This window comes from Nesoenas mayeri, assembly GCF_963082525.1.
Source record: "Nesoenas mayeri genome assembly, chromosome: 4".
In the NCBI taxonomy this organism is placed as follows: Eukaryota; Metazoa; Chordata; class Aves; order Columbiformes; family Columbidae; genus Nesoenas; species Nesoenas mayeri.
The window spans coordinates 19,215,989-19,333,802 of NC_137540.1; the positions used below are offsets into that span (position 1 = coordinate 19,215,989).

The 117,814-nt window shown below is 39.4% G+C and overlaps 3 protein-coding genes across 3 annotated transcripts; 1 reads left to right on the forward strand and 2 right to left on the reverse strand.

The window, feature by feature from the left end:
- Positions 1 to 8,483: 8,483 nt before the first annotated feature.
- On the reverse strand, positions 8,484 to 42,521 carry MGAT4D (MGAT4 family member D). The gene is made up of 15 exons (XM_080344159.1): positions 42,354 to 42,521; positions 31,031 to 31,192; positions 28,788 to 28,928; positions 27,343 to 27,476; positions 25,261 to 25,307; positions 23,245 to 23,358; positions 21,892 to 21,967; positions 17,944 to 18,055; positions 17,288 to 17,418; positions 13,452 to 13,559; positions 12,370 to 12,563; positions 10,238 to 10,316; positions 10,039 to 10,117; positions 9,154 to 9,266; positions 8,484 to 8,616 (listed from the first exon to the last, which is right to left on the reverse strand). Exons 1-15 carry the CDS (start codon positions 42,439 to 42,441, stop codon positions 8,590 to 8,592), a joined length of 1,605 nt encoding a protein of 534 aa, XP_080200285.1. The 5' UTR covers positions 42,442 to 42,521; the 3' UTR covers positions 8,484 to 8,589.
- A 7,505-nt stretch (positions 42,522 to 50,026) lies between these two features.
- ELMOD2 (ELMO domain containing 2) lies at positions 50,027 to 57,713 on the forward strand (the record flags this gene model as incomplete). The annotated part of the gene is made up of 8 exons (XM_080344360.1): positions 50,027 to 50,171; positions 51,100 to 51,128; positions 52,419 to 52,513; positions 53,254 to 53,383; positions 54,279 to 54,412; positions 55,010 to 55,078; positions 56,254 to 56,387; positions 56,821 to 57,713. 8 exons carry the CDS (start codon positions 50,027 to 50,029, stop codon positions 56,976 to 56,978), a joined length of 894 nt encoding a protein of 297 aa, XP_080200486.1. The 3' UTR covers positions 56,979 to 57,713.
- Positions 57,714 to 65,137: 7,424 nt separating this feature from the next.
- TBC1D9 (TBC1 domain family member 9) lies at positions 65,138 to 116,315 on the reverse strand (the record flags this gene model as incomplete). Its single annotated transcript, XM_080343104.1, has 21 exons — positions 65,138 to 66,589; positions 67,528 to 67,628; positions 67,780 to 67,854; positions 68,750 to 68,836; positions 70,077 to 70,142; positions 74,877 to 75,117; positions 76,238 to 76,306; positions 76,424 to 76,522; positions 79,591 to 79,720; positions 80,486 to 80,771; positions 81,724 to 81,841; positions 82,571 to 82,785; positions 84,287 to 84,437; positions 84,893 to 85,063; positions 86,761 to 86,967; positions 89,706 to 89,913; positions 91,074 to 91,335; positions 92,248 to 92,476; positions 94,123 to 94,241; positions 100,976 to 101,086; positions 116,189 to 116,315. The coding sequence occupies 21 exons, from the start codon at positions 116,313 to 116,315 to the stop codon at positions 65,864 to 65,866; spliced, it is 3,798 nt and encodes a 1,265-aa protein (XP_080199230.1). The 3' UTR covers positions 65,138 to 65,863.
- Between the last annotated feature and the right edge of the window lie 1,499 nt (positions 116,316 to 117,814).

Genomic DNA, 117,814 nt, shown 5'->3' on the forward strand with positions numbered 1-117,814 from the left:
TTGTATTTGGCTTTTCTTCCAGTGTCTATGTTTAGATGAGTGCAGAGTTTATATCAACTCCAGGTATAAGTGTCAAAAGAAACTATAAGATTGTTTCAGAAAACATTTTCTTTTTCAAAATTATCCAATAGTGCAAAAGTTTAATCTTAAATGCAAGTATCTTTCTAATTTCAGGGAAAACTGAAATTCTGTAATGTGTGTAAGTATGAATGTCAATCACAGGTAACTACCTCAGCCTCTCAATCTAATTAATCTTCTGCAAAAAATAAGAGCTTGTTGCCCAAGCAGTTTTCGCTTTGTATCTGTAACACATACAAATCCAGTTTTATGTTAGAGTATCCAGTAGTTCGGAGCAGTGTAGTATCAAGCATGTGCTTGTGCAGGTTTCCTCAATAGCCTCACCAAAAGTGTTTCTTTCTGAATTTATTTTTGTCTGCATTTGGAAATAAAAGGAAGACAGATTCTAGACACCACTGTGTATGTGTTTATCCTTTGGTTCTTATGAATTTCTATCCGCAGGAAGTTTTAAAAGAAAGACAAATACTGATACTTAGTTTGCTATTGTAAGACATTTTCAAACCTTGCATTACTTTTAGACACTACTAGTTATATTAAATATTCTGCTACTGTTGCGCTTTCTGTGCCTTAGAAGGGGGTCACCATCTTAGTTGTATCATTGCTCTTTAGAGATTAAATTGTTTGTCTACCACTTAATCCTAAATATTCCAGCAATTCAAGATACCACTGGAAGTGAGAGACTCTTTCTTTCCTCCTGGCTTTATCAGATTTGCTAAGCAATTAAAACATTAGAATCATACCAATAATTATTTTTTATTTAGTTTATAACATCTGCAAGTTCTGTCAAGCAATACATATAGAGATCAAACAGAATAAGGACAAAAAAAAAACCAACCCATGTCCCAGTATGACTGTACTACAGATGTCCAAAAAGGAAACTAATTATTTTTTCCTTATTCCTCTTAAGATCTGCTAATTTAATATTGGCTGTACCGATTATATTTAGAGCCAAAACCCAGAAGTACCATAAAGCAGTGTTTCACACACTTGTACTATGCCAAGTAGGAAATCATCAAAAGCCTCTCTTCTTGAGACAAACACCTACTTCACACAAAACTACATTATGTTACGATTCCTTTTCTCTCACCCACTATTATACACAATCCATATCATTCTTTGTGGGACTTTTCACACTGCCATGTATTTTGCTTATGGATGCCAAGTCTATGGTTTCCTCTTTTTTCAGTTATTAACACAGTGATACATCTCAAAAGTTATCTGCAATTTTTTGCTAATTTTTTTCTATATATATATTTTTTTTTAATAGTTAAAAACTACAGATACTGTTCATTCATGGACCTCCTTGGCCAGTTCTAGAACTTAAAATAATTCTGTCTTGAACATGCAAAGTCATTCAGTTTATCATACGTGACCATTCAATCTTACGGTGTGCTTTTGAACACCTTTGGTCTGGAAGCTATCACACTTGGTTTTATCACACCCATTTTCTTGTTCTTAATCATCACATTAAGACAAATAGTTGAAGAATTTCACATCAATATCTTATGTGACACCTTAGCTCAAGTGGCATATATTAATCAAGTATTAGACTTACTTTTTCAGCATAAAGTTTGCCAATCTGACTCTAGCAAGTTTGTAATGCAGGTGGTCTCCTCCTACAGCAGACGAAGAGACACATCTTTGTCAATAGATTTCAGATGTATTTTGTGTACAATACAAAATGCCTTCCACTTACATAGATATAGTTTACTGTAATTAGCCACATCCACTTTTGTTCCATACACAATTAGGGGCATCCAAGCAATCAGACTAGTAGAAACTCCAAAGAGTTTCCTTTTAAAACCCCTGATGCTTTCAACACGTTAAGCTTTTTTCTTAATTCATGCTGAGTCTTATCTCTATTCCCTGATCCTAGCCTTGGTTATTCCTAATGTAATTTAATCTTCAATTACAACTCTTACTTTTCCCTTCAAGAAGAGAAGGCATACTCTTTTGACCAATCTCAATTTAAAATAGTCCCAGAAACACTGAACTATGTTATGAAGAACAATTACAATTCTCAATTGCTAGGCAAAAATGGTTTCAAACAAGACCATCACATCTTTTACTTTTGTGAACTCCGAGCACACTACAGTCTTAAAATGTAAAATAAACCTTTCAACTAAGCCGAAGAGTTTCTGGTCTCAAAATACAACTACACACTACACATTTAATTATCTTTAAAACCTAATGAACCTTCCTAATTAACACATGAAGATCTATGAAAAAAAAAAATTCTTATTCTTTCCCCAAGGTGACCATAAAAACAAGCTAGGAGGATTCCCACTGTTAAAAGTCCCTCAGCAGAACAAAGCAAGTTATCAGAGTCTATAGCAGACTCACACAAACAGACTGCTAGCAGTCTTACCCTAAATACCAAAGACCAGTGACTTCCAAATAATCTTTTAGGAAGCTAGAGCAAATAAGTAGCTGTAAAACCATATATCTGGACAGTAGTTTAAATTAGGAATGTGACATAGCTATACTATGACCCATGAGAGAACTGCACAGCCGTTCTTCAGTGTGAAAAGCTGTAATCATAGAAGCTGAGTCATAGAAATTTATCCAGTAATAATTATACCTCCAAAACAGGATTCCAAATTATTCCTTTTGGGATCATCAGCTTATATTCAGCTTTCTATAGATAAACATATTGACAAATCCATCTATATGTATAACTAGATTCTATGAACTTCAGACCTGTAATTTTAAACTAATTATTTTGCACAGCTTGGTTACTCTTTACCATAGGAACATGGGTAACAGCACATCTACAAATCAGAAGAGACATTTGAGCCAGCAGTACTATTATACAGCAAGCTCTTGGGACCAGCAACAGTACTGCAACGTTAACATAATACTGCAACTAAAGTAACAAGCCACTGTTTCTGAGACAAATACTATTATTTAGGAAAGACAACAGACAGAAATTGAAATAATATTCTGACTGGATATTACACTTTCTCTCCCTGCCACGAGGGCAGGCAAGCCGTGATATAGACTGCCTAGTCTTAGTCCTCAGGGTTTTCCAAGACTGCCTGGCCAAAGCTTTGAGTGAACTGAACTGCCCTCAGAGCTGACCCTCCTGTGAGCAGCAGGTTGGAGTTGAGACCTCCTGGGGTCCCTTCCTACCTGAATGATTTCATTTCTACAGACGGTTGTACAGAGCAAGTATGTCAATCTTCAGACCTCTGCACCATGGTCTTTTTGTGTATTCTGCACATGCCATTAGATTATTAGCATTGTTAGGCCATCTCACACAGAACTAAATTGAGGTCTGGACCTTTCAGATTATTATTATTACTCTTTCCCTTGGACTTTTAAGAGGGTCATGCCTTTTTCATGAAATTCTCCAGTCTCAAGCAGAGAGGGAGTAAGACTGCCATTAACAGCCTTGCACACTCAGATGTCTAAAGCTCCTGCATCCAGTACCAGCATATGGGCCCCTCCTAAGGCCAAATACCAGCTCCACCCAGGGCAATGGTTTCCCCTCTATTCCTTCTTCCATCCACAACCATGTGCTGCCTTATTCCTCCCCCATACAGCTGCAATGACATCAATCTGAACCAAGACAGCATCCAGCTGAAACCGTTCCGTGAAAAGAACCCAGGAGCCCTTATACAACTTTTTATTTTTCCTTTATTTTGCCTGAAAATTGTACTTGCCTATCTTTTGCCCAAGCGCTAAAAACAACACTGTAGCCTTTTCAAGCTGTTTTATAGCTACAGTTAGCTGAAGTACAACCTCCATGAAGGCGTTATTTGCCAGTTAAAAGAGAGTCAGTCGAGCAGCCACTCGCTACTCGGGCAGTGCCCAAAACGAACCCGCATTTTATAAGGAAAAGCGCGAAAGGCGGGCGACCGCCGCAGCACCGACCCCGCGCTCCTCCTGAGGCGGCTCTCCCCGTGTGCGGGGCCGGGCCCCAAAACCCACAGGTCACCCACAGGGCCCCCGCCGCCGGCCGGCAGAACCGGGGCCGCCACAGCCTAACGGCCGGTAACGGCCGGCGCGCGAGGAAGCCCCGCGCGAGCGGAGGAGCGAGCTGGGGAGCCGCTGACTGCCTCCCCCACGCCACACACGCAGCGCCAGCCGAGCCGCCACCCACCCCCCCACAGCCACCGCGGGGCCAGGCGGCCGCCACTTTCCCCCTGCCCTAGTTATCAAACACCGCAGCACAGACAGCAGTCGCTCCGCGCCGACGGCCAGCCCCCGCGCTGGGGGGTAGGGGTGAGAAGCGGGCCCAGCGGCAGGCCCAGCAGACCTCCCGCCCGCAGCGACACGATTTACCGGCGGTGAAATCCGCTCCGCGCCCCGCTGGCAGAACCCGGCCGCGCTTCCCAAGGCATCACCGGCTGCGCATGCGCAGCATATCCTCCTGCGCTCCCGGGGATGCGGGCGCCGAGGAGCAGGTGCTGCCGCTCGCGCCCCTGCGCCCGAGCCAATCAAGGCGCGGCAGATGCGGCTCTGCCCAATCCGCACACACCCCGCGACCTCACCGAGCCGCCTCGGAGTACGTGCGGGAGGGAGCGGACAGGTAGCCCCCGCCAATCGAAGGCGCCCCTCCGTGCCGCGCCCGCCAATCGCGGCTCAGTCCGCGGCTGCCTGCCTCCCCGCACGTGGTGCCCGAGCCAATCGCCCGGCAGCCCCTTCCCAAGCTGCCCCTCGGCTTCGCAGCGGCGACGCCATTCGAGTCCGCGCCGTCCCGGCAGCGGCTGCGCCGTGCCCTGCCCAGCGTGCACTGCAGGAATCACAACCAGAGCGGCCCGACGGATTCTCTCAAAAGCCTCACCCAGGCCTGCTGAATGCCGCACGTTACCACCCTCAGGAGCTTTCTGGCTCGGGCCAAGTTGTATTAATTCTTTATGTGTGTCCAATTTATGAGCTTTTAAAGCATTACCCGTGGCACTGATACGTGAAACGCGCAGGAGGGGCCCCAGACAAAAGCGATTCCTCGAGGGATCACGAACAGGCCACTCTGAAGGGAGATGCAGAGGGTAGCACTGGATGTGAAGGGATCGCAGAATTTAATATTTCTGCTTACTGCAGAGTTAATTGTTAATATTCTTAGCCGTTCATTGTAAGGCATCTATGAGAGATGTACCTGGAATCTTAATGTTTATGCAAATAACAAAAGAAAACACCTCACAACCCAAAATTGGCTCAGGGAAGACAGTTTGTGTGACCAGTAATACAACTGACAAATGTGCAACTTATGAGTAATAAAAGTAAATGTTGGGGAAAATTGGGATCTGTGTGTATGGGACACTATTGCCTTCACACTTACTCAAACATAGGAGAGAGAAGATTTTCAGTTCAATAAGCTAATACCTCTTCAACATTGGATTAAATAGCTCCTAATTAATTTTAATAGATATTTCTGTTAAGAGTTTAGACTCAGTGTACATTTAGCACCCATTACCACTTACAAACTCAGTAGATGTGTGCTTGTATTAAGCTGTGCAAAAAGTCATAGTAACACTGAGATTACGGGCCCAGTTAATTAAGGAAAATAAAACATTTTAAAAAACAGTAAAGCCAAGTCCGTAACTGCCTTTTGTATTGGAGACAAACGTTAGCATTCCTATTTCAAAGGTCCTGCAGAGTATTTAAGACAAGAATTGAGACACATCATACAGATAAATGAATAATTATGCTCCAGTGAAAATCAAGATGGGTTGAATAAACTGTCATTAATATTGAATTAGCTTGAAAAATGCGCTTTCTTCCCGCACAGGCATTTAACCTCATTACGTACACATACAATGAGCCTGAGGTAGTCAATATTCTCAAGACTATGTTTTAAACCACATGAAAGTACCGAAGTAAAATTGCATAATGAAGGAGCTTGGTGACCTGGTACAGAACCTCAAACTCCTTTCATAGTTGTTTTCTGCCTTATGCTTACTGCCTTTGCTCTGTAAGTTACACTTGCAACACCTACACTGCAACCACCAGTGACCTGTGAGGCTGGAGGGTGCTCCTCATCCCCTGCATCCTATACCTGAACTGAAGCTTTCCCTCTTCACCACCTTTCAAATGGCCTCCAAAACGTGGTGTGCGGAGGTGCCTGCGGGTTCTGTGCACGGGATTATTAAATAAATGGAAAACCACAGACAAGCAGAGTGGGAAGGAAGCCACACGCATTCTGCAACCACTCCTTGCCTTATAGAGCCTGTTACAAACAAACCCAGGTATTTAAATTGCCAGTGGTGGTTATTGCTATTCACAGGCAGAAGTATTGAAGTATACTTCCCTTACACTCCATGACACTTCCCAGGGCAGTAACGCTTACTATCCGGCTATCGCTTTTCATTGAAAATCCTTTCACAACACTCCTCTAGTCTCACAGTGGAGCTGTGGTTCTGTGCACTGTGCAGGGAACCCTGCACTCCACACAGCACAGGGAAGGATGGGCACTAAGCAAAATGTTACTTAACAGTGCACATGCAACCATTCATTATCTACAATTTCAACAACCAAAACCTCGTTTACATCAAAGTGATGGAAAGTGTATTCTCTGATTGCAATGGCTATGTAAAATACATAAAAATAGAAACAGAGTGAATGAATCACAAAGCTGGCAGTGCAGAATGAAAAAAAAAAATTTACAAAAGTCTAGTTACTTCGCAATATAATCTCAGGTATCCCAACGAGCTTTTTTGAAATCACATTTCAACAGTTAGAGTATAATCTCATTTCACTGTTAAAATAAGAGGTTTTGGTAACAAGAACTATTATCTTAGTATTTTATGTGTTTTCACTGAAATAATCAACCTGAAATTTCCCCCTATACAGTGACACTTCCCCATAATAAGTCAGTGTAAGGCAGCCTGAATGTAGACACTGCTCCTAGCTTGTGACTCTGTTGCAGGGAAAGCAATGGCAAAAGAACTTTAACTTTAACTTTTTACTACATCACACACTTAATTAGTAAAACATTCTATAATAAATACTCTTTCTACTGTGATTTCTACTTCTTTTGTCTTTTGATGGCAGGCAGAACAGGCCTTACAAGAGTGCAGTTTGGACTACGGAGTTATAGTACACTTAAAAAACTTGCCATTCTGAAGCATATGACAAGATCCTGAAGATGCAGATATATGTGACACAATGTGGTTTCAGTGGGAGTACTGAAAGTTATGACATGCCAAGAACTGAACTAAGGCATCAGGACCTACACTTTAATCTGTTTCATAGCCATACAAGTTTCTAAAGCTTTGCAGGGGAAAACAAAACCAAAAATAACAGAAGTGTTCTGTAGGTTATCCGTTGCTTTGCCTTTTTGGGAAGAGACCACTCTACTCCAAAAAAACTCACCACAATTCTTTTTCCCAAAGATGCTAAAGCGCTTCATGTTAAGAGAGGATGTCTTCAGAGAATTCAGTTTTTTCTTCCCCAATGCAATCTAAGTTGTATTTTACTCCCTAGTACAAGTTTTCGTGACTAAATGTTATTCGGACTCCTGTACCAGCAGAGAAAAAGCTGATCTGAAGGGTGGTTCTGAGCAGGGGCAGAGGGAGGCGGCTCTGCCCTTCACACGACAGGTGGTTCGATGCGGAGCCACTGGATTTCCCTTCTGTCCTGAGCTGGACTTTCAGCCACAGCTTTTAAACGATCCATTGGTTTCACTTTAACTCAGCCCTTCCTTTTACTGTAAGTGCTGATGGATAAAGGTGTCCCTCTGTGGATCTCTAAGCACTCTGCATTACTGCATTAATTCTTAATCTGCATTAAACTCTTAACCTAGTGCAATATTTGGTCCAAGAAATACATACATACATATATCTAAACACACATATACAGAGATGTACATGTATCTACACACACATATATATAGCACCACAGTATATAAAGTATACTGCAAATTATCAAATATTATTAGAGTTGGTCTTAAAAAAATACCCTTCCGAACTGTTTTAATGTAAAAAAATGAATTTCATCTCATTCTAATTAAAAATACTCTTGCATTAAGGATACAGTTCAACACACTTAATACAAATCCCTGCAAAAGTGTACAGTGAAGCTGATTTCTCACTGTCTGCTCTTAAGGATGCAAGGCACGTGCAGGAGAATGATGGTGCAGGTGTGCTTCAAGTCCTAAAGAAGTGATACAGGAGATGAAAACTGTGTCCTTTATATTTTTCAAAATGTCCATATTTTTAGTTCTGGTGAAACTTACCATATTTTTATGCTTCAGTCCCTGAGACAGCCTGTATCGCCTTTTCAATTGTTTATAATAATATATATTGAATGTTGCCAAACTAAGGTGAGATTTTTACATATGACACCTTAATCAAGAACATTTTATAGAAATTACTAACATAAATTAGGTTCTTTATAGCTTTAATCTTATATAAATAATGATTTAATAGTTATCTCAACTCTTTCCTAATACATATTATTAATAATTAAACGGGTTTTGATTTGTCCTTTTTACCCAGCCAGTGTTTTGTTGTTGTAAGCTGGATTTTCAAACAATCTAGCAAGCCGCACTTCAAAAATGTATTTTTTTCACTTTTCAGATGTCTTGATAAGTACCTGAAAAAAAAAGCGTACATTGTTTTCTAAAGTCTACTGAAGCATTATCTAAGACATGAGCTTTTCCCTCCTTCCACCCATGGCTGTCGTTTAAGGCTGTAGTAATTATCTTCAGTGACTTCTGCTGAGTGTTTTCTGCTTAGGGGTTCACACACACTCAGACACTGGGGAGAAACTTGAAGAATAAAATAATCACATGTTCATCTGAAAATGTTTGCATATTATAATTAGTATCCAGGTTGGTGACTGAAAAAGTTAGAAAAGCGTCCCTATCTCCTTTGGTTGGTTGGACTATTCTTACAGCACTGCAAAAACTGGAGAATCATCCCATTGAAGCATTTCCAGCACTTTTTCTATGAAGTAAATGTAACTTTTCCTCTGAACAATTAATACCATTCTTTTCTTGAGTGAGTTTATCCACACAAAACCCCATTCAATATTAAATTAAAATATAACTATTATCAATACTATATGGTAGGAGGAACTGAAACTCATTTAATAAATCTTTAATTAAAATGTTTTCATTAACATGCTTACCTCACTAAGTAATGCCCATACAGGAGAATCAGAATTGACTGATAAACGAATAGCCTGTATTTTTCCTATTGACTGATCGATACTGCCTTCTGCAATTCCATTTTCAAAAGCCCCTAAATAAAAAATAAAACAAGACCCGTACAAACATATATTAGAATGAAATACACTTCCACATGAACTTATGCAAAAGTTCTAAATTATGAATCATAAACCAACTACAGGGATACAACATTAGGGAAAAACAAATCTTTTGGACAAGGTCAAATAATAACAACTGAAATATAAAGTTATAAACAAGAATAAGGATTCATTCTTTCAGTTAAAGCAACTAGGAGCTGGAAAAGAATACAAGAAAATAAAGAACCTACAGCTACAAATGTTAAAAAATAAATTTAAATATGTTAGTATTGACAAGAAACATACAGCCCACGTGGTCACATTAAAGAATCTAAAAGAGCTTTTCTGATAAGCATGCTTATTTTTAAAAAAATATATTAGGAATCATGGACCAATTCTGATATATTTCCTCATTAGTTCAATGCTTTTTAATTAACATTGTTAAACTGGCATAAAATCGCTGCAGACAAATGAAAAACAAGCATCCCATGTCTGATTCATTTCCTGTCAACCTGCACGTGCAACTGTGAGTTGATGGCATTTTGGTTTTATCTCTAATTAGAGCAAAACAGCCACAAGGAGGCGGGAGAGAGATGCACATTAAAGCAGACAAGACGTGTGGGTGAGGTGAAAGGGGTTCACGGGGGAGAAAAGAGCAATTATGTGGTAGAAGAGACAGAAAAAAGTGGCAAGTAATGCAGATCTCCCAATAGTCCATTTCTTGTTCAAATAGTGGCATTTTAGTTTAGGTGATAGTAAATAATTTACCTATTTTTAAATATCCATCTTTGGTTGCTGAGTAGTTAAATTTACTTCCATTGTCAATCAGTTCTTTTCTTGGAATTTCCTGTAAAAAATAAAATAATATAATCTCCAGAAGTATTTTCTAGGGCATGATATTTTATGCTGAACATCCTACTTAAAACGAAATAGCACTGTGTATTACAGTTGAAAATGAGAGACTTACATCAGCCGGTAACACTTCCACGGTAGTGTTAAACAGTTTATCACCAGGGTGCTCAATGTTTCCACTTCTGAAGAAGTACCTGATGATAAAGGTATATTATTTCCAGGTATTTAATACTTTTTAAAAGTTCTGTGGAAGTCATTATTTTGAGTTTTGAAGGAAGGTTTCAAATAACTTGTATTTAATTAGAATAGAACTTTCCAATGTGTGAGCAAACCATACTAGAGGCTTTTTATTTTAAACAGAACAGCATTTAAACAATCTTTCTCTGGAACCACAAATGCAAGTGTTCTGCCTTTGCAGTGCTCAAGTTCCAAATAAGTAAACTTTGCAGGCTTAAATGGCTAAGGCAGATCTGCTCTCTGATCTGTTCTTATCATCCGAAGGCCAAGGTGAGATAGACTTCTGGAATTCAATGGCAGCAAAAATCCCTGTTTCTACTAGACAATATACTACATGTCAAGAGAATCCCCCTTTTTATCAATACTGATCTAAATAATCTGCCTTATAGCCAATGAGCAACAGCACCGTCAAAGCAAGAATCAAACTATCATCATTAAGCAAAAACACCTATGACATTTAAAAAAAAAAATCCCTCTTTGATTTTAAAATTCTGGCATTAAAGTTCTTCAGTTTTTAGATTCAAAAAGAGCTAAGGAAATATAAAGCATCAACATCCCTCCTCTGGTATCAATCAAACAATCAAGACCTAAGAAGACCCCCAAATATTATAGGATTAACTATATCTTTTTATATGTTAGCAATGGGATGGGGCTGGGACCAGCCATTAGACAATATCATATGTAAGTTACCTTCATCCAGTAGAGCTTCCCAGTAATAGAAAAATGCAAAAATATAGGCTACCCAAGTTTCCCAAAGTATAAAACAGTTAATTAACAGCATTGATCACAGAACACTGGTGTTTTTTAGAACAACTGTCATTTAGTGCTGGTTGCTAGATGGAGATACAGACTTTTTTTTTTTTTTTTAATAAATGACAAATTACAATCTTTGCAGAAATGGGAGTTTCTCAGTTTTATGACTAGTTTTAGGAAGAAGTGTAACAACATTGAAGGAGTTTTCTCTCTGAATATACCATTACAGAGATATGGTAACTATGGGAATTTGTGCCAGAGACACTCCTGGAACTGTATTTCTTGCTAGGTTAGTTTTAACTCAGATCTGGCCTCCAATCCGACACAGATTGAAGAAACTTTGCTGAACCAGGCAGGACTGCTTCTTTTGGTGCCAATCTTCAATTTGTATTGTTCATAAAGTAAGTTCTTCTGAACAACACTGTCTTAAGCTACAGATGCATCTTCATTTCCAAGAAGCCCAAGTTAAATGATGTGAGAACAGTTTCATCTTTTAGAGTGAGACAGAAGAAACATTTAAGGTGGAACTTGGCTGTAGATCCAAACACCTGAAGTTCGATGTCTGGCTGTGACCCAGGTGTTCAGGCACCCACTTCAGGCAGTGGAGATCCACTCAATCCAGTCAACGAAATGTAGCTACCAACTAGAGAATGAGATGAACAGCTGTCTAGCTTCCACTGACTGCATCAAGTGGATCTCTGTCATGTATAGTAGGAGCTCAGACATAAGCCTTTTGTAGACATCTCTACTGTAAACACCTATGTTCAAGTCTATGAGTCTTCAACTGATTCTCACCTTTATTCATTCACTCTTCATTATTTTCCCACAATAGTGATATTCTCTCTTTGCTTTCACCTACACTGTAAGTGTCTGGTCTGGGACACGACCTTTGAGCTGACATCACACAAACAGCCTTTCCATTGACAACTATAGAAACAAAGCTTTCACTGCCCCTATTGATGAAATTAATTCATTAAAACCAAACTCCTTTGAGAATTATCATAAGAGGATGTAAAATATTTAACTAAAGAAATAAAAGGAAAAACATTTAAGAAGCTCTCTAATTACTAAGGAAGAAATGTATTTCAGGAGGGGAATTCAAGAAGGAGAGCAGATAAAGAGCAGATCACGGCTTTCTTATCAGTAACCAGGCTATGGTTTATAAAAACAGTTGAACACTGGTGATTTTGAACCAACTGAATAATTTCCAAACTGCATATATGTAAGCTTCCATATTCCACAACATGTAATACTTACTTTTCTACTTTTAGTGGCTTTAAAAATGTGAAGCTGAGGTAGTCTCCAGCCACTGGAGCTGAAGCCCAGAAACAGTCTTTTCCTTCATAAACTTTTTCCAAGGTGTATTGCTGGTATATTCTTAGGCTTGTATTCACTTTTGCAGGTGGATTATTATGACTTTTATGTAGCAGATTTTTGCCAAAATCTTTATCCTGTTAAAGAAACATAATTTAAATCATGCAATGGAAAAAAAAAAAGTGCTTCAATATCTTGAATTACTACAGGAAATTTCCAGAAAATAATTACATCACTGTCAAAAAACATACAATCTATTTCTAATTGAAATAGAATATTCATTTCAGTGCAATCACTGAAACTCATTGTTACAGTTTGCAGACAGAGCTGTACTGATTGTTTCTCAGTTGCCTAGATTTATAAATGAACTTTTCCACAGTAGGCTATTTCATTGTTATTTACTGTGCCCTCTGCCAGATAATCTGATCTTGGTCTCTGCTAAAGGCTACACAAACCTCTAGTCTGATCTAATGCAGCCATTTGAATGATCTCATGACCATTCTAAGTGGTGCCATCAGGACATCCCTGAAGCCTGGAGCTTCATTGCTCTTATCCTTATCAGATACGTGGCAGATCCACTGTTTGCCCTCCAAAATCTCCCCAAAAATGTATGGCCATCATTATAGGCATGTCCTTGTCCTACCATTATGCCTTCTTCTTAATAGTCCCTCGTATTGGGATTGTGGACTATTTGGCCCAAACAAATGATCATAACTGTTTGTGTTTGTAGGGTGCAGAGCACACGAAACCTTGTGTTGTGAAGAGGGTTCCTACATGCCATGAAATGCTACCATGACTGGTACAAGTGTTCAGATTAAACATTCAAAGACATTTGTGCAGAACCAATGTGCTCCACCTGCAGTTTAGATGCCAGATTAATATTCTCCCCCAAATTTGAGAGCCAACATTATTGGATGTGGAAATGCTGTCTAATTCCAAAGATGCAATTCTTGAAACTAATTTGCGAAACAAGTCAGGACATAAGCACATAATTCAGAGATATGGTGCTAATTTCTTATCTTTACTTTCAAATTCTGTATCTTCCCAGCCAATGATGAATACGTTCCCACATGCTGAAAGAGAGATGGTTTAGCACGGATACGCAACTTTGCCTTTTCCTTTTCACAGTGTATCTGGAAAGAAAGTAAATGAGAGTGAAGTTTTATTTCAATAAAGAAGAGACAAACAAAGTTCCATAAAGAAATTTAATTACATAGTTGAGGGAATGGGTCTGGGTTTTTTATCCATATTTAAATGCGTAATCTTTAGATTAACGGTTACCTTATTTCAAATACACTGTTTCCAGTGTAGCTCCACTCATGCTGCTATGTAGATATGAAGGTTGAACCACCAGTAATTCAGGGATTTCTGCACTGTAAACCATCGATCACACCTCAGAGTAACAAAAATAGACCTCAAATCTGAAACTGACTGATTTGTTTAACTGCTTCTGGCTAATTAAACTATTTTGACCAAAACTGACCTTCCTGAGATAGATTCTGCTAACATTTCCATCTTTGTCATTTTGGCTCTTTCTCCTGTGTTTGAGGGGCTTATAATGTACTATACTATATGTTATGTATATTTTATCTTATAATTACATAAGCCCTTAGATACTGTATTGCAATCCTGGTTTTCCAGTGTAGTACACTTTGTGACATGACATATACAAGAGAATTAAATAACTGTAGTTGATGTGAATTTCTGAGTTTCTTGATTTTTTAATGATAGCAAATTACTTCTTGAAATGTAATTTTTGCTCTGTATAGAGCATCATAGTTTGATACAGTGACACAAACACACTGCAATAATTCGTGAGACATAATGAAACATAATGGTGTAGAACAGAGCAAAGAGCTAAAATGAGACTCCTTGGGTTGCACTTTTGGTTGGGCCACAAAATCATGGTGTATTTGGAAGACCACTTAACTTCTCTGTATCCCAGGTCTCATGTCTTTAGATTTGGGAGGATAATGTGTTTACCTCTTCAATCAAGTGCTTTCAGTTCTAGAAAAGAAAAATGTTACCTAAACTGTATCAGTGCCTTCTAAAGCTGGAAGTGATGAAGTCTTCACTCAGCTGGCTTAAGCACCAAAATTCATGGGACATTTATGGTTTCTACAGAACTACTAACTGAAAGTTCAAAACCATCTGGAAGACTAGAAAAAGAACTAGGTATTTTCATGTTTGTCCACAGCAGACATTCAGCAAAACAATGTAAAAGCACAATACATGCAAAGTGATTTATTGGCAGCTGTTTCTTTGAAAAACGCACTGTACTTTTAGTAGAAAAAAAAAAATATTAAAAAAAATTGTGATCTTTCTACTGGCAGGGTTTGCAGTTCATGCCCTACAATAATGTAGTCTCTAGCATGTCTCCTTTTATGCTATGGCAGCACTACCAAAAGAGCTACTTGTTGTAGAAGCTGAGAATAATCAGTAGCACAGGACTGGTGTGGGTGGTTCTGCAGAAACTGAGATAAAGCTCCTCATGAAGTTAAGGTTCCCATCTTTGCAGCCTGCTAGTCCCACTACACTTGCTAGATACACACCACTGCATATGATCACAGAACCATGGAATATTTTGGGTTGGAAGGGAACTTTAAAGATCACCTAGTTCTACCCACCCTGCTGCAGGCAGAGACACCTTCCACTGGACCAGGTTGCTCAAAGCCCCATCCAGCCTGGCCTTGAACACTCCCAGCGATGGGGCATCCACTGGGCAACAGGTTTCAGTATCTTACCATCCTCACCGTAAAAAGTGTCTTCCTTACGTCCAATCTAAATCTACCCTGTTTCAATTTAAGACTGTTGCCCCTTGTTCTTTATCTTACTTATAAGCCCTGTTTATATATAGAAGGGCTGCAATATGGTCCTCCCAGAGCCTTGTCTTCTCCATTTAGCAACCCCAACTCTCCCAGCCTGTCCTCACAGGAGAGCTGCTCCAGCTCTCTGATAATTTTCATGGTCTTCCTTGGCACCCACTCTAACAGATCCGTGTATTTTTGTACTGCGGATGCCAGAACTGGATCATGATCAGGAGGTAAGTTCACAGGAGGTAAACAATGATGAAGTTTCTGATCCATGCAGAGATCTGATGACTCTGAATGTCACAAGCTATCTTTTTCCAGTGCAGTGAGCAGATGGAGTAGAATCTTGGTATGTTAATACTCAGCCCAGGCTGAAGACATTCGCCAAACACCCATCACCACAGGGCGGTACATAAAAGCCACAAACAGGTGCACTGTTGACCCTCCTGTGAGGCACAGTGTGTGACCGCTTGGTGACATTCCTAGTAGCTTGGACAGGGGAAAGAACAAGGATTTTTGTCAGCCAGCTGCCTTCTCTGGTGCCTGCAGGCAAGTCCACTGCTTTAATTTGCAGAGCAAAGGAGGAACAGCAGATGGGATCACCATCCTTCTTCCAGCCTCTATTTTCTGCATTCTTATGAGTAGTCCCCATAGGTCATGCCACTGGTCATTCCCACCCAAGGGCAGCACAAGACTGACTTGTCTCAATAGGTTTTTGCTACCCACAGCAATTGAAAGTGCAGTTGCAGAAGTGAAACTCCCTAGAAACTGGCTAATACCACCCTGCTTGGGCTTGGCCAGAGCAGACTCCCAGCAGCTGCCTGCCTGCCTTCCAGGAACACAGCTTCAGTTTAGGCAAGAACCTAAATTAGAGGTACCTAAGGCTCCCTCTGACGTCTACGAGCCAGCCTAACCCATGGAGTAGGATTTCAAAGCTTACTCTTACCTGTATGAAGTGGAAATGGAGACTCCTCTGTCATTACAAATGTAAAACCAGGGACATTTTGCTGTCCCCAGGAGTCACTTCTGCTACACAGTAAAACATGAAGCCTCTTTGTTTCACTCCCCTCAGTCTCCTGCTCTGCACAACTCTTATCTGTCTCTTCCTCCTTCTTCAGCAGCACTAAACTAACATGTGCAAACACTTGGATTAGGGACTGGCTACACTAATCAAATAAGAACTCTTGAACCTTGAAAACCAAGAAGGAGTAGAAACTCTGGTCAGTTTGCTGCAGCACAGTGTGTTATACCAGGAGAGCATGAGTAGTGACCAAGACCAAAGTCTGGTAGGAGAAAAATGCAAAAGGGCCTGAAGAAATACTTATCATTGGGTTCACGGGTAGTGCTAGGAATGGCACCTTTTGCAGTTCAACTGTTTCTTTCCTTTTCACTAAAAAGTACCATTTATTTCTTTCAATCTACACATTTTTCCCACACTTTTTTTTTCCAGGTAAACAGCCAAGTTTTTCCCCAGGTAGTATAAGATTTAAAGCAAGACACTTAAGTTCTGCTTCCTAACAGAAAGGAACTGATAAGCAAAATTCAGAACGACTGTGATTGTAAAACTGTATGCTTTACTGACTTTCATCTTAAAAGGTCAGCAGAAGGTTACGAATTGTGACAGTCCACTTAGGTTTCACAGGAACACAGAATGGTTGGGGTTGAAAGGGACCTCTGGAGATCACCTAGTTCACCTAGAGCAGATTGCACAGGAATGCAGGTTTACATATTCAGAGTTTTCTTTGGTGCTGTGGGATTGCCTGTGTGACCAGCTGCAGGCAGATGTGAGCTTGCACTGTCCCTATTCAGAGCTGATGGAGGCAAGACAGCTCTGTGCAGAAATCTGAATTTCTGTGAGTCAGGCCTCTCCATCTGCACTAATGGGCTCAAACACAGTGCCACACTATGCAGATCTCCACCAGATCTTTCCCCACAAATTCCAAAGTAAGTCAGGTTTGAGAGATTTCTATTCTGCTTTTTGAAAAGAAATCATTTTGTCACTGAGACTGTTTGAATATTACTTGTGTTCACAAATTCACAGACATACTTACTGCATCCCTTTCTGGATTGCACACTTTAACACAGAGCAGGTGGTCTAGAAGCCAGTCTATGGGTTTATCTTTATAGAACATGAGAAAAAATTCCACTATGAGTGGCAAGTCTTCTGATTTAAACAATTTTCCTGAAAGCAAGAAATCACATATTCAGATATTGTTATTGCTGTGGAAAGATGACTAGCTTTATGTTTACTCCAGCCTTAAACGCATGGATATTTAGTGGAAATTTCACACAGACTCCAGCCTTGGAGAGCTGCTTATCCTCCAGCTTTCTGGGATTTTAAAAACATTTCCATCCCTTTGACCCAGGATGCATGTTCTGCTCTACAGAAGGAAAGGATGCAGAGTTTTAAATAGATTGTTCAAATTTCATTCTTGACAACTACATGATACAGGGGCACATAGTGCCCTGAGGTAGAACAATTTGCTTCTAATGGGAACCCAGCTATTAGATTCTGTGCTATGGAGAATGCATTAAAAAGACACTTTTAAAGAGCACAAAAAGTACAAGACGTGTGATCTTTCCTGAAGAACCGAGGAAGTTTTAATATGCGAATCCTTCTGTACATTGAAATGTTATTCCAAGTGAGACCTACTCGACCCACACAGCTCCAAATCCAATTCACCCTGCTGATGTCTTAATAACTTACCAATAAATCCAAGCTGGGAGAACTCAAGAATCATCCACTCTTTGGACTGTTGAGCAGCAAAGTTTTTTATACCTTGAATATAATCAGGTTTGGCTATAATATCATCTTCCAGCTGGGGAAAGGAAGAAGAAAAAAAAAAAGGCAGTGAAAAATCAGAAGGCAAGTGGTGGTTTTACTGCTTGCAGAGAGGGTGGTGATGTTGCCACCTGTGACAACTGCCTTGTGTTTGACTGCTGTATGGTGTGTACTGAAGTTGTGCCACACTACAGGGGATCAGTATTCAGCTTTTACACATATCTCTGTTTCAGTATCATTCATTAAATACTTATTTACAAGAGTGACAATAAAACTTCGAGTGCTTCTCACTTTTCCAAGAAGGAAGGACTTTCTACCCTAAAGAGATCTCACTTAGAAGAAAACTTTAAGCAGGAAGACGGAGGTTAAGGAAGAAGACAGTAGACAGTTTGTACTGAAGTTGTATAAGCCTTGATGAGCAGTGGGAACAAACTGTTTGAAAAGAGAGGCATCTAAAGCAGATGGTTAGAAGCCCTGCAGATTAGCCTGGGCTGGCTTTGTCATACCTAAAAGGTGACCAAGGAGAACTGTGGATGGTTACCAAGACACTAGTAGAAGGCAAGTTGTTTCAGGCAATACAAGTCATATGAAAGAAGGAAGATGCTGTGAAGCACACTGAAAGACAGGAAGGCTGATGCTGAATATATTGGTAGAGCCAGCTAAAGGATACTCAGAAAAGGAGACTGATGTCTGTCAAGGAAATGGGAAAGGCCTTGGCTGAATTTTTGCACAGCCTTTGGAGAAGAATGGGTGATCTGAAAAGGCAGAGGCTGCTCCAGCTGCTAAAGCCAAGGACAATGAGTTCAAACAAGGAGTTCAGAGGTAATGACACAACAAAAATAAAGAAATTGCAGAAATAATTAAGGAGCAAGTAATTCAGGGTTTGAACTTGGTACGGGTGTGAAAAACACAGAAAGAGGAGGAGGAAAATGTTGTTGGAGTGCAGTGTAATGATACAGTTAATTGGATCTGGCGCTTGTCTGGTGGCACTGGCATCTGGTTCAGAAAGCTAAATAGGTAGAAAATGAATGCCATGAAAAATAAAATTCACAGTTTCCTGCTGCTTTTGCATCCTTAACTGACTCAGCAGCAAGAGCTTGAGCGAGCAGACCCACAGTTTTTAGCTGAATTTGGCCACTAGTACAAGTGTATGGCTGGTGGGCGAGAAATATGTTGTCAACGGTGAAATAAGGAGGAAGCAGAACAAAGTTTGAAATAAAAGATTGAGAGATTTGTTTTGACTCAGCTTTTGCTGATGGTAAGATATCAAGAACACATAAATGGAGATGAACTGATCGAGATGAGTGCTTGAGTGCTTATTGCAGATTCTGAGATCTGGGGACTGAGTTGAAATGACAGTTATAAAAAACAAAATTTAAACAAATAATCAAACAAACAAACAAAACAAAAAACAAAACCCAAACAGAAACCCCAAACCAAAACAAAAACCCCAAAAAACGAAAACAAAACAAAACATTAACTTACAAGGAATCTTGCATAAAATTAAATGAACTAAGAGGAATATTCAGTGGCTAGATGTAAAGGGAGATGAGCAGAGTTTCAGACAATCCTTGAAAAGAAATTGAGGGGCACCCAGAAAAGGAGAAAAGGCAGAGAGAGGAGTATCTCAAAAACTAGGGAGACCATCACATCAAGAAACACTAAAAGAAGGCACACAAAAGTAGAAAACATGAAAAATACAGAGGCTGCAATGCAAAGTGGGTGTGAATGTGGTTATGAACTGAAAGTCGTTTTGCATAGGGAGAAGTCTGTAACAGTCTTTTCTGAAGCCGACAGTTAAAAGTGAGTTTTAGAGAATGTAGTTTGATATCCTATATAGCCCAGGCCACTAAAAGTTATTTAATTAACCCTGTACTGAGCCCCGTAATTTGCATTCAACTCTGGGAAGTATAGTGAAAGCAGAAACAAGTATTTTAAAGTTCTCTTAGTTTTTTATTAAGAAAACTTCACCAAAAAAAGCCTGAAAGGAGCAGTAGCTGGCTCAGAGGAAAAAAAAAAGAAAGGCAAAGTAGAAGACATGCTTCAAGTTCAAGCAGAAGAGATGAGATGACTGATGCGATTTACCAGAGATGAGATGACTGATGTGCTTTATTGCCTTTTTTCAAAGATTGTATTTGATCAGCAGGTAAGGTTCATCCACAGTGTAACCCTGTTAGCTTCAATGGACTTCACAAAGTTATTTGCTTAAATCCTGTTTCATCTGTGTCCTACAATGAGCTTTTACATTATTCAGCAAAGATCTTGCCTGACTCGTGACATCAAGACTAATTAACATACACTTCTTTCAAAATTCAGAAGTTAGTATCAGTTTCTGACAAAACAGTAAATAAATTCTAATCTATTTCAAGTTTTCCCTAAGATTACTGCAGTAAATCTTTGTATCAGGCCAAGGAAAGGGATTTCTGGGTTATTTGCTTTCTATTCGTATAAGGCTTCTAAACAGAGGTAGATTTTAAGCATCTTTATAGCAGAATGTCTTCCTTCTTTTCAGCTGTACTCTAAGGGGAATTTTCACAGCAGACCAGCATCTATGCTAGAGAAGAAGCTACAGGCTGGACACACAAATGAAGAAGTGGATATACTAGATAAGAATACGAGGAAAGTATAGTTTCGTTCTAAGAAAATTCTGAGTGCAGCCGTAACTGTCATCAGACCATCACAAGCCAGACTTTGCTCCAAATGACACAGTTCAGTCCTTACATCCTGTCCCAGACAAGAAAACACCTTCTCACATTTCTTTAAAAACACAAATACATAAGTAAGTCATTTCCACGCAAACATGAATGCTTGGAGAACTTTATAATATTATAGAAAGGGACACTGGCGGCACACTTAACATTTGCCTTCACCGTGTTTCCCATGGCCCGGTGCTCTACTGCACTTAGTCAACTTGGCTAGCGTTCTTAAAAATATACTAAAGTCACAGGAAAGTTCTTCATTTTCCAGTAAATCTAAGTGGTCAGTTGACAGCATTTCTCCTCGTCCACCCATCTTCCGAGTGCCTATGCCAAATTTAAGAACAGACTCTGGGATAGCCCAGCTCAAATACGTTTGTGTTAAATGCTGACAAGAACTGCATGAGCTGCCTGCTCTTGTGGTCTTCGGCTTTTGGGAATCTTGTGATGTACTACTTATGTGATGCGGAGTCCGAGGCCTGTTCAAGCAGGGGAAGATCCAGACAAACCTCAAGAACTCAGCAAAATGATGTTCTGAAATTTTTTAAAACTGCTGACTTTCATGAGCTACATGACATTTTATGGATCTGTTCCACTACTGAACAGTCATGATACATTTTGGAATCTCTGGTGGTGATTGTTGCCTTTACAGAGTGCAAATTAGCACAAATCTGGAATGATGGCTAAACTTATCTAACACACTAAATCTTCTAGAGAGTTTAAGATCTGTACCAACTTGCAGTATAACCTTTCCTCCAATGTGATTATACTGGTGTGTTTCCCTGTCTGGAAAAGTCCTTTAAGGTTTTTCTGGTTCATTGTGATCTGAGCTATAACCTGGACCTACCACCACTATTCTGTCTTGCTGCACCAAGTAAAAACACATTAAACTCTGACTTTCTTAACCTAATTAAATAAGGGTGTCATGCTTCAGTTACCATGTTATTCAACCTCACAAATGACAGGAAGGTACAGATAGATTTAATCAAATAGTACCTGGCTGCAGGATATATATAAACACAGAAATATGTGGACACTTGTAAAGAGCATAGGCAAAATACACAGAAAATCACAATAGGTTGCTGTTTTTATTAAGGCCTTTGAAAGAAATTAAAATTGGCAAAGCTAATAATCAGTACAGATGTATTGCAGCTACTTAACGATAAAGTGAACATACCTGTAAATAAAATGTTCCCTTAGGTTGGGCATATAGCATTAAAAAGCTATAATCCAAATTCTGTTTAGTTCTCCACCTAAACATAAGCAGCAAATTCTGATAAGCTTTTTGAGGGGGTTGCAAGAGTTATTTGTATAACAAAAGCACTTCTAATGCTCTACAGTTTTTTCTCTACAGAAATTGTAAGGTTGTGTATGCTAACTTGTTAAGTGAATAAGAAAGGAAGCACGATTTTTTGATCTAAAAATTCCTCTACAATCAGTGTAAACATTTGTAAATAATTTGACTTTCCTATAAAAATTAACAAAGAAAAAAAATATTATCTGTATCAATGCAGCCAGAAACAAAATGTCTAACAAGTATATTCAAATGACTTAAAGATTCTACTCTTTACACTATGAACAGTAGAGATCAACACACAATCATTATTTAAAGATCTAAAATTAAGTGCTTTTACTGATGAACAGCACAGAAATAGGTTGATAAACTTCATTTTCCTTTTAAACGTAAACAGAGATTTTTCTCTACAAAGTACAGTATCTCATTTACCAGAGGATGAAGGTGATGTTTGACAATTCAAGGCTAAAAGACTAGAGTGTAATTTATCAGTAATTATCATTAAAGTGTATCTGATTCAAATCTAATAATATGTGAAACTTAAGTATAAGTATGTAAATATGTTTATGCTCTGAAAGATCTAAGGTTTATCTATAAACCTACTATACATGCATACATACATTTGCTGTCAGTACTGTAGCTCTCTTGCTGCCTTGTTGTGGTCACTTCTGATAAATTAGTTATTATTCATCAAAAGAATATTTAAATTTTGTTAGGTCATAATCTCAGCCCCAGTGAATTTGAAGCACATGAGCAAATATCATCACCTGTTACAATGTATTATTAACAGTAGCATAAAAAGTCTATGATCACCAAAAGTTGGGTCATGAACACATTAACTACAACAGTAGTTGTTTCTAGTTAGCTAAGGGGCCACAGGGGGTTTCCTTTGTGTGTTCTCAGAGCCTCTCCTGTATCTGTCACATAAAACATTTTCCTATTTTTTCCTTTATGATCAGATTGTCTAGCTTATCACCTCTTGACATTATCCAACTGGTTTAAAACCTGTGGGGTGCCTGGTGTCAAGACCCAAAGGAGAAGCCTTTGCTCTCACCCTGAAGCTGATGTGCAGCATAGTTTTTCTCAAAACCCTCTCGTATAATGATTTTTTTAAAATGTACACTTAAGGTCCATTAGCTCACAAAAACATTATCAGCTCCAACAATGTCGATTTTTGCAGAATTTTCCATTTTGTAGTCTCAGAAAAAGTTGTTAGGTCTTCTACAGCTATCTTACCTTACTCTGTCCTCTGAATCCCCAAATGCTTTCTTCAGGTTGGAAAGATCTGGATAATAAGAAGTAGGAGGAGAAATGACCTCTAGGACTCCAGATTGGATTTCTCCAGGGAAGCTGTGAAGAGAATTTACTGAAATGTCATTCCTCAAAAGGACTTTTGAGGGCAACCACAGCCAGCAGCTCCCCAGAGACAGGTCTGCTCCTCCAGAAGTAGAATTCACAACTCAAGTGAAGAAATTAGGTACCAAGAAATTAGGAACCAGTAAGGGATCTTTGAACACGGTCAGAACAGTCAGGATAATAACTCAAAGTCACACAAATGTGTCTCGGAAATCCTGCCCATCCTGAATTTATAGATGCTTACTCATAATCCTGAGATGGTTGCCAAAACACAACATTAACTCACAACTAAATTCACTGTTTAGAACTACACACAACTGTTACCCCTAGAGTGAGGTCAACTACCTTCCTTACACTTGCTCTAACTTTGATTCTACATTCTAGCCAAAGCGATACTGTGCTGGAGTAGGGGTTTGGTATGGGGAGTTCTCAGAAATGAGTTCCCCATTTTCTATGATTCATTAAAAACTGCTAACATTAAAAATTAAGTGCATCACAGCACAAGCATGCTTATGAAAAAGAATCTCAGACTTTCTGTGTAACACTGACAAAGCATCTACTCTGCAGTAACATTTTCAAAAAACATAAATATGGTGCGAGTGCTTAAGTTGCTGTGCGTATTGCACCTTGGGGTGCTCAACGGTACCGAGGAGAACTGTGTCTCACCTTGTCCTGGCTGCAGCACTCCCAGCTGAGACAAACCCTCTGCAGGCAGGAGGCTATTGCTGTTACTTAGCTGGCAGGCTCAGCTTCTGTGGGAAACCTGCACCCTAAACACAGCCTGGGAAACGCTTGAGCAGAGCGGGACATGCAGCAAAGCCTCAAATGTGAAGAAAAACGGCAACCTCACCAGGGATCTTGTTACTTTTTTGCTGTAGTTTTGATAGTATTCTAATAAAGCACTGATACAAAGATTCAGAGCTCTCTTGTAGTCATTTTAAAAAAGCAGAGAGGAGAAAGGCTGTTTCACTTCAAATACTGGCCAAAGTGGGTTTCTATTGGAGTACTAATTCATGAATGAGCTTGTACACCAAAGAAACCAGCAACACCAGTACCACAGCACAAGACAGTTTTCATCTCTTGCTTCTTTCAGTCAGCTGCGTTTCAGGGCTTTCAGCTTTGTTTTGTGACTGCTAGCGGCACTACACAATTTCTTAGAAAGCAGCTTTGGTAAGACAAAATAAATCTACCAACGAGTATAATTTTTTTTTTTTACACAAACATATTCATTTAGTAGTTGTTCCTCTCAAGCTGCTCTAAGGTTTTTAACATGCACATGATGCTGTAAACATCTATAGGAAAGAATAATAAGGGCAAGTAAAACTGCAGTGTGAACCAAGCCTTCATTTGATAGCTCTTGCATTAATTTGGCAGAGAAAAGAACACCCATTTCATGTTACCCATCATATAACAGCATTTAACATTATAAATATAATCTGATTGCTGTCCAAAGTCCATTACCTTCACAAAAAAGAGGCAAACAAGGGAACAAAACCACCCAGAAACCATGCGAGACATCAGAATACATTGCAGGGCCATGAAGTCAGTGGGGACCTAATATGTGTAGCCTCAGGTGCCTTGAATTGCATCATTAATTTCATGGGGAAAAGACTTTGGTTCAAGTAAATATTTACCAGTGCTTAAGCTCAGGCCTTGCCTCATTAGTTAAAGCCTATTTATGAAATAAGAAAAAAAGGAAAATAAACTGATATGCATACTTCTGAATGTCACAGTGTCTTACAATACACATATTAAGAGAGCATCTTTGCCTCATTTCTTAGCAGTTCCATGTCAGTATGGCAGGGTTGTAATTTATTGCTGAAATGCTCTTATTCTTTCCATAAAAGCTCAAAATGTGTTTACTAGCTGTTTGGTGTTACAGTCCATAGGACTTACCTGGTTTTAACACTTTCTGCAACACTGTTAATATATTCTTCATTCACCTAAAGAAAAAAGGGGAGTTCCATTTCAAGTCACCCATTTTTGTATTAAGCAACATTTTGTAGGGAATATTTACATGTAAACAATTCCTTTTTATTCTTCAATTCTTTTCCTTCCCAACAAAAACAATATGTTATAGCAGCATTTCTACTAAAGGACAGTATGGTGTTTTCAAGGCAAATGAACTTTCAATGTAATTTCTGCATAAAATTCTGTCCTATACCTTTCAGTTATGCTAGAAAAGCAGAGTCATATAACTGTCAGTAAAAAGAGCCACTTCAGGTTAATCACACAAAAATTACAAAAGAGGCCTGAGCTGTTGAGAAAAGTCACCTAAGCAAAAGTTTCTGAAGTTAGTGATACTGAAAATTTTTAAGTTTATTCCTAATATAACAAACTTATGGATCCTAGACTGAAAATTCTGAGGACATACTAACTCATTGCTGCTGTTTCATAAAAATACCAGTTTTAGCCTGGAAAACATATCTGTTAACGACATCAAACAGCGCTAAGTTTTATGGATGTGATTTCCAAAACAATACCTGTCTTAGCAGTTCAGATTGTTCTTTTAAATACACCTAAAATTGTTACCAGCTAGATGTTAAATTTGTAGTCAGTAAAAAAAGATGTGATAAGTAAACAACTGTCATAAGACAAAAATACCAACAACTTTGCAACTCACTTTCAGTCAGTGAGTTATTCTGACTTAACTCATTATGTAAACGTTTGATCTTTTGAAACTCTCTGGGAAAAAAGGCAGGTGTGGATTTCTGATCAGTGAAACTACCTGCCATCCTCTCATAATTTTGTGTTCTTATCACCTCTCCCAACAGCACGATTAACCTGCTCTAATTTACTGGATGGCTGAGAAATAGAAGCTGCCAGGACGTGACTTTGGGGACGGGAAAAAGGAGAGAAACGGACCCTTACAACAGCAGTTTAATCCTAAATTGGCTGAAATGTATAACTACTACAAGCCAAGCTACCGTTTCCTGGTTTCCTGAAAGTGCCTCTTCGGGATGGTCCACAGGGGGAAACTGTACCATTAGGAAATTAACCCTTAGAAACCCAGAGAACTCTCCGAAGCCCTGTAGTAGAAGGTTTATCTGAAGGGCAGCTAAGAGAAACACAACTGTAAAATAAGTTCAGCTTCTGAAAATTACACTGAAGGGGAACTTTACAGCCAGTAAAACTGAGCCTATCTAGTTATCGTTGTGATCCAAACAGAAAAGTGGAAGTCATGATCTCAAATAAAGTGAATTATGTTCTGTTTGACAGTACCACAGTTGCAAAAGCTGCTCGAAGTGATGATTGAACTAAAAAAGCAAACTTTAACTGTTAATGAATACATGTATTAAATTCCATGCTGGTTTTGGAAGGACAAAGAAATACAAAGAAAAAATATGAAGTTTTGAATAAGCCTTTTTACCTGCAAGTAACTATTACTAATTTCCTTCTGTAGGTTTTTTCCAATGTGATCAAGACTTCTTGGAATAAGAAAAAAAATCATTTACCCCTAATATTTTACCTTGAGCACTGTTTACTTTCCCAGTCATGAAACATTCATGTCCCTGAATAGTTTTCTTTTTTAAAAGAAATGGCAGTAAACAAGCAGAAGTCAAGGTACTTTGTAAGATATGTGATGTCAAAATGGCAGTAACCTGTACTTCTGTTAGACTGAGCAAGTTTACTTTTTTTAGGATCTATAGAACCTTTCTGTGGGGGATTTCCTTTTCATTCTTTGAGTACTTTACTTTCAGAGATAAATAATGAGTTCTCATGATTTTGAAAATCTGACTGCAATAACTGTGTCTGTTAATGTAATATGACTTTTTCCCCTTCAGTCATATGAGTTACAGGGGTTTTTCCTCATATGAAGACTGAGGCACTAACTGCTCCTTATCTCCTCCAGCCCTGAAGAAATTCCTCCCAAAGGCCTATCAGTATTTTGCAGTCATCTCCCACACTATTATACTAAGATACAAATTTCCATATGGTGTTTCTAACAGCATACTGCACCTTTGCATGCAAACTCACCTCTGCTACAAAGATGATTATTACACAGTCGTCCTTCTGTTCTTCAGAAAGTTCGTACAATAGGGAATGCAGTGTAGCCATCAGATAGTGTTGTTTTTCCCTTTTCACAGTAGGAATACCCATCACCAGTGAGACTGCAAAGAAAGAAGTCCACAAGACACATAATTTTATGTCAGGTAAAGAGAAACTGAAATTACATTTTAATTTTGATTTGAGGTGACCATGAGAACAACCGAATGGGACTATGGTGTTTCGAGATAATTATAATCACGAATATTCACTGTTTGGTTTGCTTGGTGATAGTTAATCTTCCAATAGCACTGTGACAGCATTTGCCTTAGTGCCTGGGAGAGGAGATGCCTGCAGCTAAGTCTAGGTTAGAGACATCCGTTTCTGTGTTATTAGCACCAGGTCTACACTGCGTAGACTGTAAATATTTGAGAACTTGAAAATATTGCTACCTCTGGCAAACACATAGGTAATCGCTACTGGGTTTCGAAAGTGGATATTGTAAAGTAAGTGCTAGCTTTTGGTATGGAGTCAGAGTTCTGAGTAGTAAGAGTTAAATGAACACGACTTTAATGAGCAAGTTCTCCCAGGAGGCGAGTGCTGTGTATCTCAGAAAGGAATCCAACTAAAAAAAATGTTTCTGAGCAGCTTAAATGATAGGAATCCATGGTTTTGACATAATCAATAATAAGAAGAGGGAACCTAGATGTTATTGTTTTTAAGAGGAAAGGAACTGAACCCGTCTGTGGGAAAGACTGCACTAGTAACATCTGGGCTATATTAGATTGTAAGCAGGATGTCTCTTTTTTCATTGGTATGGGTATTACCTAAGTCAATGACCTAATATAGCTCAGTAAACCTGTGTATTCCTGTTCACCAAAATCTCATGAGGCTGGTAAGGAAGCAAAAGATTTTGAAGGAAAAGAGTAGGTGCAGTTAGTGAGTTGCTCCAGACTTCATCATCTGTGCCAGTGTCAGCCCAAAAATGCCAAAGTTCCAGCATTCCTTTCCAGCACACAACCTGCTAAACCCTTGGGGTTTTGTTTGGTTTTACAGACTGAACGTCAACCCGTACTTGTTAAAGTACAGTCTTGCTAGTGTGATTTTTGTGTCCAAGTAAGTGAAAATTAAACATTACTTTTTTTTTCTTAGCCATATGAATATATGACTAAACACCCAAAATAATACTGGTTTTCAGTTATGACTATTTTTTGTTGCTATTTGAAAACGTTTATCAGAATACTTGGGGGTAAAGACTTGAAACTGGGATGGGAGTGGTAAAAGTGCTTTAGCCATGCCCATTAAAATTTATTCAGTTTGGCAACACTATAAAGTTTAGGGAGAAAACTCACTCTGAACTTTGAGTATGCTCCATTCCTAGGACTTAATATAAAATATAAACATATAGAAAATATAAGCCAAACTTTATTTCATACCTCCAGTCCTCTGTTGCCCAAATATAACATTCGGAAAAATGGCATCTTCGTATTCTCGAAGGTGAGGTAGGTAGTAGTACATGTTTGTAAGATGTACCGGCAGTTTTCTGGTGAGGTTTAACATTTGCCCCTTCCTATCATCTTAAAGAAACAACAAACCCACATAGACTCATGAAACAAAAAGCCAGCAGTGAAGCCTATTATTTCGTTTTCCTCAATGGAATACTAAGAGATTACCACGCACAAGGTTGTTCAATCAGAACGATTCCTCAGAAGTGATTATATGTCATATATTACAACCTCCTGCAGTAATAAACTGGGAAACACCCAGTAAACACATACAACCCCCCAGGTGACTCCAAGCCTGAACATCCTGGAAGTCTGCCTGCATTTCTCTGTGCTTAAACAGTTGCAGGACTGGGCTGTCTTCAAATATAATAAGTAGCTGTTTTAAAAACATCAGGAAAAAAAAAAAAGCGTTTTTTTTTTTGCACAGTTGGCAAGCAACTTTTTAAATTAAAAGAAACACAGATTCTGGTTAGTTATATTATTAATTACTCAAAAAAAGCTAAATGTTTTCCCCAAAATGTAACACACGGTGGTTTTCGGGGCTCAAACAGCAGTTCTGAAGTTATAAAAAGTCCAAGGGCAAAAATGACAACCATTTTTGTTGTACAATAACACTTGGTTGGAATGGGAAGCAGAAGAGTAGGTAAAAATAAAATTAAAACTATTCAGACATTTCTGCTTTAAATCCTGTGAGTTGACAACCTGAATAGTTTCTGATATTCAACTGGCTTTAGTAAGAACGAAGAGTAGATGGAAGGGGGACTTCCACTGTCCTCTGCTGCTATTATATGTGTGAGGCAATAACTCTGTCCACAGTACATGGGGCTGTTGGTGGCTGACAACACAGTCTCTATTCTAACACTTACAAGACCACAATACTGCCAACACTTAAGCATTTGTTTATACACATCTGAACAGTCCCACTGAGATAATATTGAAGGAACAGACAAAAAGAGGCAGGGTAAGAAACAAAGCTGACTACACAAAACAGGACATGCACCTTGCTCCTTCTTCCCCTTAACAGTCCTGGTTAATGCCCTACTTTAATTGGACACCAGCCAGCTGTATTAAATGCAAATAAGGATTTTTAAAAAGTAGTTTTCAGTAACATCTAGACTCTTTTTGAAATCAGGGCATGTTGTGGAATGCTTCCAGCACAGAGGTGCCCCTTCTCTTTTTCCTTCTGTCCCCCAGGAAGTAGCTCTTCCAGTTTGAACAGGGAGGAAGGCAGATCCTGCACCACTACATCATTTCTTTTAGGGGACAGAATTGAATTTTTTCATGTATTCCATGCAATTACAGTGTGCAGACAGATAGGGATGTATAATAGTCTAGAAGCCAACGATCCAATATATTTTTAAGTAAATAACTTAATTAAACAATGGGAAGAATCCATATCACTGAACTACAGAAATCTCCTTTACAGGTTGGAATCACTTATAAGCATCCACATTTCGTTCAGATTATTAAAAAACTACTTGTAAGATAAAAATTAATTATAGAAAGAACATTCTTAGGCTAGAACATATCTCGCCAGCAGGACCTCAGGGGGCTCTCACCCCCTTGGTTGAGGCAAGCACCTAGCTGCATGCGCTCTGCCTGCGGACATGAGGCTGCGCGCCCACCATGGGCACCACGGTCCCTGTGTCCACAAACAGGGAATCTGGCACAACAAAGGATGGCAAAGAACTTACGGCCAAAAATTGCCCTCCAAAAAACCACCTCACCTGGGCAGGAGGGAGAACAGGACTGCAGAATAACCGAGGTGTATCTGCCTTCCTGATATTTATCAAGGTGTGGTGGCACAGTAAAAATTCTTTTACACAGCTGGTAAAAAATAGCTTGTCCTGTGCTCTGTAGCTGGCACTGAGAGAAGGACACGCACTGCGAGAAACTCGATCAGCAGTATGCACAGCTTTGCCACTGTGGCACCATTGCATACTATTGTGTTTCCTCTGGGTTTTTTTTTCACCTCCTTATTTGTTTAGTTACAAACTGATCCTGTTTAAAGAGATGCTACAGGTTACCTCTCCACACGTTCTTTAAAAACAGAAATTTCTACCTAATGCTGATATAACCAAATCAATTATTTTTCTCTCCACGAGTGATAAAGACACATGAGCACATAAAAAACTTTGAACTGCTAGCACAGTACATTATTTATACATACAAACCTGTATGATTTGTCGTCAAGTTCATTCTTTTTGCAATTATATGTTTAATTTCATCTAGGGCACTGCTCAGTTCCTGTGATCTTCTTTTATTTTCCTTTTCAGCATACAGAAGTCTTTGCCGAAGTTCCAGCAACTGGCTTTGGTACATGTCGAAGTCGTTTCCTGCAATGAGAACGTAATTTATTTTCTAATAGGTGAATTATATGATGGAATAAGAGAAAGTTTAAGAATAGGAGGCAGCCGAGAAGAAGACATGACCAGAGTGTATGAACAATAATAAAAGAGGCTGCTCAAAGTTTATTCATAGAATGAAGAAGCCTGGAAGAGTATTAAGAAGCAGAGTTGAGGAACAGCTGGGCAAAGGTTTGCAATGAAGACAAGAACAAGAATGTGACATCCATAATAAGGAAAAATTCAGTGAAAAACGATGAGTTGCAGGGGAAGGTATTATCCAGTAGAGTCAACAATATTTTTCACTAAGTGACAAATCTTGATGACCTTTGTCACATTGAGGAGTTTAATTATGTAATGCCTTGTCTTTTGTATAAAACAGTATTAAGATTAAAATACAGAAATTAAGGTATTCAGTCTTCATCTACGAGTTAAAGACTGTCTGGAGTATATTAAGAACTATTAGTAAAGATGGTTATTTGAACTCCTGGATATATTTAATTTGGTAACAACTGAAACTGTGGTCTGAATTGAAGGATACCTTCATAATGCATAGCCCGCCTTTGATGAAATATTCTACAGCCATATCAGTATTAGAAACCCTTTATTCTTGGTAATGGCTATCAGACATCTCTGCTATTCTGTATTGTATTCTCAGATAATGTCAATGTGATGTTTACAGTCAAGATCCACTTTCATAAGAAGCAAGTACTGTCAGAACTTCTCAGTTATCACAGATAATAGACTCGTACCTGTCAGTGCCTCCACTGCCTCACTGCCACATGAATAAAGCTTGTTAGACGTGTCAAAATCAATATAAGGCAACATTTCAATAATGTCACTTCACAATAGGAAGAAACTAGAGGGCAGAAGTGGAATTCTTCATATAAAAATGTTTTGTAATGCTGTTTTTTTAAATTGTTGTTGGGGTTTTTTTAGTTAAATGCTGTTATTAGATGCCCTTCCCATTCTGTTGGTGGACTGTGGTGAGTCCAATCCTTGTCAGGGCGCATTTTCTAGGGCCCACCATTGCCTCTCATCAAACGTGAAATCCCAGGGATTCTAGTCTGTAAAAGAGACTAAAAGCAAAATGCCCAGGTAAGACAAATCTGTGAGTATTTGCAAAGGCATTTCAAACTGGAATTAATTTTCATTTTGGATAAATGGAGGTTTTTATTTGCAGTAAACCTAAGTGCTTAATTTAATCGATAAATGTATGTTTGGAAGACCCCTAATTTTAAAACATCTAGGAAGAAAGTAGTTAGAAAAAAAGAAGTAAACATGTGATCTGTATTATTATTGGTCTTATTAAAAATTTCAAGTATGTTTAGTAAAATGCCCCTAAAATGAATGCTTCCTAAAATTTTATGAGAGTCTTTAAAATGTTTTGAACTGCAAGAAAGGCACTCATATCTAGGAGTATCATGTACTATGCAGCTATGAATGTAAATTTAGCATTGTCGAAGGGAGGGAAAAACTAGATTATTTCAGCTGTGTGCAGCAAGAAAGTTCTACATTACTGAAGTATGATTTCCTAAAAAATAATTGGAGAAAAAGAAAAAAAAAAGGAAGACCAAATGAGGAAAGCGATGGAGAGTCCGTCTTTTAACAGCTGCAGGGGAATGGTTAAAATAGATTTCCAATACAAATCTCTTATGAGGCATCAGGCTGCTGAGCTAGAACCCCAAACCAGCTGCATTATTGCAGCACCTAAAGAAGAACCCTTTCGTCAAATACTATGTAGGAATACACTTGCTTGTTTTATGCTTTCCATTCATAGGCTGTGTTTCTAATGACAAAATCTAACCTTTAGCTTTTTGCTCTAGAACGTGTACAATTAAACAGAAACAGGTTTAAGCTGATTCAGGTGACCGCCAGACATTAATCATACTGTTTTCATAGCAAGAAAGAGTTTCCAAACAGAGAATTGATACATGTAAACACAGTTGAGATTTATCTTGCAATTCCAAGACAAATTCAGATGTATAAACTAAAGATACAGTAATGGATGTACATTTTTCTTTAAATTCCAGTTGCCTTTATTAAGAGTATAGCATTAAGCACCAAGAAAAAGTGGAGTTTAACCCATGGTAAAGTTCCACTTGTTCCTGGGAAGATGCCAGAAAAAGAAGAAAGAAACATTATTTATCTTAGGATAAATACATGTTATCACTGGATGCAAATAACTGCTTCTGAAAAGGGAATCAATCATTTTGTTAATGGAGGTGTTTTATAATTAAATACTAGAAAGTGTTATTCCATCGACATATCCAGTGTTGCAGTAGCATGAGATTTTGCTAAACCAAACTAAAATTCCCCTCAGCACAACTACATTATAAGGAGGAATCAGTAAAGAAATTGCAGATGAATAATAACATTGTAGTCCCTCACTTTACAGTTCTTTCAGCTACCCAGTGTCACTGTGACTCAAAACTACCAGTTTCACTACCGGGCTGACATTCTGGGTAAGCACCAAGTAAATGTAGCTTTATCTGCTGACTTACATGTGAGCCCACCAAAAAATCATAGATGCCTCTGGCAAATAAAAGCTCAACACTCCACTGTCACTGAGTACACCCAAAGCAGCTGGCATTTGTAATCAGCCTTATCGATTTCTTCAGGCCAGAAGAGGGAAACCACATTTTCGAGTCTTCCAGAATTGAAGTCCCTGTTCAGTTACTAGAACAAGACCCTTAGTAATTGCTTATCACACCCAGTTTTGACAGCTGGGGAAGCAAAGGTTTGACAAAAAGGGATGTAGTATTCACTCAGTCTTACCAAAGAGGAAGTTTGTTATTATAAATATATATAGTTCAAAACAGAACATGAAAATAAGTGTTATTAAAGTATATGTAAGTATTAGAGCAATAGTAACTACTAGCAATCCTTGGTAAAAAAAAGTTTGGAAAGCAGTATTGAACCTTTTGTACTTTGCTGCACAAAAAGGTACCGTCACAAACAGTATTTATTACTCCTATAATTGCAGCAAACAAAGAAGATAAAATCAGAAGCATTATGACGCTAAATACTCTACATATTTAAATGGATTTTAGTGTGTCTGTGGAAAGTGTTGCTCTTTAAGTATCTAAGGACCTACAGAGAAGTAAATTGCTCACTTGGAGAGACAGAGAAAGGGCATTTTCATGAATGTATCTCCCTCTGGCAAGGTAGGGAGGGTCAGGAGAAAGGAACTCCAGCTATATCATAAAATACCATCTGTCCCCAGCCATAGCCTGACTTGGCAACACATCTGCCAATGGTGCTCTCAGCAACGGGGAGTGTCAGCATAAAACCAGAAAACAGCAAGATGAGGGCCTATGGCAAAAGTACAAGAAGTAAATGAAGGTAAAGGCTTCTTTTCCCCTTGGTGAGCCGAAGACTAATCATTCTGCCGCACTAAGGAAACCCTATCAGGAAACTGCAATGGGGTTATGCTGGCTGAAAGCCAGTGGAAGCCAACCAGATTCAGTGACAGAACTCAAAGCTTTTTCAACGAATTTTCATCTCCACTACAGCATTTCTTCTGCCTGTTTGCTACACACTGTCATATATACTTATGTATACTCTAATTCTAAGATGGCAATACTTAAATGGTTTCAAATGCAATCTTGTGTTATCTTCTTATATATATATATAAAACTTTCTGTGTAGGAAACTGAAACTATTTAGAAACAATACTAATCTCTAAAGCAAATAGTCATTGTGAAAGTCAACCAATTATTTCTTTTAGCTCCACGCATGCATACTTCCTATTATCATAAATGTTTCCAGTTTTAACAATTGATTTCTGGCAATATCTACGAGCTGTAGAACAATTAATCACTATCTCCTCCCAGCATTCAAAGAAAAAATGAAAGGAGAGAAGAAAACACCCCACAGTGCATGAGTGACTCTTGTTCCTATTTCTTGATTACAAGCTACACCGTTTATCATACTTAAAGACACTTTTTTTTTAGAAACTGAATTTTTTAAAGTCCTCTTTAAAATAAAACTATATAAGCACACTAACTGCAAAAGATCTTGCCCTACTCCATGCTTGGAACCACTGCTCCCTGTTAAGGTTAATGAAGCATGTTAAACCATTGAGGCATGCATTGCACTAATAACTATAGCAGTTCATTAGCTTCCCATAACTGATCTAAAATAGACATACCTTTCTAAATTTTGTTACATGCTTTGCAAGACCGGTTTTTGTTCTCTCAGAGTAAGGATGAAAAAAATCCCCCGAACAATGCTTCTTAGTTCAGAACAGCCAGTTCTTCCGCAAACACGTTCAACAATGTGCTGAAGTCCATGGGTATTAAAGCACAATGTGCTTAAGTACAAGGTTATTTAAGCACCTGCCCAGGCAAGGACACCTTCCTGAGTTTGTGCATGATCTATAAATGCTTTGTTCATAGCTTTACAACACAGAATTACTTGTCTTGATAGACTAGAGACAGCCAAGAAAAACTACCATAAAGTGAGAAGCAGCTTCACCTGCACTTGTTGAATGTGAATGTCACCCATTGTGTTTAATCTCAGGCAGAACTGGGGTAGCTTTGACTGTTGAGCTTTAACTGTAGGAAGCAGCATGTCTTAATGGATATGTTAAATCTTCAGAAGCCTCTGAAGTCAGTCAGCGCTCAGGTTGGTTTATTTTACGTGGTTGAAAAGGGAAGGTTAAGTGAGCAGGATAAGAAGCTTCTAATTGTTTCCACTCGTCTGTCCTGTCCATGCCCTGATGGCAACTGGTCTGCAGGGGCTATTGCTATGGCAGATGCTACAAGTAGAAGAAAGATTCGTTTCAGCCAGGCGCAATTCTCAGCAGCTGGCTGGAACCCTCACCCAGCTGTGCTGCAGCAGCATCTAACACGCAGGCTTGGTAAGCCAAAGCACGGGGCTTGACATGCAGCAAGGACTCTTTCACCATGATTCTATAGCTCTCTGCGTAGGTGTCTAAGCAGAAACAGCAGGCAGCAGTATGTTCTGCCAGGGCATCTATCTACTCATCTTTCATGATGTCCCACATCAGGAGCTTCAAAACAGTGGCAGCCAGTGGACGGACACTGTATTAACCCAGTGACATCAAAGAAAAGCAGCTTTGTGGGGGGAAAGTGAGGGTTCCTCTATGGCCATAGAGAGATAATCAGAATCATTTTCCAATATTAAAATGAACAAACAGCTTACAAAGATAAAGGCAGATCAAAGTTACTAACTGACTTTTAACAATACATTAAATTCTATGAGCATAGACTCATTGTTGGGTTTGGCATGAAATACTTTTTACTGAACCATTTATGTACTGGATCTAGCAGAAAACAGATAATCAAATTTGTTTCAAAGAAAAATACAACTTAAGTTCTAATATTTTCTTACATGCTGGCAAACAAACCTCATTTTAGATGAGTCTTTTTCTGTATCAGAATGTAGGGAAAAGTAATCCTAAAACATTCACCCAGAACACCACTACATGGGAAAGCAGTAGTATTAAAATAAGTGGAAAAATGTATAAATTGAATGGATATGACATGATGTTTGCCCATAATTGGTATACTTGTTTTTAACGTAGTAATATTAGTAACACAACATAGGTTCTGAATAGCAGTGGAAAATTCTGATTTGAATATGGCCTTTATCAGATAAATAAAAAGTACTCATTCACTTCAGACAATTAAATGGTTATTGCTTCGTTCTGGTTAGTATTTTAAATATTTTTACTGTTCTGCCTGGTGTAGCAACAATCACTCATTTATACACACATTTAATTAAATGCCTGTCCACTAACTAAATTATTTCTGGGTAAAACTGTGTTCCTCAAGACTGAGTGAGCAACATGAGGAAAGTGTGAAGGTCATATGTTAACACTTGTTAAAGTACAGGTTGTGATGCGACGCTGCATAGCAAACAAAGAGAGGTCTGAAATGTTCTTTATCCCTTCCTCTAGGAAAACTAACAGTAATTACTCTCATTTTGTACCCGAATCTTTATAGGATTTAGGACTCAGTTCCTCTACTTTTGGGGACAAGGCAGCCACTATTCCACCTGAAGTAACTGCAAGAAGCAGTAGACTCATAGTTCAGTAAATTACACATTTAGAAGCCAGTAAAATTATACAGCTTTTATAAGTCTTGGATATAAATTTGAGTATAAAACTTGGGATCCATGAACACTAAGTCTCAAGTCCCATTCGAGGTTGTTGTTTGTTTTTCACTACCCAAACGCAGAGCTATGCAAAAAACCTGAGTGAACAATACATGGACGGGAGAAACTCTTCCCCTACCCCACTGTACATTTGTGCCACATCGCGACTGTGTGTGGGGCACAACCTGGGTGCGCAACAACCTCTGTGTGCCCTCAGCTCTACTGCAAGGAAACATACACTTGAAGGCAAGGAGGGAAGATACAGCCTTCCAGTCAATCCCCTCATCTGGGCGACTGTGAAAAATGGTGATTAAACACAGCCTAGCAGGCCTAGAGAGGACAGGAAAATCGGCTCCTGCATAAATCTGAATAAGCTCTATCGGCTGAAATGAGAATGGTGTAATTTAAGACTCCTTAGCAAATCTGTCAAACTGCCACTATTTAAGTGAAGCTTTGAGCCAGAGTGTGCCAGTTGGGTCTGGACAGAAAACCTGCAAGGAACTCCATCACACACAATAGAACCTCTTGGGGACCTGTGCTTGGGTGCACAGCAGGAGCAGGGGCTGGCCAGAAGATTATTGGAAATAAAAACGTAATCAGCCATTTGGGCTAGCATGTACATTACAGTATGTCAACTGCAAAAAGATTACTTTAATCAGAAATACCTTTATAACCCTTTTAACGCACTTTCCTGTGAAAAGCTTTGTGAAATAATGAAAAATTTAGTATGTTAAACAATTTGATAGAACTTAAGTATACTTCTGTGAATGCAATTAAACATGAACAGTTTCTCCCCATCTTCACCACGCCTCAAAGGACCAACTAAAGAAATTCAGGTTTCATAATGTTTGACTCAACATGTATACATATATTAACATGCTTATGTTCTTGTGACATCATATTTTAGCATCACTTTCTCCTAACTTCGAGAAAAATCTTAGTTTTAATTTATTCGGATAAAGTATCTCACAAATACAGGTGAAGATGGCAGCAACACATTACAAATAAATTCAAAGGGATCTAGTCTTGTAACCTTTACAAGCAACCTGAAGAGGTGCTGCCATGTGAGATTATCTGATTTACCTCATTGCTGTGACTTCTAAAAAATTCACTGTTATTCAGCCAAGACACCAAAGTTACTTTTTATTCAGGAATAATCTTTTCTCTGATGAAACTTTATGGAAGTTCATAATGTGTTTATAATGCACTCTTGCCTTCTCCTTTACTGTTTTTCAAGCTGGGCATGGGGGAGACGTTTTGCTACCTCCTTACATTTACTTTTGTACTTTTATATACTTGTGATATTTCTTGTTGATTAATACTACATAAAAAACAGTAGCTAAAACAGCATGAGAAAATTACTACATATGTTGTAAGTTGTATACTACTTACCATAACTACAAATCTATATGAAGAGTATTACGTGACAGCATGTGAGTTAACTAGGGGATTGTAACTCAGTTGCACAACAGCAGGAACATCTACATCATCCTCACAACAGCCTTTCCTACCCTCAGATGCAAATGGTTTGCTTCACACAGGTTTTGCTTGGGGCCTGAGGAGGGACCAAAAAGCTCCCAGCGAAACCATGCACGATGTGGAACAGGGATTGCTACAGCAGTCCATTCTGATTACATGCTAATAGCAGCCTGTGTTGGCAAGCACTCTACAGGACAGTGAAGGAAGTACCACGCAAGTTTAGAGAGACACTAGCAGGTTCTGTTGAAGAAATCTCTGCTTATATTTATAAAGCAATGGAAAAAAGTGAATATGAAGACCTCTTTGTAAGGGTAGTTAAAATGTATTATCCACAATGGCTGAAGTCTAGTGACTTTGGCAGATTCTGAACTTTCATTTCTAAGAGCAAAAGTGATGCAGAAGCATCTTCCCTGCCACGCCAGTTCAACGTACCCAACTCAGGTAATCTCACAACTGCAAGTCAACACTCAGGCTGCATGGAGTAGTCAGAAGCAGTACCAAACAGCCTATTATTTACTGCTGCCCCTGACAGCAAACACATTTCAACTCAAATTGCTTGAGATAGCTAGCCCCTTAGTCAAAGGCTTTCAAAAGTCACTGGCTTAAGCTATTGATTGCACAGAAATTGGGACAGAGCCAATACCCAATTTACACTTCAAGCTAACACTCCAGGGCAGAAACGCTGTAAGACCATGAAGTACTGAGGCCTGAGCAATAGGCCATGAACCAAATCTGACCTCTAGATGAATCTCCCAACCAAATGTTATATGACTACCTAATAATCAGTGAAATATGTATAACCATTGGTGAAATATGTATTATCATTAGCAAAAGATGTAGCTTAGCTAAAATATAATCATTAGTGAAGATGAAATGTCATAAGAATATTTTTATGTTTCCTGGTTTACACCAAGAAACCAGGTATCAGGTCTTGTTTGGAAATATGTAGTCAAAGCCAAACATGACCATGGGAATCATCCTGGGGAGCTGTCAAAGCTAGGCATAAATTAGCAGAACAGGTGCTTCTCGGACTCACCCAGGATCCTGGCCAAATCTGGAACGCACCCAAGCACTTATTCTTTTGCTGCTTTAAACCAAAGTAAATATAAAGTTATCTTTTGAACCTGTCCGTGTCCTTTGTACTGAATCCATCCGCTGGCAAAACAGACTGGAGACAGGGTTATCATTTACTTTTCATATTATGGAAGTGCTTAAGACCACTAGTGTTGTGCTAGGATGCCCTGTCATAGCTGCACAACAAACAGAAAAGATTATTTGGTATCCCATCCTCAGTACAATCCAAGAAACAATAACTGGACAGAAACTGGAGGGAATAGTACAGACTGCTGCTTAGCGCAATATGCTTTAAAGGTCAAGAGCAGCCTGAATGTTTTAATGGGCAAAGCAGAATAGGCAACTGAAAGTAAGTGGAGATTTAACAAATGTGTGGAAGAAAATGGGCAAGAGAACATCTGACAAATGAATGAAAGAGATGGGAGCTGACAAGCTCAGACGGTACTTGACCTCTCAGTAACAGGTGTGATAAGTGAAAAGGGCATTAGAAAAGAACACAAGCATTGCAGTTTGAGATGCAAGAAAGTGGGAATTCCTGTACTGCTCTAGGCATGTCAGCAGAGAGGTAAATTCACCAGTGGCGAAGGGAAGAAGACAGGTTTAGCCATATCTAAGCAGAAGTATCTGTCTGTCTGTGGAGAAAACAATGTATTTTAAATGGTTTGCTCCCAATGCTTCCCTCTTTGTGGAAAAAGGTAACAACATATGGCTGTCTGGGGAGTGGATGGGGTGTGATAGGTAGAAAGCTCCTGTCTTATAACATCCCCGGGAAAAAGAAAAAAAACAATTCCGAACACCCCAGCATGGAACGCCAGCAGAGAAAGTCCAAAACAAAAGCAGAATGAAAATGGAATTTCAGCAATGAGGAGTCACAAAATAACATGGTGATAAGGGTGGTAACTGCAGATGGGACCAACACTTTCAATCTATAATCTCTTAGATCTTAGTTTCTTAAGCCACACCCTATTTTTACTCCTGTTCATCCTTCCTCACTCCTAGCAGGATTGCCACTTCGAAAAAGTGTCAGGATGAACAACTGTATAGCTGACAAGAAGTGATAAAGGCAGGAGGATCACCACTGTCTTGACTCTATTCAACATTGTATTGCGGGACCAAGATCTCTATTGCCACCTCTATTTGTTACAGAAACAATTAATATAAATAAATTAACAGTGAGTCAGAGTTCAGTGTTCATCGCAGAAATTACCAATCATCTTATTCTAATTCTTCCACATCTATAAAACCAGACCTTTTGGAAAGGTTATGCCTATAGGAAGCACTTAAAGATTCACTTTCTCTCTCTCACCCCAAACAAACTGTCACATAACAAGCCCCATCTTCAGGCCTCAAAGGCACTATTGAGAGAGATCTTCTAATTTATTTTTGGAAAATAGCATCAGTTTTATCTTTCCTGTGTAGGCTCAGAGAACCTTAGATGTGGCTTTCTGTAGATCTATCCAACATGTGCCACCTACATAACTTATTAAAAAGCTATTATGGCATTTTAAAGTTTATAAATAAATATAAATAAAGAATTTAAAACAGGTATTTTTTTCTCTCGAATGAACATTGTGTTCTGTTGCTGAAAACATACACATGGAAAAGTGACTGTACGTGAGGCACAGCCAAAGCTGCTGAATGGATAATGCTACTTTGTCCAGCCTAATATTAAGATGAAAAACACTTAAGAAGTGACAGCCACAGCAATCACCTTTAGGCTCATTCTTTCCATCAGAATGCAGTATGGTTGTTAGTAACTTATGGAAATTATTTCTTAAATTTGAGGGATTATTCTATCACACGAGTTTGACCGAAGGATCCAATCCTGTACACTCGTACACAAGCGTGTAACTCGGGGCACATATGCCATGAGACCCTGGGGAACAAGCGAGGCCTGCCCGCTCAACGTTAGGCTCTGCCGAGCCTCCGCGTCGCGCCCGGCTCCTCTTTGCCCACCACACCCGCTGCCCCGGGAGCCAGGCGGGGCTGCCGCCGGTCACCGAGCTGAGAGCTGGCGGGGCGCAGGCGGGCGGGCTGTAGCGCTGCCCCCGTCCGCGCGGGGACCAGGAGGCTGAGCCGCGGAGCGCGGGCACCGGCTCTGTGCACCACGCTCTGTGCCCTCCTGCCGCGGGGCGCGGGAGCTCCGGGAAGGGACGGGGCGACCCGACAGCTCCCATGCCCCGATCACCTCGCAGCGCCCCCGCCCTGATTCGCTGCCTATCGCCGCGACGGTGCCGCATGCCGGATACCGGGACGGCCCCGCTCCGCCCGATCTCCCCTCCCCGCCGTCAGACGGCCGTTAGAGGCGGGCGGACCCCGGGCGCAGCCGAAGGAAGGGAACCCACCGTCGCGGTGTCCCCGACGGCCCGGCGAGAGGGAAGCAGCAAGTGCCTCCCGCCCTTCACGCCCCGACCGGACGGGACAGGGCGCCCCGGGGGCCCTCGCCTCGCCCCCCGCGGCCGGTGCCCGCTCTTACCTTGGTTCCTCTGCCACGCCGCGTACCACAGCAGGGGGAAGGCGCCGAGGCACAGAACCGATAGGAGCGGACCGTACCGGAGCCGCATGTCCCGGCGAGGTGCGGGGCTCCCCGCCGTTCTGCTGCCCGGGCGCCGCCTCCGCTCGAGCAGCCACCGGCCGGGCGTGTCCGCGCCGCGCTGACCTGCCTGCCCGCCCCCGGCGCCCAAGGGGAGCGGGGCCGCGGGGGAGGGCATGCCCCGGCCACCCCGCTTCCCCGTCAGACAGAGGCGCCGTGCCCTCCCGCATCACGCTGGTGTTGCCCGGAGAACGGGCGCCCGTGGAGACGACCCGCAAGGTGCAGCGGTGGCACCTGCTCCGCCTGCCGCCGGGCTCTCCCGCTAGAGACGTTAATATCAGGAACGAATGCGCACGCCGGTTCCCGCTGCAAAGCCGAAAGCCCTGGGCAGAGCTCTCCCCTGACATTAGCCATCTCGATGCCAGGACCCGAACTGATAAGCCTCTCGCCTGTGACAAGTATAGGGTGTATTTTTAGAGAAAAAAAAAAAATCTCGGCTCAGCACTTAAGCAGGTACTGTTTAGCCCAAGTCACATCATCATCATAGTTATGAATATTTTGCTCATTTAAAACGAATGGTGCATGTTTGCATATTGCTTATGAGATTGTATCAGGAAGCTAAGCTGTAGTATACAATTACACGTCTAGCTCTTCAGTTCATCTTTAAAGTAGCTGCAAAATCTAACTTGATGAAATTCTAATGTACACTAGTAAAGGTTTTTCACTACTGCCATCGCGCTTTGTTTCACGCATGTGCTTTCCCATTATGGCAGGCACACTTCTTTTCCTTCTTAGGTCCTTAGCAATCCATAAGCAAACAAACAAACAAAAAAAATCATTGTTTGGAATACATCTTCTATAACATAGTTTATAAAAGGAAGGGATACTTTATTTATCGAGCTTCCCAGTATCTTGTACCAGGACACAGTTTTAACAGAATCACCTCTATTTTATGAGAAAAAAAGCCTCTCCCTTTTATACCTGATCAGCAGTTAGACAGTGGCTTTCACTTCAACACATTCACTACCAGCTCACAAATCTACCCCCCATTCCATATCTGTGATGGAGAAAATATAGTTTCCAGTTCTGTTTGGCAAAGATCTAAAGGACCACTTCAGAACTCATACTGGACTTGGGCAGCGGATAAAAGCACTAAGCTCACTGCTATCTATTCTGTTACCTATTTCCTTACCTGATTACTGGCATATATAACTAATGACTCTAATCAAAGGTTATATTTTTCTATATAATTGGGTTATAAAAATGTACCTGTGTTATAAATGCACTATCCCTTCCTTTTCTCTATTTGTTTACTTAACAGCTTCATCTTATCTTATACCAAAACCCTAAATCATTTGGAGTAGTGCTGTTGTCGAGGGTTAAGATTGCAGGGTGACAATAAAACCCTGGCAGATGTATTGTTAACCCCCTCTTCCCCCCCCACTCCCCCCTTTTGCCCCTCCCTCTCCCCCCTTCCACTCAGGACAGGTGATCGGGAGAGAAAAAGAAGGACAGAGAGAAGAGAGTTAAAAAAATTAAAGATGTTTTACTAATGCTACTAATAAGAATAGAGAAAATAATACAAAATATACAAAACCAATCTTGAAAGTCTCAGCAACTGCAGAGCCAGCACCCAAAGTCCTGGATTAGACTCCACAGCCAACCAGAGCTGGATTCAGTCTCTCACTAGGCCTCAGTTCACAGGGACGACTAGCAAGGTCCTCTCCTAATGTCGGCCATAGGGAAAAGGGAAAGAAGGGCCGAGATCCTCGTGATCTCCCATTTTATATGAAGTATTCACGTGAATGGAATGTTATACACAGTTGGTCAGTTGTTCCTCGTCGCCCCTCTCGCGAGATGTCCATCCATGCTTATCAATAAGTTTGCATTCCATTGCTAGGTTTTACCAAAACATGTGTCTGGTTCTCCAGGAAAATGCAGTTAATATGAAGGCTTTAGCTGACAGGCAAAATTCACTGAAAGAGAAACTTGTTTTTTAACAAAACCAGGACAGCTGTGTAAAGCAAACCAACACCCACCAACACGGGTGTCCAGACACAAGCCTGCTGGAGCCCTCATGTGAATGCTGCCCTTCTGTTCTCCTCTTCATTTTACCAACAGCATAATTACGCCCTTTTTGGAAAGTCAATCTTAGACTCACCAAATTGTACATTGCTGCTCTTGCTAAGTTAGTGTGACCTTTCCGTGTTTGAACAATTATATGGATGGGTTTACTTCTCTGTTTACTATTTACTTTGAATTATACATGTTATTGTTCACTAATAATGCAGCAGGCTGCTAGCAGCCTGCATCAGTATACAAAGGGAAAACTGCAAAACTAAGCATGGCTCCATGAGTTACTGTGAAACCTCGAGTTAGACTTGGCCATTCCTGATCTGTACTTGTTCACTCTACACTTCCCTCTTTCTTCTATTTCTGACTGTATCTCACTTTGATATTCTTACTGGCTAATCTTCTTTAAATGAGACTTTGAACATGTAATTGTTCACATTAACCAATACGATTATGACTCAATCTTATGATGTTGCCTCCTTACCACCATTTCCCTCCCCAAGCTAACGAACTAAAAGCTCAAGGCACTTCTTTTAATGGAGGATCAATGTAGACTTTGACACATTTGCAGTAAAGTAGGGATTTAGAACTAAGAGGAACAAATAAGCATTACATATGTCACATGTAATGAACAAAATGCCTTTTAATTGACTGGCTGGTATTCTATCTGTTACAAAGCTAAAGTGAACATGTAAATGATGTGGTCAAGCAGAAGGGCTACTGAAGATAGGAATAACAAATCTAGCACACACTATTTTATCTTATTTTTAGAGCCAGTACGAAAAAAAAAACCAAAAACAAAGTACTCGTATTTCCAGAAACTTACATACTGTACAGGGAAAGTCTGTGGGGTCTGCCACTGAATGCATTAGATGATATTTATTAAGACTGACTCTAAAGCAGAAACAGTTACTCAGCCATGCTGAGCTGTGGTGATCATTTGCTTAATGCTGACTTCTTAGACCTAGTGCATTAACCTACAATGGGGCAGGGCATTAACTGCCCCTGAAAAAAAACCAAACAAACTGAAATCACTGAAACTTACACTGCTTTGGGACCTACGTGCAAACAGGCCCTCTTACTTGCTTTGTGCTTTCCTAACATCTCCCTCCTATTTCTCTCTTCATATGTTAGAGAGCAGTGATGGGGAAAGGGACCTGGGGGTCCTGGTGGACAGCAGGATGACCATGAGCCAGCACTGTGCCCTTGTGGCCAGGAAGGCCAATGGCATCCTGGGGTGTATTAGAAGGTGGGGTGGTCAGTAGGTCCAGAGAGGTTCTCCTGCCCTTCTACTCTGCCCTGGTGAGACCACATCTGCAATATTGTGTCCAGTTCTGGGCCCTTCAGTTCCAGAAGGACAGGGAACTGCTGGAGAGAGTCCAGTGCAGGGCAACGAAGATGATTAAGGGAGTGGAGCATCTCCCTTATGAGGAAAGGCTGAGGGAGCTGGGTCTCTTTAGCTTGGAGGAGACTGAGGGGTGACCTCATTAATGTTTATAAATATGTAAAGGGTGAGTGTCACGAGAACAGAGCCAGGCTCTTCTCGGTGACAACCAATGATAAGTCAAGTGGCAGTGGGTACAAACTGGAACACAGGAGGTTCCACTTAAATATGAGAAGAAACTTGTTCACAGTGAGGGTGACAGAGCACTGGAACAGGCTGCCCAGGGGGGCTGTGGAGTCTCCTACTCTGGAGACATTCAAAACCCACCTGGACACCTTCCTGTGTGGACACCTTCATCTAGGTGTTCCTGCTCCGGCAGGGGGATTGGACTAGATGATCTTTCGAGGTCCCTTCCAATCCCTGACATTCTGTGATTCTGTGATGTTATTTCATATGCTCAAGAACTATGTACAACTGGAATAACACACACAGGATTTTTTGGGGAGGGTTAAATGTTTCAGACCAGTTTTACCTCCCAGCAACAGAATTTCTGAATTTTTGACAAAGTGATCATTTTTAAAAATACTGTCTAGGACATGTGCCGAGTAACCTCTAATAATTACACTAAGAAAGTAATTCAATAGACTAGTTCCATCAAGGAGGCTTACTTCCAATAAAGAGTTTCTAGGCTTGTCCTCATGCTTTGTAACTGAACATCTTTTCTTGCAAAGATGAGTACCTCACATTTTCAATACTGTTTTCACACATCTGTTTAAACAAGAGTAGAGAGAAGATTAAAATAAATATTTGACAAAATACAGGCTCATGTGTGAAACAAGTAATGGATTACTTTGCATGCAGGTTGCAGCTGTCCTTCATCTACAAGGGTACGCAAACAAAAGAATAACTGCCATTAACAACAGGTAATGGCGGCTGCCATGGGAAGTTTTCTGACTGTGTAGAGATCCAACTCATATTGCTGGTTAAAGCCGCCTTTTATTTGCCCTACTATCACTTAAGAAACATAATTTCAAAAGGTAAACAGCAGCTGATTATCTTTCCCTCAACCAATGTCCGTGAAGGTAATACTGGAAGGCAACCACTGAAGGCAAAAAGAGGAAGCCAAAACTTTATTTCTGAAACTAACACTTTATATTTTTGACCGTCTTAATAAAATTTACGAATTGACTGAACACGATGATATAGAAGCATCTTGCATGATTCAAGTATGAACGGCCGTGTAAAATCAAACTTGCTCACTGCTGGATCAATCCATTCTCTGAAGACCCCAATGAAGGTTTAAGTCAAGTGTTTACACTTGCTTGTAATACACTGAAAAAGATGATCAAGCTTAAAACCTAGAGAGAAATTAACACACCTGAAATTGCCAAGTTTGGTATAATCACTTTTATCTCCTGCCTTATTTACAGTAAATAAGCTCTACATATTTGTAATAGCAAGTGTTAAAAAGCTGTGAGAAAGACCTATCAAAAACAGGTTTTTTTTATTTTAAAATAAATACGTGTAATTGGTCACACATTTTACTTTAAAATACAGATTTAATTAAGGAAAGCATATGAGAAGAAAAAAAGTATAAGCTCTCACATTTTAGAAGTGCTTTAAAACAAGACCGTAAACACTTTCAAGCTTACCTCAAGTCTAATTACAACAGAGAAGTATTTTGCAATGTATTGTCAAGACCAGATATTCTACACATCAGTCCTGGAGATGTGTAGCAAAGAGAACTGAGAAAAAAATGACCACGTACTGTGTATCTTTATTATTATGGTAAAGTTTAAGACTGTCATAAACCAAAATAGGAAGTGGAACAAATTCCAAAACCCGCAGTAGAAGTTGCTTTGGTTCTTCACAATCCATGCAAAAAGTAATTTCTATGTAAGTATATATAACAGAAAACAAATATTCGCAAAATTCTGGATTCTGTGATGTTATTTTGCTATGAAGCTATTTAATCAATTAAAGAAGCAATGAAAAGTCAAACTCCTGAAGCAGTAAGAAGACTTTAGTACACGTGAACAAAACTGTCCTCAGCTAGAACCTTCCCTCAGTGCTGTTTACACAGACCCACACTTTAAGGATGCACCTGCTGGGCATCCTAAGAATTTCCAGTAGCTCATGCTCCTAACGAACCATCTCAGAGCAACCAGCGTCTGGGGATAAAGACTGACAGCAAGGACCTGATGAACCTTCAATTTATTCACGTTGTTACAACTCCTCTGTCTTTCCAACATCCAACGCTAACACAACACTGCTGCAGAAGCCAGGATTCTGCTGACAGCGAAGCTTTCAGCCGATCTGTGTTTAATTACCGCAGCAGCAGTGCTCTGCCAGATAGTTTGCTGGGAGGGGGACTGTAATAGTTCTTTTCCTGATCTGGATGATTTGCTCAGAGTTGTTTCAGCTAGGTGGAGCCATAGTTTACCAAGGCCCTGCAACACAGACAAATTTATTTCCTCTAATTCCTTGTATCAGCTCTTAGGCACTGGATCTTTGATAATTTGTTAATTTATTTTCTGGTTTTTGGCTATCTCGGACCAACTTATGTGAAAGTAATGTGACAGAACCATCATGCCATCCTATCACCATGTGAAGATACTTTTATAATAGAGATAAACATTTTTTCTTTTATTTTCATCCAGTAGCACTCTAATGCTTTAAAAATCAGATAACTCACAGAAGACACACTGAAATAAATGACCACCTGCCGCCTCTTAACACGCACCACTTCTCCTCATTTTAACAGCAAGAATCAGATCTGCAAACAATTGAAATTTACAGATCATTGATTCCCCTGGATGAAAGTCAGCACACCTACGAGTGTAAAAATACAAAGGGAGGACGTCAAATGTGTTGGTCTGCCCTCTGAAATCCTGTGGGATGCAGGCCACCAGACCTGCTGCGTGGCTTTCGATTCTGTGTAAAAGGTACTTCAATTTCCTCACATTAAAAAATGTATCAGAATGCAGTCAAGCAAGTCTGTCTACTCCCTTTCAACCACCCAGATTTTGCGTACAATTCAGAGGAACAGGAATTCCTTCTGCTGTTGTCAAAGCAGTTGTTCAAACCGTGTTTACTGAAATAATCGTTCATAACAATACAATGGAAGCAGTGACCAGAACTAAATGAATGAAACGCTTAGGCTGAACCTACATTCAGCCAAGTGGCAAGGCAGCATCCAGGACAAAGCACCCTCCTTAGAAACACCTAGCCCAGCTAAAACCACCTCTCCTTCCTGATCGGTGCAGCCTTCAGCTAGCGCCGAGGCAAGGAACAAGTCTGCAAGCTCAGTCTCACGAACACTTCAAGCACAAGCGATTCCCAACTTTATTTTGCGAGCCGTCACGAATGAGTGGAAGGTGTTAACTAGCGAGACGGTACACTGGTTTTTGGCACAGGTACGAGCTGGGCTGGCTGTGCCGATTCCCCGGTCAGCACCGGGGTCAGCCCTGAGGTGACACTGGTTGTGTCCCAGCCGGGACAGCACCTACAGGCTAACGCACACAGCCCGGCCGTTCCCGTGAGGGGCAGCCAAAGCCTCGGCGGCTTTACCCGAGCCAGGCCGCCCTCTCGCACCTGGCACCGGCCAGCCCGGGACAGCGCTCGGCTCCCGGCTCGCTGACTGCCCCTTGCCCGGTCCCGGGGCACGCCGCGGCCGGCCAGCCGAAGGAGCGGAACGGGCAACCGGTGCCCGCAGCGCCCCGCGCCGTTATGGGCCTCGGAAGAGCGTGCGCGGCACAGCCGGTAAGAGGCACCGGGCCGGGGAACGCCGCTGCCGCTCCCGCCCAGCACTTCCGTCCTGCCCCGCCATCACTTCCAGGTCGGGGAAGGCGAGCGGCGGCTTCCGGCGGGAGGATGCGGGGGGCGGCCGGGCGCCGCTAGGTCTCCGCCGGGCTGGGCGCGGGGGCGGCCGCGCTCCGCGCTGTCCGCGCAGGTGCCCGTTCCTCCAGCCTCGCGGCGGCGGGGGGGGCCCACCCGGCTGCGGCCCAACGGCTGCGCGGCCTCCCGGGGCGCCGACTGTTAACGGCTCGTGAGCGCGAGGCTCACGGAGAGCCCGGCCGGCTGGCGGGGGGTGCCTGCGGGGCGGCGGTAGCGGGGCGGGGAGCCCTCCTGCTAACGCGTGTCCTTGCTCCCGCAGAAGATGCTGGCGTGCCTGTGGGGGTTCCTGTACAGCAGCTACTTTCGGTTCTGGCTGAAGTGGATCCTGAGGCTGCTGACCGGGAAATGCGAACTGCAGCGCGTCCTCGGCGGCTCGAAGGGCGGCGCGCAGCGGGCGCTGGGCATAGGTACCGGGGCGGGGAGGGACGGGGCGGGCACGGACCCGAACACCGTCTGTCAGCGCTGCAGTGCCGCTTGGCAAGAGGGGCGAAGAGGCAGCGCTGGGGCTTGCAAACCTTATATACACACGGGCACTGTTAAAAGGGGACTTAGATCTTTATAAGCGTCGTGAAAAGCAATAGTTGCAAACCAGCACCTGTCCCGACCGCAGTGTGCATCCCGTGTTTTCACAGCTCCCCGCTTCCTGCCTACCCTATCAGAGTTTTAAATCTGAATGGCCCATATAATTTCCTTGCCAGCTTGATTAGGTAATTCGGGTTAGCTTCAAAGCACAAAACAGAAATACTGTATTTTTTCCCCTCCCCAGAGTCTTCTCATCACTTTGGGAATGTTTTTGCCTCCCTGTTATTAAAAAAGTGACACAGAAAATACATGAACACATTTTATGGGGGGAAGGAGGAGTGAGTGAATGCACAAGGCTGCTTGATGCAGAATTTTGATCTTAAAAAGTAATTTAAGAAACTGATTGTAGCTTTTGCCATTTTAACAATAGCTTGATGAAGTGTCTTTGTTTCCTTATTCTCTAGTAAACAACACAAAATGATTTATAAGAATAAAAAAATATCGAGATATTTTTATCTCGACACCTTTTCAAATTAATCTTAGTTTTTATACATGTAATTGATCCATGCTGTAGAAAATCCCAGTCTATTTTCAGCATTGTATTTGAGGATTATAAGACCCTAACTGTGTAAATTAAGATTTTGCATTACCTGATACCTGTTGATTTTAAGATTGAGTAATTTTGATTAATTATATGTATAAAATGGACACAAAATTTTATAATATCTGCCACAAGAACACCTATTGTCAATTATTTAAATTAATTCAGTTCAATTTAATTTTGACATTTACTTTTTTTTTTTTGGATTGCAGAACATTCACTGAAATCATCAAAGAACAAGGTAAAAGATACTAGAAATTAAACTCCATTTCAGAGAGAGCTGCCTGAAAAGAATGTGTGCATTTACTTTTGGAGGGTGAAGAAAAGTAGAGGAATAAAAGGCAGAGAGGAGAGAACAGCATTTTGGGTTCTCTGTGCTAGGGGTAGTCAAGTTTTCTCAAAAATAACCCATATCCCTTCAAAAGTTTGTTTCCATCTCTCTGAAAGATGACGTGCTCACTAGCAGCAAGTCAGACAAGTCATTATATAGAGCTGCTGTCCCTGGAGAGGGTCAGTTTTCCCTGTCACAACAATCTCTTACTGTTTTTGTAGAAACCAGAAACATCATATGGATAAGTGATATGGATAAAGCAATTAAATGCAGTATATACAATAGCATCTTGAGTCATTGAAAAAAATGCAGTACACATTTAACTGACAAGCTCATTTCCGTTGTTCTGTGGCAGTTAGACATAAGCTAAGACTCTAACCCCTCACATCTGTGTATCTTGAGGAAAACTTTTCCTCTTTAGACAGTGAGGTGACTGTGCATTTTCCCTTTTTCTAGCTGATCACTGCAACGTGATATTGAGACTGAATTAGTAACTACCACGAGCATCTTTGTTGTAGTAGAGCACAGGGTAGGGTGGGTCTTTTAGTGTCTCTTGATTCAATTATTATATCAAATATATTAATGTTCAGTTTTAAAAGACTTAGCTTTTGCTTGCTGCTTTGTTGTTAGCATGAATTGTATTAAGCGATGTGTTGCAACCATAGAAAGTTTACAAGACAAAGTGAAACTGTCATGAAGTGGTTTTAGATGGGCAGTGTATAATTATCATGACCAGTATTTGCCCTTTAGAAAGGCCTCACAACGGTTTTTGTTTCACCCAGTGTTGAAACCTCAACTTCATTAGCTGTCTTCTAATTCTGAAGCATTATTTCCTTGTTGAAGTTTTATCACTTGCTCCCCAAGAGCTGTGTTTGTTTTAGTTATGTTAGGAGAAACGTGTTTCAGTTCAGCATTGAAAGCAAACGAGACCTTGATTAAGCAACTCTTGAGCTTTTTATTTATTCTTAATGGGACACCTGTACAAGCGATGTTTACAATCTGACAAAGTTACAGTTATGCTTTTATGTAGTTATTGCAGATCTTTATATACAGTTTGACCCCATTGTAAACATTTGCGATAAATGGACTGCTCTCCTTTTATACATACACGGCAGGTATACATAGGCTGAGAAATAAGAATAAAGTAGAGGATTGATTTCTACATTCCTCATGAGGTCTTTTACTGTGTTAATTTCCTAGGTTTTAAGAAATGCTGTGCATGTTGAAGAAGCTGAAGTGGAGAAATGTGTCAGAGATATAATGAAAGCGAAGAAGATAAAAGAGGAGGATACAGGGTATGTTTGGAACCTGAATACAACCTCTTCATGGCAGAAAATTCTGACATTTTGGTACATTCATGCAGTTGCTGAATCTGGTACAATATGTAGGCCAAGCAGCATAAATCTTTAGAATGAAGTTAGAAAAATTACAGTTTTGTCCTTCAGTTCTTGAATCTAAATCGCGAAGTTTTAATTGACACGGATTTGGGATAACTGCATCTCTATCTTGCACGTCCCTTCTGTTGCTCCTTATCTGAGTAATATGATTATTATATAGGTTGATTACATGAACTATATAATTGCTTAGATATATTTGAGAAGTAAAGTGGTGTGTGATTAATGTTTGTGTTCACCTGCATAAGTAATTATGAGCAATTGAGAGGAAAAATTGTGAATAGTAAAAATTTTAAAGTGTAATGAAATGCTTATTTGAAGCTATAAATATTTCCAACAGAGTTTGACTTAAGACTTTTAAGGTTTTAGGTAAGTTTTTTTCCCAGCTTCCATAATTTGAGTAGTGCCTGGCTGTGCAGCACTGCAATCAGCTAAGAGTTTTTTTAAAGTAGAAATAAGATCTGTATAGCAGTATACTTAACAAATATGCTGCAGTTTGAAAGATGAACATAAAGCACTTCCCAATTCTAGTGTTTACATTGTGTTAACATAATAAGGGCCTTATCTGGTAGTTCAAGTAAGAATACTTGGCTAACTATGCCTCTTAATAGCTGCTGTGTGGTATTTTGTTATTATTTCAGGTTTAAGACAAATCTGCATATCTCCTTACTGCAGATATCAGGTTATACAAAGCTTTATTTGAATGTGGAAGATCTGAGGAAGGTCCCATATGATTCAGATAACAAGGAACATGAGGAGCAGTTAATTGAGGTAAAAATAATCTTTTAAATACGAAAGCTTCCCCCCCGCTCAAGTCTAACATCTTGAAGAAGTTAATTTATTGGTAGTATTCTTACCAGTTGGCCTGTTTAAAGCTCTTTTGTACTGTGAGCTGCTAAACCATTACAGAAGTGACATATTACAATGCAACATCAAAGGAAAAAAAATGTAAACTAGAGTTACTTGCACTGGTATTATTTTGTGTGAAATCAGACATGACACCACATAAATAGTAAAATAATTTTGTAAGGGGTCACTGAAGGGTCATAACTATAAAGATATTTAATCTCTTGCACATGTCTAACTGCAAACCAATCATTACTAAATAAAAAAGACAATAGTGTTTTCTTATTAATGTATTCCAGTCAATGTCAAAGAGGACAGTTTAAGGTAACAATAAATAATAGCAAGCAAATACTAGAATACTGCTTGAGGCTTTTTTAAATAGCTTCTATTGTGCAAATATATTACCATGTCATTTTCTTAGCCTTTCACAATCATCTCAACTTACTTTGCAAGTCCCATCTTTGATGTGTTAAGTAAGGGCTCAGTGGGAATTTATATTTCAGTTTATAGCTATCCTATCAGAAAATGGCACATACATTAAATTCTGAAGTAAAACAAGTCTTTACTTCTTTAGTGTTAATACAGTGGCTTTGTCCCTGAAGGAAAATAATCATATTTAATGTTAAATGTAATAATTTTCATAACTGCTGAAATAAGCCATTGTAGTATGACTCCAGATTGCCACTAACGGAAAAGAGCAGCCTGCATGTTGTATCCTGTTCCATGGTGAATAGTTTCTGTTGTGCATCAGCAAGTATTCTGAATTATGTGACTTGGAATATTTAGCAGCTATGCATAACGTGGATGCATATTTGTGCAGCTTTGGAATTTGCTGATGCCTCAGGAGAAGCTGAAGGCCAGGGTCAGCAAGCAGTGGTGTGACATCGGCTTCCAAGGTGATGATCCTAAAACAGACTTCAGAGGAATGGGCCTGCTGGGATTAGTGAATCTGGTGTAAGTGAAAATAAATATTTCTATTGCAAATAATTTTCATTACCTATGTATTTTCTCTAGTTGATGCTGTTTCTAGTAAAGACCAAATAGAAGCAAATAGAAATAGTGGCTTCTGTACAGTGGAAACCAGCATTTTCTAAATAAGTCAGTATTTCTAGTGGCTGCACATCTGTAAACGTGGTTGAGTAGAGGCCAGCAAGTGAGGGTAAAAACAGAAAGTTGCCCAAGTCACCTTATGTTTTGTTGTCATGATAGATTTGATAGGTTATAACTTAGAAAGTAACTCATCAAAAGCTTTTAGAATTCCTGAATTAGTTACTGTAATGACAAAAACCAGGTTTACATAACTTTTCTGAGCTAATTCGTGGACTTGGGTAAACTTCCTATTTGACGTTCAGATCAGACTTTTTTCTTACTGTACTTGCTCATATTGAATATATTTTGTTTTGCTAACTTTTCCTTGGTTTTCATTTTGTGCTGTTTTTCAGTACCGAGTAGTATTCAGCTTTAGTTTAAAGCTATACATTTATGTTAAACACTTTATTTTTTTTAATGAACTTAAGAAAAATAATGGGAGATACCATTTTACACTGACAGGTATTTTAGTAAGCATTACAGCAATGAAGCTCGTGAGGTCCTTTCTCATTCAAATCACCCAAAGCTGGGGTAAGTCACTATATGACTTTTTCTGGCCTATTCTGTGTAAGAGCTCATGTGAAGACTGCCAAGTATGCTTCCTGGAAATAAAGAGGAAAATATTTGTGGGTTTCCCCCGCCCCGCTGCATTAAAGGGTGAAAAAGGGTCAAAGTAGACGGGCTTGGGAAACTGAACACAGAAATGGATTTCAGGTTGGGAACTATGTGCAGGTTTTTTTCAGAATAGACTTGAAATGTTGCAAAATATTGTCTTCAGTTAACACAGTGGACACCTTTAACATCAGAGTTAGCTTTATTTGTGATAGGCTTAGACTATGTTTAGAAATGAATACTTGTTTTTCACCTTACTGATGCCATGTTGGAATGGTATACATTATCTCTTAAGGGTTCTTTTTTTTTTTTGCTAGGTTTCTGTTCTGTAATAGGTACCTACAAAGAGATGGTTTTTTGTTTTCCAGAAACGAAGTTAAAGTTGAACACTTTGCATATTAAAACATTTAGTTCAGTTTACAGGGAAATTTACTTTAAAACCAGCGAGATACAGAGGAAAGCTGGTAAACCTGTGTATATCATCTGATCCATCCAGTCCCCAGTTAACTCAATCACCTATCAAGAATGGGAAACTTCATAACTTTGATCGTAAATAAGATTACCTTGTGCAACTAAGACATGAATAGGATAGCTGAGACATTTTAATTGATTAAGTGCCCATGTCATTGACCCAAACTAATCCTCTTTTTTTCCTCTTTGCTCAGAAACATTTGATTTTTTAAGAATGTATATTATGGTGCTTTCTGTATCTTGCAACAGAAAAATATTTTTTTTTCAGTCTGAAGAACAAGTTGAGAAACTTATTTATACTGTAACATTTTTGTTTCATTTTTAATATTCCAGCAGATGTAATGATTTCAAACGAGCAAATTTAGGTCGATGTTGATTATCCTTACCATCTTATTATTGCCTAATGGAGGCATTTGTCATACTATTGTATATGAAACCAGAGTTTTTAAATAAATTTAACATGGCTGGATGCACCAGGGAATGGAAAGAGTGGTCTGTAGGTCAGAGTCAGCTTGTCAACATGTGTCATAGGAAAAACTGACTCTTACCCTAATGCAGACTGTTTCTCGGAAGCTTTTAAGTTCTATCCCGAAGTAAACCATGACCTATGATTGGCGTTACAGATATTCTTATGCAATAGTTGGAATCAATCTGACAGAAATGGCATACAGCTTACTCAAGAGTGGTGCTTTAAAGCCTCACCTGTACAACGTGGTGTCCGGGTTGCCACAGATGGAGCACTTCCATCAGTTTTACTGTGAGTATGTGTAGTTTCCTCAGTACAGATTCCCGACGGGAGGCCTACAACCTAGAGTTTTGGGTTTTTTTGAGTGCATTTCCATTCTTCTCTCACTAGCCACAGAGATTACCATCTGAAAATTCACTATTTGCAGATTTTTCTTTTTTAATTCATTATTATAGTGTCCAAAAGCTTGCTGTTGACCAAGATGGGACACTCCCTATTTTAAGGGATTGAGTATAGTCTAAAGTAGTTAGCAATGTAACTAGTCCTACATTTATACAGGCCTAAAATTACATTTGGCCCTTTGAAGGCAACTGCGAGGCTGATGTGCCCCCCGATGAAAATGAGTTTGACACCCTGGTCTGAAGGATCATTCTGGTTCTAGCCAGATCAAGGCAGAAAATTGTGGACGGCATGTTTTCTGATCTGTGTTTTGTTTTCTTCACAGGTTATCTGGTTTATGAGTTTGACAAATTCTGGTTTGAAGAAGAACCAGAAAGCATTATGCACTTCAACCAGTACAGAGAGAAATTCCATGAAAAAATTAAGGGACTACTCCTGGATTATAACGTGGTACTAACCTTACAAAATAGAAAGAAACATTAACTCCTCTGCAGTTGATGAGGTTCTGTGTCAAAAATGGAATTATGGATTTGGATGGAGGTTTTGCATGGTTCGCCAAAAACTGTCTAACAACAGAACTTTTTTTACATTTAAAAAAAATATCAAAATTCAGTTAAGAAAGCTTGGACAATCAACCTCTGTTTACAGCTCTTTATATGCTATTCTCCAAAGGACAGCTTTATTAAAAAAAAAGAAAAAGAAAAAGAAAAAAACCATAAAACCCAACAAACCAACACAAAAAACAATCCACAAATCTGAAGGGCCTCTGAATCCCTTGTTTTCACAATTTCTTTTATACTACTTGGTGCAGGAACATGAAGCAGGTATTTATGGTGTGTCATGTTTTTCATTAATAGGTTTGACTGTTTATATTGTCTTTTAAAATCCTGTTTTAGTTGAAATTACTCTGGTTTTAGACTTTTTGCATTCTTGTTCTGTACATGTAGTTGATAGTTCACTTGTTAATGTTAAATTTCTCTGAAATTAAGAGGTCCATGAAAGTGATGTATTAGTCACTTATGATTTTGGAGAAGAGGTGTAATCCATCAACGTACTGATGGTACTTACTAGAAATTACTTCTGACTAAGGAAGTTTTTTTATTTATGGATTTATACCAGCAAATTCCTATGTTTGGAAAAAGCTTAGCTTGCAAACAGTAAGAACCACAAATCAGTGTGAGGATCAAATCCTCAGACTAAAGCCACTCCTAAAAGATTTCCTACTGTAAAAGTTTTCAGTTCGTTCTAATCTGACTTCAGTTGCTTAAGCTGCTTGACTTTGCATCTGTTGTCAGCCCTTTCCTTTAGTAGCTAATGGAGTGTTCTCAATGGGGAGAACAAGAGAGTTAGTTTAGACCTCTTATGGAATTCACTCATTAAAAACCTTTATTGCAGCTGCAGTCCCTATTTTGTAAACATAAATTCATATATGCGTACAAGTTTCTAACAAAGATGTGTTTTCCATGGAAAGGATGCAGCTGCGCCATGTTCCTTAATGTTGGCATCCTTAGACAATCTAGTCAATAGGGCTTCATATCTATATTGTGACTAATTATTGCTTTAAGCAACTTTAAACAGATTTGGTATGACCATCACTTCATTTTCTAAAACCTACTATTAAATAAGTGCCTTCTGCTTTATTCAATCAGTGTTTTATTTTGATTCTGTAACCAGATGATAGCCTTAGAAGCTTGAGTTATTTGGGAAAGACTCTTTCAGTATATACCTAAATAGCACACAGTGGCACAAAATTTGTATCCTAATAGAAGCTTTCATTTGTTTTTAGTTTTCTTTTTTATAATCTCGGGTAAATTACTTAACTTCTAGTCAATGACTATTCATTAAGAGATTCCCGAAGAATACAAACACTGAACATGAGAAGAAAAGAGACAGACCCCTTTTGCAAGGGGTGATGTTACACTACATAAGTATTAGATGTATGATTTTAATATGTAATATTCCATCTCCTTGGAGATACTCAAAACCCAACTGGCCATGGTCCTCAGCAGCCTGATTTAGGCCACCCAGCTTTGGGCAGCAGGTTGGAGTCGGTATCTCCAGAGGTGCCTTCCAACCTCAGTTATTCTGTGAGTCTGTATTGTGTAATTAGTGACTTCTTGTGCTGCAGCCACCCCATTGCTCTTGATCCCTTAAATGTTGGTGTTCTCCTATGTGTGGGAAAAGTCCTCATCAGGGTAGACAGTATATATGTAGGAAGTAACACAGTTCTGGTTTATTTTTGTACATTAGATATAAATGAGAATTAATTCTTGAGTTTAACATGTGCAGGGCAGAGAATGGTTCATCTCATCTGTGTTGGGTTGATGCTATTCAACTAAAAAAAAAAAAAAAGTAACCTGAAGATGCTTGTAGAGAGAGTATTTATGGTTATGGTATGGTTTGTTGGCTGAACAGCCAAATTGACTAGATTGGCTACAAAACTGACCGCAAGAAGCCAAGTTCTTTTGCTACTTCCAGGTACTTGGGTCCTGTAATTCTCACTATTGAAAAAGGGGAGATCTTATGGGGAGCCTTGTGAGATTCACATCCCACAGTGGAGCTTTTTCTCTGACCCTTGGAGGTACCAGGAATTCCTAAAGGCTGAGGAGGGAAGTGGAACGTGCACTTTTTCCCAGAAGTTAGTTGCCTGTTATTTTCTAGCCCCAGCTTCTTTTGTGTTTGTCTTCCTTGGTTAATTATTGTTGCTGTTGCTTGTTAGATAAGCAGTGTGAGACTGACTTCTTGAATTTCAGCAGTGACCCCAATATGTTTAGCAGCAGCAGGAAAGAAGATCCCATTCTTTATTTTCATCTCCTCCTTGCTAACAAGGAAATTGCTTGAGCCACCTCTCTAAAACACTCTCCTATGCTAGAGTCTGCAAACTTCTTTTTTGGCAACAGTTGCAGAAATAACTTACACCCTCCTCTTGGCTCCTTGTTCCCTACAAGACTGACATTTAACTGCTGCTGAAGTTTTTTAAAGTTTCACATTTTCTATCACAAACCAAAGGCATTTTAGTGTAAAATGTAGATTAAGCCCGATGTGAGATGCATCTTCATTGCCTTGGTTTTTTTTAAATATCGGAGCATGAGCTGGGAATAAACTGTGGCTGTATACAAGGAAAAAAGTAAACCCAACCATCATTAGATGAGTGAGATACATGAAAATACATTAGTTTGTGTGTGGTAGTTAAGGTGAACATTTGTGTTAGGCTCCAATACACTTTGCCAGTAAGCAGTTAGAATTTGCATGAAGTTCTGTAGGATCACTAACCCTGTCCTATCTTGGAGTCACTCTGCTATGTGTAGACTAGTCCTGGGTTTCCCTGTTTTGCGCTAGTCGTAGGATAATTGTATTATGGTGGTAGCTAGAATATATGGAAAAACGTAAAATCATGTCTAGGGAAGGGAACTATGTGTTGCTCGTCAGTGGTATTTTATACTACCTGTTGTAGGGTGACAATCCTAAGGTTGCGGAAGACTGAAAATGGAGGTAGGCCACCTTTCTGCAAGTTGATATAATCAATTTGTTTAACATCAGAACATGTTGCTTGTGGTTTATTCTGAGACTCTTAAAACCTCGGTAAATTCTCTTATTTATTAACGGTCATGTTTTAAAGTATGTATTGTCTTATTGGAACTTGCAAATATTGTTAGTTTTCTAACTTGCTGCCTCTTCAAAGCATTCACTATGTGAAAGCTTATATGCAATAGTAGTTTTAGAACAAAAATCAATAACACTGAAGACAACAAGGTGGTTCTCTAAATTTTTTGGTTTTCTTGTAACAACTGCTTAAGAAACTACCTCCACTTGGTTGTTTAGTGTATGCTTGAAACCTGGTGCTACTCCATGAACAAATTAATCTGAAGATAAGTAGTTTAGAATAAGCAAAAGTAAAATCTGGACTTTCAATGAGTAAACGCATTACTTCATGAGTAACCAACTCAATTGGAAAGCATGATTTGAAGACAGTGCTACTTAGGAAGAAAGAAACGGGGAATGTTTTTAACCTGGTAGTGCTTTTGTTGTCTGATAGATCAGTGTAAAAAATAGGGCTTTTTGTCCTAAAGGAAAATAGGAAAAAAGGGGCCGATTAAAGCACCACACAAATAGTTTTGGATTTTCACTCTTTCAAAAAGCAAAAAAAAACCACAAAAAAATTAAGCACACACAAAGCCCCAAGCATTCATTTTCCAGATTGTCCATCCTAGTTTAAATAAACATTTTACATAAAGCTATTGGTCAGCTTTAAGAATTGCCATGATGAAAAACTTTAGTTTTAGCATTTAGTTAAGTGGGAGTTGAGCAGTCAGTATTCTTGAAAATACTGCTAGTGTATGAGTGGTAGAGATGTAACCTGTTGTTTCTCTCTGTCATACTTGTTCTATGTTGCTGTATTACAATGGTGATCAATCTTTGGACTGATGTTTCTTGTGCCCGTTTATACATTGTCTTTTGCTAAAGAAGAAAAAAAACCAGCCCAAGACAGCTTCTGGGCTGTTTCTTCTTACCACACTGTGCTTAGATAGCTGCATACTAATAGAAATTTCTGTTTACCACAATATAAAAGCAATAATGTAAACTGTGATGTCTGTGTAATGGAAAGAGATGTTTACAATGGTGGCAAATAAAGAACGAGTTATTCCAAAATATTGTCTACATTAGTGTGTTATGGCCTACTGGAAAACATAACAGTCTGCAGTTAGCCATGCTCTCAGTTCATGCACATGCACTATGATATGAGGGAAAGCTTTACCCTTTTTTGTTTTATTTTCTCTTCTCCAGCTCTAATAGCTTGTGTAGAGGTCTCTAAGGTTCCTGTACTGGGCTTGCATTTGTGCCTTTTCTAATAACACTATAGGACAAACTCTTGAAATGGTAGGTGGCAGAACATCTGCATATGTGGAAGCTGAACTGGAAAAAAACAACAGCTGGAACATGCTAGCTGGCTCACATTTTCTAGTTTTTAAGTCATCATCCAAAGTATGTACCTTAAATCAAACACCAGAAGAAAGGAACAGGATTTGAATCTGAGAGATGCATACAAAAAGCATGTAACTCTTCAGATTAATCTGATACTGTACATCAAGTACTTTTTACAGTTATATTTCATTTCTGATAAATTCTGTTCTAGCTACAAGATACCTCATCATCACGGAATTACCAAGAACTGGAACAGACAGTCCAGTCCAGAAGTTTGGAGACTGACAGCGCTGGAATTTACCAATGTGCACACAACCTAAACTAGTGGAGACTGGGCAAGCTGTGCTCTATACCTGTAACACACCGAGACAGCCACAGGTGCCAACTCTCATCTCTTGCTTTTCCATTTACGCAGGTTTGTAGGCCTACAGCATTTGGGCACCAGCTCTGCTTCATTGCTATGAGTATCCTGATCGAATTCAAACTCTTTCCCAACTGTTTTCTCAATCCACTGTTGAGAAGCCCAGTTATTACAGTTTCAAAATGCTGCTGTAAGACTGAAAACTAAGACCCTGTGACAAGAGGGACCCAGCAGCTTGGAGAGCATCCACCTGAAGAACCAGACCTGGCTACACAGCTTCCTGAGCAAAAGCACCATCCCTTCGCTTGACCAACTGCATTGAGGACACTGTCTTTCTCTCCCACAGCCTCATAACGTACCACACCCTATGTACCATACCAGCCTCTGCCATCTTAATTTATGACACAACACCTGACCTACGACATTTGCTGTAATAGAAGCCCCAGCATCGCTGTACGAGAACCCCAAAGGTGCTTTTCTCTTTTGATGCCAAATTTTCAGTAGATTTAATACAACACATACACAAGTTTTAAGCAAGGAGACAAAGTTTGTTAACGCAAACCTTTACAAATCTCAAGCACAACACCCAGCTCTAACATCTAGAATTCAGGAACTGCAAGATACTACAATGAAGTAAGTACCATTGAAATTCCACATGCCATCAGTACCTGAATAAGTTGAAAGACAGTTTGGAAGAAAACTTAATAGAAGAATATTTCTTTATGGCTTTTTTTTTTGAGTAGAGAAAGCTCTATAGAGCAACCTTGACCGCTTCCATTGTCTGCTGCCTGTCTCTTGGCAGGCAGGACCCTGTTCTACCAGGCTTCTACCAAGCTAGACATACAGCACACATCAGTGTCCAGTCACAGACTTCAGCTTTAAAGAAGATTCCATCCTGTGCCCACCCCCATGGCTGTGACACTAACAACCCTCACTAAACTCTACAGTTCACAGATTGAAGAGGCTCTATCTCAAAGCATACAAAGCACAAGACATAAACACTTCTAAAGCCATGCTGACTTGCTTGTGTAGCACGCTTACACATACAGATAAGACTTAAAAAATATTCACTCACTTTTTCTCGAAGGTTTCACATCAGTATATGCTAGTTAGTTGATCTCCTTCTGTAGCTTTCCTCTCTTCAACTCCCACCTGGCTATTAAAGGAAAGGTCACAGCAGACCTTGCCATCAAATAGGCAATTACCAGGTGGCCATTTGGTGTGGCCATAATCAGGCGAGTAGCCTCACCCAAAAAAATCCAGAGAAAATCATGCTCACCTGGCTGCTACCTACAGCAAAACCATTCTTAAAGATGACCTGGCTTACACTTTGGAGCTTTGTTGACATGCTCAGGAGGGGAAAGGAGGCTACCGGAGCAAAACAAAAAGAAGTTGACTTGCATAAATGGCTCCTGTTACAACAGAGATCCCCTTTGAATGCCTTTTCTTATTACAGGAATTGTAACAGCAAAATAACTTCCATGGTATGTTGTACCTCTGGCCCTGTGGGTGGGGTGTGTGGAGCAAAGCTGTCAAGCCCTTTCCAGATAAATAAATGGTTTTCATCTGTGGTCCCTGCATTTCTAGGGGTATGTGGAAGATTGCTGATAGCTTTAAATATACTTTGCCATGACAGACAGAAAGAGAAATATTTTAGGGATCTGCAAACTGTAAAAGGGCAACAGCCTGCTTATGGAAATTCACCTTTAGCGTTGAAGACTTCTGTGATAAGTTACTCAGCTGCCAGGCACAACAATAAAGCATCCTGCTCTGGCTTTGGTATCTTCAGTTAAAATACTCCAAGTCATATTCTTCAAAATGGTGACTATGGCCTCGAATGTCATGATGTGATACACCTGTCAACCAATGCACATACTCTCATATGCAGAAACACTGTTTTGCTTTTTCGTGTTGTTATATGTAGTCTACACAGTGCTATACTATAGAGGAAAGAACTCTTCTCCCAACAAAGGAAAACAAAAATCATCAGTAAAATGACTGAGACAAGGGATATATGAGCAGTGCTGCTAACTCAAAGTGCTCAGAAATTAACAGCTGTGTTTTGCTGATTAAGTTTATATACACACAAATAGTGAGATGGTAACTTTCAAAAATATGTATTCACTGAATACAGCACATCCATGTCTGTTCTGTCACTGCCACGGTTTGGGGGCTGACATCTCAGCTTACCAAGTACCCTGTTAAAAACATTCTAATATTTAAAGTCTTAAAAGTACACCTAGTGAGCTATAGCAAAGCGTAGATGGGTTATAAAATATCAGGGGGTCTTAAAATGTAGTAACAATTGTTGTCACCAAATGTGATCATAGCAGGGAGAACTGTTTAATGGATCTGGATAGCGTGAGAGAAGCTTGCGTGGGCTGTTTGTTGCAGATGGGATTAAACATATTCAAACGTTAAACAAAACCAGGCATGGAAATAACAAATGTTTTTGTTCTGAACTCTGGTGTTGAAGATACAAAGTCATTTGTCTGTGTAATAAAACACAATCACCTACTGTTCCCTCTAGTATGACTTTAATAGTTTAAAATCAAATCTGTGCAGAGTGTACTTTGTTCACATTACCTATTTGTGGTTAAAAACCACTTCATCTGACAGTTTAAAAGCATTCTTTTAAAACAAAAGAATTAAACATAGCTTCTGCTAAAAAATTGCAAGTTACATGGATGCAATATACAGGAATATATAAAAATCAACAGTATTCTACAGAAAATATTCTCAAAATAGCAAATAAAGATTAGGCATGTTGGCATGATCCTGAATCGAACAAATACAAATTATAAAACAGCTAACAAATTAAAAAAAAAAATCCTGAATTTCTATATAAAAGAAGCAAGGATTCAAAGTGCAGGTGCTCCAGTTCTCATTTTAACATATTATTCAGTAACTTGATACCAGATACTATTAATTTTATATAAAGTGACCGTGTTCTCAGTAAGACTTAAACATTCAGTTACGTTATCTTGCAGATTTTTCTTTCATTACTTCTACTTTACACTGTTATAAATGAAGACTTATGCAATACAGGTTTTTATTTTTTTTACTCTAACAAGGATATAATAGGTTGGTGGTAAAGGTTAGTTTTAAGAGCTAAGCTATAATTGCTGTAGATCCAGCCTTAGAAGTGTGTGTATATATATATATATATATATATATATAAATTTTTAAAACAGCTTTTGATTTTTAAAAAGGGACTCCACCAATCTGTTCTGGGACCTGCACACGCAGCCTTTGGAGCACAACAGCAAAGCTTCCAAGTCCAGGGATTAGGAACACAGCTCCCGCAGGGTCATGCTGGAGATCTCTTGGTGGGTTTGTCTCTGGTGGGTTTGGTGCAGCCAGCGGCCACTGAACTCAGGGAAAGGCATCTGGGCTCTGCCTTCTGTCGGGACAGAGATCATCACACTTCACCACGTCTGCCTGATGTGCCAGCTCGGCTTGGGATGGACTCCTCACTTTTATTTGAGAGCACCACTCTCAAGCGGAGGAAGTGAGGAGCCAGGCAGGTTTAACTGATCTTTCATATATTAAAAAAAAAATGGAAACATACATTAAAAACCAGTATCTTCTTTAGGAAAAAAAAAAAAAAAAAGCTATATGAAATAAAATTATCCTCCAGAGATGATGCCTGGAACTTAATTTCACCTGAGGTCCTGTTCAGGTTGACAGTGTCCCTTTAAATTTTAGGTATTTCCCATTTTGTTCTTTTTTTTTTTTTTTCCCCAAGAATCAGATCTCTCTATACGTATTTTAAAAATGCACATAAATATCGGCATTAAGTTTACATGTAGAAATTAAGAACTAATCTTTACCATTTTATACTGACAGCAAGGTTAATAATACACACATTTCACTGACAACTGTTATATTTTCCTGTATTTTGAATAAAATTTGCATTTGTGTAACATTTCCACAGAAAGAGTGATTATACTTCAAGATAGTTAAGTTTACACCGCAACATTTTCACATTAGTGAAAACAATCGTATTTTGAAAATACCAGGGCCTGTGCCAGGTACTAATAATCACTTAATAAAAAAAATAAATAGAAAACTCGACTGCCTTTTATCCCGACATAGTAGAGATTTCATAGTCACTGGCCGAGGTTATCGGTTTTCCCATCATCCTGACGTTTTTAGCATTAGTAATTCTAGCCATCATGGACACAGGCTTGTCAAAGTACCTAACCAGCGCCGGCTCAGTCAAAAGGGAGGCTAAAAATTGTTCAAAGGTAATGGCCCAGTCTCTGTCAATGCTCGTGCTTCTATGAAGAGAAGTGGCGTGGTTGCTCCGTACCAAAACGGTGTCTTCACCGATGTCCTCGCAGTGCAGCTTTTCTTCTTCATGGGAACCTGCACTCAGTACTGAGTAGGAGGACATCGAACTATCATCTTTTGTATCATCATCGGAAATGAGCATGGAAGAACAGGCCCCGTTGTCCCTGGGAGAAGAGTCTTCCAGCTTAATGTCTTCCATCTGCATGCCCAGGGTGCTGTCAGTGCAAACGGCCTCCTCGTCGTTGGTGACAAGGCTGCTTTGGAATGGCTTGTGCTTCTCCAGAGGATACTGCTGGTTCTCCTTCTTCTGAAACAGCTCGCTCGGAATGGTCTTGCTGCAGTTGGTACTGCTGCTGTCTGTCTGTTTTGTGGGCTGCACACTGAAGAGCTTACCAACCTCACCTATCTCCAAAAGCAAGCTCGTCACAGCAGCAGTAGCGTGGTACAGATCTTGTTCATTGGGGTCTTCGCTGAACATGTTGTACATTGTCTTGCACAGTTCGATGAACTGTCCCTAAACAGAGGGATGCAGTGTTAATGAGAGAGCAGGAAACAAATCAGACTGAGATCTAGTAAATAATTTTAAAAAGTTTGGGACAGAGGTAGGGCACAAGAGTTTGTGTGATTAAACTGAAATTGGAAATAATCTGGGTGTAGTCTAGAAAGTATGTTCTATGGGCAGCCAGATGTGTTTCCTCTCTCAAAGCTATATAAAATGAACTGTTGAATGTTACTTCCAGCATACGACAAATGTATTTCTCTGCAGCCACAGGAGGGCAACAGAGGGTGAGCAGTGAAGCACCCAGCATTCATTTTGGTGGATTTTCTTGTAGGAATTATGCTAAGTATAACTAGGAGTCTGATAAAACTAATGAGAAGTAATGAAAAATGAGAGACCTGCAGCACTCTTTTAATTGACAGTGGTAAGTTAGTTGGATGCGAGCCTTTTGGAATTCAAAACTCATGAATTAAAGAGGAAGATTTGCTAGGGCTACCTTAAGTGAGAAGTATGTTCTACAGGGAATAAACCTTCTCTATATGCTCTGGAGGAAAGAGCTGTTCCAATGGGCCCCCTGCTCCTCAGCTGCTGTGGATCTAAGGGCAATGAGACTGACAAATTACATAATGTAAAATGCTTCTTTTAGGTAATGTGTATCCAACATTATGCACTAGCTGTTGATATTCATGTCATATCACCCTCTCTCTAGAGATCAAAATGATATGTTATCAGTCCTATAAGTGTGTATCTTATTTTTAAGACACTTTGGGAGCTGAATGACAGTTATAGTATGATGAAAACAACCAACTTCTGTAATCAGCTGACTGATGCTTTGGTAAAAAAGTATCTGCCTCAAAATAAAACCTTTCCTCAGTGTTAACATATTGAACATTTACAGGTATGGGAAGAAAGTTTAAAGTTTATGAAAAGTAAGTAAGTGTCACTGGATGTACCTGATTCAGTTTGGGCAAGTCCTTTGAGTTTTTTGCTTTGGACTTATTCTCTTGGCTCCACATTCTCAGATAATTTCGATTCTCTTGTGAGCTCTTCTTGCCTATTGTAAACAAATTACCCACAGATGGAGGAAAAGTCCATGAAGAAACCTTAAATTAATACTTCCCCCCCCGTAACCCCCTGCCTATTTTCAAAAGGAGCGTCTTTATCAGAAATGAAAGATGTAATTCAGATGGAAACACCATGCATACCTTTGTCTGTTTTCAGGCTCACTGTAACAAACCCATCTTCTACTCCCTGTTTGTTCTTGCTGTCTAGGCCAACAACTGGGAAGTAGAGGGGTGGGGAGAGAAAGAGAGAACAGTGTGGGTTTGGATACATACATACTTTCCATGTGTCCAGTGCAAAATAAAGAAAATGTTTACACTGCAGGAAATGCAGAATAAAAAGATTAGGACTAAGTGACGATTTTTCCTTATTCTTAAATCTGATAACAAATTCTACTTAATTAATAAAATAAATACTGAGACAGGGACCATCTTAGGGTTTGTGTAGTACAATGTTTAGCCTGTGTTACCACAACACAAACAGCTTCTAGTATGATATGTTTTGTGATCATATCAGTGCAACTTCTTTTGTCTATCAAGACTTAGAGCCGCCATATCTAGTCTATTAATTCTTACCTATATTTTCAAACAACCTTTCTTCCCTCTATAATCTCAAGGATAAGCAATATTTTTCTTGAATCAGAGAGAAAATGAACATCAACTATCTCAAGGAAGAGAATGCTGTTTAAGACAACAGCAATGAGAGCCAGTTTTTCATTAGGGAACAAAAAGATTTCAAATCGCTTAATTACATTTTGATGTATCTTCTGGTTTCAGTTTTTTAGAATATTTTAAGTTCTGATCCAAATATGTCTTGAAAGCCAAGAGATTTATTCTCATTCTCCAGCAAGGCACATGCACTTATCACAAAATTACTGCTATTGCCACACACTTACGACGTTATTCTGAGAGAATTCTGCAATGCACAATCCAGGGGAGCTCTTAATGTACACACACCTGCACCTCTAAGGATATCACATTTATACAAAGACTACATACTTCTTTTTACAGAGAATACTTCACTTACAAAGTTTAATCCAATAAAAAAGTGGCTTCCTAAAAAGACATGATGTTTGTACTTCATCTTTTCATATCTGAGACAAAAGATGCCTACCATGTGTGCATTCTGGTGTGATGTCCTCAAAAAAGTACTGAGTAGCTTCAAAAGCAGAGTCTGGCTCTTCTTGCTCAGGGGATGGATCTAAGAGATATAATAAAATTATGTGCTTAAAAATTCCACCCTTTAATTAAAAACTAGAACATATTTCCACTGATACATTTAGAATGCCAGTTTCTGGAAGTAAAAGCGTGAGGACATGATAGATTAGGAATCATCTATTTTCAGCTCAGGGGAGATGAACAACTAGAACTGGTATTACCCTTTTACTGTCTCCTCTCCGATATCCAATACTGACTAATAAGTAGCTGTTTGCAGGGGCTGGCTTGCCCATCTTCCCATGTCTACTGCCAGTGCTTTCTTCTGTGCAGCTCAGCGTGTCCTAAGCAGGGTATGAACCCTCTCCTAGCTGGAAACAGTCTGTTGTGATTTGGTATGAACTTACCAGTCCCTGAATACCAGAAACTACATTCTTAGAAACTGATCTCTTCTGTTAATAGTTCAATTTTTTTTTCAGTTAAATTAGTGAACCACTCAAGCCTACCCCCAGCAAACCCAGCTGGGAGCAATCAGGGACACATGTTCAAAGCACATTAAGGTGAACGTTCTCTCAAGGCTTTTAAATATCTTCGCCATAGCATGTAAACACACAAGTGAACTAAACTACCCAAACAGTTAGAACATACTTAAATTGCACATTCAGTGAGGACAACAATAGGTTTTTTATGACACATAAGTGACAAGCTAGAGACAATACAATTCTAGGACATAATTTTCTTCAGTGGCAAAACTGTTCTGAGATGTTTCCATCCCCTTTCCACCTTAAACTGCTTCTCTCACCTAGCCAAGTCCAACAGTGTATACAGCTCCCTAGAAAACACACCTGTGAAATGATCTGTAGCCTCCCTCTGCAAACAGTTCATCAGCCCAGACAGGAAACCAAGAAGAAAGCCTGGGCACAGAAATGAGTAGCCAAGGCACACGGGAACATTGTAAGCTGGCTTCACTGATAAATATAGTGCATTATACTAACAAACGTGGAAGAACACTGTATTTGTTATACATGGGGGAAGTTACCTAATCCAGCTAAACAGGCAAGAGACACATCTAAGTGGCCTGTTTGTGACAACAGCAATAAACGGCTGCATGGGTGCTTTCAGACTTTCCAAATCCCTGTCTGGTTAAGGTAGAAGCTCTCTGCATAAACAGCTACAGTAATAATTCCCCAAATTAAATTTTTAATTGGGAAAGCTAGGCATAAACAACTTTGCTCGAAATTCCTGTTCTCAACAAGACAATCACTATTTTAATATCATTTACTTACCAGGCAAAACATGCATTTTATACAGTAGCTTCAGCTTCTCCGTAAGATCTCCATGGCATGCTGCACCTAAAAAGCATTATATACAGTATGTTAATGCTCAGCATTCAATGCCATTCTGTTTATTATTGCTACAATCCTACATTTTGGAAGCTGCTACATTCACTCTGGGAAGCAACATAACCCCTTTACAAACCAAGATCATAAGGCAGTCACTTGACTTCTAAGATCATAAGGTCTGTAGTAGAAATAGCAAGAGAACACAGACCACCTTACCCTGAATTTTGTACTTCAGTCTTGGGTTCTTCATTAAATGACTATTCTATAATGCTCAAAAATAATCTATGATCATCACATTACCACTCAGAAAGGCCTCCAGCTGAAAGTTAAGAAGACCTTTTTGTCTGGACTTCAAATTTCTAATCTGCAGATCCAATAATAACATCACATGATCTAGAACAATAAGATATTTACCAAAAAAAGAGAGAGAAATTCAAGTAAACATCATTTATCACAGCTTAGCCATGGGCTAAACTAACACTCAGGCAATACTTTATAGTGATTTATCCACTTCCACCCACATTGCTTTCTGGTGTACACACAAAAATTAGGTGTATGAAATCCAAATGGTCTATTGTAGTCCCTCCTTCCAATTAATTAAATGGGTATTAGTTCATTTTGAAGTACTGAAAAAAGCGATAATCAGACTGCTTCACAAATCTTGTTATGACATATAATTCATAAACAAATGAATTAACCTTCATTAATTAGGTTACGCAGAGATTTACTTTACCTTACAGACTACTGTGTCAACTTTGCTATGCAAACTACAAAGTGTGGTTTGGCAAATACTAAAAATCACAGTCTATTGTAAACCTTAAGACTAGAATAAATACAGATGTTAAGCCAAAGAACTGAGTGCATCTACATTAGCCATTTTACTTTTCACTTGGTCCTTCTTAAGTGCAAAACCTCCTTGTATTCCTTTCTGGTATACTACACTGTGCAGATAATGCTCTTCTGGTGAAACTATGCCTTAGGTTACGCACCCATGTACCATGTGAAATGCCCCACTACTAAAGGTGACACAAAATAACCAAAGCACAGAATGGGCTGGCAGTTCCACGTCCTCCAGCAACAGCTGGCGATGCATTCACCAAAACAGGATTCAGGGCACAGGATATCTGGTGACACATGGAAGCTTGCTCCTCTCCCTGTCCCCAGATGTGAAGAGAACTGAAAAAGTTCAACTGCTCCTGCTTCTTTTAGCTTTTGCCTGAGATGAATCTAGGTGTGCTTTCTAACACCAAGCCCTTCTTACAATGAGGGACAAATTTACTAGAGATGTTAACTCTCAGGGACAATGCTCTGGGTCTCCCTAGGGAGAGGTCAGAAAGTTTTACAAAGGGAAGAACAGTCTACTGGCATTGTGCAGGAGCTGCCTGACAGCTGCAGTGGGCTACCCAACAGCTGAGCATTGATGCTGCATTAAACAATAATAATAATTTTTTTAAAAGCAGCTTGAAATTTACTTTTGGTGAGAGAACAAATTGTGCTTGAAAAAGAGCATGACTACACCCTTTGAGTCTTTCTACTTGAAACAGCAACAGTGAAAGCCGTCACCTTCACATGGCAGCTGATGTCCTCACACATACCTGCTCCTACCTGGCTCTGGACTTGACCACTGAGCCCCTTTTCTGACTGTTCTCCTGTTAATACTATGCAGGTGTCAAGTCTTTTCTGGGCATAATGTCATATGAGCACGGTTTTCCCCCTGTCTTCTTTGAGGCCATTAACAAAGTAATTAAACAGGTTAGAACTTTATTCTGTTAATATAAAACTTAGTAGCAACATAAAAGTAGCGGTTTTGGTTGCCCCTCTCTTGAACACAGGTGGAGGGGTGCAGAGTGTTAGTACAGCATTTAGCTCCCTGAAAGGACCAGAACGGTGAGGTTAACGCTCTGCCTTCTGAACATCCTCCTGCACCCTGTGCCTGGACTAAAGCTGTTCTCAGAAAAAACAACTACACACTTGGGTACTCCTTGAGAGACACAGTTTTCATGGTGCCAACTTTTGCTTGAGGCTGTGGCAAGCACTGCAGACACCAGCAGTCACTGGAGAGGTGAAAGAGCTGCACGCTCTGAAAAGGGAATATTGCAAAAGCACGATGGGAGGCAGTGGTCCACTTGGAGTCTATGTGGAAATTTCTCTAGCTTATTGGGATTTTGAGTCAACAACTGACATGCTATAATCCAGTGTGGGATAGGGTGCAGGTGAGCTTTTTCATGGGTAAATATCTCAAACAGTTCATAAAACCAAGGCTGACAATCTTTTCTGAGCAGCACCTTCCTAGAGAAAACTAATGAAGACCACTCCTTTATATGAACTTGCAGTAACATGACATGGAGTACATGAACAGAAAAAAAATGATAGGTTGTTCCATCTTCACTTAGCTGAGGCACCTGAAGTAGGAGGTTCTTGACCTGTTTGCTACAGGAGCTACAAAAAGGAAACAGACAGTCCTGCTTGCAATTATAGTGCTCTCATATCCCAAGGATTTCGTGGTGATGCAGAAGGGCCATAAGGCCACACTGGGACACAGAACACCCTGTTTTACCTCCTCCTCTTCATGGAGCTCCTAGCAGGTGTCAGTGGTATCAGAAGGGCTCTGAGGGAGCAAATCCTTATGGCTACATGGAATAAGGCCATTGAATGGGAGACTTGGGAAAGGGAAATGCTTCGGGTGCCATGGCTGCTTCAAGCACCAACAAGCACCCTCCGAGATGGGCTTCCTCTAGGAAAGACAAACTTGACTAACCAGGGCCAGACTGTTGTATGGACACTGCTGTATGGACAGAACAAGGAGAGAGAGGATAGTGCCCACAGGTCACCTCCAGAATGTCCATCCTCTGACCGTGCTCTCCAGGACAGCCACAAGGAAAAGGTGACAGAGTCCTCTGTTGAGTAGATGCATCTTGCTCCAAAAGAAGATATTGCTCAGTTGGGAGGCTTCCCTAGCCAAGGCATGTTGTGTTTGTCAGGCAGACTGAAGCAGCTGATGTTTGTGTAAATTTTAAAAGTCCTGGGGCATGATGAAATATGATCAAACAAACCCCATGTTGTTTTTGTTGACTGTGTTGTCCTTGCTACCATTCATGCACTTCATAAACAAAAAAGGGGTTGGGGTTGGGAAAAAAGGGTTGATTAAAAAACAAAACAAAACAAAAGCTATGCCACACTGAAAAAAATGTGGTTTTGCAAAATAAGCAGTTTTGATTGTTTAGCACACTGAAGATTTTAGTTCAGTCATGTGGGCTAATAGCCACATTTATGCATTTTATATCAATTTCTGTTCACAGTGCTCAACACTGTTCCTTGTTCTGATTACTCATTACTGGTTCTAAAAAAATGCTGTCTCGACCAATAACTGTTTGATTGTTATTAAAAGAATCCTGTAAGCAGCAAGAGTAGTTAATCCATGGGTCATGTCTCAAAAGGACATTGAGTGTTACCTGACAAACAGTCCCTCAAATACAATTCAGAACAGCATCATAGGAAGGAAGCACTGTTTTTTTGGTGGTGTGAGGGGGAGGTGTGCAGTCAGGTTTGCTATTTTGCATCTGCGAGAGAATGAGTGTTACCATTGCTGTAGAGAGGTTTTAATGCAAGGCTGCGTTTGGAGCCCCAAGGCTTAAAAATACTGTTGTTATACAAAGAGTTGCTTAAAACCAGATTAGGAAACCTTTTATCTCTCAAAAAGGATCAAAATGTAAAGTTGCAGGAAACGTCAAGTTGCCATGAAATAACACACGATAGATGGTGAGATGTTGGTCACTTAAAAGGAATAATTACTGCTATACTCAAAAAAGGGGTGGCCACTTCCTGCCTCACCCTTGCTTCTCCTTTGCTCATCTTGGGGCTTGCTCATTCCCTTTGTTTTCCAGTACTGACTTTCATATCTTGAAATCTTGCTTCTTCGAGACTTGCATGGGCCATAATCTCCATCAATGGCATTCAGCCTCCCTATAGTCTTGGTTACTGATTTCAGAAGTAATACAGGCAGTACCTCTCACTGCATATACTGTGAGGCCTGATACCTTCCCTTCACACAGTGACACATGTATGTGGGGTGGCAGGAGACTTTTGAAGAGAAGCACTTGTAGTCAGAGGCAAACAAAATTAGCATCCTCACTCTTTCCCTCCCCTGCCCCTTATATGTACGTACACATTTCTCAAAAGTCTTCTTGAACAGCCAAGGGAACAAATGCTGCCTCTCTCCCCTTTTCAGAGCTGGTAGCACTGACAAAAGGTATACATTCCCAGCTTTCAGGGGAGGTTTAAAGGAGCAGGTGACAAAATGCAGTGTCACCAAAAGGTGAATGCTACAGAAGATCATAAAAAAGACTCTGCCAAAGGAAATACTTGGATTAGAAGTAATCACACCATTAAGTACACAGGTCATTTTTGTGTCAAGAGTCAGCAGTCAGGGAAATAATCATAATGGACAAGTAGTTCATGTGTGGTCCTTCTCTCACTGTGATACTCAACTGGCTAATGTAGATGCACATACAGAGATGAGCCCAAACCCCAGTGGGAACCACTGTCACAGGCATGATAAAATGAACTGAACAGTAGCACGAACAGCTCTTAAAACATAGGTGACTTTTGCAAATTGGCACACATCAAGCTCAAACTCATCAGCTGATAGTTAATATAACATCTGTGTTTCTGACAGAGTGGACCCGCTTTAGAAATAAACTGTTTTGGTCAGATTATTTTGAGAGTGCTGTGAATTCTCCATACTTAGCCCAGAGACAAATTCACGGAAGTTGATGAGCAAGTCTCCATTTTCATCAAGAAGCCTGAATAAACGTGCAGCTAATACATCTGAATGAGTTCCACATGCCCAAGGGAAGAGAAGAGCAAACATCCCCTTGAACTGCTCAAAGTCAATCCGGTACTGCTCCAGATAAGGCAGGCTGGGGTCGTGGCGGTCAATAGCATTGCTGTTTCCTCCCCAGTAGCAACTAGTCAGATGTTCTGCCTGAACAGAAGACAAGTGCTGTGAGATTGTCATCACCTCTGTGAACAACTCATCGCTATTAATGACAAAAAAATCCAAACAATTAATACACACACACTCTTAAAACAACACCAGACTAGTAGATGTATTTCTATCTACCTACCCCTTGCATTTCTGCAAGAGGCTTATCCTCTAAACTAGTGTAGAAAGGACTACTTTTTCAGTATTACTGAAGTCAGTGACAATTCTGCAGACGATTTCAGTGGAATCTCATTCAAAATTATTCAGAAGTTTAGAGAAAGAGATCTGCATAGTCATCAAACAGGGTGGACTGTCTGACTAGGTCTCACTGATGCCATGGAAGACTGAAAGAAGGCACTGCAGGATTTTGACAATTTTAAGACCTGACATTACAGATGGGAAATTCAAAGGAAAGAAATTCCTTGTGCTATACTGAAAGATTTCTGTTATAACAAAACAGAAGAAAGTATCTTCTTTCAAAGCACTGTGCATGAAGATGAACCTAAAGCATTTTAACTGCTGACCTTTAAATTTGTGGGTCTAATGGTATTGCCATACAATCAACTTACAAAGACACATCACTTTGTGACACTGAATTTCCATGTAGTAAAGTATACATTAAAGCATTAACTATGGTAAAAATAAGATATTATGATATGGAAGTATTAACTGTCCGAGATAATAGAATAAAAGTATTTCTGTGCTAAATTCCAAAACTTAGGTCAGGTAGTGACAGACATATCTAAGTTTCTAAAGACTGATCAAAAATTTCTCTATCTACACTTTTTCATTATAATAATTTTCATCTGTATACATTTCTTTTTTCTATGGACAAATAATTTAGTTACTTATTTCCTGAGCTTTAAAAATCTAATTGGGTAGGATTTTTTTTTGTATATTCAATAATACAGCAACTAATTCAAGTTTGTATTAAGATCATAGAATCATAGAATAGTTTGGGTTGGAAGGGACCTTTAAAGGACATCTAGTCCAACCCCCAGTAGTATACCTGATAGTAAGTAACTCACAGACTTAACCCAGTCTTTGGAAAATACACAGTTCGGTATCAAACATAAATGTTTGCATTTCCTGCAGGCACATGATCTTCACTTCGCTTTACCTTGAAAAGAGCATACAACTCCTCCAGCTCATCGATAGTAAAAGAAGTCTCTGTCACAATAGTTCGTACCTTGGAAACATAACATTAACAGTTATGGATTTGAATCTATGTCTCATTGAAAAGCTGATTTCATTTCAGAAATTGCCTGACCTTAATCTTTGCAAAGAACATTATTTCAATACTTACCACATTGCGCTTTGTAGTATCTTCAAGGGTTTGGATAACTTTCAGCCTTTGTTTGAATCTCATTTGTTCAATTAAATCTGCTCGGATACTTCCAAATTTCTTAAAAGAGAAAAAGGTGTACAGGATTGTCTGTGTATTAATATTTGGATTACTTAGCTTGCTTTTAATTTATTTAAGAAATTAATGTAATTATGTGATTTACCACAAATGGTACATTTAAAGAATTGCTGTTAAGGCATTAAGGTATTTTTCTAACACATGGCAAAGTTATGAAGACTTTAAGAATATATCAGTAGCTTATACTTTTCCCAATAACTTATTTTCATTTTATTTTAAAAGTCTTTATCATGCTACAAATCCTCACACTTCAAACCATAATCTCAAGTAGTTGCAAAATTCTTCCTTGGCAAATCTCCATTAATAGATTATTTCATAACTCCTCCTCTGTTACAGAGCAGACATTCAGACTAATCGGATTTCTAACAGCTGAGAGTAGAGCAGTCCTTACATCCATGAGGATCTGAAACTCAACATCAAGAATGCAACTTCCATTAGGAAGAACATGCTCTAAAGTGCCCAAGTCTTATTTCCAGAAGTTTTTTCACAATGCACCTCAGGAAGCTCCTGGACATGCTACAGAAGCATCCCAGGAGAAAACCTATTAGGAGTAATATTCCTTTATTTCATATATTGGATAATGCTTAATTCCTAGGATTTCTTTTTGTGAACTGTAAGTTTTTGACCATCAAGAAAACACTTGCAACACATACTTAGAAATGCATAGATGACCAGCAGGAACAATAATGCCAGACATCAACTATGCCACATATAAAAATAAAGGGAGTGGCAAGATACGCTTTCATATAGGATAGATTTATATTTCCAGTGCAAGTGCATCTACATAAGCAGGTCATAATTTGCTAGCACATTTTTGTGTGATCAAATTAACACTAAAGCTTGCACCTTTATTTTGTACCTTGGAAGTAAAAAGATGTTTCATGTACTTGGAATATTCTGCAAATCAAGAAGTCTTCTGAAAAAGTGGAATCTAGATAAACATCCATGAATCTCAAGCATCACAGAGGTCACAAAACCTTGAAAAGAGTGGGGTTTTTGTGGCTCTGAGTCCACATCTGTTCCAGTAATCGGGGCTTATTCTCTGCTCTGGAGACCAAATGCAATGGTCTGTTCACATCCATACAATTAAAACTCATGTAGCCTACAGAAAAGGAAGACTGCATCCAATTACCTTCTGGGAATGGTTCCTTGCCCACGTTAACTTTCAAATCATACAAGGAATTGTTGGAAGTGTGCATTGTGATTATTGTAACACCAGACACTATGGCTTCTAAACTAACTGCAAAATTGAATTAAAAGATAAGAGATTTCTAGACTGCCCATATACGCATCTGACATGACTACCTAAGAGCTGGACAGGATAGAGCGTGATGGTGAGCAGCTCTTCATAAAACAATCCAAATATTGTGCTTTTGCCAGTGCTGCTACTCCACCAAATTCTCAGACTCATTATGCTCTCATGACTAATATCACAGGACAGTCTGCAAGGGACAAGATTTCCCTCACGCTTTGGGGGTGGGGGTGTGTGTGTTTGAGGGAGGGCAAAGGCCTCCAAGAAAAAGCATTTTGATCAGCTGGAGGTCTTTCTATTGTTTTGTAAACACTAATGACTAGAAGATTAAGGATAGATGGGATAGATGGTCACCCAACAAGTTCCTTTAACAGTTTAAATTCTAAAAATAGCAACAATATGCTCACTTACTTGATATTTTGGTCTTTGTAGTCACAACAAAGCTAACACAGTGACTTCCCAGCCCTGACTGCACACAACTAATTGAGGAATGTAACAGTCATTGAATAACAGATGAAACGTTTTTTACACTGACAGTTTAATAATGTTTTTGTTTGTTTTGTTTTGTGTTTGTTTGGTTTTGTTTGTACTAAAAAAAACAAACAACTACAATGCCTCTCCTGAAACTAGTTCTCTCTTTGCAACTAGCTCCTGCTTTCCTCACACTTCCTCACTCCCCATACTATTTGTTTTGCCTAATTAGACTGGAGCACAGTTGGTTATTTATCTAGATCTAGAAGGATCTACAAGGTTCTGTGCTGCATAAGCCCCCAAAAAAAGACAGACTGGCTCTAAAAAGAGCCAGGTTATTAATCTAAAAACAGTTAAGCTGATGCAAGCTCTCTTCATGATGAGGAAATGAAAAAATACAAAGGAAACATAATTTCATGTAAACATCCTTCTCTTCACTATAACATTCTGTGAAGAAGAACTACACATCTAACTTGATTCAGTTCGCTATTCAGTGTAGAATATACTAAGTTCTACCTACTTCCTTCTTAAATGGATTTAATGCAATCAGAGCAAGGAGGTTCTAGGGACTTAGGAAGTGCCTCTGAAACAGTTGTCATGTTGCTGGTACATCTTGAGCTAAAAATACTAATTTACCCTGCATGACAATGGAAGGAAAAAAAAAGGAAGTTAAGGAGAGTAATTTTTTAAAGTTATTATTTAATTTTTATTAAAAAATAGTATTTCACTGTAATCATCAGGGACATTTTAACTGAAGGCTTATTTTTAAATTTAAGGACAATTAAACACTTTTTTTTCAGGCTTTGTCCTGTGCTTTACAGACATTAGTTATTTCCAGCTCCTTTCACGCGCAATGTATTTAGCTTTGGTGATATACAGAAGCTAGTGGCTCATGGTCAAAATCCGTACTTGCTAAAAAAAAAAGGCAAAAGAAATTAAGTTCAACTGATAATAAAGTGGTGTTCTGAAATCATATAGATTTCACTGATATTTCAGTTTGGAAAAGCATGTAAAAGCTTAGATGAGAATTAACCTTTTTTGAGTTACAACTTCAACCTTTTGCATGTAAATCACTTTTTTGTTGTGATCTGTTCTCCTTTGATGCTGCAGGTTTCTATACAAAACAGCTCCAATTAAAAGCTTTGGTTAAAAGAAAAATGAAGACTAAACCACTCCCCTGACCCATTTCAGACTGAGACAAGTCTGTATTTGTATTTCTTTAATGTTCTTTCAGTTCCAAGCAAAGCCAAACTACAGAGCATCAAATCCCTCTGTAAAGCAGAACTAGTGCGGGTTGGCAAGTTGCTGTTAAGAAATCCTGTCCTACCTCATAAGAAGACCTGATGAGTCTGAAGATATCCACCTCAGGATAAGGCTCTACATCATCACTGAGCAGCGAGTGAAGATGAGGAATGGGTGGAAGAGTGCTGTCCTTATTAGTTACACTGTCCAAGTATCTGATGGGCAAAAAAAGACAGAATTTAGAAGTCCCAAGATTCATTTGTACGACCTCCCTTCTGAGGGTTAATAGAACAAGGATTGCATGTATATGATTAAATGTAAAAATTATCACAGAATCATAGGATAGTTTGGGTTGGAAGAGACCTTTAAAAGTCATCTAGTCCAACCCCCCTGCAATGAGCAGGTTGCTTAGCACACCATCCAGCCTGGCCTTGAATGTCTCCAGGGATGGGGTATCTACTACCTCCCTGGGTAACCTGTTCCAGTGTTTTACAACCCTCATTGTAAAAAAAATTCTTCCTAATGACTCAACTTTGTTTGTTTATTAACCTCCTTTTTCACTAAAATCTATTAATTCAAAAGCTTAATTCTTCTAAGTTCTGTTTAGTCCATTCTCAAAACAACTTCCCTTGAGACCAATGCTTTTTCTTAACAGCATTTAAAAGGCAGCAGGCAAAAGGTGAAATAAAACCTCCCATGTAATCAACTAAAATATTAAACCAAAATAAGTTTCTATAACGAGGTTTGGGAAGCTTATTTAAGTGTCATGAAAGAAGAATTTATATATTTTTGTTCATTTAATATTACTTTAAGATAATATGAGAGTACTTTATATGGGTGAAAACGGACCGTAAGTATGTAAAAGATTTACATATATTGTACTGGTTTAAATTGAGTATTTTAACATAGTAGAACATAAATCAGGAAAGGAAGCAAAAAGATAAATAAAATGAAGAAGCTTTATTTTCTGTAATAAATACCTTCCCAAGACTGTCATGGCTTCTCCATCATCTTTACAGTTAAGCAGCTTGTCTACATTAGCATCGAGGACAGCAAGTGCTAATTGAAATATCACCTTGATTCCTTCACAGAAGAAACAATCCACAACCACCACTGCACTTTCAAATGGCATTACACTGAGGAAAAGAGTGAGGAACCAGGACAGTGAAATGGTGGATATTACACCCAAGTCCTGCATGCAGTCATAAAGCTGTGGAACATAGTCACGTGCCAACTCTTCAAAGACACCCTGGTCCACCAATGCTCCTGTTGAAAATAAATAAGTGGGATGTTCATTAATTTGGGAGCAATCGACCACATCACCATATAGGGGAGAAAAACATACATATCCCTTATATATAATACAAAACCTAAGAATATTCTACATGATGTTTACCAACGTTTTCTCACTTTTAGATAAATTGCAGATTCTATTCCACTACTGAGCTGTACATACAAATTGAACTGTAATAAGGGTTGTAGGCTTATTTTGTTTGTTTTATTTATATGCTTCATAAAAGCTAACAAAGGGTCCATTTGGTCTAGCACCTACAGAAGCTACGTGATGGCCTAGTACTTACCATTATCAACACAGTAATACTTCTCATCATCAGCTATTGGAGGAGGCCAGGGTGACTGCAGGTTTGGATTTATTTTAAGAGACCCTTGTGTTACACATATCCATACTATAACACCAGTGTTTTAAGCCGACCAGGAAGAAAAAATTTCTAAGGCTAAACCAGTCCCTCAGGTACTTGTGAGCTAAAGTAAAGAGTTCCCATGACAAACTGAAGAGCTATTCACTTCCATATACACAAGGAAACCGTCCTCTGACAACAATAGCTTTCTGATATTGTCGCTCTCTCAAATTAGAGGTGAACAGGTACAAAGACTTCTACTGCAAATTGCCAAAGCTCCTGTTTCCATCTTACCTTAATTAACTAACTGGATCACCTCAAATTCAAATTTTAGCCTTTCAGCTATTTTCTATGCACTTTGATTAAGCCCACTTTAGAATGTCACTTAATCCTAAGTAAGTGAAAAAACATTAACTGCCACAGTATCCCTATGCTCTACAGCAAGTTGTCTTGCCACAAGCATTCACAGTTGTATACAAGCCACACATAAATCTACACATATGCCTGTTTCAAGACAAATAATACCAATTATTTCAGTTAATTATTTTACTGTCATTTTAGAAAATTTCCCCATAACATACCAACAACTCTTGTGTTGTAGTAGTCAGGTAGCATACGTTCACACAGAGCCACCAGCAGCCAGAAAGCTTCCTCCTCTTTTGCATAAAGGAGGAGTACCGAAGTGACAATATTCATAGCCTAAAATAAACAGAAATATAAATAGCTATACCTGCTTGTTCAATATGTACCACAGTAATTGGGCAGATAAGTGGCTACTATAGTTAAGAAGTTAGATAAATCTCCCCCAGAAACTGAAGCGACCTGAATCACAGGCATAATAACTCCAAAACCAGGCACCAGTGTTAACTCTACTTGTACATGGTTGTGATGCACAGTGACAAGATGTCTTCTAGGGTGCTTTTTTTATTTGTTTTCAGTTTTGTTTTGGATAATTGAATGGCACCATTGGAAAAAAGTAAAGGAGGTGTTGGAGGGTTATTACAACTAATATATTGAATAGTAGATAAAAAATGAAGGCTGAACAATTAAAGTTTTCTGTTTAAAAGGGAAGAATCTTTCTTGAGGGTTCACCTGTCAGTTTCTGTTGACGCACTTCAGGACAGGTCTGTCATCACAATCTGTCCCATCTCTATATTTATGGGCAGAAAATATGTTTACAGAAAACTATGCACATCTCAGCATACACTGCTAATACTTCTGTTAGAGCAGGTCCTTATGTCAAATCCCTCTGACTTCAGCATTCATTACTGTAATTCTGCAGCATCGAGGCTTCACCTCACAGTGTTGTACATGTATCAGTGTACTTTACATGGCCAAATACTCAAGTGTACATGGCTGAAAAAATAGGAATATAAGGAAAGAACTGGAATTCCAGAAACTGAAAGAGTAACAGGGTATTTCAATTACCTGACAATATCCTATATTTGGATTTCTAAAAGCATAAGCTGTCAAGACTCTCCTTAGAGCAGCAATACCCATCTCATTCTGGAACGCAGGGTGTTCAGGCAGCGAGCGGTGCAGATCCCTCTCTATCTCTTCTGTAGCAAGGTTATACTTCCCCATCGATTTCTCCACTAGGTCTTCATAATAGCCAGGATGAGTGGCCATTTCATTAATGGCTCCTGGGAGTGGGAGAAGAGTATTAAAACCAGAAGAAAAAAGCAAGGCTTAGCAGATACAGTTTTCCAACATGAAGATCATCTACTACTTTCATCTTGAATGTCACCAACAAAAACTTTGAAAGCAAATAAAAAAAAAGGATAATTCTTAGGTGATTGAGGCATCACCCTTTCTTGTCTTCTCTTCCAGATGCATTTTATAATGAGGTTTAAAAACAAACAAACAAAAAAGAGACGACAAAGCCTGTCTTTCTTTCAGCCAGGATGAAACAGGAGGCGCAAAGAACAAACTAGCTGTGCTGTCACATGGTATCATGAGCTCTCTCTGCAACTGGCTGTGGGTTTGATTACCCTAAATAACTCAAAACATGCCTCTGAGAAAGCTACTTGCCCTGAGGAAAGAGTAGATTACGCCTGGTTGCAGAAAGTATGATAGCCAAAAGGAAGAGATAGGAACTCCTGAGCTCTGCTCCTGCTTCTGAAATGACTCTTGCCATCTAGGGCAGGGCACTTAGCCGCTCCTAGGGGTATTACTGCATGCTCACAGGGTTGCTGTGAGATTTCGCTGCTGACTCTAAAACTTCCCTGGAAATGAAAATCTCTAATTATATATACACCATGAAAATTGTTCCAAATTAGCTATTAATCATACACAGATTTATGCATTCCTGTATATATTTTCTGAAAACATGTGTTTAATGCCCAGCAGCAAAGAGATGATGTACAAGATTAAGCACTATTAGGGAAGAAACAGAAAACAAACCAGAAAGGTTATCATATTAAGACCCTGGTGTGCTCATATCCTAAACGGCATGGGTAGCCATGGCAACTATCTCAGGAAGGGGCAGAGCTAGACAAGGCATACAGTAAGTGAAAAATTATGAAGAAAGCCAGAGGTAGGGACTAATTTCCATATAACTAGTAATAAAACAAATAAAATTCTTCAGCTTTGAAAAAAAAGGCCCCAGTGGACAGAGATCTAAAGAATACTTGATGGAACAGAAGATGGGGAGAAATATTTTCTCACCATTTTTCAAATACTGGAGGCACCTAATAAAATGATATAGTAACTTGCTTTTATTATTAAAAAACAAAATCTACAGCGGTTCCATGCAACATGCATAAACTTTGGAATTCTTTTCAATAACTCACTGTGAAGACCAAAAAATTAACTGGATTCAGAAACGACTAAAGAAACGGGAAGTAGGCCTGCTGGTGGTTGTTGAACATTTAGAAGCCCCTAGACTGCTGCCTTCTGGTAACAGAGTGCGCATTCTGCTTTTTTACATTATTGCCTAATTACGTGAGCCTGTTTGAGAAAGGGTATTTACTGGTCTAAATAGAACTCTTGTCTAAACAAGTCTGGCGCCTACCAACAATCACAGCCTTACTGGCTCCAAATATTTTTGGATGCTTATTATCTGCACCTTTAAACATCTTTGAAATCCTTTCTTCCCTCATGCTTTTGTTTATATCCCACAGTCATGTTCAAATGAATACCTACCTGAAAACAGTAGCCAAAGTTCCCCTCTCATGCCTTCTGGAATGCCCTTCAGCACAAGGTCTCTGGTTTTCTCTGTACGATACATACAGACTCCTTGGCCATATTCAGCAAAGTGAATCTTCCAGGCCTGTTCCTTCAAAAACTCCTTAGCCTAAAAGCAAAGAAAGGCAGGCATAGAGATGCAGCTTCTCTCTCTAACACTCTGCCCCACTGAAATACTAAGTGCTAAAAAGCCTATAATATTCTAACTTTGCAAAGGAGTAGGAAATAACTTGGCTATAGTTCAATTATCTCCTTAATGGGCTGCCTCCTCCCATTTTTTAGCTTCTATCCCAGTGGACCTTGCTGTTAAAAGAATATAATTGAAACAGTTGTACTTAAGAGCAGGCATACAACCTCTCCTAGATTTACATTCCACTTCACTTTTTAATGTAGTGAAGTTGTATTGACAAAAAGCATGTTGAACACTTTATTTCTGTGAAAAATAGTGCCTCTTAACTCTCTGTGGCAGGACAAAACTCTCCTGGGTCCGAAACATGTATTTTAAAGAAAACATTATTTAAGAGTTTTTTTCAGTCAGGTACAGCACCCCAAGGTGTATTTTACCAGCTTGGGGTTGAACTCCTCAGGTGACCTCCGCCGATACATTGTCATTAAAGCTTGAGTTGCTGTTGGAATGCCATTGTCATTGAGATTGAACTGCCGCTCTCCCTCCGACTCAGAGCTGAGGCTTTTATGAGGGCTGGCAGAAATTATACTACTTGATCTTGTAAACACCTGTGGAAAGCAGTCACAAGCAATACAGACATGGGGCTGAGTCAGAGTCTTGACTTTTTACTTCATTTCATTTCAAAATTTATACAAGCCAACAGCTGACACAAACTGAGCAAATTAAATCACCCAGGTACATTCACAAAGTGAGTATGTGACAGCAGAAATTAAATCAATATAGAATAATGAAACTGTTTCCACTTTTTCACTCCCCTGCCCAAGAAAAGTAATCAATGCTATAATTGGAAGTGCTAAGGTAGTGTTAACTTTAAACAGCCCTGGGCAATTAAACCAGCTCACTTGGTCTCCTGTTAACATCCTTGACTTTCCAGAACGTATGATTTCTATATGACATATATTTACATGTGTGCGTGTACAGATACACACCACTCTTGTTTATATATCTAGATATGTTTATACAGACCTACAGAAAATAAATCCTTTTGTTCTACAGAAAATTCAACAGTCAGATTGTGATTTGGAAGAAAAATGTTTTGAAGAAACAGGATTTTCTGACTTCTCAAACAGCTTCGAAAATTTATCACAGTAAGATCTCATACAGCAATTCACACCAAATCCTGAAACTGAAATTAGTAGTCACACATGTCTACATTTGTAGTCATATTACCATATGTAAAAATAATGCTTACAATTATTAATTTGCTCTTACTTATTTGCTTACTTATTAATTTGCTTACTTATCTTAGAATAAGTATATCCATTTAGGGCAAAAGGCAAGACTAAGTTTCAGCATTATACCTTTATGCATATGTGCTCTGGCATACAACTACAAAAACATACTGATTGTACATCAACCATCAAAGTAAAAAACCTGATTTTTAAGATTTACATGTCAAACAGGGTAGGGCTACTCAGTACAATACTAAACTATGGCTTAGTACAGACCTGGAATGCGAGATCTGCCTACATAAAACCAAAATTACACACCACAAAAGCCTTTTCGACTTTGAGATCTGAACTGCTAAACTGATCTGATGAGGTTGTGATACGAAGCACCTAAATTTCACACATAAAACCTAGAAATTCAGCAGAAGCCTTGATATTCAAGGTGCTGGAGAATACTCTATCTAATCATATCTTTTAAGAACCATTTACTTTGTGTAGGTAAATAGGAAGGCAGTCAGAATAGGGCTATTTGATGTCTAGGGCAGGAGAATTTTTTGTTGGTTCAAATGTTCCAAAGTTCACTAGCAGAGCGCATGCAAACTTGCTCAGCTCACATGTCTTTTCTGAAGAATCAAAGGATCAGATTTAGCAGTTAGTCTTGAATAAAAAGTGTTTCATATTAACTAATAATTTCTTCAAATTATTAAAATTCCACAATTATATTTTGACTTGGACAAGTCATAGATATTAAACAGTACTATTCAATTAACCAGTTAGTTAACTATGACACTTTCCAACAAGATACACTGTAATTTCAGCATGTGGCAGCATGAGTTAAGAATAGCTCTTCCACACCAGTGGTGTTTTCTCTCAGGTCTAACATGAAAAAAAAAATCCTAAGCACAACATTTAACTATTCAGCTTAAGAAAGCTAAAGAAATTAACACAAAAGAGGTAACATTTCTGTGTGCAAATGTTTAGCTTTACAAAAACTAAAAGGTTTTTCCTGGCTTCCCTCTTCCCCCACCAGTTAAAATCCCCTTCTTTGAGTAAACCTTTCACATTCCTCCACATACCTCATCATCTGAGCTGATATAGCTTCCAGAAATATTTTTTTCCAGGTATATTCTTGAAGTGGTTTGTTGCAGGAAGTCTGAGATCCTCTGTACAAGAAAGTCTCTATCTTTCAAGTTGGCAAAGAGGAATGTCATTCTGTTTTTCGTGCTGATGGATAATGGGCTAGGCAACACACTGGAGCTGTCTGCCTTTTCCACTATTGTCACCTGGGGAGAAAGAGTAGCTACAGCTTAATATATTTAATTATTGAAGTTGCTTGGCCTAAGAAACCATCCTAGTACAATAAACCCCTGTCCTTCTTCCCTTATACTGAATCACCATGAACATTCCTCTGCTGGAAACCAAGATTTGGATACACAGACTTAAAGTCTGAAAGATTATTTCGGTACACTCCCTCAAACATCTGGCTTCATTACACTCTCCAGCTAAACTCCTTTGTGCTGCTTAGTTTATTTTCCTCAAGCTTTATTTTAGAAGAATCAGTACAACAAAACTTCTTCTGTGGGATGCAGATCTATGGGCTTTTTTGCAAGACCTCTCAATTCTACCTCCTGTTCCCCAGCACCAGCATGGGCTCAATCAGAGACTTTTCCTTACTTTTTATTGCCAATATATCAGAATAAACCATTTTTTTTTTTTAATAACACTCTTGTTCTACTATATTATAGCCACATACTAACAACTGTTATTGCCATTTTATTTTCACAGTAAACAGAAAGCTGCAACCAAGGGAAACTAACCCCATGGCTTTCCTTACACAGGTAAACACCTGATCCTGTGACATGGAGATTTGTTTGGACTTCAATAGTGAAATAGTCACTCACCTAACTGAACTCCAACCTGCAAGCCGTACTCACACCACAGTCTACTGAGTACAGGGCACTGGTTCCCTGAGCTTTTGCTCAAGCATGTTAACGCAAAGAAATCTCAGGTGTAAGTCATACACTGTGGATTAATTACATAATATAACATCCACATGTTCTAAGCACTACCAATTATTAGCCTGGAAAACAAATAAACTAATCAATTAACTTTGTGCAGTGCACACATTGAACAAAACGCAAAGCATAATTGCACGTACTTTTAATCACTGCTTTTAAGACTTCAAACAATTTTCTAGGTAATGAAAACAGTCTTACTGCCTCCAGAATAGAAAAAGACACTTTTTTTTTTTAAATAGAGAACAATGCTAAGATACTAGTGTTACAATATTAATATTTCTCTAGCTAAACGTCTAAGAGAACCATTTTTCAAACATTTTCTTCAAAGATGTATTTAAACACTGCAATGTACAACTCAGGTGCTAAATCACTTCTCTATGCTTCCAACTTCCTTTTATTTCTCTGTTAACTACAAATCTATTAGCTCTTCATTAACTGTAAGGAGCTTCACTAACAGCATACTCAAATTAGCTAAAAAGTGTTTTCATGTTATTTTTCTGTACCACTTAAAAACTGTGTGAGTGTAACCAGCACAAAAGAAAGACACAACAGAAAGGCAAAAAAGTTCTAGTGGTATAGGACAGACATTATAGCAAGCATGCTCTGCCACAATGAGAACCAATATACACTGATTTCCTATGCAGGCAGAGGCACACACATATCTGAAGTTCCAATCTTGGAGACTGCACCTACTGGGTGCAGTGACCAGCACAGTCAGCCACTGAAAATCATCTTTTCCGATCACCGTTTCTGAATCAATGCTTTGTTATTGCCTCTCTGTCAGAACATCTCCAGGATATCACAGAATACCGGAGTCAGGTTAGGCTGTGAGCCAAATCTTTAATTAAACAGAAAGCTTCCCTTTAATTATTAAGAGTACTGATCAGTCATTCTGAGGGCTGGTGCTACATAGCATGTTACTGTTCTCCTCTTCTGCTTGCTGGTGCCAAGACTTTACCTGTTCACAAAAAATTACCTATTCCTTCAACTATTTCCTTCTTTTAAAGCTTTAGAGCTGCTTTGAATCCCATGCTGCTGCAGCTGTGGTTATCAAAAGCAGCTGCTGAATTTGTATCCAGGAAAAGAGGTCCTCTTAAAGCAGACTCTGTTCTCCTCCACCACTACAACTGGAGGACTGTTGTTCTCTTGGAGTTCCAGACAAACAGTGCAACCACAATCGAATATCTCTTCTCAAATAGCCAAAGTCATTGCAACACACCATGGAAAAGCTGTACTTCAAGGTTTCCAAACAAACACTATTTGCTTGTACTCTTAAAGATTGGTGGGGAAAAATAGTGCCTTGAAATGGTTCTTCAGACAAGGCAAACTGGTTACATCAGCTTTGCTACTATTTCCAAGACTTTACACATTTTTCCATCAACCCACAAATTGAGTCAATCGTAAAAAAACCTCCATAACATAATTTTTTCATTACATCAAACTTAAATTCTTTTTACTGAGCATCTGCTTTAAGCAACCAGCATTAAAAAGGGAACCACACAAACTTGTAAAATGTTGACAAATATATTCCATATACAGAATTAAATGACTGCAAGTCTGTGTGAAGAGACAATTAAAATCTTTATGGTTATGAATCTGTTTACCTCTGACAAAAGCAAACCTTATCTGACAGATTCTTTAACAGAAGTTCCACTCATCAATCTAGGAAGTTTTACTGTCTGTCTGTCCCTGTGAGGCACAAAAAAATGTACCATGGGGCTGTAAATTAGAATATAAATTATGGAAGAGGAAGGACTCTCAAAGGTTGTAAAGAATGACAGGGAAAACTATCTGTGAATTTTAGTAGTAGGAACTTAGAACTATAATACATAGTCATTAAATATTGCTTAGAACACATCAGAATATAGTATGATCACAAGAGATTAAATGGACGAAAAGAGGTTTTTTCTGATAATGAAAAAAACATTAAAAGCTAGGATGCAATTTCCAATAGGATATTGCTTTATTATTTGCCCTACCAATTTACATGTACAAGTATTTACCTCTCGAAGAGGGATAATAAGGCTGCACAAGTTCTCTTCTTTACTAGTAAAGCAAATGTAGTTTGTAGACACAAACATCTGACCCAAAATATGCATTTTGTTGAATGGAGTCCACAGAGTACAGTCTGTGTGCCCATCTAATTTCTCATCCTTGGGCAGTCGGAACAATGCACGGTATCTCTCACTCTTTGCTCTGGCATCGAGATCCCTAAAGGAAAGAAAAAAGAGTAACCCACAGATAAATGTTTCTTGTTTTAAGAAATACGTAATAAACTTCAAGATACATGTTATACAAATCATTGCAGGTTACCTGCAACATACAACTCAGTTAAGTACTGAGTGTACAGTGAAACAGTGGAAACATTTTGCATATAAGGGATGAATAGTCTTAGCCTGTAAGATTCTAAAACTACAAGAAAAAAACCAAAACTCTGCTACAAATGACTTTGATACATTGTCCCCTCTGAGAAGTCAGGACCAGATTGGACGATCTTTTCACATTCAGCCCTACTTTCTAAAATATCCAGAGAGTCCATTAATTATTAAATAACATATGAGCTCATAAGATAATAGACCAAAAATGGTTTTTTTAATGCTTATTTATTAACATGATGGAATTCTTACAAACTAGAGTTTGTTAATAATTTCAAGACTTAGCCTTGATAACACATTCAGTGCAAAATGCTGAATAGTTAGAAAGACAAACATAAATGATATAATGTATGCCAGATGGCACTAAGTAATGCAAAATAGAAACAAGCACTGGCTACAACTCTGTATGGTTAATTAACATCACATATAAAATAATGAAAAAATAAACACGAAACTATCAAATTGCAGTACAATATTTATACAAGAAGCATAAATATCTTCCAGACTACTTTTCATCCCTTAGAATTTTATGTCATTTTTTAATCTCTGCTACCTAAAATAAGTTCTAGACAGAATTCATCATCTAGAGTAATTTTTCAATTCCAGTTATAGGACCAAGTATGAATGTTAGGCAAATTTCTTAACACTGAAATTGCTTTATTACATTTCCCTGGTAACATAAAAGAGCCTTACAACAGATAGCTAACACAGCCAGTGTCAAGAGATACGTTAAAGAGCTTCTGAACAAAAGAGAACTTGACTCAAATATGTTTCTTATGTTTTTGCAAAATGTTCATATTCACGTTTTCCCTTTCGTGTTTCAAAAGGAGTCCATGTAATTATATCCAAATAATTACTCACATTTTGCCACTGCTGCAATCAATCATTCCTTTTGGAGTAGCACTAAATGGCAGCAACATTAGAAAACTTTTGGACAAAATGCTGCAAGTAGAAAGCCTGAGGAGAAACAAATGACTGAGAGCCAGTGCTACCTACCGTTTCAGTGCAGATACTTTTTTTGGGGATTTCTTTTTCAGTTTGGGTAATGACCTGTCTTGTTCAAATCCTTCATTATCCAAAAGCTGCCGCATAGCTATATTGGCAAGCTGTTCCATTAGTTTAAATGTCTCACTGATATTAAGGAATACTGAGAAGAAATGTTCACTTGACCTTGTGCTCACTTTGATCATGTCAGGAAAGAGCAGTGTAGCATTCTTCTCAAGTTGAGTGATATCAACCCAGCGAATAACTAACTTTGCTGAACAGAAACAAACAGAAAAAAAAAGATTCAGTGCAAAAAAAAAATAGCACATTCAAAAGCATTTATCTTCCTCTTCCTATAAAACGTATTCAGCAGAAAATTTACTGAATCTTGAAAAGTTGGGAGGGTAGCATAAATAAACCAAACTTGTACAAACAAATTATGATCACCTGACAAACAAGCAGATAAAAGAGTTTAAATATGATTTATTTCTGTACAGAACATCACGTGTAAGTGCTACAAAGCTAGGTAGGCTAACGTAATTTATCACTGTCAAGCACTTGCTCAAGAGTCTGATGTCCCCTTTTCCTGTGGAAGCAGAGAAAGAGACTGAACACATCAGACATGCTTTAATTATTTTTATACATTAAAAAGTTTTCTTCCAATACTGCTACAGGTATTATCCTTAAAAAACAGACTAAATCTACATTTATTAAAAAAAAAAAAATCCAGTCATTCACTAGCGTATGTCTACACAGCTAAACAGAGAGACCGGGAAATGATCAATTGCCCATAACCAGCTACTGCAGATGCAATTACATTCACACTGCTTAGAATTAACTCCCCTTAGAGCAAACTGGTTGCATCCACACTATGTAGGTCTTGATCCTGCGTCTCATCCAAGACTGATGTGATCGCATTCCTATTCCATTTTGGGCACAGTCCCTGCAGTGAACCACGCCTCTAAATGACACCCAGGTACTGTTTTACAGAGAACTACTTTGAGAAATACAAAACAAACAAGGGAGTGAGTGCACAGTTCAGCAGCATGATAATTGCTCCCCACTCCTCTTCCCTTGAGCAGTGTCTTCGCACCCCCAGCAGTTCAGCAGGTGAAGAGTAATAAACTACAGAAGATTTCCTAACAATTCTGAGATGCACAGACCACCATTCCACTGTAAAACATACCTTCCCTGCCCATGAGGAAAGAATAAAAGCAAAGGTGATTAATGCTGAGATACACCCAGCCCTGACGGGGAACCTTCCCCTTCCAGTAACTGCAGGAGTAATAGTTCACTAATTTCTCTTCTTCCGGCATCCCAAAGAGCTTATGAAACTTCACTATGGCTTCCTTAAATTTTTCTGTATCATCATCCTCCTTGATGCCATTGATTTTGTTGTATTCAGCGATGATGCCCTAGTAGGGAGTGAAAGAAGTAGACAGCATGTTAGTTGCCATGGGGTATCAGATCCTCACCACCATTGCTGTCTGGGCCAGAGGGTACGACAGTTACTGCAACGTCAAGAAACTATTTTGCTTATCCCTTATTCTTCTGCTCATTCTTTTATTTTTACAGTCATTTACTTTATTCAAGGCTGTCTTTCTGATGACCTTGCTCCCTATCATGCCTACGTCAATAGTAACCAAACACCAACCACTTGCCAGTACCCTATTTTAAAACTAACCAGCCTATCTCAAATACTCTAGCAACTCTGTAAAGCATCTATTACTTGCAAAATTTTCTACTTCCACATGCTCCCTGAAGAGACAGGGATAGGATTTCACCAGAAACTTTTATTCTAATAAAAAGGGAAAAAGTCAGAGGAAAAAAGGATTTGTTATTTATCAAGGAAAATATCAAACAACTTTTATGACCCCTCCTAGTGGACCTTGAGCAGAACAGAAGAGCAAAAGAATATTTTCTATTAGATCAACTGGCAGGATGGAAAAATCATTCATTCTTTTAGGTGCAGAAGACCTTCATCAAATTTGAAGTGGCAAGAGTCTGGTGAAAAGCTGCTTTTTGATACCTCAAAGACTACAGTTGCCTCTGTTCTACACTGAAGTTCTGGTCCACTCACTTATTTTCATGGTCTCTTTCACAAATCTTCTCTATTCCCTTCTATTTTCAAGTTACAAAAAGGAGAGTTACTTCTTGCCTTCAAATTGCTCCATTTACATGGAAAGCAGAGTATAAAACAGCAAACCATCATTCACATTTAATATATGTCTAAGTCTAAAAGCTAACAATTTCCTTAAAGGATTATATTTCACAAGACAGATGTCTTCTCACAGAATGTTTCCATGATAATCTATAGCCCTCATATCTGATCCACTAGTACAACACAGACAGCTAGGGGATTCCTAAGACACTCAACTTACTACATGAAATATGAAGAGGAATGAGACAAAGCCAATGTTTAGAATACACATCAAGTACAGTCATTTTGGTTACAATCAATCTTTTATCAAAGTATTTATTTTTAGATCATTCTTTGTGTGAATAAAGTACTTTTAACCAATGTAGCTACTATCTCTCCTATAAGGAGAAAAAAAAATTCTGGTAAAACAAACAAACCAATCAACAAACAAGCAAAACCCAAACCCAACCAACTAGCAACCTCTAACACCCACACAAAGTGTAAACACCAATACTACCAGATTTAACCACTCAAAAGAGCATAAGGAGACATTATACAACAAGTGCATGAAAAAAAAAATAAAAAAAAATAAAAAAAATCAAAATTTTGCACTAAAACAGCAGCTAGAAAGAAAACTTTCAAAGTTTAAGAAAAGCAACAGTGCATCTAATTTTTGAACATACAATATTTGAAGCTGTACCTATATATACATTTATATTTTAACCATACTGCTGTAGTTATGTCTGCCAATCCCAGTTTCCCTAACTTTAACACACATGTTGCTGCTTAGAATCTGGTTTCCTTTCAAAAAGGTGAAGCAGCCTGAGAACTACTAGGTGAAATTTGTCTAGCATTCACATCACTTTTTCTTCCACAGTCATATTTATCATTAAGAACGTTTATAACAATATACTTAACTACCTGTATTTTTCCTCTGACAAATGTATTTATGTCATTCTCATTTTCAAAGATTGAAAGAGTTTGCAACAAATTCTGTTCAAGCCATTCCCAGTGTTCAGTGATCTCCTTCCTTGAGCAACCTGTATATAAAAAAAGACCCCCAAAAGTCACAAAACAAATAATTCACCAATGTCAATGTCCTCTTAATCATAAAAGACTCTAACAAAATTCACCAGTAACTGGAGATGCAAATATTTCACCAGATATTGTGTCCCTGGAAATTCCATATTTTTTTCCCATTGTCTATAATTTCATAATAAATAGGTAGCAATCTTTAAGTAGCTACTTGTGTCCGTATAATGAGCAAAACCCCCTTACATTTAGAATTCTAACCACAATAATGATACTGAGCTGCCCAATGTCACATTAAAGAGTTAGTAAAGGTATTACCTGCATCTGTTAGGAACTGACAAAAAACCCCAACAGTTGTATATTCTACCATTGGTACATAATTCTTCATCAAATATAAATTATGAAACAGTGATAAAATTGCAAAAGTTGAAAAGGATAATTTTCCTGACAAGTCTATTACAATGTCTCTCCATCAAAAGAATGATGCTGAAAGACTCTAAGAAAGTTGTATCTTCTTTTTGAGGGGGGCAGGGTTGTCAGAAGTGGTTTACTTTTAATGATGAAAGAATAAACAAAATTTCAGTGACCCAGGTTTGCTTAGGAGACCAAAAGGGGTCAAGTGAGATATCTTTGATACTGAGGAATCAGAATACATGTAGTCTGTAAAGCAGTAGAGAACCAGGATGAAAAATCTTCTTGTATGAACTGGAGTTTATATATGCATTTTTTTGTTTCTATTTTAATTGAGATGGATTGTAATAAATGTCATTTTCATTTTAATGCCCTGTTCTCAATATCTTGCAGGATAAAGTCGTTGGCACTCTTCAGAGCCTCTGTGCCCATCCTGAAAGAAGAAAAAAAATCCAAGCACTCACAAAAAACTGTTCCTGCCCAAAATGATTTTGAGGGAATTATGTCAAAACTGTGACATTTAGATAAGTATTTTCCTGAAAACAAACACTGCATTTTCACATAGGAACATCTGTACCTGAAACCTGATTAGAAGTATCTCAATCCAGGTAGGAAATAGCATCAATAGTAAGTAATCTTTTGGTTCAAATCACAGATTTAGTTAATTTTACTCAGAACTAGCTAGTAAATGTATCTACCTGCAAATGCCTACAGAACCCAACAAAGCAAAGCTGCTCATGCGAAGCAGCCATTAGAAAAGAGGTTAAATTACAACACGCTGTTGCTAATAAGGTCTTCAGCTTCACTATAGGCACAAACTGTCACGTGTCTGCACATAAGCGTTTCCACGGTTTGTAGAAGAACTCAATGCAACCATCTGGAATACATACCAAACAATTGCTTTTCTTGTTGTTCACCAACAAAGGATGGGGAAAAAATATTCTTTCTACACAATACAATGAGAGCTTTACACAAGCCCAATGAAAGCAACAGAATGCAACATTCTGTGCGACTTCCAGGGGAATTTCACAATTCTGTTTGTGTGGATATATAAACCATGTTGCAGAATAGCCTGCATACATAACCAATAGTTGAGAACCACAAGTGATCACCACTGCTATTTCTCCTCAAAACTACTGGATGCAACCAGACCTTTCTGGAACTCAGGAGGTGGTCTGAAGACCAATTTATTTCTTTTTGGTTTTTACACTGTTGTAAAAAGCAACGATGAAATATGTGAGCTATGTATATAAAACTACACAGTCATCAGAACAATGGCTCAACTCTTGAAGAGCTGTGACAAGCAGTGCAGACAAACTATAATAATGAACTATTTCTTAAAGCTATTTCTTGCTTGTGGTTCATAATTTATTTTTAATCGTTTGTCATGAAACAGCTTTGGTTGATTATCATCAATCTGGAACATCCCATCTCATTGTTTCCATTGCTTTGTGTCTCCACTGTCTCACTGTTTACTCTCCCAGACAGTCTCATCTACAGCAGATCATGTAATCAGGCCAAAACCCACACCCCAGTTCTCATTAGTTTATCATCACAGTCCAGATTTTTCACTTTGCTTTGTTCACTCAAAATTAAGAAACATGTTTGCAGAGATGTTTTAAACTACAGGTCTATTTTAACTCTGCTACTAGCAAGTCTTTGACAACCTTAGTGTATTAGACGCATTTACCATTTTGCCACTATTGGCCTTTTAGGTAAATTAAGCAATATAACTCCCAGGGAAGGGAAAGAACATTTAACAGTGAAATCATTCCATTTTGGAACACAGAGCTTTCAAGACTAGTAGGAAATAAAAGGAAAAATAGCTACAATGCATACAGTAGGCTGCTAATCACTCCTCCTCCTCCTCTAAATGGTGTGCTCCATGGCCAAAATGGTGTGATGCTGGCCAGCAACCCTGGTAGACTGAGCTATTCTCAATCTTCAGGGAGGAAACTGATCAACGTATTAAACAGACATCGGAGAACTAAGGGCATTCTAGACCAGAAGAGCTGGAGGAAGGATGCATGGTGCTGGAAAGAGGATGAGAAGGGGCAATCGCCTGGCAGGTTGGGATGGAGTAACAGCATAAGTGACATGGGATCTTCTGGGTGTCAGGTTAGGTTTCTAGCATCTGGTTTGGTTTGTCTAAGGTAAGAGCCCAAGGTACAGAGGAAATGCGAGAGAGTTCAGGACTGAGAAGAAAATTTACAAATCATACAAATATGCTTTCAAACACACTCAGAAGCATAACATCAGCATTACTTCAGTCAGTGACTGAAGAATAGGAATGACTTATCAGACAGCTGATAAGGCTGTCATGTCCGGTCTTCTCTCCCAAGTAGATACCCACCCAGGGTGCTTATTAGTCAACCTGAACTGCTGCCCTTAACAGAATGCACTGCAGGAGACACTGTAACACTTAAGGGAACCTAAAATTGCTCTTACCAGTAAGGGCAGATTCAGGAGTGAAGTGGCAGAACCCTCAATTTGTGCAGAGAGCGGGAAGAAAATAGTTACAGTTGGTAAACTCATCAGCACTCTAACTAAAACTTGTAGCTTTGTCAACCAAAGCACATGGGCTTTTCTGAAAACACAGAAAAGTATGCTTTTTCCACAGCATCTAATAAGATTTCAAGATTGGTGCTTTAAAATAATGCATAATTTATTTTTTTTCCCATGTGAAATACACATTTAGAAACTTCTATGGAAATACATATAACCAGTGCTAGCACAAAAAAAATTACAGTAATGATTCTATATCTGAAAAACACACATAGTAAGACTAACTGATTTTATAGGTGAGGAAGGATCTAAAAAAAGCTGTTCATTTCCAGACAAAGTTTACATTTACCATTGTTTTTCCCCCCTAAATTAAGCACTCGCAGATTGGGGGCAATATTGACATGGGACACAGAAAGGTTATTAAAATATGCAAGGCTGATAATATACAACATTTTGGATTTCTAGACCATTACAAAATTAACACACTTAAAACTGTTTTTGAAAAGTTACCAGTAACATCTTTTCAGTATAGTTCAATAGACATAACTATAACGTGTGACGCATTCAGCACAACACTGCACTGGAGAAAAGTGCTGTTAACAAGCCTCCTTAACTGAGCTAAAAAGCCTCAAATCTACCAGCTAACATTCTCATACAGCCTAAGTCAGTAGAGTTAATACCTAAGAAACTTCACATTCAAAATGAATTATAACAAACCTGGGGTCTAAACATAACTTAAATAGTCATTTTAGAGCAAACAAAACACCCTGGATTATTTTTTTACCCTTGAATAGTCTTGTACAGAACAAGACCAAATGTCAAGCAGCATGAATGAACCAGGAAACAATCACATTTGTTCCAGTCATTCTGTGTAGCTACTTTCTGAAGATGGAGATTATTGCTTTATGGAAGGCAGAGGAGAATATGGCAAATTTCTGTAAAAATAAGGAGATTACAAGTACCAAATAACCAGCGACCCACCCCTAGGGAACATGGATGGACAGCTGTATAATGCAGGACAAATCAACTTGCATAGCTAAATGCAGCAAAAGCCCTTAGGAACCTGTATAATGGTACCAACACTTGATCAGTTCAGCAGGAATTGCTTTAGTTGCAAGTTCATCAAATAGCCACAGTGCAGAGCCTTAGGCAACAATGGGCTGCTCAGCTTCAGGGTTGCGTAGATAACTAATTTGTTCCCTGTAAGATTTTACCTCCCTGGAAGAGCCACACTATTCCCCCTAGGAGACAAGACTAAGCCAGCACAGTCTTATAATTTAACAAAAGTAACTAAGCCAATCAACCAGCTAGATATTAGAAGACTAAAAATTAAAGAAACACTCCTCAAAATGGAAACACAGATACGTACATTAACTACCTTGTTAGCTATTTTGGTCAGAGTTAACATTGATAATTGAAGAGTATGGTCACTGAAACTAACTTAAATGTAACAGAATACTGTATTTCTACATAAAACCTGCAAATTGGTCAAACTGAAAACTGGTCAAATAAGAGGAGCAAAATCCTCACAGTTCAGCAGCAGCACAAATTCCTACATGTATGGTACCTTTGCTTCTTCTGGGGCCATAACTCATCTGTCCTCAATTCTGTGCCCCTGGTTATCTGAGAACACAGGTTGTAGGCATAAAATTATAGGAACTATCTATAGATGTCATGTAAAAAACCTGCCAATGCATTTAAAGAAAAGTCACATGGCCTATTTCCAAAGTCTGAAAAATTCATGACTGAATGTGTGCCTTTGAAGAAACAATATTTTGACAAGAGTTTTGTGATACATTATTTTCTTTGGAAAGCTGTCTGGAAACAACAAGAAAATCTGTGCCCTCAGTTGCTCCCTTTCAAGTTAATGTGAGAGAAGTCCTTACTAATTGCTACACACTGACGCTTGGGTGAAGAAGGGATTGCATGTGCATTTGCAACTACCTCTATGCATAAATAGTGTAAATAATCACACTGGCAAGTACTTTTACCCATCTTTTTCATTATTTGAGATCCACAGAAAGCTGACATGCAAGGTCTCATTACTTACGGTCACAGCAGAGTAGCTGACAGTACCCAGCAAGCAGTTAAATGAAGATTTGCAAATGATCCTCATAATATTGACAATTTCATTAACATCTGTTTTTACTATTAGTTGTTACTTAATGATATTATGTTACATGAATTCTAAAATGTTCAGAGAATTGGTACTAACAGTAAGAGAGGGAAAACAAGCTGTTTGAAGTGATGCCTTCTTTGAGGTGTAATACCAATAAAAGTGGCAAGAAATACTTGTGCTAAGATGAGCTATTCAAAAAACTTTCTGTTGGATACAGACTTTGACACCACTCTGGTATCACCTTTTTCAGACACACAAATCATATGCTCACAAGAACAGAGCCTGCTTTGAACTGCTAAAATTACTTAAATGTGTAGCAAAAGCTTATCCATTCCTTCTCTTCATTTCCCAAGACAGAGGATTTGTCTGGAAGAAAACTCATCCAAATAATCTAAATGTCAAATTTCATTGGGAGAATGGGCACAGATGAGGAGGCACTGTTACACCAGAAGAAGTCTACAGCTTCGTTAACCAGTATTTTTGAATAACAGGCAGCACTAGGGGTGCTGGAAGTTACCAGCCTATTAAAGAGATGACAGGCACATGTGCACTTCTCATTTGTCCTCTTTCTCAATTTTCTTTCAAATGAGCAGAGATCTGGCTGCTGCCTAAAACAGTGTTTAAAACTTTAGAGCTAGAGACGTTGCATTGAAAAGTTTCCATTTTCTAAGACTGAAAAGCAATACTATCAAACTGGAGATCTGATCTTACAAGCTTGGCCAACCAAAGCTAAATGACAGGGACCTTCTGTACTCAGCTTCAGACCCTATTTTCAGAGCTGGCAAACAGAACCAGAAATTAACTACATACTGCTTTATGCTACTTGCAATAGGTACCTGACCACAGAAACAAGCATTTAGTATTTACAAGATCTGATGCATGCAAAAAATCCTACTCCATGTACCAAAATATCAACTTCATTGATTTTACCAACTATTATAATAATGACAGGAGAAACAGTGTTACAGATAGATCTGACAAAGTTTGACACTTAAAAACTCCTAAGAGTTGTTGCATCTACATAAGAACATAACTTTTGTACATTACGTAGCTAACATCTCGTTGACTTTAAGCACATCATATTTAGAAGGATAACACACTGTCTGAAATAAATGTCTAGGAGATGGGAATCCCTGGGATCTTGATGGTATTTATCCTGAAGGAGACTGAGCTTGCTATCCAAGAAATGCCATACAGATATTCAGTACCCAGGTGAGAGCTGGGGTTGCACTATCTTCCCGGTTTCCATTTCAAGGGAAGCCAGGTGTCCAGTCTGAGTAACTTGGGAGCTATAATCCAGGTGGTCCTCCTCATCACCCTGCAATACTGCATTTCAGAAGTGCTGCAGCAATGAGCCATGGGCATGAAAAAGAACATGCAAGGAGGAGGGATGGATACTAGACTGCTGGGCTGGGAACATATTTGGGAGACAAAAGGTAGGCACTAACAGTGGCTTCTGCCCCCGCTCCATGGCCATTTCTGGTTTTGCTCAGTTATTGTGCATAATATATACACACAGTGTGGCATTCAAGGTCTTAAATACCAGCAGCTCTGGAGCTTCTTAAATTAACCACTAGGGCAGGTTTTTGTCCTGATCCATTTATTTGTCCTGAAATGACTTTGCTTAGCAGGCAGGATGGTCTATTAGTTATGTGGCACAGTACCCAAGGAGAAAAAAAATCCACATGTCAGTATGTTTGTTCTTACCACAGGCAATAGTCCAATAGACCAAGGAGTCTGGTGCTTGGTAAAGGATTCGATACGGTGCCACTCTGGCACTGGAGTCCAACACGACATCAAGCGTACCCACAAGGAGACCTATGGAACAGGAAATTCTGATGAATACAGAGAGATGGATCATCTGAGATCTCAAAGGGGGCTTCACAACCTTCCCCTCCCACAGCAAAATGCAGATCTATGCATTTATCTCCACACTTTGCCACATGTTGTAAAGATGGAAAGTGATTCAAGGGAAAAAAATCTTTAGTTTCAATGAGACTTAAACTTTTAAACACACATTGATTTTAGTATAAAGGCAGAGAAACTGAAGCAAAGCAGGAGGTAGCTGTTTTATAAAACCAGATTTAAAAGTCATTCACTTCTTTCCTGTGTTTCATATACTTTTGGAGCCCTGGGGAAAAACAAACAAATAAGCCACCACAACACCAACAAAAAGCCCCAGACAGTACTCAAAACTCAAATGTCAGCTTGGAGAAACTAAGACTTCCAGCAAAAATAACTATGCTACTTAATGGTCTGATTCTTTGGGGCAGAAAGGATCAAAATGCCTAAGTCAAGCTGGTTTTCAGCTCAAAGGATACAAATGAAAGACAAAGCCATACTGTTTTCTTAAAGTAGCTTTGAAAATTCTTTGCTACTGAGGGGGCCCATCAACAGTTCCATAAGAAATGCCACCAATAATTCTTAACTATATTTTCACAAATTCTAGATTGTACTTTAATAAGAAATTACACACAAATGTCTAACCTCCCCAAATCCTTTCCCATAAAAAACCCTAACTACTTTAAAAATACATAATTTTTTTCTTCTTTTTCACCACTACAAAGAATTTTCATCTCCCCTGCACAGATGTAGGTATAAGTCCTCATGTTGAAGTTCTCAGCAAATGCACATATTGAAAACAGATGGATGAACTTCCAAGGTTTTTTTTTTTCCTGCAAATACTTATTAGGTTAGAAATGGGGATTTTTAAACAGCTGTAATAAGTTGTACACACCAAAAAACTATACTAGAACACTCCTGTTAAAATCTTCTTCTCATATCAAGTGGTTGTTTCCATCTTTTACCATCACAGTTTTATTAGTTCCCCATTCTGCATTGTCATAACCAGTACAGAAGACTGCTTCTCTTGTTCTTCTTCTTTCGGATTTGTTATGCATCATAAAGATACAAAAGTACTACACATTTTCCATCTTAGTAGATCCCTTAAATCTGAAGTGAAACTGATATTTGGAAATACCCCACCTATCAGTGATTTTGTATTCCCCATTCCATGTTTTTTATTTTTATTTTGCTTTATACAGATCTTCACAGGCCAGAATAAATGTAATCTCCTCCTGCCCCATGCATCAATATCCACCACTTTTTAATCCAAGAATTCTGAAATACACAACATGATGTCGTTCTTTAGCAAGCAGTGTTAGAGAGATGTCTGCCAATTGTAGGATATGAACACAAAACATTAAAATAAAATATCCCAAAGTTCATTAGTGTAACTAGCTTTAGTTGTTCCTATTGCCATCTCAATTTTGATTGCATTTGGATTACTTGTGTACACTGACAAGCTGCCTCTGCTAAGTCCTCCCAGATACACCTTGACTCTTTAAACTTTTTTTTCTGTTACATATACTCTCCATTCTAACTTTACAAAAGCAACATGGCCCTAGTCCAGAAAGCACATGTGTGCACATCTCACTTCAACCATGGGCAAAGATCCTCAAATGTTTCAAGCTACCACTGAGTGCAGACCAAGCCAGACACTACACCTTGCTAATCATCCAGGCTTGCTGCAAACATGTAGCAGGGCTTATGCCAAATATGCTTCATGCTTTGCAGCTTCACATGTCTACTGACAGTACTAAATAAGCAACAGGCATGATGTAATATCTAAATAAAGTTGTATGCTGGCCAAATGTAATCTTCTCTAAGGTACAAATACACTGTTAAGTCCCTGTAACCTTTAAAAATATGCTTGTTTCTTTCCTCCTCCCATATTTACAAATCTGTTCATGGGTAGGTGGTCCTACCAGCCAGTTCTGCCACTAGTTTGAGGAGGGTGCTGTGGCTGTAAAAACTGGGATATCCAGCTAAGGTCAGAGAGCTACAGCAAACCTACTGACCTGTGCAGTAACGTCAAGTGAAGAGGAGCCTCTCATCCTCCCTCCTTCTCCCTGAGATACTGGAGACAGGAGGAGAGGAACATCCCCATGCCACACTGAACAGAAACAATGTAAGACAGAGCAGTGTATTCAAGAAAAACTATTAAAAAAAAAAAAAAAGAGAGAGAGAAAAAAAGAGGAAAAAAAAGACTGGCCTGAACTGAAGCAACAGATGGGAGGTAGGTAAAGAAAGAAAAGAAAGAATACTTTCCACTGATGCAGTAAGTAGGATTTGCCGAGTGCCTTCTTCAGCAATGAAAACAGGTTGTAGAAATATCCCTGCAGTGAGGTTAAAGGAAGAAAATTTGCAGAACACAAGAAGACCACATCGAAAGTCAAAGCCTAGCTTACTGAATTAATTGCAACAGACAGATCATCAGTAAAATTTTACTTATAACATGAAATAGCTCTTTTGATAAATTATTTTGAAATATCACGTATAATTTATGTGTTCTTATACACATTAAAGCCAGCTAACATTTACTCTTGCAATCATGCAGGTACCCCTGACTGCTGTCCTTCAGGAATGGTTCCATTTTGCATTGTAGGCCACTGGTGTGTTGATTTTGTGGTTTTTATTCATGTGTGTGTTCGTTTTAATAGAGATAGGTGATGCAACTAGAATGCAATCACAGCAGTTCAAACCGATAATCTCTCAGAGGAATTTCTACATGAAGCAATCATAATGTAATAATAAAAAATTAACAAATTATTTTAATACTGTTCATTAATTCTTCATATAGCAAGTACCTTTTGAGACATTATAAATAAATAAGGAACTGAAAGTTTCTATAGAAACAGAACAGGCAACAAAGAATCATTTTCCTTAGATTAGACTGGTCCTTGGGCAACAGCCAGTGAATTATCCAGGCACCAAAGCATGTGGCTATACTGACTGCATTTTTTTCCCCATTATTCCATCAGGTTTCTGACTACATAGTGAAATAAGAGAAGGAATTTCCAATGTAAGAATACTAAATCTGCAAGTCCTTGCTCAGCAAGCAGTTTTCATGGGCAAAGGTTTAAACTATATGTTAGAGTTTGTGGGATTAGCACCTGGCTAACTGATGACGTCCTTGATCCTGAAAGCATTCAAGCACAAGTAATCTTCTGTGGAGGAACAGTCCCATCAGACACACACACCGAATGTCTAGAGCAAACATATCTAGATACGAGGGCAGGAGGGGAAAAGGCAGGAATAATGCCTTCATTTTGTTTGATATAACTTTTCTAATAAAGTCAGCTTTCTCTTTTGCAAACTTGTATTCTAAAGCAAGGTCCAGAAAATCATTCAATATTTTCTTTGTTTTCTGTAAAATATATGTATTAGTGGGAAAAGAAAAGCAGTGAAATGTAATATTGGAAACCAGGGAATTCAAAGCCACAACTGGCTAGGGGCTTTGGGCAATTGCTCTTATGTCATGTTACTGGAAGCACATACAATGCACTAGAGGATATTACTGGCAAGTGGTTCGGTTACCTGATGCAATTTATGCTGAAGGAAGAAATCATACTAAATTTTACTTATCTGACCACTGTGCCTCACTTCAGTCATAAACTGGAGGGGGAACCTATAACCATTGTATGAAGTATAAAGATTAGTAGTCTGCATTAATGTATTAAATCTTGATATACCATATTTGTATCCATACACTAGCAACAATTTTTCAATTACTTGTGTTTGGGGTTTTTTTTGTTGGTTGGTTGGTTTGGTTTAGTTGTTGGTTTTGTCTGTTCATTTTCTCTCCTAGAAGAGATTATTACCACATGAAGCCTGACATCCTGCACAACACAGATCCCCTTTAAGTCAAATTATGTCTGACCAAAGGATATTTTTCAGAAAGTTACGTCATCTTGAACTGAAAACTGAGCCAATTGATTCAGCCAGCTAAGACTCTTCCAAGCACCATTGCACACTCTGCTCTTTGGGGAACCAGCATTCCAGATGGTCAAAGAAGGGCAACTAATCTGGTGAGGGGTCTGGAGAACAAGTCGTGGAGTGGCTGAGAGAACTGGGGCTGTTTAGCCTGGACAAAAGGAGGCTGAGAGGAGACCTTATCGCTGTCTACAACTACCTGAAAGGAGGTTGTAGCATGGAGGGTGTTGGTCTCTTCTCCCAAGTAGCAAGTGATAGGACGAGAGGAAGTGGCCTAAAGTTGCACCAGGGGAGGTTTAGATTGGATACTAGGAAAAATTTATTCACAGAAAGGGTTGTTGGGCATTGGAACAGGCTGCCCAGGGAAGTGGTGGAGTCACCATCCCTGAAGGGTTTTAAAAGATGTGTAGATGAGGTTCTTCGGAACATGGTTTAGAAGTAGACTTGACAGTGCTAGGTTAACAGTTGGACTCTGTCATCTTAAAGGTCTTTTCCAAACAAAACAATTCTATGATTCTCTTGCTTGCAGTCCAGATTGATTACAAATTGCCCACTAACAGTAATGAAATCAAGGGATGACCTGCAGTAGAATCAACTTGGTACATTGTAAATTACCACCACGGAAAATGCGCACATTTTAGAGTATTTGGACTCAAATACCTGTAACAAGTTACAATGTTTTCAGCTGTTTGGTTATCTGTGGCATAGACCTTTGCTTCAGGTATATTTTTCCATCTTTCTTTCTTTTAAAATATACCTAGTGATTTTTTTTTTTTTTAACCTTTCGTGAGAATTTGCAAGTTTCTTTGCAAAACACCAGTTATGAGACAAAGAGCAACCTTCTTTCACAAAAAGTCATGCTTTGATTTAAATAAAACACACACAAAGATCGAGTAGCCTTTATCACCTTTCTACAGTCCCTCTGACTGCGATCTTATGACTATGTGAGCCTGCAGTGTTTTACCTGCTAAAATACACAGTGTTTTCAAAGTAAATTGGATTACATAGTCAAGAATGAAGACCTGGATTACATGCTACCTCTAACGCACCTTATTAAAACATGAGAACCAATTTATTTACTTTTTATGAATAATAACAAATAATGTCACTTCGGACTTTAAAGATTACCAGAAGCCATGGCTTTGTTGCACAGCAAACACCAACTAAAACCTCAGGACAGTGTCCCACTCAGCTTTAACCAAGCAGTCCTCAGACTCGAGGTGCTTTCAGCCCACACCAATGACCTGGGATACATCCATCCTCCAGTGTCACATGCAGCCTGCATCAAACCTTGCTCGGAGCTGGGAGGAGGTCACTGTTGTGTCTGGCACTGCCACCCAGGGACGCCCTCCCCTCCTGCATTTTGCCAGAGGACAGGTATGTGTTATTCACCTTGCCCCCGGGAGCCCAGCCTTGCCCTGCCACATCCTTCTCACACCTCTACACTAATGTAATCAGTAGCCTGACAGCTTCTCAAGACACCTATTTTTAGGAGATTTTTATCTTAAAAATGCGTAAACAAACAGCACACATTTCTTTTTAGCACGGGGAGCTAATACAGAAGTATAACCTCCAAAAGACCTAAGAGCAGGTCAGGCTGTGACTCTTGGAGTCATGCTCACAAGCTATCACTCAAATAGTCCCACGGATGTCAGCAGCCTATTTGTGCATGAGCTCAACACCGCAACTAGGAAAACTTGTAGTGTCACGTGTGTCATTAGTAAGAAGTTTCCAAAACTGGCACTGTGACATTCCAACACCGAATGAAACACAAACTGCTTAAATGGTTCCCAATATTTAAAGTGTGCTGATTGTCCCCTGCTCTTTCCACTAAAGTCAGATGGACACATGATGAGGTCTGGTCATAAACCTGAAACATCCAAGGGACCTATTTGGATTGTAGACGTCAGCTGATTTCTGAGAAAGCCTTGATCAATAGAGTCAACTTAAGTTATATTTGCACTCTGAGCATTCAGTTTTATATTGATTTCATGGACAATGAACAACTCTTCCTAACGTTTAAGTGTTACTTCCTGGACTCATAACAATACATAGCTAAAATGTACAGTGCGAGCAATTGTTTTTCCTAGTAACTATAATGAATAATTACTCATCCATTCTTTCTCAAGGCAGTCCATGTGTTTATGTGATTAGCCCTCTCATTTGCCATTACAGAATGAGGTCATCCAACTACTTGTCTGCCAAACTCAACCTAGAGTAACAACTTGAACACCATAGGTAATATTACATACAAACCCTTCTAAAAGGATGGGTTAATTTTATCTGATTTAATTTCATGGGAGAGGCTAAATGAATAGTAAATATTATAGACCACTCAAAAATAATGACAACGTTACACTTATCATTCTGATAACAGTATCCACAAAAGTATGAAAAAAACCTCTGCACTGTAAACATCACTCCTCAGAACCTTATGAAGGGTTACACAGTTTTGTATTATAGGTGTTCATTTATATAAACAAAAGCAAAATAACCACTAAATACTTGTTTGATAACTGTCTTTCCAAGTGGATTGTATAGTATTGGCTTATATGGACATATAATATGGTATCAAGAAAAACAAATCCTTTCTCTGAAATCAAGGCCTAAGATTTGTTAAGTCGTCCCCAATGTCTGCCTTTGTTGTTCTCTCTTTTTACTAGTGCAGTTTACAGAGCACCGATTTGCCCAGCCACAGTTTCCTTTGCACATAAGTTCTCAAACATCTTCAGGGAAACTGATGTTGAGGAAGTACCATCACTGCTGACATTTAGCAATACCAGCAGCAAAAACAATACTTGTTTTTTGTGTCTTCAGGCTGATGAATACAAATGAGAGAAGACTGGAAACTTAACCACTAATCTTTAAAAACAATCTCAAGAAGGGCCAATGTGATGATCTAGCTTAACTACTGCAGGATAAAGCAGTAAGAAGTAAAAAGCTTTCACCCTCTCTTTGAGTTTAACAATTGTGATTGAATCAGATTATCTTCTAAATATCTTAATTTAAAAGTGATCAGTAATTGAATATCTACAACAGTACTTGTCAAGGTGTCCAAACAACTCATCACCATCCCTGTATATCTTAATTCTAACTTAAATCTGACTGGGTTTAGACTTCCAGCTTTTAGAACTTTTTGTAACTTTGTTTGCTATAGCTGAAGGGCCCCAGTCACTGTAAGATGCAGCCACATTTGTCAGAGTTATCTACCAAGCAACATTTAAAATTATGTTAGGATGTAAAACTTTGTTCCTTTACTCTTCAGAAAAGAAAAAGCAGACTGTGCATTGTAACCTACATGTTGCTGCATTTTAGATACACACACGCACAGCAGAATTGCTTTTGTTTCCACTGAGGCCAAGTTTACAAATGAAGGAATGTCCAGGCACAGAAACTCACACAATAATACATCCAAAAAGTAAGTTCCCAGAAGCAAACCCACTAGGCTTGAATTGAAACAGAAACCTAATAAAGGCAGGAAAGGGCTGGGTAGAGAGATGAGCATCAACGAGACAGGCTAGACAGATACACATATGTCAAGGCTTACAACACAGAGGCAGTTGGTATTTGGACAAAAACCCAAACAGTTTCACATACCTGAAGAAAATAAATTTTACGCTACATGTCAATCACACCAGGATGTACGAAGTGATGTAGAAACAGTGAGAACACAGATGGAGTTAACAAATACCTTCAAGGTATGATACACAAATTTACTCATGAGTTTGTAAAAACACACTTGGGAAAACGAGGATCAAGAACCATTTGCCAAAACAGCACAGAAGTCACTGAATTTCACTTAAAACTAACTCTTGTTAAGTGTCTCATTCTCTCAGAGTAGCATAAGCAAATTAAACAGATTTCATCCAAAACCAAAATTTATATCAACTGCATCTGCACCATTTTAAGAGTCAGATGAACTATGTAAGATTAAAGAACAAACCAAGTAAGTATCAGCAGATTAAAAAAACCCCACAAATATAAACTGAATCTAGCTAACAAAATCAATGGTACAAATTGAGAACTGAAGTGTGCACAGTAAACTCAGCTTAAACTAAGGAATAGTCCTGAAGCACAGCATGGTCAAAAGCCAGCTAAATCTGAAGAGAAGCAATAGTTTCAGAAAAAAAAATAAATTAAAAAAAAAATCTAATTTAACTCTTCTGACCAAATACCTGCAGATCAATGAGATTTCAATAAGCTATCAGAGGAGGCACTTGACCAGGAAAACAAACAATGCTGAGCAGAAACTCCTAAGGACTTTAGCTAATGAAATACTGGAAAAAACAGAGGGGAAGCACAAGACAGGACCATGAGGAAAGAACCAAAAACACATTAAGAACTTACTAACTGAAACAAAGACTGCTGATGTAATAGGAGTTCATACAACCCTACCGGGAAACTTCAGAAGAAAACAAAACAAAACAAAACAAGAACAGCCAGAAACCAAGCCTAGAAAATAATCATAACCTTTCTTTTGAAAAGACAAATGGAAGGACTTTGAATAAGTCCTCCAGAACCTAAGACCACCTCAGCAACAGATTTAAAGGCAAAATGCAAATGTAGATTACTGAATATTAACATTAATGAGACATCAGAAGCATGATTAGCAATCAGAGAGCTAAAGAAAACCAAGATTTCAGTCAAATGCTTACAGCCCTTTATACAACTTTTATCTTCATACTTCAGGAAAGTCACAGGCAGCAACTCCTGTCTGATATAGGAAAAAGCCATACACAGTGTGATACTATGAAGGATTAAATAGACTTTCCAAAACTTAGGGAAGAACAGAGAAAGCTGAATGGTTTCTGCATATACCAAATATTTGCAAGAACAACCATATAAGAATACATGTTTTAATTAGCTTTTGAACGCATTTGAGAATACATCCGAGCATATGTTGTGGAACCTTTTTTAATTCTACAGAGCTCTAACTGAAACTGTCAAGGGCCCAAATCTCTGTGAAATACGATGTATTCTTGGGTGCATAACTGGACAGTGGAGTGATGGAAATATGAAAACTGATATGAAGTAGTGCTACTTTCCCTATACCTTTCAATGTGAGATCATAGAGAAATACAAAAATCCCTGTAAGCAACATGAATTCTGGTATAATGAAGAAAATTACTATGAGGTCTAGACGTTTTTTGCTTAGTATTATATATTGTCATCCTGTGTGACATTTCCAACAGCGTTTCATACAAACAGAGATCGCAAGAGAAATAGTAGGTCATTCTCAAATTCCATGTGTCAAGCAATAACATTATGTCAGAAGGCAAAAATGGCAAATGACAGCTCAGACACCTTGACAGGTCACACAACTCAAAGCATAAAAGACAAAGTAACATCAAGTCTTTGACCAAGAAGCATGACAGTACAGAAACCAGCGCTATGCCGAGCAAAACTGAGAATTTTCATCTCAGGCACTGTATCTGTGCAAACAGTGCACTGCCTGTAGGAACCAGAGATCAAGAGAAGCATTAGGCAGGAAACGAGACACCTTCTAATTAAGCACTCATGAAAGCATCTGGGAATTCAACAGAAAGACTGGTGAGTCAATCTGGAGAATCAAGCAGCAGTTCAACCCTAGACATCTGCATGTCCTCTTGAAGTGGAAATCTCCTAGTGTGAAGAAGTAAACACACCCACAGCATATCCTAATGAGAAGCTCAGCAGCATCAGAGCAGATTTGGTGTAACACCAAATGACAGCAAACTGGAAGAAATTAGTTTGCACTCCATGAGCCAAAATGGACATGGAAGGTTCATGGATAGGCTGACCACTTGCATCAGTTATGCTAATTGCATGCATTTTGATAAATGCTGTATTTCAAGTATCAGAAAGCACATGCTTTCTACTGAAGTGTATTGAGTTTGACAGGCAAAATCCTAACTGCTTGAGTCAACAAGGACAGAAAGTGTCACGTTTATTAAAGCATGTACCATCTTTTCATCAGGCAGATAATATACCAGCCGAAAGCCTTTCTAAATCTTAAGCATAAACAGGTTTTCAAGCAGGTCCTTCCTCAGCTCTCTGCATTGACAGGTTGAGAGCAAGATAGAATCCCAATTTTAAATTTGAGCTATTAATTGTGTTGGTCAGCAAGGCTGCAGAAAACTGCTCTGACCTACAACACTGTCACAGTACTAAAAATTATACTCAACTTGACACTGAAGGCTTGCATCAGCCAGTTGAGCTCAGAACTCCTTTCTGTCTTCCCAATATGGAAATTATATGACAACCCCTTCTGCAAAAATATCTGGGAAGAAAGACAGTACTTCATCAATTTCTTTTATCACCAGAAGTCAGCAATTTTCCATCTGCTCTCTTCTGCTTAAACATTTGAATCATCTTTGGCAACACGTCATGGATTTACAAACCCATACTGAATCTCTCACACATGCGCTGTCCCAGCTGTAAGCATAAATATCCCATCTGCAAAATAATTCGCTTCTAAAAACAGTTCTTGCAAACTAAGAACAATTTATTTGCCTTGGGATTCAGAGATCTTATAATAACATTTTAAACAAAATTACTTAGAATTTAATTTCCACTTCACAAATGTCCACATACAGAAGGAGCAAAGCAGCCAGAGCTAATCACACCACATCCTCAATCTCTCTTCCTATAAACCCTAAGTGAATACATTGCTCCACAGTCAACTATTACTTGCAATAATTCCTTGCAACACTGTCTCCAAATAGAAGAGTTTGGCAAGCATTACTGCAGTATAGCAGAAAGCAGTTAGACACATTTTCTGACATATTTGTTGTATCAGAATGCAATATGTACTTAATAAAAAAACCCTGAGCCTTTTAGTTCTTTATAAACTTTGTGACATGTTCAAGATCCTTACATTCATTAAAGTAATATGGTCACACAGGGCACAGTGCCAAAATGATGGGAGAGATCTGGGTTCATGTTCTCTCCAAATGCCCCTGCCCCAGTTGATGCAGGATCCCATATAACACACCTGATACTTCTTGAGAAGGAGCTATTTCATACAGGTCAAACTACTCAACTGCCCAGGGGAGACAGCTGCCAAACAGAAACTGAATAGGTGGGAAGGAGATGGTTAAAAACATCTGGCACCTTTGAGAAAACTAATAAGAGGAAAGAAAATACTTTTTCCCCTGTTGGTGAACAAAAGGAAGATTAAACTCTTGAGTGAGGGTCACATAGAAGCAAAGTACAGGCATGGCATTCTGTGCAAGGCATGAAACAATTTCATTAAGGAGAAAGCTCATCAACCATCAAACAATTTCAAAGCAGAGAAGTACATTTTTTGGTCTTGTCCTGGAAGATTAATGCACTGATGCAAGATAATGCGAGTTTGCAGAACAGCTATGAAAATCCAATTTAAAATCCAAATTATATATCTTCCCTGTTTTTCTTTTGTTAAAAAGGAAAACAAAACCCAAAGAACCCTTCAGTTAAGGCATGCTTACCAAGGAAAGTCTCATTGATGTGACTGGTACTGACACAGACAAAATAATTTAAAAGAGTGCAGGTCTTAATTCCATATAAAAATGGATCCACACAGCTTAGTAGAAAAGTAAAGCACTGATCAGATACATTTTGTTAGCAGAGATGACTCCTAGGGATTCACTAATTAGGCACTGCCCTAACACATAAGATGATCATCATGCTTCTAATTTGTTAAAATCCAATATTAAAATAAGTGCAGAAAATGTCTCCAATATCCAAATGAGTATTTAAATAAGAAGGCTTTCTCTCTTCAGCTAAGTTACAGAAATTGAGGCCAAGAGAAAAGAATCAGAGCAGAAAGGTCAGAAATTTCATCCCTTCCCCCAGCGCAACTGATATCAATACTTCTTTTCCTGTAAGGACTGTTACACTCGGAGTCGATCCAGGAGAACAGGTAATGTGAGTACTACTCTTCTGCTTCAACTTAAAGCCATGGAGAATGACTTTCATCCAGCCCCAAGGCTATATAAACTACTTCTTTTTAGACTGAGACTTGTCAAAAGACGTAAAAGATACGGTGTTCTGGACTTCGCTCTGGTGAGGGCAACCTCCGTCCATAGGATGGTAGCAAGTGATGGAGGACAGGTAACACTGAGACCTTGGCAGCCCCTTCAAGGGTGATCACCAGCCTTCAGCCACGTTTTCACAGTCACAGCACCCAGCCACAGCACAATCTGAAGAGGTCTGTCCCAGCCGTCCCCCCCCATTCCAAGTCACCCATGGGAAAGCACTCTCTTCTTTCAGCAATGCCAACACAACTACATGCCAGCGTGACCCCAGCTTAAGGTCTTCAAACCCTGTAATGCTTGCGGATGGAAAAAGAAGGGCATTACACTTCATGTAGATCAGTTTGCTGACTGGTAGTTTCACAGCAAACCTAGATTCGAGGGCAATGCCAGCAAATCAATGTTTCTCATCATCGAACTACTACTTAAGTTACATGGTGAAGCCATCTCATGTCATCAAGCCTCTAATTGCATCAATTTGAAAGTCAATTGTCATTCTACAATTTAAGGCAGATGACTTCAAGAGTCAAAAACAAGGGAGTACAGGACAGCAGAAGGTAGATCACACATGCAAAAAATTGACAGCTATATTTATGTTCTCTCTTGCATATACAAATTCAGACCTCTCCCACCACAGTGAAAAATCTCATGTACAATATTTCCAGTTAACTTCAAGGACACATAATCTGGTTTCCCACAGAGCAACTGAGCCAATTTTTATACCCCAGTCATGGGTGAATAGCTTTTTAGATTATATCTGAGCAAATTTCAGCATTATGTCACTGCAGAAAGGGTACTTAAAGAAAACAGAAACAAAACACATAAAAGGTTCTTTTTTTTCTGTTTCTCTAGTTTCAGCCAGATAACTTCCACCTCTTTCACAAGAACTGTATTGCTACCATCTACAGAAATTCCACAGGGTCATTCTACATGCTATCATTTTTATAAGTGATATACCCTGTGGACTGTTTCAGCAGATTTATTTGTTTTGAATCCTCAGGATCAGCTAGGTATGTCAACACCTTGCTTTTAGCCAGTCTTACCTATGAAGAACAATTCATTGTCTTCCTTCACCTGCCTTGGCCCTCCATGGGCAGATGACAACCATTAGAGCAACTGGTGTAAAATTTCCATTATTTCCATGGAAAACATCTAATCATAAATTCCACTTATGATTGTGCCTACCAAGCTGGGAGTGTCCTGGACACTCTACATCTCTTTCTTTCCTCCTCTCCTACCTTTTGCCAACCACTGTGTCAAAACCCCATGTGCTAAAATGGCAAGGTCTAGGTTCCCATACAGCCCTTTTAATACTGCCAGCTCTAATAACTTTCAGGCTCCTAGTAGTGGGTGTTTAGTTATGATTCTGGCAACATACTGAAAAAAGATACAACTCTTTTCCTTCCCCATACAAAAAAACCCCCTAGAAATTGTTTAGCTACTTGTTGCTACTATCTCAATCCCATAACAGCTGCAATATTAGGCAAGACACTAATAAAAGCCACACGGAAAGCTGTTTTCAAAATATGCATAGAACGTTTGCATTCTAAATCAATATTCACTATGCAGGCTGCATCCACACACTAAAATCAAACAGAACAACAAAAGAACACGCACACTTAAATACAAAAACTTAAATTCCAAGAGGAAAAAATACAGAAACAGATATAGAACCAGTTCTGTATCCTGAATTCCTACCAAATGCCACCAGTTTATCTAACTTCCACCAAAAAAAGAGTACCAATTTATGAATCCTACTTCCACTCAAGGAATAAATCTTCAAAAAGTGATCTCTCCATCTGTATGGTAGTATCATCATACAACTATACATACAACTGCACAAAGGCCCAGACAGACACGCACTCCGCAAACAGATTGAAGAGAAAACCTAAAATTCTCAAAATATTTACCCAATAACTAAGAAATGTCTGGAAAATTGACTTGGTATCTCACACAATCCCTAACTCAGAGATAACAAAGCCAGAAAGGTACAAGAACGCCTTGTTAGACCAGCTTCACTAAAACAGAGAATGAAATCCTTAGAGGTCAGTGGGTAATCCACAAGAGTCTGCAAAGAATTCCTCAGTAAACACAGCAGAGACAATTTCCGAGGCAAGACATTCTTTTTATGGATTTGCCAACATCATCCACATCTCAAAAGATTAAAAAGATACATAAGAAAAAAACATCTACAGCCAATGTGGAGTGGCTGCTGGTCACTTCCCACACAAGAATGAAGTAGCTTATCAACATACAACACTGATGAATACTGAAGATCTCAAGGGCATTAGTTTAGATTGTAGATTGTTTACAAGTCCACAGAGCATTCAAAGGCTGAAGAAACAATCTCGTGGTAAACATACACAGGACCTTGAAACAAACACATCTGTAATCCATATGTTTATTTTTATTAGCCTGAAGAACTAGCTGCAATGCAAGTGGGTAAAGAAGAAACCACAGCTTTTCAGAGAACAAGCTTGACTATTTTCTGCCAATTCAAGAAGGACCAGTGGTAATATCATTAGGTTCTGTATCTCCAGTTTTATAGCAAGGCATATATGTTGCATAAAAATGATGAAAGATTTCAACAAATGTATATGAACAGCATTGCAGAATCCAAGATGTGTATAAGCCAAACTACAAAAGCGTTTCCAGTGGTCTAAAACAAAGCACTCAGGCAACATACTTGACAAGGACACCTCAAAGAAGACACAAACTGAAGCAAATCTGTTCTCATAGTGCATATTTGTGAATTAAAACTTGGTCTTCTTTTAAACACCGCGTGTTAGAGGGACAACAGTAAAATCCTCCAAAGACCTGGGCAAGTCACATCCTGATGTACCATGGCATCGGGCATCGGTGATCACTCGCACAAAGCTCCACAGCGCCTAAATCCCGTGGGAAACCTTAGCATACGGGAAACCAAGCATCTAAATACCCACCAAGCGCCTAAGGCCCCCGCCGCCTTCCAGGACCGTGCGGGGCGCCGGCCGCAGCCCCCGGCAGCGGTGCCGGGCTCTCCGCACCGCCCGGGAAGGCGGCGAGGAGCGGGGGAGGCTCCGCGGCAGCCGTTATCCCGCCCGGCCGGCGGGACCCACCGCCATCCCGGGTGAGAGACGGTGCGGAACGCGGCCCCGGCCGCCGCCCTTACCTGCCAGTCCTCCGCCGCCGCCATCGCCTCCGTGCCCCTTCCTCCGCTGGAGAATGAAGTAGGGGTTGGCCCGCTCCGTCACCCACAGGGCGTTCGCCAGCAGCACCTCCTCGGGGTTCACCCACATGCTCCCGGCGCAGACAAAGGCCGACCCGCCCGGCCGACCGGCAGCGGGGCGCGGTGACTCACGCACGCAGCGCCCGCATCACACGCCACCATGCCCGGCCGCCGCGGCGGACGGCGCAGCCCGGCGGGCTCCGGCGGGCGCAGGGCGGACGGGCGGCAGCCGCATAGTCCCCGCGGCTCCCGCCGCCTACCCGCCCAGCACCGGGCGCGGAGGGGCGGCCGCAGGGGCCAGGGGAGGCGGCGGCGGCCCCGGCAGCGCCCGCCGCAGCGCCCGGGGCAGCAGTGACATCAGCGCCCGCCCCGCCGCGCCGCGCGCCCGCCTCCCCGCACAATGCCGCTCGCGCTGCCTGGCGCGCGCCGCACTGACCGCAACCTGCGCGCGCGCCGGGGCGGGGCTGTCCGCGCGCCGGGAGGAGGGGCGGGTGCAGCGGGCGGCGGGTGCAGCGGGCGGCGGGTGCAGCGGGCGGCGGGTGCAGCGGGCGGCGGGTGCAGCGGGCGGCGGGTGCAGCGGGCGGCGGGTGCAGCGGGCGGCGGGTGCAGCGGGCGGCGGGTGCAGCGGGCGGCGGGTGGGGTGCAGCGGGGGCAGCGGGGGCAGCGGGCGGCGGGTGCAGCGGGCCTGCCCCGGCCTTGGGCTGCCGGGGAGGAGACACCCACCGCCCAGGTTTAACCGCCTGCCGGGGAAGATCGGGGCCTTTCTATGGAGAAGTTTGTAAAATCAGGTATTGAAAGGAAGAAGGGGCCCTGGCCAGCGGAGTGCAGCAGCACATCCGCAGGAGGCGGTGGGACCGCCCTCTTAGTGCAGCCCCTTTTTACATAGCCCTTCTATTCCGTGCCCAGCGCTGAGATCAGGGGAGAATTTTTGACGGCATGAAAAGCCCTAAAAAAATGAATACTTGACATGTGTGACAAGTATACTCCAAGCAGAGAGTAGTACGTATAGATAACATATGTTTTGTACCCTCGCAGCGTTAAACATTTGATTTGCAAGTTGGTAGGAAAGGACTAGACTCACTGGCCTTGCCTTTATCATAGTATCACAGAATGGTTTGGCTTAGAAGGGACCTTAAAGATCATCTAGTTCCAGCCCCTATAAATAAATGAAAAGACATCATTGCATACAATTCCTGCAGGCAAGAAACACATTTTCTAGCAAATAAGTCGTACAACCTTTCTCTGTGCAAAGGAAAGGATTTCTGGGCTGAGCTTAAGGTAGCTGAAACAGACCCATGCAGTGGCTTCTACTCCTTGGATTTATTTCTGTTGCTTGCTACCTGTGAGAGATGACCTGCTTGAAAGCAAGCTGTAAATACTCTGCTACATCTGAGTGAATGGCCACGTAAAAATCCTTCCTGGCTATTTTGCAGAAAAAAAATTTGAAAAGACCTGAAAAAGGAAACTTAAAAGTAGTTGGTTTCAGTCAATTATGTTACAGCACATCAATTGCATCCAGCATCCATATCTATGCAAAGTAACCCTCAGGCAGATAATAACATCTAACAC

Coding starts and splice junctions, on each gene's coding strand:
- MGAT4D (XM_080344159.1), bottom strand. CDS start 42,441: ATGCGGCTCCGGTACGGTCCGCTCCTATCGGTTCTGTGCCTCGGCGCC. Junction 31,193..42,353: donor GGCGTGGCAGAGGAACCAAG/GTAAGAGCGGGC, acceptor TTCTCATTGCAG/GAAACGACTTCGACATGTAC. Junction 18,056..21,891: donor AGGGAACATTTTATTTACAG/GTATGTTCACTT, acceptor TCCTTTCCCCAG/CTGGAAGATGATATTATAGC.